At 36.1% G+C, this 144,179-nt stretch overlaps 1 long non-coding RNA gene across 3 annotated transcripts; it reads left to right on the top strand.

Moving 5' to 3' along the window:
- The first annotated feature begins 34,914 nt into the window (after positions 1-34,914).
- LOC123617333 (uncharacterized) lies at positions 34,915-115,237 on the top strand. 3 transcript variants are annotated; one of them, XR_006725456.2, is made up of 3 exons: positions 34,915-35,036; positions 41,529-41,601; positions 111,439-115,237. It is a non-coding gene; the product is annotated as an uncharacterized LOC123617333 (long non-coding RNA). The 3 variants fall into 3 exon arrangements; XR_006725454.2 differs by lacking the exon at positions 111,439-115,237 and adding an exon at positions 41,841-54,682; XR_006725455.2 differs by lacking the exon at positions 111,439-115,237 and adding an exon at positions 41,841-54,682 and having other exon boundaries at positions 41,529-41,605.
- Positions 115,238-144,179: the final 28,942 nt, after the last annotated feature.

The raw sequence follows: 144,179 nt of genomic DNA, 5'->3' as shown, positions 1-144,179 counted from the left end.
CCCTATATGATGTTATTTAACCTTAATTACTTCCTAAAGACCCAGTCTCCAAATATAACCACATTAGGGGTTAGGGCTTCAATACATGAATATGGTGGGGGAGGGAGCAACTCATTTCACAGCAGTTCCATATAAATATATGGAATATATATATTACAGGTTCTTGTCAAGGATGGAAACATGAAAGATGTCCTGTTTCTTGGTAACAATGCTTTATTATAAAAATCTAAAAGTGACTCTAAAGTGAACATTTGAACTTGAATTTTATAGCCATAGTGAAGTTTAAAATATACAACAGCTTACATTTGGGTTGGGCTTAATATTTTTTCAATAGACTTCCAGGTCAAATGTTTTGTGGGATCCGCACAATGCACTTGTGATAGGAAACCCATCATTAAGCCCTGGCTTAGGAAACTAGGTCACAGCACACTGGAGAGACTGTAAGCACACTGTAAAATTAGAAGGTCAGGGAAGAAGTTCCTGCTCTGTCCCTGATGGGGGGTTGGGTTAGCAGTCTGGGGTTTGGGACCCTCTCTCTAAAATGAGAACATTGTTTTGGACGAAACCCTAAAATTCCTCCTGGCATTCAAAAAGTCTCTGTTTCTAGGAGGCACAAGGAAAATGAAGAGATTTGCTGTCAGCTACACAGCAAATTAATCGAAGTTGTGGGTTTAGAACCCTGTTTCCCTGACTTGCAGCTAATGGAAATTTCCAGAAATAGTAAAGGTCTAGTGTCAGGTGCCTTACCCTAATTCTCTTGACAGCATTGGAGTCTTGTATTTTACTTACTTCAGGGGTTAAAAACACAGGAAGAACATTTCCCTTTCAGATTTAATAGGAGAAAATACCTGCTTTATGTCCTATAGAGAGAGTTGTGCTTTTCCTTAGAAAAAAGAGAGAGCAAAAAAAAAAAAAAAAAAAAAAAAAAAAAGATGACTGCAGATGTTTAAGAGGATGGCTATAAATTCAGTGAGCTATAAACAAGAATTGTGACGGGAATAAAACCCAATGTCCTTATAGGGAAACCCAGACATGGCCAAGATTTGGACATGCGCCTTGCGTTAGGGTTTGGTTTTTTTTTAAGAAGCTTGTGGTGGTACTAAGGGTTTGCCTGTAAAATGAGACATGAATGATGTCTGGCAGATCCGAAGCACAAAGAAAGATCTGAGGGCTCTTGTGTTTACACTTGCACAATGATGGTTGTAAGCAGATCTTTCTAAACAAGACAGAGCAATTTAGAAGGATTAAGAGATCTGAATTTAGCAGAATATGTGCTATAATTTTCCTCCTTTCTAAAGTTTCATGAGATTAAGCTCCTTGTGCTGATAAACCTAGAACAAAGGGATTTTGAAAGTGCCTTTTAAGACATTTGCTCTCTATAGGATCTTGTTGCTTGTCACTTGAGGTCATAATGTGGCTTCTTTTGTTCCACGGGGTTAATCTGTTTTGGTTATTTTCTATAGTAGCAAATAGTTTCAATGAAGTAGCTCCCTAAGGCTAGGTAGGAAGGCATATAGATTTTCAATCCATTCTGAAGATAATTATTTACACATATTTAGAATATAATGGAAAAGGTCCTTCAGTTTGTAAGTCATCCTTGCTTTGTCTCTATTCCAAGATAAATTTAGTTTGGGGGAAATTGCAATACAATGCCCAGTCACTCTTCATTTATGTTAGAATAAAAGAAAAACTCAGCCGCTGGGGACTTTCTCTATGCTGTTCTGGGAGTTCACGTCTGAGGGCTGCCTTTCAGGTGAAATAACATCACGATTAGTCTTTGGCTACTGCATTAAATGAACACTCTCAGATCCTCACATTTACCCCACGCTGGGGAGAAATTTCAACTGTATGAGAAAAGCACATGTTTTGATACATTCAGTTAGAAATAATCCAGAGAATAGTTATAAGTTCATGACTAAGTTATATATCCAGATGGTTACATCACTGAGGACATCACGCTAAGTAAGAATGTTGCTCAAAATGTTACTCTGTGTGAAGACATAGGACTGATCAGCACATTTTTGCTGATGGAAAATTTTATGTATAATTATATACGTAAAATATGCATTATATATTAACGTCATTATACTCATAAAGTGCATCTGATACATCAATATAATATTAATTCTATATAATATTAACCATATATTTATATTAACCATATTGTTATCATGAGGAGGGGAAACAGACCTTGGTTCTTGTCTTACCTGAGAGAAAGAACTCAAATGGGAGACTGAAAGTGTAATATAAACAGAAAATGTTATTAGTAGAGCAAAATTAGTAGAGTACACCACCCAACCAGAGAGAGGAAAAATGGTGTTGCTCCTTTGTTTCTCCTGTTTATATGCTGGCTTAGGGGCGTTCTCGTGATTGATTGACAGCTCACATCCTTTGAGTGCTGAAGCATGTTCGTTTCTTTTGCTCATGCTCTTACCCAAGATGCTTACAGAAAAACCTATGAGAGTGGCCCAAACTGCAATGCTAATTACATTGTAATAAGCACTGGACTCTGTTAAGTTGGGTCTCCTTCTCTCTACTGTGCAGACGCAGTGGCAGGATCAAACTGGCTTCCTGTTTGGCGTTCATTTATAGAAAATAAAATTCTTTGAAGCCCCTTATCCTGAGCACAAGCATCCAGTAGCAAAAGAAGACTTTCTCTAATTTTTAAAAAGACGTGCAAAAGAAAAAAAGTAAAATTGTATTTTGAGTATATCCCCTGAGTTCCCGTTTTAAATTTGCTAGTTATAATAAATGTTGTTTAATTCTAGTCCAAATATTTTGGTTTATGATCACAAATCTAGAGTCATTTAAAAAACAATGTTTTCAGGTCAAAATCAAATATATTCTCTTTTCATATAGTTCACCAATTGCTTCAAATGATTCAGTATTTTTATTTGCTTTTCCGTTGAGATTTTGCATTTGTGTATAAATTTTGAAATGTTTCTTTCCAGGAATTTCTGATATTTTTTTCTTCTTACTACATTATTTGCCTACATCGTATTTTTCTCATACATTCCATTACAAAGAATCCTCCTTTGTTTCCCAGATCACATCATCTTAGAATCCTTTTTCCCTCTGCTCCAATCTGGACTGGGTGCTCTTTAGTGCAGCTATACTGATGATATTTTAGGATTTCTTCTCACTGCTCTTCTGTCTCAGATCCAATGGCTTTTCATTCCACGTCATTATCTTTTTTCATTTACTGTCTTATCTGTTGGGATACATTCTCAAGTAACTTCCTAGGAAGATAGAAATGGGAGTAAGCTTTCTAATTATTTGCATGTCTAAAAATGTTTTATGCTACTTCACTCTTCATCAGTAGTTTGATTGGGTAGAAATTATCTAGTTCATTAGCCATGATACATTAGATTACACGTCTTTAACAAAGAGCCCACAAATCTCAGTGATTTAACATAAAGATATATTTTTTACTCACATTACATGTTCAATGCAGATTATTGCTCCTTATACTCAAAGTCCAATTCAGTGGAGCCTGCAACTTAAAAAATGCTTCTGCAATTATGAAGGCAGGGAAAAGGGAATACTGTGCATTGGTAGTGAAAAAGGGCACCTGGAAGAAACATGCTTACTTCCATTTATCTTTTATTGGCCAAGAAAGTCACAGGATGCTACTTAAGGCAGGTAAAAGAGAGGATGACACATCACGCACCTTGCCCCTAAAAGTCCTAAAGTATATGACATTCATTCATATTTAACTACTCAAAGCAATTGCCAACACTACATTTGATGCTAAAGCAGGAAGTACAATCCTACATGCCCGGAAGGAAGTGAGAAATGGATTATTTGTAAATAGTCACAGTACTATACATTGCTTAACAATAAGTTTCCCTTTGATTTTCAAGGCATTACTCCATTGTCTTCTAGCATCCAGTAAACTTTGACTGCTGTTTCTTTGCATGTGTACCCTGGCTGGGTAAAATTAAAATTTTCTTTTTATCTCTGTTGTTAAAAAATTTTATCATGGTGTGATTCAATGTAAATCTTTAAAAATTTATTTTATTGGGCATGAATAGGACATTTTCAGACTAAAAGTAAGAATCTTTCACTTCTGAATGAATTCCAAAATTATTTCTTTAATAATTCTCTCCCTTCATTTCTTTATTCTCTCATTCTGGAATTTTTACTAATTTACCTAATGGAGAAACTGAGTCTTGAAAACCTTACATGAGGATCAGAAAAATAAAATATGGTAGAAATTCCTATGAACTTAGTTGAACAAGAAAATCTAGGTAGAAAAGTGCCATAAAGAAGTAAATGAGTCACTGAGCTTTCATGCTTTTGCTGCAAAGTCTATAATTCCATCATCTTAATGCCTTTCTCACCCAAACTCTTTAACTCTGATTTTTATATCAGGGGTATGAAGACTAATTTAAGTTGTTAAAAAACAATAGAAAAGAGACATTATTACTCACTGTAATGAAATTATTGCTTACATGTATATATGCTATAAAATATGAATGATACAGGTTAAATTTTAAATACAAAATATTTATAAATGTAAATTCTAAAAATTATTTGGAATCATAAGTAAATTATATTTATTACCTATACCCCGTGTCAATTAAGAATACTTTCAGAAGCAAGTAAAGTCAACTAATAATGGCAGCGATTGGAAGTAAAAGGCCAACTATTATCTGCTTAATGAGAAGTCCAGAGCTGGAGGGCCTAGGATTGTTCTGAAAGTCCAACCATACCATCTAAGAGCACAGTTCCTTACAGCCTTCCAGAAGGTTTGTTTTTCTAGTGGATGTGGATCACTTATTATAATACTGCTACTTACATAAGTGGTAGCAATTAGGCAACTTAAGACAAAATGGCTAATGCATTTTCCAGAAGTCACACTTACAAACTTATGCCTAGGATTTTCATCTTAAATAGAAAAATGGGCTCATTTTGCTGGGCTGTGTTTTGTTCAAGACCATCTCAGGCTCAACTCAATACAGTGCTCTACCCTCCACCGTCCTGTTCCAGGTACTGTTGTCACTCCATCTTCAGGAATAGTAAAGCAACGTCATTTACCCCCTTGGGCCTCAACAGTTGGCATAAATGTTAACCCAGAGGTGTCAGAGTCTATTCTCAATGTCACATGCCTTGAGAAAGGATCAATTTCATTGTGTTGCAGGAATCAACGCCAGGGACAGGAGCCAAGTGCAGTTGGGTTGACATGAAGGAAATTATATTCTTGGGGCAACTTAGCAAGGATAAGGTACTAGTGATCTTGTGGAAAAGTTACAGAATGAATTTACCTAGAAGAAAATCGACTGTCTTTTGATTTTGAATCATTTACCCCTTTTTTGCTCCTGTTTGTTTAGAAACCCAATGAAGGCAATGATTCTTTTGCCCTTAATTTTAGTACTAACATGGGGAGACAAAACCAGATCAACAAACGCCACAGCGTGGAGGGACAAGCACCAAGTTGAACAAGTGTGTCCTCTACACTGAAGGTGCTGCTCTGTTCTGCTATTGTCTTTATATACACCCTGTCCCAGAAGACATTGCGTTTTGACAATTTCCCTTTTACCAGGTACACATGTGGACATTTTGAGTGTTATTTCTAGAGACTAGTTTATAAATAAAGTCATTTGAGATGCTGGTAGTTTTTTACATACCTGAAACCTATTTCAGGAAAGAAGGCAGCCAAAGGAGCACTAAGATTAAGGACCATGGGTCTTTTGCCTGCCTCTGTCATAAACCAGCTATGTAAATTTTGGCAAGAACACAAGCTCTCTAGACCTCAGCTGTAACGTGATGTCTTTGGACCAGATGGCTCCAAAGTCTTTCCAGCTGCAGTAGCCTCTGATGTCAAGACAATGGATGCTCTCAGCCTTCCCTTTGGTTCACATTCCATGACGTAACACAGAAGCGTAGTACAATGAGCTCTCCTCCTCAGCCTGGTATAAGCCACAGCTTTGAGGAAAGAAAGGATGTAGCTAGTTTTCACTCTGCCCTTTCCCTTTTCCTTTGCATGCTGCCATTTCTAGGCTAATTTCATGCTTTTATAACTGCTGCATGGAAGTTCTGAGAATTTCCCAGCAGGCTTTTGGCTTGCCTGTGAAGTTTGGGAGTCTAAAATCCAGCTTCCTTTGCTTCTTTCGCTCTTCTTTTTCCTTTCTCTAATGGTTTACATGATCCTATGCTATCATGTTCTATTTCCTAATTTCTCTTCAGTGTGACAAGCCTACTGTATACATTAAATTGCATACAGGAGATATGTAAGTACAGATTCCTCAACTTCAGACTTCTTCTATTCATGCCCCAAATGACCTCTTTCCTCAAAGCATTAGGAAGCCAGATTGTTCTTGGAAGAGTTAAACCAGATTGTTTTCCAACATCTCAGCTCTGAAGCTGAGAATTAGGAGGGCCCATCTGAGCACATGCATTGAGATAAATCTCAGAAGGTACATAATTAAAATTCTCCAGGCTGGGGATGACTTGGGTCACATGGAAGCTCCTGCCACCTTGAGATCTGCAGGTTGGCATCACGCAATGGGCTCTTTTCTTTATTTCTCTCTCATTTCATAGTCCGATGCTAAAGTTCCTGCTGACGTACTTTAGCAACAGCTCAAAGTACTCAACAGTTTGTATTCTACCTACATTTGTGATACATCCTTGAAGAACAAATTAAAAAAGTGAAACTTACTTCAAGTTTTCTCCACATTTTGTTGGAATTTCTTACCACACAAGACGGAACAAGTTCTTGGTGGACAAGCACCAATAAAGGAAGCAAGAACCTCACTTATACTGATTGCTTGTTTTGTGCAAGGCACCACAGAGAGAGCAGAGATAAGAGATATAAGCTGTGCTGTTAAAGAGCTCATAATCTAGTAGGAAAATAATCAACTCATTATAAAAAACAAATACAAGGCACCTGCGGTTAGCAGTATAATGCTCCCCTCCCTCAAAAATATTCATGTCAAAATCCCTGGGAACTGGCAAGGAGAAATAAAGGTTGCTTATCAGGTGACCTTAAAATGAGATTATCCTAGATTTCCCTGGCTGACCCAATATAATCATGAGTTCTTAAAGGTGAAAAAAGGAGGGAGAAGAGGAGTAAAAGTGAAGGAAAATGAGAGGGATTTGACCTGCTGTTGTCGGCTGTGAAGATGGAGGGAGAGGACCATGAACCAAGGAGTGTGCCTTACTCTAGATGCTGGAAAAGACTAGGAAATGGATACTCTACAAGGGCCTCCAGGAGGAATGCAGTCCTGCCTGTGGGTTGATTTTAGCCCAAGAAGACGTGTCAGACTCCTGACCTGCAGAACTGGAGGATAATGAATGTGTGTTGTCTCAAGCCATTACGTTTGTGGTCATTTGTTATAGCAGCAATGGAAAACTAATACAGCACCTTATGATTAATGCCCAGTGAGAGGCTAAAACAGCTAAAAGTGGGGGATACTGTGCATGAAGGTACTTTTTGAACTCGAAAGCCTTATTGAAATATGGTGTAAAAAAATAAATTTTTGAGTACTTCAGTTCTCTTCAGTATATCGCTAAAAGTATAGAATCTTGACCTGCTTATTTGAGGTAAGACCCTGATTTAATCACTTCTGAGCTGTAGAAGCTTATTAACTTTAGGCTCTCAAATTCCCTAAGCATCATTCTTTCTTCTTTTGAACAGAAAATAAGTGTATAAGTCATATATATATTGTAAGTCATATACATGTGTAGTTGACCCTTGAACAACAGGGGTTTAAATTGTGCAGGTCTACTTACACGTAGATTGTTTTCAATAATATATTGGAAACATTTTTGGAGATTTTTGACAATTTGAAAAAAACTCACAGTTGAACTGTGTAGCCTAGAAATATTGAAAAAATAAGAAAAAGTTAGGTACATCATAAATGAATAAAATTCATGTAGATACTAGTCTATGTCACTTATATTACCACAAAATATACATGAATCTATTATAAAAAGTTGAAATTTATCAAAACTTATGCACATAAACACTGATAAACCATTCATAGGCTCTTTGACTACACCAGGCGACCATAAAGCAACCATATTGCTGCTCCTTCATTATCGATGCATGAAGCATTAGACCTGTAAGTAAATATGAATTTTTCCCATTATTTTTTTCATTTTTGATGTGTAGTATTAGTAATACGTATATAACATCTACAGTGTTTCGTATTATATAAGACAGTGTTGATGTGGGTGCTGACAGACAGTTCATCTTGTAAACAGACGACATATACTTGCGGTGTACAGAATATGTGTTAATTGACTGTTTACGTTACCGGTAAGGCTTTTGGTCAACAGTAGGCTATTAGTAGCTAAGTTTTTGATGAGTCAAAAGATATGCAAGAATTTTTGGCTGTGCAGGAATTGGTGCCCCTAACCCTGGCATTGTTCAAGGGTCAACTGTAAATACATACACATATATACACACACATATACATGTGTATGTTATATACTTACAGTATATATCTCATATTTATACATATATAATAATATCTTACATATATATAAGTATCTAAGTCAGTGTCCAGTTAGGAAAGCAGAAACAGTCTATGTAAATATAATGCTGACTTTGCACAACAAGGAGAAGACCTTAAAAGCTCAACAGGAGCTACTGAGGCACCAGGAGATTAGTCATGACAGGAAGCCACCAGTTGCCCCAGGGACAGAAGGGTAACAGGAAAAGGTGGCATTCCCAAGCTCCAGATCCTGGGCCCCTAGGGGGCATTCCCTGGAGGGTGCTTCTGCGTGGCACAGACTGTATACCCAGCCAGAGCTGCCATTTGAAAGGAGATGGCTGCCGCCTAAAGCAGACAGTGGGAGGATTGCCTTGGCTTCACTTTCTGTCCACCCTCCAGTCTCACACCAGCATCTCCCCCAGAGATGAACCCTGCCAGAAACCATCTGAAGCAGCACCTGGGAAATGCAGCCCTCAGAATAGAGCGGTGGGGTGGGTGGGGGGGATGGATCTAAAAGCCAACAGCAAAAGAGCTGCACATGGGCATAAAAATAGTCCCTACATTATCGGCTTGTTTGTGAGGAGTAAATGAATTGTGTGAAGCACTTATGTGGCCCTCCATTCTTGGCACATGGTATGTGTTCAACTGATGTTTTCTCTTGTTACTACTGCTTTCAGTTTAATCACATAATTAAAGTAATGAAAGGGATGCTTAAATGTCTCCCATAATCTAAGATTGTTAACTTTTCTAAACACTTTCCAATCTATTATTGTTTCCTCTGGAGGCAGATTATCCATGTGCTGAAGGTTGTAAGCTAACAAAATGTTGTTGAAGTATGCACCAGAGAAGACTGGATGAAGGGGACTGTGATGAGAAATATGTATGTATTTGCCCTTTGTCTTGGTTCTTGTCACCAAACTCCTAAAACCCTTGAAATTTGCTGAATGGAAAAAAAGAAAAAGCACAACCTAGAAGTTGAGAATTATGTTTTATTTGGAGGACCTTCTGAGGACTTCAAGCCTGAGAGGCAGCCACTCAGGTAGCTGAAGAGGTAGGGGAGGAACCAGGATATATAGGAGTTTTGCAACAAAAACCAGATAGCCTGAACATCAAAAGATTACTGTTAAAGAAAATCAGATATCTGAAGTTAATTTAGTGCTTTTCTATATATGGGAAGATGCAAGAGTCTGGGCTCATTGAAATCATTCCTTCTTTTGGTATGTACCTTAGCTATCTAGGGCCATTATCTTGTACCCGCCTCCTCTGTCCTGAGTCCCCACAGGGTACATGGCTGGGGGCAGCTGCAGTGGCTGAGGGTTTGGCAGCCTGTTTGTCTCCATCCTGAGTTCCCTCAGGGCTCACTATAAGGATGGCTTTAGTGGCTTGATGGCTGCAACATCCTTTGTTTACTGATATGGCAGAAACATTTTTTATTCACATTAGTGATGGTAAATACAGTGCTTTTCTGTGTTCTGTGAGTTGTTCTAACAAATTCTTAAACCTGAGGAGCGCATCATGGGAACTCCTGATGCATGTAGTTGGCAGTTGAAGTCGGGGGCAGCCTTGTAGAACTGAGCCCTTAAATATGTAAAATCTGATGCTAACTATCAGTAGTTACTGTCAGAGACTTGGAGAATTCGTATTTCAAAAGACACCATGTATTTGGTGTCCAGAGGTGGGGGAGAAAGCCCTCTTATTTGGTGTTGAGTTGTCCAGGGCAAACAGCACAGAGGGACCCAAACGAACATGAGGTGATTAGTGCAAACAAACCCCCTCCCCTTGCTCAGCTGTACAGTCTTGCTTTGAACACATGTTGATGAACTGTACAAATAGCTTTTAAATCATCCTTTGAGAAAATTTAATAATAGCCCTTTGGCTGTCTCCTGAGTTTGTTTAAGAAACTTATCTACTATATTGTTAACATGGAAAACTTAATGTCTTGCCAAGTAAAATACACATGCAAGTCATTGGTAAAGTGCTTCATTTCTATCTTTTTGCACATTATGTGTAGTGATTGCCTTGGAAAAAAAAAACTCTTTAATAATGTCCTTTAATTTCACTCCACTTTTCATCTTTTAGGAAGCAATCCACATTGTATCTGAGATCGTAGCTTATTTTTGGCCACTGAAAATTCTTTCATGTGTGTACTGACTACTGTCACATCTGTCTTTCTTATTTCTGCTGAACTCCCGACCCATTTTTGGTTAGTTAATGAGCATTTCTACTTGGGATTCCAACGAGAAATGATACACCAAAGGCAACACTTCATTGTTAATCTCAAATCATTTTTTCTGATCTTGTAATTTGTATCTTGGTGTATGAAGCCATCTTCCTCCTTCCCAAAGTCAAAAATGAAGGATCATAATAACATCTCTCTCTCACTGCCTCTGACCTCCCTCCTTCGACCTCGTCCAGTCACTACATTACGCGTCTACCTTGTTCAAAGGTCTCCAATCTGCTTCACTTTCCACTCCTAAAACCACCATCACAGTTCATGCCCTCTCTTGCCTGCCTGTCTGACCAAGATTCTTATGGGGTCTCCTTGCTTTCAGTCTGACCCTTTCCTCATCTGTTTTTTACTGTACAGTTTGAAAATTGTTACAATCATAAATCTGATCACAACTGTTCCATGTTTAAAAGTATTTATTTGTTCCCTATGACTTCAAGTGAAATTTCAAACTATTGGGCTAACCTGCAGCGCTAATGAAATCTGTCAGTAAGTTTCCAGCATTACACTCTGCAGGTGCCCTTTGCTATAAAAATATAAACTTACTTTAAGTACTCCAAGTAGGCATCCCTTCCTCCAGAATGCCTTTCCTACAACTGCAGTCTTATTTAGATGCTTTTTGATTTTTTCTGGACAAGTCCCTATCACTGCAGTTATTATACAGTGCTCTACAAGATTTTTCTCGTGTGTCTGACTTATTGGACCAAAAGCTATTTGGGGAAGGTGCCATGACTTGTTAGATCTTGTATTGCCAAGTGCCTAGAACAATGCTGTACAATGTGGTAGCCACTAGCCACATGTTTGTTGAGAATTAAAATGCAGGTGGTCAAGTTGAGGGGCACTATACATGTAAAATACTCATGAGAATCTGAAGATTTCCTAAATTCAAAATACCTCATTAATGATTTTCATATTGTTTACATGTTGAAATAAACTTTGAGGTATATTGGATTAAATAAATTTATTGCTAAAATTAATTTCACTTGTTCTTTTTACTCTCTCTAATGTGGCTTCTAAAAAAAATTAAATTCCATATGTAGCTCACATCTGTGGCTCACATTGAGTTTCTACTAGACAGCTATTATGACATGGAACATAATGAGTAACCAAGGAGTATTTTTAAGTGGAAACATGCCTTTGGAAGAACACTCTGGGAAAAGTCGAGATATTTGAATATAATCAGGGATAAAAACTGAAGGAGAAAAGAGAAAGAAAACCAGATCACATACTTGCCAATGTAGTGGGGATTGAGTAACCCAAAAAGGAGGAACAGAAGCTCCATATAAATTGTTTTAAGCTAATTGTGCTGGAGATGAATCTGAATTTGAATTCTGAATCATATGATTTGGAGAAGGATTTCTGAGACAAATGCATATGAGTTAGTTGAACAGGGAGGGATGAATGCATAAATAGACCTGGAATATCTTATGAGACCTTAAAAAATGGCAGCCAAATAAATTTTTCGAAAAACAATGAACTGACAGAGACAAATGGAAAGGGATAGCAGGTAACAGCAGTGTAATTGTGGCAAAGGGAACAAAAGAGACAAGAAGTACACAAGCAGTATATTAGGAGAAGAAAATCTCAGGAATATATTTACCATTCCAAGAGAGATGACCAAACATTGGTCAAGAAATGTCTATTATGAGGCATTTCAGAAAATATAAAGGAGCCCTTGGAAGTTAAAAATGAGTAGGTAGAAGTGAAAAACTCAATAGATGAGTTGGAAGGTAACATTGAAGAAATCTGGAAATCAGAGCAAAAGGACAGATATAAAATAGGAGTAAAAAATGATAAGAAAATTATGTCATCAGTTTAGGACTTCCAATATCCCAATAGTACAAGTTTCAGAATGAGAAAATGGAGAAAATAGAAGAAAATTATCAAAGAAATATAATCAAAAATAATTTCAGCACAAAAGAACATAGGTTTCCCAACTACAGGGGCTTACCAAGTGTTCCACACAATGAATACAAATAGATCCAGACCAAGAAACACAATTGTGAAATTTTAGAGAAATTGAGGCAAAGAAAACTGTCTAGAAACTTTCAGAAAGAATGTTTCATGCAAGAAATGAAATATCAAAAGGTCATCACATCCCTTAATAAAACATTGGAAATCAGAAGACACTGGAGAAATAATTTTGTAACTTCTTTGCAAAGATAATGTACAACAAAACTTTTCTACCAGGTAAACCAAATATCCAGTGTGAATTTGGGTTAGAAAATTTAAGATATGAAAAAACTAAAAAAAAAAAAAAAAAAAAAAAGTCTTCCATAACCATGCAACTTTGTCAAGATGTGTTCTGCTAAAGTCAGAGAGAAACCAAGAAAGAGGAAGCTGTAGGATCCAGCACAAAAGGGAGGCGATGGGAATTCCCAGTAATATGGGAAAGAAGTCCCAAGACTACAGTTTCGCAAAGTCCCAGATCAACCACTTTCTATTTGGAGCACATCAGAATAAACTGAGACAGATTTTTTTTAAGATTAAATTTTTAGGTTGCTTAAGGAGTTTAAATGTACCATACTGGGAAGAGATTTATATGTTTGGGTCAGGGTCTGGAAATAAATCAAAGATAAGAGGAGAGTAAACTAAACAAAAGCAAAGCAAAGCAAATATAAACTTTGGGGGAAAGAATAAAGTTTTGCAGAAAGAAAAAATAATTGTTGTCTCCTTTGTTCAGTTTAAGATAGATAATACAATATTAATCTAAAAATTACAATGTGATTCTCACGGATTGATGGGGCAGAGTGAAGTATGTGTGTGTGGTGGGCTTATTGAGTGAATGAATGTGAACAAACTAAATATTTTTTCACAGAAAGACCAATAATTGAAAAAAGTCTAAAGCTTAGCATTTAAATATGCTATTTAGAGACATGGATCCTGTATGAGTCAGGGTTCCCTAGAGAAACAGAACCGTTAGGAATACATGTATAAAGAGATTTATCGTAAGGAATTTCAGACTACATATTATGAAGGCTGAGAAGTCCCACGATCTGGCATCTGCATAGAGACTCAGGAAAGCTGGTGGTGGTCCAGTTCCAGTCTACGAGCCTGGGAACCAGGAGCCATGATGGTGTAAGTGCCAATTTGAGGGCAGGAGATGATTGATGTCCCAGTTCACAGTCAGAAAGACAATAAATTATTCCTTCCTCCACCTTTTTATTCTATTCAGGTTTTCAAGCATCTGATGACACCCGTCCACTGGAGGGAGGGAAATCTACTTTACCCAGTCTTCCCATTTAAATGCTAATCTCATCTGGGAACAGCCTCACAGGTGCACACAGAAATTATGTTTAACCAAACATCTGAGCATCCCTGTGACCTAGTCAAGTTGACACACAAAATTAATCATTACAGATGTAATATAAAATTTATTTATTCAAGAATATTTTCCATATGCTCTGGAAAATATTAAGCATCTAGTCTTTCTCATAACCAGTCTTGTAGAACTCAGTTTTAAAAAATGATATAAACAAAGTACATGAATAAATATTATTAATCAACAAAGTGTGTGGGCACACACTTGCAGAACCACTGCATGGTTAGAACATATAGACCCAGTTAAATCAGAACAAAACCTATAGACAAAGTCCAGTTCGTAGTCCATGCCAGCACGTCAGGACTAACAGTCCCAACATGGTGATAGGAAGCCCCAGCCTCAGATTTCAGGGAAAGCCATGGTTCAACTCTCAGACTGACACTGATGGGGTCCAAAACATCCTGATCCGTTTTTTAAATACAAGTTTTATAACCGAATGTACCTTTATGAGCTTTTACAAAGTTTATAATTTGTACAAATTTTGATACATGGTCTATGTGAAATATGACTATAAAGTAATAGGGTAGACATGAAAATGAACGTGTTGCAAGGCACCTATAATCGAATAACGACAAAGAACATTACTGAGTACTTGGTCGGTGTGAGGCATTGTCATAAACCACCAATATTTATTTATTTCCTCTTTCAATACTCAATGAGATAAAATGAGCGGTATATGCAGTTATTTCCACTTCACTGATGAAGAAATTGAGGCTAAAGATATAAAACAAATTACTCAAAGTTCTATACATGCTTTTAATCCCTGAACTATAATAAATGGTGATTTTTTTTTTCAGAGTAATAATTTTGAGAGGGGCTAAATTTTCTTCATTGATACATCTGCCATTTGCTAAAAGAATTAAAAAGCATATGAATTCCTATTTTAGGTTTGCCTTTCGTGTCATTCTGAGATATTCTCAACAAGCAGATATTTTATTCTTCGAGAATGGATTTGATTTTCATTTAATACACGAAAGTCAATTGGAGCCAAGTTTGATAAACTAAGCTGATCATTTATTTGGATAATGCTACTTTTTTTTTTGGTCAAAAATTACATTTGGGAATAGAAAGCATGTTTTGTGACTAATACATTTGTTTGGAAGGCGGTTCCCAAAGAAGAGTTCCAAATGTGTGCTGAGCAGAAACTATCATAAAAATACATACAGCTTCATGTGGCTATGTTTTGAATGACAATATACATTTGAATGCATAACTGTCTGTCTGTCTATCTATCCATCCATCCATATTTGTTCAAAATTCCTAAAGGGAAACTAAGGAGCATGCATATAGGAGCAGATATACCATCACCACTTGTCAAAGTCTTGACCTACGGTTAGCAATAGCAAAGTACACGAAAGACTTACTGGGCACCTACCAAATATTTGATTTCTGTTTATTGACTCAAATTTTTGATTGATTTATTTATCAGTATCTCTCTCATATACTCAACAAACATAAAATGAATCACTATTATGTGCCAGACAGCATGTTATTTGCAGAGAATACACAAATAATCCTCTAGTGGAAAGACACAAATCATCACGATAATCATCACAATTAGTATTTGATGAGTTATTTTCTGTGCTACACATGGTGCTAATCCTTTTACATGAATTGTGCTACTTATACCTCAGAACGACTTTATGAGATAGATGCTATTATTATATTGATTCTACAAATGAGGAATAAGATACAGAGAGATTCAGTAACTTGGTTAAGCCTAGACAGCTGGTAAGTATTACAGTCAAGATTCTGAAGGCTCTTAGCCACATCAGTTTTGGGACTAGCTGGGGAATATGGGCCACATGAGCTTATGAAGGTGAATTGAGTTCCACAGATGAGATCATCCTGAGCTGAGAAGGTGAGAGGAAATAGGGAGGGCACATTCATAAAGCCCAGGCCAGAAACGGCTTCATGTGCTGCACCATCTTGTGAGATAAGAAGCCATCTAAACCTTTTAAGAAAAGGTCTTAAATCAAATTATGTGATCTGACTTGGGTTTTGGGAAAGTAACTTTGACAGCCATCAAGATGGAGGATCGGATGGGAATCAGACCAGAGACAGGGAGACAGGTGAAGGAATGCTTGATTGCCTGGGTAAAGCTGATGGAAAGATGAACTATGGCAGCAGAACTTGGAGGAGAGATGAGCTGTCCAAGGGGAGATGAATGGCTCAGATGATCTATTGGTCTGGGGGTCTGCTGGAGAGAAAGGAATCCCTGATGATGGTTACTCCTCCAGATCAGGTTTCTATTTGGGGTAGCTGGAGGAATAATGATGCCATTCCCTGTAATAGTGACAGGGGACAATGCATAATCTTTTTATGGGGCAGAGAGATAGAAGGATTTGATTAGTCCTGGCTGTGTTAAGTTTAAGGAACTCATGGACACTGAGGTGGAACTGCAGTTGATTTGTTGAATATGTAGATTGAGACTTCAGAAGAAGAACTAGGGCTGGGATATTAATGTGAGAATCATCAGCATTTAGGAGGAGGTTGAAATATACGGAAATGAATGGGGCCAGGGAGAATACAGACAGAGTGGAAAAAAGGTACTCAAGGTCAGAGACACTGTAAACTGCAATATTTTAAGAATAAGCAGGAGGAGGAGGCAACAAAGGAGACAGTGAAGCAGGAAATAAAACAGGAGGTTACTGACCTAGAACGTGAGGAGCAAGGGTGTTTCAACAGTAATGATTATTAGTAATCTATTAATTGCAATAATAGTGTATTTACACAACCGTCAGTAATTATTGCAGTTTTGTGCCATGGACCACGATGGTTGTTTTGCTCAAGCTGCCTCATTGAATCTTCATAAGCATCCTAGCTGTTTGCTATTATCACCTCTAAACTGAGGCTCTGAGAAATCAAATAATGTGTGTGAGATCACACAGAAAGTAACTATCAGAGCCAGGATTTGAATGTTAGGGAACTTCCACTAAAGCCTTTGTGATTGACCCTTAAATGTAATACCAAAAAATTGAAAACTAAAAAGAAATTGATGCATAAGAAATGATGGAGATTAAAACCAGATTTCAATTGGTTGAGGAAAAAAGGGGAGTTTTAAAGAAGTAATAATCCAAATACTCTTTGTAGAACTTGGATTGTGAAAGTGTGAAAGGAGGGAAAGAGAGGAGTATTTTTATTCATGTTTTTTAGAATAGCAGAGCCATGCAGACTGAAGTGCAATTAATATGCTGAAGAAATGGGACGTTGACTCAGAGGGAGACATTAACGATTTCTGAAAAATGGAAGTGGATGGAATTCATAGAAAAATGAATGGCATAAAACACCTACCATGAGATTAACATTGAACTTTTCCTTCTGTATTTAAACTCTATTTAAATATTTAAAAGGATAATAGGTAGCTTTTCATCACTTTCTTTTTTGCTTTTTTCTTTCCCATGTTTCTTGGTCATGTGAATAATTTTATATATATATATATATATACACACACATTTTCATTATTTGTAATAATTTTTTCAAAAAAATCTCATAGTGCTTGGTCCATTGTCTCCCCAGTTTAATTTCTGTATGAACAACTTTGCATTTTGCCGCAGTGGAGAGATCTCAGTTGACATCTTTCCCTCAAATGCTTACAGATGCTTCTCACATTTTAGCAGTTTCAATTGACAAAAGAATTTCTTTTCCTCTTAGATTTTACCCAACTGCTCAAGACTTTGGAATGGCTACATGCCTGTAACAAATGACTCTTCTGACGTTGGATGTTGAATGGCTTTACTTTCTCACACATTCTTGGACCATGGAGTGTTTTTCCCGTGCAGGGCCCGTGACCTACAGATGGCTGTGGTAGATTCAATAAATTGAAAAAAAATACAAAGATGCTCATTATTACATTATGCTACATGTTTCCTTCTTTTCTCGTGGGATTGTTTCACAATGGCTAAATTTAGTGGTCAGCATTTACCACAAATGACTGGTAGCATAGACGTTCAGGATACAGAAATTTATTTCAGCAGAATGGACCTCTAAAAAGCCATTCACGTATAAACAGAGGAATCAAACATTTTAGTAGAAAGTTGGTACATGTATATCTCAAAAGGGGAAATGTCTCACTTGACAATGTAAAGGCTTTTTGAGGTAGAAGTTATTAAGGATAATTCTAGATTTGAGAGTGACAATATAGAACAAAATAATACTTCAAATTAAATAAATAGGAAATTAGAAATTGTGATTACTCTGATAATCACATACCTTTCACTTTTAAAATTACTTTTATTTTCCCACGTGAGCTCATTATAACATATACTAGGAAACCCACTATTAGTGTTGATTGATTATGGAATAGTGGTTAAGTTCAAGGATTTGAAGTTAAATAGACATGGCTTGAAATCCTACATTTTACTGCATGATCCTTGGCTGGCTTTAGTTTTTTTTTCAAACTTTGTGAAGCCTTGGTTTTTTACCTGCAAAGTGCTGATATAATTCAAGCATTAAAGTCTACCACGTTAGAAAGAACTCAGTGACTGGGAGCTTTTGATCAAAACAAAATGGTTACAGTAGCAGAATTGTATTTATCAAGCTGATTGGGGTCAGTTATATTGGAGTCCTCCAGGGCAGGGCTGTGGTAGGGATGTAGGAATGCACATAGCCTTTTGTGGGAGGTGGGTGGACACAGATAAGAAGTTGCCCAAGACAGCCTGCCTCTTTGGTATTGGATGGAGAGTTGGCGGTGGAGTGCTGACTGAAGGAGAACTAGTCATTAGGATAAATGCCCTTGTCCTGTTCCAGTGACCACATGAATGAAGAAATGAGAGGAAAGTGAAGAGGTTAGTACCTGGGAAAATGGTAAACAGGATGAATGTGGATAAATGGTTTGGAGCTAAGTTGGTGATGAGAGCAACCACCTCATACTTACATGGGGAAAGCATGTGGGGAGTCCAAGAATGGTGAGCTTGGCTGCCATAAGTTATAAACTATACAAATGTGTGTTATTAGTATCATGATGTTGAGGAATGGGGTGGAATAATACAGCATCAGGGCCAGTTTCGTGAGCTAATGACCTGTGCAGTTGCACAGGACCTTGCGCTTAGGAAGACCCAGTGCTTGGCTTAGTGCTTTGCTGCAGTCATCATTGAGTTCTTAATATTTTTGAACGAGGGGGCTCACATGTTTATTTTGCATTGGGCCGCAGAAATTATGTAGGCATTCCTGTGTAACATGTCTGTTTTGGATGAGTGGTTTTTAACCAGAATGATTTTTTCCTTCCCTGTACCCCTCACCTCCTGGCAGGGACACTTGGCAATACCTGGAGTCATTTTTTTTTTTTCCCAAGTGTAGTTGATTTACAGTGTTGTGTTAATTTCTGGTGTATATATATATATATATATATATATATATATATATATTATATATATATATATATTCCTTTTCATTATAGGCCACTACAAACTATTGAGTAAATTTCCCTGAGCTATAAGAGGACCTTGCTGTTTATTTTATATATAGTAGTTTGGATCTGCTAAACTTGAACTCCTAATTTATTCCTCCTCCCCCTTTCCCCCACTGGGACCAAGTTTGTTTTTTATGTCTGTGAGTCTCTTTCTGTTTTGTAAATGTTAATTTGTGTCCTTTTTTTTTTTTTAAGATTCCACATATGAGTGATATCATACACTATTTTTTTCTCTTTCTGGCTTACTTCACTTAGTATGATGATCTCCAGGTCCATCTATGTTGCTGCAAATGGCGCTATTTTATTCTTTTTTCATGGATGAGTAGTATTCCATTGTGTGTATGTGTGTGTGTATATGTATGTATATGTTGTGTGTGTGTATATATCTACTTCTTTATCCATTCATCTGTTGATGGACACTTAGGTTGCTTCTATGTCTTAGCTACTATAAATAGTGCTGCTATGAATATTGAGATGCATGTATCTTTTCAAATTAGAGTTCCCTCTGGATATATGCCCAGGGTGGGATTGCTGGATCATATGGTAAGTCTAGTTTTAGTTTTCTACGGAGTCTCCATACATGTTTTCCAATAGCTGCACCAAACTACATTCCCACTAACAGTGTAGGAGGGTTCCCTTTTCTCCACACCCTCTCCAGCATTTATTGTTTGTGGACTATTTAATGATGGCCATCTGACCAGTGTGAGATTGGAGTCACTTTTGATTGCCATAGCTAGGAATGCAAAACTGGCATTTATTAGACAGAGACCAGGGATGCTACTAAACATCCTATAATTAACAGCGGAGCGCCTGACAACGAAGAATTACCTGGACCATAAATGTCAATAGTACTGAGACTGAGAAACCATCATTCAGTCTGATGGCAGCTTTATTAAAGACAGATTTATCTGTGGACCTCTGGATAATATTATTGTTACCTAATTGGGAAGATGCAAAGTTAACTAGTAAACTTCAGGTGAATTAAACTCTGTGTAGTACTGAGTTGCACATTTTGCATTTTGGCTAATGGAAGGATGTATTTTTATAACTGAGCCAAGGCACCATAAAATTGAACCGACTTGATGCCAAAGAAGACTCATTTGACTTGGAACTTGTAATTAGCCCACCAGCAGCACCTGTGTAACTCTTATGATCCTTATTTTTTAAATCTGGCAATGAAAAGATGGATTCTGGCTGCGTGGTCAGAAAGTTTCTTTTCTAAGTGCCAAATCAAGCTTCTTGCTATAGTTCACTTCTGGGTCAGTCTCCTATTAGCTCAGAGAAAGCAGGTCATTCCCTTACAGTCATTGGTTAAAACAATGCCCTGCAGAAATTAGGGTTTTCTTCAAGATTTTTGGAATAAATGTTACAGCATATAAAAAGGGCCTTGTCAAATACATCTTTGTTGTTGTTGTTGTTGTTGTTGTTGTTGTTGATTTGTTCTCATGGATTACAGGGATTGAGCTAAATAGTCTTGCACATCAGAGATTATTTTACATGGACCAAAATTGTGGGTTTCCTCCCTACGTGGGCAGGATTGCTTCAGCCACAGGGAAATTATTTTATGGCCACAGATCTGACACCTACACCTAAAGGTTAGGTCAGAACATGGATTTATATGGCTGGGGACATAAAACGGAAACAGATGATGGGAAGTGGGTAGACTTATTAATAAGACTGGAAAAAAAACGTAAGATGCATGCTCTAATTGCTGCAGGCCAATCACAGTAGATTTATGTAGGAGAGCCAGCAGAGTTCTTTTTACACTTTAATTTTAGACCATGGAGTTTTCCTTTACATTTCTTTCCCAGATGTTTCTTTCCACTTGGCGTGAGTGTTCTTTATCACTCTTCTGGAAAGACTTAAGTATTAATTACAATGAAATTACATTGTATCTGAGGGCAACTGAAATGTAGTCATGGATTCTAAGTCTGAATTTTCTCTACTTTAAAATGGTTTCATATTGGTTTTATGGGCTTTGCAATTTGATTTGAATGTCTAAAAAGTGATTTTCTTGATATTATTATAATGACTGCATTTAATACACATCTTGAACTCAAGGCTACAGAGAAAGTTCATACAATTTGGAGTCTCTCAGGCACTTCAACATCTGAAACATTTGACACGAAGAGATATTCTACACATCAGATAAAAATAAATTCTACACATCAGATAAAATCTTAGATCTACTCTTTAAATATAGTACAAACTAAAAGGAATGAAATCAATCTTGTTAGGCAGAATGACTTTCGTGTATTTATTGTATTTTTTCTATGTGGACAAGTCAACTTTTTTTGACATGATTACATTTTTTCATTATTATTATTATTGTTATTATTATTAGCTTACATTTTGGGGGGAGGTAATTAGGTTTATTTATTTATTTACTTTTTAATGGAGGTACTGGGTACTGAACCCAGGACTTTGTACATGATAAGCATGTGCCCTATCACTGAGCTATACCTTCGCCTCATCTTTATGTTGTTTTAATAGTGCTTTTTATCCTAAAGGTACAGAAATGATAATTTACATTATTGTTGATTATATTTTTTCTAAGTTAATTATTCTTGTCTAGGGAGATTATTCCTCTTTCGTCTAAGAAATTTTTTTAGTGATTAAAAAACAACTTCAGGGGTATATTAGGGTTCTCTTGAGAAGCAGAACCCTAGAGAGAGATATACAAAAAGAAATTTATTGTAGGAATTGGTTCACAGGATTATGAAGGCTAAGATGTCCCAGGATCTGCCATCTGCAACCTGGAAAACCGGGAAAGCCAATGGTGCAATTCAGCCTGAATCCAAAGGCCTGAGAACCAGGGTGGGGAGGATGACAGGGCAATGGTATAAGTTCCAGTCCCAGTCGGAGTTCAAAACCCAAGGACCTGGAGCATCTATATCTGAATGCAGGAGAAAATGAATGTCTCAGCTCAAGCAGAGAGAGTGAGCCTTTTTTTTTTTTTTTTCAGCCTTCTCATCCTACTCAGGCCCTTAGAGCTTCAGTGATGCTCACCCACATTGGTGAAGGCTACCTTCCATACTCAGTCTACTGATTCCAATGCTAATCTCTTCCAGAGACACCCTCATAGATACACCCAGAAATTATATTCTCCCAGCTATCTGAGCATCCCTTACAGTCAAGTTAACACATAAAATTTACCATCACAAGATGTTCAACTTGGAGGGGTAATTCTTATACATCATTCAATGTAGGGAAAGAAATAAAAAAAAAATTTTTGAGATAAGTCTTCCCCTAAAATCATGCTGAATTTCTAACCACGAGTACCTCAGAATGACTGTATTTGGAGATATGGCCTTTAAAGAGGTAACTGAGTTTAAATGCGGCCTGAGAGTGGGCTGTAATCCGATATGAATAATGTGCTTACAAGAAGAGGAGATTAGGACACACACAAACACACAGAAGACCTTCTGAAGGCACATGGAGAAGATGGCTATCTGCAAGCCAAGGAGAGAGATCTTGAAAGGACTCTTCCCTCATGGACCTTGGAAGAAACCAACCCTGTCAATACTTTAATCTTGGACTTACACTTCCAGAAAATAAATTTCTGTTGATTAAGCCACCCAATCTGTGGTATTTTTATGGCAATCCTAGCAAACTAATACAACATGTAAGTCATGTTCAGCATGTATCATGGATTTTGTTTTTGTTTGATTTTTTTTATGCATCCATTGCAGTACCTTGCAAATAACAAAAGTTCAATAAATGTTTCCGTTATTGTATGCAATAAAATAGGAGAATGTATTTGTAGCCTAGACGACCAGATATCCATCAAAATTTCTTGTGACTGCCCACAGTTGCCTAATTAGGGTCTATATGTCTCAGTGTCCTTGCATCTAAGTGGGACATTTGATTATTTCTCCTCATCAGTGTATGTTAGGGTGGCTTCTCCTGACCAACGCTGAAAAAAGCACACATGCCTTATCCACTCTTTTTTCCCTTATGCCTCCTGGATGTCAAAGCCCAAGGCAACATTTTACTGAATATTATAGATCTTTTATCCACCTGAATCCCTAAGTGAGTGAATGGAGCAGAAGTACTTTCCTTACTCGGTGCAGCCTTCTTAATAAAGCATCTTCAGAGGCATGCTACTTAATTGAGAAATAGCCTTGCCTGTGTTAAACCACTGAGATTATGTGGTTCATTTATAAAGTCGCTAGCATTTCTCTAAGTTGTATAGAAATGTTGTATTCAGTGTGAGCTGCTATAATAAAAACCTAAAATATACGCTACTGACTTAGCAGTCAGGCAGAAATCAAAGAGCAAACTTAGAGCTGCAGAAAGATCTATGTACCATAGTGGCAAAACATTGCATAAAATTTTGCCTGTAATATGTTGGAACACCAACCACTTGTTTACCAAGCCTGTAGGGGAAGAAGGTTGGAAAAGTCAGCTATTAATAACTTATGTTGGTTGTCATTTGCTGAGTTTAGCAAATTATTATAAGGAAAGAGGTAAGCTCAGGCTTATAACCGGCTTGATTGAGAGCATACTTAGAAGAGAATAAAAATTATGTGGGAACTGGGGGCCTCTCATTAGCGGAAAAGCCTCCCTTGCTCAAATGGGAAGAGATAGACCTAAAAAGCTTCTAGTTTCAAGGACCCATTAAGGTTCAGCACTGCATCAAAGGAGATATGAATTGTGGATCTTCTCAGCCATCCTACTAACATAGTGGCAACACAGACCCACAGATTTGAAAGGGAGAACTCTTGGGCCCAAGAAACCAAGGCATGAGTCAGGTTTGAGGGTAATATCTAGAAAGAACTGAGTTTTAGTACTGAAACATGAACACAAAAAATTCAGGTAGTGTTGCCAGATTTAACAAATAAAAATACAAAATACCCAGTGAAATTCAAATTTCAGATAAATAACAAGTAATATTTTATTATATGTCTCAAATATCATATTCTATTTATTATAGAAATGATTGCAGAGGGCATACTTACACTAAGACATATTTGTTGTTTATCTGAAATTCAAATTTTATTGGGCATCCTATATTTTATCTGGCAACCTTAATTCAGAGGCCTTCAGTCTTTTGAAGGGAGCCATATTATGGAGAAGTCATGAGCCCAAACAAAAATCTCTGAGTACTGGAGCCTTTAAACCAATACTTGGGTTCCAAAAATTGTATGAGAAGGAAGTGAGTTGGGAAATCTGAGTAGGAAATCCACTAGGAAGGCATTACTTCCTAATGCCTACTTCAGATGTGGCCACAGAGAATAATGCTAAGGAAGAACTTTCCAGAAATCAGAGCCAAGGGCTGCAGAGAACAATGGACAAAGGCATTCCTCAGGGTCTACTTAAGGAAATGATTCCAGCGCTAAAGCAATAATACCTACAGGAGGTTTTCTATTTTTTTGGTGTGTATTTTGCTGTTGAGTCTCCAATTTTTCCTTGTGGGTGACAATAATTGTGCTAAACCTGTTTCATCATTTTATATTGACTGTGAAGAAATGAGTGGCAGTGGGATGATAACTTGCTCTTTATAATTTACTAGATCAGGAGGAGCCTTATTGGGACTGAAAGGTAGACATCCAGACTTTGAGCTGGATGCCATAACTGGATAGCCCTTAAGGTGGTTCTCCTGGTGAGAGTGTAAAGATTCTCTATGTGGGAAAAAGTCTATACATAAGGAATTTGGAGGCTAGAAGGGCTAAAAAACCCAGGTCAGGGTTTTTTGTTTCCCAATATAGGCAAGAGTCAGCAAATTTTTCTGTCAAGACCCAATTGGTAAATATTTGATGCTTTGCAAACCAACAGGCAAAATAGAGGACATAATGTAGGTACTTACATAACAACCATTTAAAAGTGTAAAAGTGCACATTCTTAGCCTGTAGGCCATAAAAAATAGTCAGGAGGCTGGATTTGACCCAAGCCTGTAAGTTTTCCACCCCTGATGTAAAGCTGATGGTAGAAAGCAGCTTCTTACCCAAGAATTTTACTCCCTAGGCTCATTTGCATTTTTCTAGGGGCATGTGACTAATTATGACCAATGGAATGTGAACAGAAATGGGTGCTGTGAAGGTCCACATTTTCTTTCCTACTCTATCATCATCTGATTGTCATTCATAGGACAATCTGGGAAGTCAACAGTTAAAAATGAAGAACCAAATACAGCTGACCCCCTAATAAGACGGAGCAGATGTCTAAAATCTCAGGAACACTGTGTTGGTAAATTATGTAAAAACATAATACATTTCTATTACATTAAGATGTTGAAATGTTGGGTTTCATTTATGACTGCAGCTGGTGTTGTACTAATTAAAAAACTGCTCATTTCATAGATATGTTCCAAGATTGAGTCTTTATTTAAATACTGTATCCCCTGGAAGCCTAGAATTTCTACCCATTAAATAATTTTCTTCCTCATATTAATTCTGACAGATCCTAAATTGTGTTCACTTTTTTCACTAATACATTGGATCCATTTTCAATCAGATCAGTTCATAGCATATTTTAACCAGCTTTTGACTTATTTAAACAGATAATTTTTCTAAATCAATGCACACATTATAAAGCTATGTCTTTAAAAATGTATTTAAATGACAATAATTAGCTATTAAAGGAGGATGAACTATGGAAACTCTTGAAACTATATCTGATATCTTGTTTTGTTTATGTTTCCCTTAACAATGTATCAGTGAGAAATTGTTCATCATATAATATCATCCATGATCTGAATAGGAAGTGCAAACTTACAAGAATAGCAAATTATTTTTCTTTAACTTTCTAATTTGTACACTTGTATAATCATTAATTTCAAAGAGGAGAAGAGTCTTAGTGAAGCATCTATTCCTTCTAACCTCTCCACTCCTCTATCAACTTTACCAAAGTGAAATAAAATCTGATGTTTTTTTGTAACATTTAAATGATCAAGTATTTGTTAAAGTGGTCAGAAATCACTGAATTTTAGAAAGAGTGCAGAACAAATTCAGAAGAAAGTAGAATGATGAAGTTAAGGAAACTGAGATGCTCCTGGAGTAAGTCAGTATATTTGTTGTGTCACCAAAAAATCAGACCAAAAAATTAAGAATGTCTTGAGATTTATTCAATGCGCATGGGAAGATAAGATCCACAATTAAATAAATGGTCTATATTTTCAACATCTCTTCTAAGCTAGAAACAGTTTCCTGGTACTCTTCTGCATCAAAATATTACTCTCCCTTGCAAAATCAGAGTATTTGATACACATGATATTTTATTTTATGTTGCTCATTTAATTGAAATGTAGTTGATTTACAATGTTATATTAAATTTGGGTGTACAACATAGTGGTTCAGTATTTTTATATATTATACTCCATTTAAAGTTATTACAAAACTATGGCTGTATTTCTCTGTACTGTGCAGTATATCCTTATTACTTATTTATTTTATACACAGTAGTTTATACCTCTTAATCCAGTAAGCCTACTTTGCTGCTCCCCCTTCCCCTTTTCCCATTGTTAACCAGTAGTTTGTACCCTATATCTGTGAGTCTATTTCTGTTTCATAACATTCATTTGTTTGTTTTATTTTTTAGATTCCAGATATAAATGATAACATTGAGTAGTCATCTTTCTCTGTATGATCTATTTCACCAAGCATAATACCCTCCAGGCCCATACATGTTGTTGTATATGGCAGAATTTTATTCTTTTTTATGGCTCAGTAGTATTCCATTATGTGTGTGTGTGTATCTATATACACACATCACTTCCTCTTTATCCATTCATCTATTGATGGACACTTAGGTACCTTCGATATCTTAGTTACTGTAAATAATGGTGCCATGAGCATTAAGGTACATGTATTTTTTTAAATTTTTTTTCCTGATATATAACCAGGAATGGAATTGCTGGGTCATATGGTAGTTCTATTCTTAATTTTTTTTAGGAATCTCCATACTGTTTTTCACAGTGGCTGCATGAATTTACATTCCAACCAACTGTGTATTATGATTCCCTTTTCTCCACATCTTTGGCAATATTTGTTATTTGTAGACTTTTTGATGATAGCCATTCTGACAGATATGAGGTGACATCTTTTTGGCTCTATCTCTGAAGACAAAATAAAAAAAAAAACAGATGGGATCTAATTAAACTTAAGAGATTTTGCACAGCAAAGGAAATCATCAACAAACCCAAAAGACAATCTACTGAATGGGAGAAAATATTTGTAAATGATATGGTCATTAAGAGGTTAATATCCAAACTATATAAACAGCTCATACAACTCAATATCAAAATATATACTTTTCCAAAGAATATATACATACGGCCAACAGGCTCATGAAAAGATGCTCAACATCACTAATCAAAAAATGTAAATCAAAGGTACACAGCATATTTTAAAATACCATTTAAAGTTGTGGGTTTTAAAAAATATATAATCTATTTGAATGATCACACTGTGTAGTCCCAGAATTGCAACTTATTTTTCTGGTTTGGTGCTAAGGAATATTTATTCCACCATCTGGAAAAGTTATAAAAGGATAAACCTAGAGATGTGTCAGAAATAGCAGTAGATATATCTTGCACAGTCATGTGACTATTTGTTCATGTGATTAGCACAGCTCAGGCTTCTATAAATCACATATCTCAAAACAAATGACAAATTCTGCATTCCTAAAATGGTAAGACATTTCAAGCAAAACTCTAGCTGGTAGCTACCCTCCTGAGCTCTTCCACTTGTCTGGTGCCTTCAGTTTCATCAGTTTTCCGGAGCTGGGCCTGCTAGGGTATTTCACACACTGCCTTGGGTGTTCGCTTTTTATGGTCTGCTAATTCAGTTAGCATTTGTCCATGAATTTTCCAACTTCTCAAGTTTTGTTGCTGTTTTCATCCTTTTAGCCTCCCCATCACTTTTATTTTTGTGGGTGACTTCTTTTGAAAAAACCCCATAACCTTTGTTGACATATTTGTGAGGTCCCAGGAGAATGTGGAACCAGGTAACTATCAAATCCACCATGCTTATTTGTAAGTTCAGCATATTTTTTAATAGTGGGATAAACACAGTTTGATGATGCTGGGAACTGAATTTTGAATAGACAAAGTAGTTTCTCCAGAGGGAAATATCTACTTTTATTCAAAACAACAACAGTCCTCTTTGGAATGAACAGGATCTGACCACCAAGAACTGGTACCTAAATTACTCATGTCATCAAAATAGAACAGGACATGGTTAATCGAATCCACCCAGGTTTGTTATAAATAGCCAAGATCTTACATGAGGAATTTAATCTCATTCTCCTGGAATCCAAATCTTGTACCAATTTACTCTAGGCTAGGAACGTACTTTTGTTTTTCTCTTAAGAAGAAAAACTATGAAAATACAATTAGACAGTGTGTTCTTGGATATGTTAGATTTGGTGGAGTCAGCAAACCTTGTCTCCAGAGGGCCGGATAATAAATATATTTGACTTCGTGGGCCATGTGGTCTCTGTCACAACAGCAGCCTCTCTGTCACTCAAAAGCAACCATAGACAGAGGGAAGCAACTGGCCCTCCTAGGAGGCATTGCTATCGCCTGATGGCTAGGTGTGATCATGGATGCATTTTTAAATGAAGCATTTCAGAAGCACACACAACAATGTAAGAAGACACATTGTTTTATCTTGATTATCACTGCCATCTAACAAACAAACATTGGTTTCTGAAAAATAATTTTCAGCTAAGTGGGAATTTCTTGTTACCCAAGAGATTCCCCGACAGCTGCTAAAACACAGGTACTTATGTAAACCATCTGTAATAAGACGGAGCTTAAAGGCATGGCTAGCTTAAAGTCAAAATAATAAGAGATGGTTTATATGATACTTCCTTTGTTTTCATTATTTCATCTTTCTGAGTTCAAGTATCTCTGTGAGATAGTGTAAGGCAGTGATCATCAAACTTTAGCATGTGTAAAAATCACAGGGAGGGTTTCTTAAAATACAAATTCCTGGATACTCCTACAAGAGATTCTGACTTAGTAGGTCTGGCATGGAGACTGGGAATTTGTATTTCCAATTTTCCATGTGCTGCTATTTCAATAGAATCACTCAGGGAAATCTTTACTCAACACCTACTCTAGTAAATTCTCTAGGATTGGGACCTGAACCTATGAATTCTTAAAAATTCACCTTATGAGATTTCAGTGTTCAACTGGATTTGAAATGAGTGGCTGGAATATATAAATGCTTTTTTTTTCCCTTGGTGCTTTTGTAGAATAATTTTATGTTTGAAATCTTGCTTATAGCTGGCTCTCAGTAAACCTATTATTAATCATTTAAAATGGATTTCAGAAAGGACAATATCTCCATTTGAGAAGGTCACAAACATGGGTAATTGCTTTTGTTCTCAGATTACTTTAAATCTCCACATTCTTCTGTCTGCCATGGATAAGGAAAGTTGTTGAAGAAGTCAGTTGGTTTTCCAAGGTCCTTCCAGAGTGATGTTGATAATGGAGATAATAATAATGATGATAATTTAACAAATAAATAAATTGACACCTTTCTACATTTCTATTTACTAGCACTCTGTCAGCTTGGATAAATAAATTGCTTTTCATTGAAGTATATCTGATTTACAATGTTGTTTTGGTTGCTGGTGTACACCATAGTGATTCAATTATACAATTGTATATGTATACACATATACATAGTGATTCAATTATTATATGTTCTTTTTCATTACAGGTTATTACAAGCCATTGACAATCCAGTAAGACTTTGTTATTTATCAGAAACAACTCTGTTGGGATTTTTGTTATTTTATATATAGTAGTTTGTATTTGCTAATCCTAGTCTCCTAATTTATCCCTCCCTCCAGCCCTTCCCCCTTTAGTAATCATAGTTTGTTTTCTATGTCTGTGAGTCTGTTTCTGTTTTGTAAATAAGTTCATTTGTGTTATTGTTTTTAGATTCCACATATAAGTGACATCATATGATATTTGTCTTTCTCTGTTTGACTTACTTCACTTATTATGATAATCACTAGGTCCATCCACGTTGCCACAAATGGCATCATTTCATTCTATTTTATGTATTTCACACATACATATCTTCTTTACCCAATCATCTCCGGGTGTATTACCTACTGAAACACTGAGTTCATTTTATAATATATCCTGTATTAGATTTAATACTGATGCTTTGTTTTAGATTTTTAGTTATGGCACATATTTTTCTCTGCAGCTAACGTAACTAGGAAGACGAACTGTGATTTCAAAACAGTCACATTAAAAAAGCATGTGCATTGTAATACCTGTGGATTTATGGTAAGTGGTAAAATAGTAGATAAAAAATTGCCTAAGACTGGACTATGCAATTGCATAATTTTCCTTACAAAACAGCTGTAATTCTTATTTTTTGATTACAAATATCATGTGATTTGGGGCAGGGGACTCAGAAGCTATAAATTCTTTTCAGTGTTACTTTATAAATTACATTTTAAAAATAAAATTTATTGTCTTTTATAAGCCCATTGCCTTGTTCTTTTTTTCCTACTTCTTAATCATTCTCTTGAATCAGCTAGGCTTTTAAATCCTTTTTCTTTGGAGTTCAGAGTTTATTGTTTAAATGTTTAAGACTTTCTTCTGTGTACTTTTTTGTTCTCTACTAGGATTCAAAGTCGAGTGGAAAACTGCTGAACTTTCTTTGTAAGAGGTTTCTGTTTACAGGGCCCCTCTCTCTCTCCTCTATTTGACTTTACATTGACATTCCATTTGGGAGCAGAGTTATCAAAAAAGCATGAGAACCTTCTGAACTTTCCTTCCAGAGGTTCTAGTTCCCATATATACATATATTTAAATTTTTTTTATTAAGGCATAGCCAGCTTACAATCTTGTGTCAATTTCTGGTGTACAGCACAATTCTTTAATCATACATGAATATATGTATATTCATTTTCATATTCTTTTTCACCATGAGCTACTACAAGATATTGAATATGTTCCCCTGTGCTATACAGTATAAATTTGTTGTTTACCTGTTTTATGTATACATCAGTCAGTATATGTAAATCTCAAATTCCCAGTTTATCCCTTCCCACCCCCCTTTACCCTGGCAACCACAAGTCTGGTATTCTATGTCTGTGAGTCTGTTTCTGTTTTAGAAATGCATTCATTTGCCTTTTTTTTTAGATTCCACATATGAGTGGTATCATGTGGTATATTTCTTTCTCTTTCTGGCTTACTTCACTTAGAATGACATTCTCCAGGGCCATCCATGTTGCTGCAAATGGCATTATTTTATCATTTTTATGGCTGAGTAGTATTCCATGGTATAAATATACCACATCTTCTTTATCCAGTCACCTGTTGATGGACATTTAGGTTGTTTCCATGTCTTGGCTATTGTAAATATTGCTGCTATGACCATTGGGGTGCAGGTGTCTTTTTGAATTATGATTCCTTCTGGATATATGCCCAGGAGTGGGATTGCTGGGTCATATGGTAAGTCTATTTTTAGTCTTCTGAGGAATCTCCATACTGTTTTCCACAATGGCTGCACCAAACTGAATTCCCAGCAGCAGTGTAGGAGGGGTCCCTTTTCTCCACAGCCTCTCCAGCATTTATCATTTGTGGACTTTTGAATGATGGCCATTCTGACCGGTGTGAGGTAATACCTTATTGTAGTTTTGATTTGCTTTTCTCTGATAATGAGTGATACTGAGCTTTTTCTAATGTGCCTATTGGTCGTTTGTATGTCTTCAGTAGAGAATTGCTTGTTTAGGTCTTCTGCCCATTTTTAGATTGGGTTGTTTGTTTTTTTTCTTATTAAATCATATGAGTTGTTTATATATTCTGGAAATCAAGCCCTTGTTATTTTCACCTTTTGCAAATATTTTCTCCCATTCCAATTGTTGTTTTGTTTTGCTTTGCTTATGATTTCCTTTGCTGTGCAAAAGCTTGTATGTTTTCCCATATATTTTGATCGACAACAGGAAAGGGCAATAAGAAAATACTTTAAGCAAATTGTTTATTACTTTCAATGACTGCAATATAGTATCCTTAAACATCATCCACGGAAGAACAGGGAACCCACGCTTGCTCATTTCTCTGATTTTCTTATTGAAATCATGGAATTGTGTAGGTAGAAGTTTTGGGAAGTCCTTCAGCATTATAGTAATTTGAGCTTTCATATTGATTACTTTTGGATAAATGTGATTTTCAAAAGCATGTTTTTAACTCCTTGTCCTGACCCCCCCAAAATCATTAGGTCTGCAGATAACAGAACTGTTAATAAATAAAAATGTGAAAGCCACATAAAAAAGGAAAATGTATAATGCTTGTGCAGAAAACGCAAGGCAGTCTAGTCCTTTGTTGCATAAAAACAATTGATAATGAGCATGCTACAGCATTGTGGGTGGAGATTATACCACCAATTGTTCTCTCAAGGGACGGAATCCAATTAGGAGAGAAAATCCAGCCTGACAATTATTTTATGTCTCACTTTTCTGTTTTGATCAAACGCCCCTTCTGGGCATCCGGTCCCTTTGATGACTGACTTCATAGGGCCACTGACTAGTAGGGTTGATTAGACAGATGACAAACCTGGAGACACTATTCTTTAAGGGAAGAGAATTGGACTCAGAACCAGACAACTTGGCAGAACCCTGATCTGTCACTACAAGGTAGTTACATTAGTTTATTTACCTTTAAATGATTATAATATCTTGTGTGCATGGTCTGGGTGAGGACTAAGTGACATAATGTTTGTAAGATGCTTAGCACAGCTTTTGAATCACTATAGGGGATAAATATCTGTTGACTCTCGTATCAGGAAGATCACATTTTAGTGAAGGTCACAAGCTGAAGACAATGTAGGATCTAAGAAGATTTTATTGAAGGAATGTTTACCCAAGAGAAATGGGCTTTTCCGATCACTTCTGTAGAGAACTGCAGAGAACACTGGAGTTAAGGAAAAACAAAGTGTGATATGTGCAGACAAAAATGAGAGAGAAAGAGAAATGTTATAAGACTTTGAATTTCCAGCCAACAAAGAGAAATAAATGATTCATTCCTGATACAGATAATAAACTGGTGCAAAAATGAATTAGAATTCTGAAAAAGGAGCCTCAACTAACAGTCTATTTGCACAAAATCTCTTTCAACTAAACACGTACAGAAAGATTGAAAACTTTTTGGCTTTTTCCAATCCTATTCGAAAGAAGGCAGAGGAAAGAATTGAAGTGATTACATCAAACTATACGATTCTCATCCAATAGGAAGTAACTGATTAGTTCCTCCCCAAGTTCCTATCATAGTTCCCCATGGTCGGAACTTGAGGAGAAGAGACCATGCCATTCTATTGCCTTTAATAAACAAGGGGCTGGAAGGAAGAAAGAGTCCAATGTGAGCTGTCGGCTTTAGGAAGACAGGTTTTAAAATGTTCAGAATAAAGTTATTCCATAGCTTGAAATTCTGAAAGATAAAATGTTTTAAGAGAAGAGAGGAACTTAAAGATGATGTAGTTCTAACTATAATCATTGATGTTATCAACCCTAAAATAAAGGGAGATGCATATTTTTTAAATGTAATCTCTATAATGAAATTAAAGAAAGAAAGTGGCAAAGAAGTTGAAAGTTTAGGCTTTGGAGCCAAACTGCCTAAATTTGAATGTCAACTACTGCATTTATCCCGTATTACTCAATCTCTCAGTGCCTCGGTTTTCCTTCTAAGAAGTAGAGGATATAATTTTATCTATATTTTAGGGTTCCATGAGAATAAAGTGAGTAATACATGTAAAGAACTCACAAAATTTACTAGAGTTTGGTATGTAGAAAAAAATAAATTATAGGCATTATTATTATTTATTTTCCCTCAACTCCATGCAACAGCAACAGTAACAATAGAAGTTAATATTAATTGTATACTTACTCTGGGCTAACCATTGTACATAAAATGCTTAAATCAATTTTAACTTCAAAAATTATACAAAATATGTATTATTGTTATTATTCATATTTTAGATACAAGAAAAATAAGCTCTAAGAAGTTGAGTAACTGGGCCAAGGTCATGGAAGTATGTGATGGTGGAGCAGAGAAGGAACCATGCAGCCTGACTCAGGTGTCCTGGTTTTAACTCTGTTCAGTGCTAAACACTGCATTTTTGAAGTATAATTAACTTACGTTTGCAGAGACATTATGTTATGGATATGTAATATAAATAACACATAGGCTTTATTTTAAAAACAGTTTTGAGAGAAATGGAATGTACAGTAACTTTTCAATCTGACTGCTTTATTTCTTGCTAAGAAATAATTATATTATGATATGTGGTCAAGGTCACTTGACTTGCTGACCAAACATTTGCCTGGTGTCTTTATTGAATTTTGTGCTGTGTTATTTTCCAGCTAGTTGCTTTATGACACCTTGACAACTAACGAAAACCAATGATATACAAAATAGTGGTCAGTCGGGATCGTCCAGCACAGTGCTGGAGCTGATGCTTCAGCCTGTCAGTTGAGGGTGTAAACACAGTTCTAGTACAAGAGCTCCACCCATTTCTTAAGTAAATTATGTAATGATACAAAAGACTGGGGAACTACTCTATGAAATCATTGTTTGGAAGTTAGTGGCTTATCTGCTCTCAAATTTCTTCTTTACTTTTCCTCTATTTTCTCTCTCTGTTTACCTAGAAGTCAAAGGATCTCTTCCAGGTAAGTATTAGGGGGCCCGACTTTCATGAATATGGAAGACTGTATATAGAATTCTAAGTTGACAGTCTTTTACTTTCTAGATGTTAAAGATGCTGTTCTCAGTCTTTATTAGTATTTGTTGAAAGTATGCAATTTTTTTTATGTTTATTCATTTGAAGGTAATATGTCTTTTATCTCTGGGTACTTTTAAGATTTATCATTTATTGATTTTATTAGTAATTTGATGACAAGACTCAATGGTTTTCTGTTTCTTTCCTTCCTTCCCTCCTTCCTTCCTTCCTTCCTTCCTTCCTTCCCTCCTTCCTTCCTTCCTTCTTTTCTTTCCCTTTCTTTCTTTCTTTTCTTTTTTTCCTTTTTCTGTGCAGGATACATATATGCATGCATGCAGAGAAAAGTCTTCAGGTTTGCACAGCAGTATCTTCTTTCTTTTCCCTGCATGCATGTATGTTTATCCTGCTTGGTGTTTGCAGAGATTCTTGGAAATGTGGCTTGATAATTTTCATCAAATTTAGAAAAAAGTGGCCATAATTTCTTTAAATATTTTCCTGGCTCCCTCCTCTTTCAGGGGTTTCCATTACACAGATGTTAAACCACTCAATATTGTTCCAGAAGTCACTAAGTCATTCGGTTTTTTTTATTAGACTTTTCTCTCTGTATTTCATTTTGGGTAGGTTCTATTACTATTTCCACTTCTTAAATCTCTGCTTTTCTCCTCTTCTTTCCTCCATCTCGTTATGTTTATGCTCTTCTTTAAATAATGGAGTAATGGAATATAGTTATAAAGGGTGTCTTGACATGCTTGACTTCTAATTATGTCATCTCTGACATTGTCTTAAGATATAAGTTCTATTATTATTTAGCTATGGCAAGGCCAGCAGATTGGGAGACTACTGCCATTGCAAAGATAGTTTACTATGCTCACAGTTTCGAAAAAAGGGGATGTACCATCTCGTGAAAGGCCACACAGGGTCAGTCAGGAGACAGAGAGAGCAAGGAGAAAATGTGGACACCTTTATTGCGGTTTTTGTAGGAAGGAATAGGAGAGGTGGTGTAAAAAGGTTTGGGATTGGCTAGTTTGAATAATTTAAGTGAGTTTTGGTGCATAAGGTTGTCTCTAATTGTCTGGTTCCTGGCCCTGGGGTGATTAGGGCAGGGGTAATGGCCCTGAGTGGGAGAGCCTGAAAAAAGGGGTTGATTAGGGTATGGACTCAGGATTTGTTAGTTTACATTTGAAAGGCGTGTTTCCAGATGAGTCCTTTACAATCTTTAGGAGTTGGCTGACCCTGGGAGGAGCAATCCCTTCAGGGTCAGCAAGGCATGGTCCCCTCACCCCCCAACGTCAAAGCATCAAGTATGGAAACTAGAAAACATGGTTGTTACAGATATTTCTGCATCCAAGTTTATATGGATTGATTTTTCTCCTAGTCACGATAATATTTCCCTGCTTCTTGGAATATTTAGTACTTTTTTGATTGGATATTGAGAAATTAGATTGTTGAGGGCCTGGAATCTTTTGTGTTTCTTTAAGAGTGTGACATTTGTTTGATAAGCAGTTAAGTTACTTGCGATTGGTTTGATCTCTGATATGTGGTTTCCAGTTTTGTTAGAATGGATCTAAACAGACATCAATCCAAAGCACTTTCAGCCCTCATACCAAGGCAGAGATTTACTTTTCTTTGTGGGGTTGTTTTTTTTTCCCCACTCTTTATTAATGATCATCATGAATGCTTACAATACACCGAGGACTATACTGGAACTGTGCAACAAAACATGAAAAATGTGAGACACTATTTTATCATAAAACTGTTAAGTAGAGTTCTGTGTGTAAACTAAATGTTTGACTGACAGGGTCATATGAACAGGGAGACACCGTACAAATTTTTGACCTAAAGTACATAAATATGGTACTATTTAAAATACAATGGATTCAGAATATTAGAGCCTGGAATAGTATGGTAGGGCTTTACAAAGGTGTGCGTGCTTTAGAATTTGAGTGTCTATTACATGCTGCTTGCCTAGTATCATTCTAGGTTGTAGAAACACCATGATCAAACACATCCCTGGATACAAAGAGCTTTTCATCTTTCAACATACAAAAGCAAGTACCTAGTGCTACTGGAAGGAAAACTTCTTTGGTGCTATGACAATAGTAGATATGTAAGCTAGTCAATAAGCATCAGGGAAAGCCTTCCAAGAGGAAGTTGTATAAGCTGAGACCAAATGGTTATTAAAATTCAGTCAGATAAAGATGTAAGAGGGTAGAGAGATGGGGTGGAAGGGATTCATAGCAGAAGAAACAGCATGAGTCAAAACTTGGAAGCACAAGAAGAAAGAAAATTTGTGGAATGGAAGTATAGTAGTTTGGTACTGCTAGAACATGGTGGTCAAGAGGAATGGAATGTGGTACATAGCAACACTAAATATGTAGACAGGGGCCAGGTGATGGAGTATTTGCAATATAATATGAAAGGGTCTGTATCTTGACCTGAGAGCAATGGATGGGTTCACTCAAATGGTTTTTGGCCATGGGTGTCATAGAGATGGAAAGACACTTGGTTAAATCTATGAACGTGAAGCTTAGGAGAGGGAGCTGAGATGCTGAGACTTGAAGGATAAGGAGACGACTCCTCATGTGTATCACTTGGCCAGGGCTGCCATAACAAAGTACCACATACTGAGTGGCTTAAATAACAGAAAGCAACAACAAGCAGTTATGGAGGCCAGCAGCCTGCGATCAAGGTTTGGTGGGGCTGATTCCTTTTGAGAGCCTCTCTCCTTGGCTTGTAGATGGCTGTCTTCCCCCTGGGTCTTCCCTGGAGCTTCCCTCTGTACATTTCTATGTCTAAATTTCCTCTTCTTATAAGGATATCAGTCATATTGGATTAAAGCCCAACTTAACGACCTCATTTTAAATTAATTACTTCTATAAAGATCCTCTATCCAAATAAGGCCACATGCTGGGCTACTAGAAGCTAGGACTTCAACACACAGAAATGGAGAGGACAAACCATTCACCCCATTAGACAACGTATATAAGAGTTGGAAAGGGAGAGTGACTGTTATTCAAACGCAGGTAATGGTTAGAGATAATGGACCCATATTAATGTAGTTTCAACACCTATGAAGGAAAACAGAATGGATAAAAATAAGAAGAAGAAGATAATGCTGACAGTGGCTATAACATAATGGATTAGCTCTGACAAAGTTACGAAGTGGAAATTTTTTGCATTGAGACATCTCTCTCTGCTGTGTTAGGCAAGATGATTTTTAGAATTATACTGTCCATTTTGGTTTTGTAAATTCTCATTTAAAAATGAGTTACAGTTTCATCCCTCCAGGGGTTGGTCACTAGGCTATAGATCACTGATATTATTACTGTCTTATTACCAAGTAAGGATAATGGTCATTTTTATCCACTTCTTTTAGCTGTTAAGTCAGGGTATGATTAAATAAAATTCCATGAATAACTTGATCACTATGAAATGAAATCTCCTTCACTATGTTTGCATTTAGTTGGTTACATCAGATGCTGTTTCAAAGTTCTTTTCCCAACAACAATAAAATACTCAACTTTGATATTCCCATAGAGAATATAGAACTAATTCTTTTGACCTGGAGCTATAACTAATGGCAACGTCGTAGAAAAATCACACCCATGTTAAAATAGATACATTGCTCTTACCTCTAAAGAGACAAATATTGGAAGCATTATTAAAGATGAAGTCATGCTTTAATATTTTTCAGCTCAAGAATTAAGTGCTAATTTATTTCTTCCCTGAATTTGTTGAGAACTATTTTTACTGCTTGAGGCACTACTCAGGAAATCAGGATTCTGGATTTTGACTTAAGAGCCCACCGTTTTGTATTATGTGTTTTTAGGTCTTTGACTTCATTGTGTTTACACAGTGACCAGGTTTCTGCATAAAACAGGTCAGCCAACAGTTCTGGAGCCTCAACTTTAATCACATAAGGAGGGACAAACTCTATGTACTATCTTTCCTAAATATTCTAACTCAGGAGTGACATCCACTCCTGATCAATCAACTGCGTCCAGGTGTGGAATCTTGGAGACAGAGACTGCCCATCTTGGGTCAGATAATGATCACTAGGAAGAGCTATTATAGACAAGAGCTAGGGAACTAATTGGACATATGAGCACTCATAGGGACCATCTGTTTGGGCTTAAAGAGTTAGGTGAAATAGAAAGGAAAGGGGCAATTTTCAAAAAATGAAAGTTCTGAGTAGAAATCACTTAAATAAGTATCCTACAATGTTGTTTCTTTAAATCTTGCTTAAATTATATATTCATTCCTAATTCATTTCAGTAGAACCTTTTCAGGTATCCCTGTGCCTGGCACTTCTCTAGGGTTTGCTAGAAGTCAGTAAATAAAACAAAATCCATGATATCACAATGCTTACTTTCTGATGTGGGGTGAGGAGATGGGCAGTAAACAAAGTCATGAATAAATATTGTCTGATGGTGTAAGAACCATAGACAAAAGTAAAACAAATAAATGGGTAAAGGGAAAGTTAAAGGAACAGTTCAGGTGCTGTCTCATATTTGTGATTATCAAGGAAGGCCTCTCTGATAAGGTGATGTTTAAAGACCAGGATGAAGTGAGGGAGTGACCCATGAGGGCTCTCGGAAGAAAGAACATTCCTGGCACAGGAAATGGGATACTAAAGCCACCTAAAGTGAACAAAAAATTTATTTTGCTCTACATTTTAACTCCCCTCCCCCATGTTTTATTTTTTATGTCCTATTTTACATCTCTTTAATTTTGTGTACCCCTTAACTAATTATTATAGTTACAGTAGGTTTTACTACTCTTGTCTTTGGACCTTCATGAGTGGTTTTCAAAGTGGTTGAACCACTACTTCTACTATAGATTTGCCTTTACCAGTGAGGTTTTTTTTTTTTCCCTCATTTATAGCTCTGGTCTTTTCTTTTCAACCTAAAGAAGTCCCTTTAAAATTTTTTGTCAGGTTGGTGTAGTGGTGATGAACTCCTTGAGCTTTTGTTTTTGGAGAAACACTTTCTCTCTCCTTCAATTCTGGGTAATGACCTTGCGAGGTGGAGCATTCTTGGCTGGAAGCTTTCATTAATTTGTTATCGTGCCACTCCCTTCTGGCCTGCAAAGTAGCAGCTGAGAAATCAGCTAATGGTCTTAGGGGGGTTCCTTTGTACATAACTAGTTCTTTTTCTCTTGGTTCTTTTAAGATTCTCTGTTTATTTTTAAAATTTGACATTTTAACTATACTGTACTTTGGTGTGGATTTCTTTGGGTTTATCTTGTTTGGGACACACTGTGCTTCCTGAGGCTGGATGTCTGTTTCTTTCCCCAGGTTATGGAAGTTTTCAGCCATCAGTTCTTCAAATATGCTTTCTGTCCCTTTGTCTCTTTCTTTTCCTTCTGGAGCTCATATAATGCAGATATTCGTATGCTTGGTGTTGTCCCACAGGTCTTTTAAACTACCCTCATTTAAAAAAATCTTTTTTTTTTTGTTGATGTATTAGGGTGATTTCCACTACCCTGTCTTCTAGGTAACTGATCCATTTTTCTGTGTCATCTAGTCTCCTGTGGATTCCCTCTAATGTGTTTTTCACTCAGTTCAGTTACTATATTATCTCTGTGAGTTCTGTTTGGAACTTTATTATATATTCTGTTTCTTTGTTTAATTTCTCACTGTGTTCATCCTTTTCCTCTCCTGGGTTTTGTGAGCATCTTTATGACCATTATTTTGAACTCTTTATCAGATAAATTAATCATCTCCATTTTGTTAAGATTTTGCTTTTCTGTGGTTTTATCTTGTTTCTTCATTTAGGACATTTTCTTGTTTCCTCATTTTGTTTGACTCTGTGTTTTGTGTATTATGTAAAACAACCATCTCTTCCTGTCTTAGAGGAGTAGCCCTGTGTAGGAGATGGAATTTATCGTTTAAACTTGCTGTAGCTCTTGGTTGTCTCTCAAACTACCTCTCCACTTATTTCAGCCTCATAAGGTCCAGAAATGCAATCCTGCCATTGTCCCGATCTTGGCACTCAAGAGCATGTCCCCTATCTAGATTGCCTGTGCCTGTTGGCTCTGGTGGGATTGTGTGAGTGACATGGGTGGGACAAGGCTCCTTGCCTTTTGGTTCTGGTGGGGTCACACAAGTGGCATGAGGACATGGGGCTGTTTGCCCTCTGCATCTGTTAATGTTACATGCAGGTGGTATGGGCAGGGGTTGGGGGCTGCTCACCTGACATTATTATCAGGTTAGAGTGAGAAGGCAAAAATGACGCCCACCAGCACCAGTGCCAGCAAGGTTGAGGAAACCCATAAAAATGGCACCGTTCAGTGTTCCTGTCTAGGTTCTTTTCAAACTGCCGCTTTTTGTGCTGGGCCCAGGGACAAATGGCTCTCTGTGTGAGCCCTTTAAAAGCAGAATCTTCATTCTCTATAGGCTCATATTTCTCCCTAACATAAGACCCATTTTTGTTTTTCAAAGCCAGACATTTTGGGGCTTGTCTCTCCGGTGAAGGACCCAAGGATTCAGGTGACTGATAGAAGCTCCATTTTATGTATGTATGTACATATTTTTGACATTTCTCCAGATTGTGAGTTGCTACATGGTGGGTGGGGATGGTGAGGGGGTCAGAGTTTTGGTAAGTGTGTCTCTGTCTCTCCGACACGTCTCTGTGTAGCCTCCGTATCCTTAGATGTGGAGCAAGTGTTCAGCTAGTTCTCAAGTTGTGGTTTTTGTTTTTTTTTAGAGAAATTTGTTTCATATGTAACTGTGTATTTGTTGTGTCTACGACAGGAGGTGAGTTCAGAATCTTCCTGTGCAGTCATCTTGAACTTCTTCATGGTCTTAGTTTTGTTGACTGGAAATGAAAAGATTATTTTCTGAAGAAATTGGAGACTGCAGTTATAGACAGTTGTAGTCACTACTTAGGTTTTGTGACTCTTGGCTGACTGCCTTACCAGACAATGTAGAAAGGATATTTGAACTTCCTTCAAATTTCCCCCAAGACTACCGTGGACACAGAGTCTCAGAGTCATGCTGAAAACATATGGTTTAAAAAAAGACTGACAATAAAAAGCACCAATCATTAAGGAGGTTGTGATTAAGATATCTTGGGAAATCAGAACTTTGGGAGATGCTGGCATAATGTCTTTGCTATTGTTTTCTAATCTCAAGAGTGAGATGTCAGTGTATCTGACAGGTTCCTCTAGTAACTAAATGCTCAGAGAACCACGTAAACTGGGGGAGACAGATTTTTCAAAGACCTCCCCCCTTTTATTACATTCATTCCCCCTTTCCTGCCTCCCTTGTTGGACTTCTACCAAAGCCCCCTTCTGACACTGTTAAATTGAAATGTCTGTAATCCATCTCTGTTAGTTCTAGAAAACTTTGATTTTAGACTCAGAACACAATTAAATATTTACCAAGGCTAAATTAGTGTCTGATTATAATATAATATATTTCTGTTTTCTGTTTTTTGTTTTACCAAATAAGTATTTGTTTTACCACACACAATTCTAGTTTACAGATTTGTTCTTTCAGCAAATATAATTTGAAAAAGGATTTTAAGTAACTTTTAGTATAAAATGATGTCTTCAAAGTACATTTTACTTATTTATCACTGATATTAAAAATCACTTAAGGCCAAATGATTGGAATGTATAAAGAAAATAATGGAACTAGATATTTATACAGCGCTCTAAGTGATGAAAACTCGTTCTTTAAATTCCCATTTGTTCCTATACCAGATATAATCTTATATGTTATAAGACAAGATTTATCTTGATTACTTTTACACAAAGTGTTCTACTTAGAATTAAGTTTTGTTTGCTGTGTAAACAGTAGATTTGCGCCATACCTGAAAAACTCCAAGTTTGGGACACCCAAATCTTTTACAGTGGGCTGCAGGCAAACCTGTCTGACACTTACCTCAGTGGGAGACATTATTTTATTTTACTGGAAAACAATCAAACCTGCTTTTTTTTTTTCCATTGGGGGAGACTATATCTCCCAAAGCTGTTTGCATGCTTAACTCTTGGAGAGAACAATCTAGAACAAAAGCAGCCAGTGCCCACAAGACATGCAGAAATGTAAGAGACCCATGGGGGTTTGTCTCCCAACATGCTGACACTTTCCTTGCTCAGACTTTCAAAATGCACCTCACACTCTACTTCATGAATTCTTTCTTGACTCCACCAATTAACTATCTTTTTCTCCTTTCAACCCTGCTGCATTTTGTGTTTCTCTTTTAAGACACATACTGATTTGCACTTTTTCATTGTGTCTGTATTTCTTTATCATCCTGTACTCTATGGATTGAACTTCCCTTGATAGTAGGGACTCTGTTTTCGTCATCCTTACATCTTTTATAGGAGGAAAGGCTTCTTTGACCTATTTCTTGTCCTTTTTCTTTGAAACTATTTTGCTAACAGAATATGGTATGGAACTCTTCCTTATGAAGCAGAAAAGCAACACGCTTATAGTCAACAGACCAGGATACACAAAAACACCTAAAATGTCTTTTAAATGTATAATTTACTCCAGTCAAATGATATGGCTGAAATAGTCCATAATAAGAGATATTTTTATATAGTTCATCTCTGAAGAAAATCTAGATTATTCTGTAATTACATTACATATTATGTTCTTGATATACAATGTTTTTCTCTTACTACCATTGCTGCTGCTACCATCAGCAATACTACATCCATCACTTTTTACTGCTATCACCATCAATATATAAATATTCTATCCAATTCTAGAACCTATGTTAAGCTCTCCATAACATTGACTATTATTTTTCAGAATTTTAGGATCTATGGATTTTTATCATTCCAATTTTCAGATGAAGAAATCTAGGCTTCTAGAGTAATCTGCCCAAATTCACATAGCAAGTAAGTGTCAGAGTTAAGACTGAAACTCCATTTATTTCATGCTAAAGTCTGAGTCCTTAACAATTTTATTATCATAATGGCCTGGAATGAACATATTGAGATTCACAAGTAAGTCTACAATCAACCAGGAGATGAAAATTCTCTCACACTGATTATAAGATGTTTCTTAAAAACTATTCAATTTGGTTTCACAAATTGCAGTGCTCTCTTCTATTCTCAGTTACTGAGGGGGGAACTCTCATGGTATGTGACTATAAGTTATCTTCACTCTTTGGCTACTTCCAGTTGTGTATGTAGAGTATTAACTTATATGCTGACTATCAAAACAAAGAGGAATTAAAAAAAAAATCAGTCACTGACTCCTGAAACATGTTCCAACCCTAAAATAAAGAACATGAAATTTTGAGTAGGTTTTCCCCAATGCCAATCAATGTAGTGATAATTCTAAGATTCTGATAGTTGAAGTCAGACTGTAGGATTCAAGATAAATTCATAACGGTGTCTGGATTGTCACCTATTACTCATGAGGAAGGATGATGGAGAAGGTAATTAAAGACTGGCTTTTGGTGAGTGCTATCAGGCACCTTCACTAGTTCTGACTTATATAGTCATCTTTATGGTACCCTGAACCAAATCTTCTAGCTTCATTACCATTCACTGAACCATCATAAATGGAGATAACATTTTTTTAATGGAGGAAATTGTGTTCCCTCTCATGTCAAGACATTCTAGTTAAATCTGGGTGACTTGAAAACTATGAGACAGTTTTTCACTGGATTTGGCTTTGGTTGCTTTTTTCCTTAATCAGACTCTCACGTTGCCAAGTTTTGAAGTTTGCATGTTCAGGTTATTGAGAGTGTTGTTTTTCTGAGTGCAAATAGAGTTCAGGTTTCTTAAAATAGGGAAAATTATTGCTCCCTTCCCCCTTCCACTTGAAAAAAAAATGCAATGGTTCCACATTATTTGATTTAGGTCAAAACTAAAAATAAAATTCCTCCAAGTTGTGACTAAACAAGGAAAATTTCTTCTCAAAGCACTTTAAAAAAAGTCATAATTGAGTGTAAAGGAGGTCGATGAAGAATGGTTTTCACTTGTAAAATTTAACCCTGACCAAGTATCTTCTGGAAAATAACTGTAAGCCCAAACTGCTAGTGCTTTCTAAATCTGTGTGTGAGCCTCCGTTAAAACCCAGTTGTGTTGTTGATTTTCGAACTTAACTCAACACATCAGATTTTTAATTTTCCAGTCTTCAAAATAGAGTGTTGCTTACTTTGCATATATTCTTGAGAAGGTAAATTGTGAGCAATTTTAGAATGAGACAGTATTTGAGACTGCTTTCTCATAAATATTGTTAGATTTTAATAAAACTACACCTACGAAAATATCGTGAGTAGAATCAAGTATTTTAGTTCCTTCTCAATTTTCCTTTCTCGTGTTTCTTCTTTCCTGAGGTCCCAGCTTCTGCCTACTCCCCCATTCCTGCTCCAGGACCTTCGTATGGAGGGTCCTCATCTAGTCTCCTTCTTTCCAGTTTTTCTTTCCATGATTTCCCATCCCCCATCTTCTTTCACTGACTCCTTTTCCAAGGAACCACTCAGATATCCTTTTTTTCTATATTTCACTGAACACTTGTCACTATATAGTCATTGTCTACTCTGGGCCAGACACTTATAGGCATTAAAGATATGGAGATATACAAGACCGTAGGTCCTGGTCTTAAAGGTGTTATATTCGAGAGAGGATAAGTAGTTAATCTAAATAAATAACCAAATAAAAATGAGACAGAACTACTGATTGCAATAATTGTCAAGAAGAATGTAGCCATGAAGATCATAATCATGGAGAGTGATTATGGTTGGTACAGACAGTGGATATTAGTGGAATATTAATATTAGCATATTTTATAGGAAAATCATAGAAGGCCTCTCTGAGATGTTTTTCTGCTTAGGCTTGAAGGTCAAATAAAAGCCAGTTGGGTAAAGAGTCAGGGGAGAACACAGCTCCACCTGTTCCAGAACAGTGTGTCCAGGAAACAATCCACAAATGGTAGAATAATGTGAAATGGGATGGAAAGGTAGGGAGGAGCATACTTTTAAAAATGACCCTAAACCATCATAAGATGTTTGGATCTTGTTCTAAGAGTAAGGAGATGCTCTTGTGAAATCTGTAGTTTGCTCAATTCTGGAGTAATGTTTAGCCCTGACACAGTATGAAGTCAGGAGCTTGTGTTTGTTGAAAATGCAATGCCTTGATCAAGTTAGTGGTTCTACAAGGAAAGAAATTCCAGGCAAAATGCAAAGCTACATTTCACATTATGGTGAAAGGAAGACTTTGGAATGTGTTCCTCTAAATCCCTACACAAGTAAGTGGGCATCTATTCTGCCTAAATCTGAGGTGGTCTGTTGACTGTTTTCTTCCCAGGAGCTATATTCTGGGAATAATTTAGGAAATCTGGAAGATGCATTGACTCCATCAGTGATGTTTGCAGCATCCACATGACCTGAACAAGTTTGTATAAGCTTCCAAATTTTTTAATTTATTCACTTGGAAAATTTGGTTATCAAATACCATTATCAGTATAATGCATGATAGGTTACTGTCAATCATGTCACAGAAATAATTCAGAATAAGAATGTTCTGTCATTACAAAATTTTCAACTTAAGACAGTCCACATATAAATATACTAAGAGCAAAGTCTTGTTGGAAGTAAATGCTAAGATCAATTATCTTATGTGTTTAATGTTCGCTATTATTTTTGGAATCCTTTTGAAGCTTCAACCAACTGCATCACATGTCCCATAGTATAAAATTGATCTGTTTCATTTTCTCTTCCTACAATTTTCCCCTAGATTTTGCCTATTCACTTCCAGGTAATAGAGGCAAATGACAACCACAGGAGGTAAAAGAGACACCATTGGATCCAGGATCCACAGGTGCACAATCTGTGCTGTCACACAAGGCTCCCTGCTCAATAATCTCTGTTCTGCAGTCATCATCTTGAAATTCTTAATGATTTTTTTCTTGAACTTGTGTTTTATAAGTGAAATTTGGACAATAGAGCACACATGTTTTTCTTCATTTTAAAATTTTTCCACTAACCTCTTTAAATTATATAGCCCATCCTGATTGGACCAACTGCACACATGGCTATGGTCATAGATCTCTGGGAGCCAAAGTTTCCTCTCTTTCTTTATCATCATCAGACTAGGCAACCAGTTGAAATATCAGTTGGGTGTCAACAACTTCAAAACTTTTGAGATGTGGGATAAGCTTCTAAGGTGGGTGTCAGGATGGTAAGCTACAAGAAAAATATTTGCTTTCTTATAAATTGTGGCAAATCCGTCTTAATACTGTAAACCTTTTCTAAAATTGAGTTGCTAAATACCTTGGTCTTTAAAACCAAAGTTGCACACTAAGGGTCAGTGGGTCAAATTCAGCCTACAGTTATGTTTGACGAGCAAACATAATTTATTTGAACAGCATAGAGATGGACAAAATGTGAATATGAATGCTTTTAACTGGGGCCTGAAGTTCCAGGAAGCCAATGGCTAAATCATTTAATTGTTTTTTGCAAGCCAGTTACACAAATTGGTTTACCCTTTCTGGTGTTTGAAAGCATTAATCATGGTTCCCCAAATTTAGCACATATCTAAACCACCTGTAGGGCTTGTTAAAGCAGATTGCTAACTTCACCCCCAGAGTTTCTGAAACAGTAGGCCTGGGGTAGGATCTGGTAATTTCTAACAAATTGCCAGGTGATGCTGGTATCTCTAGCCCAGGAGGCACACTTGGAGAACTACTGTTCTAAAATAGTAACTGTCATCTCTGCTACTTGCTCTTAACTATAAAAAACTTCACTTACTCAATTATTAATAAGATTATGTAAATAAAGCATATATACTCTAATTATTCAAATTAGTTGAATAGAAAGTGTAGCTGAGACAGGTAGCATTAACTGAAGCAATTAGCAAGTCTGCCATTTTTTTCTTTCCTCAAGGGAAAACTATCCCGCTATTCAAAAGTCATATCACAATCCCATTTCTGTGTTCCCCATTTTTTAACAAAAATGCTTTGCTTTTTCCCAAAATAGTCAACAGCTTTAAAATAATCCAATTTAAAATCTTATTAAGTTGTATCACCCTCTGTAAATATCAAAAGCAATGAGATAATGGAACAAGATTGTTTGGACGGCTGGTGATCGATTCACATTGGACAGGCTCTTATCCGACTGTCAAGGAGTTGTAAGTGCCCTGAGCCCACGATGCCAAGATTTCCTAGATATCCCTCAGATAGATGCAGCTCTAAGCTGGAAAGTCATGAGGCTCTAAATGTCCTAATAGAATATGGAGTTCAGCCTGGGGTCATTTTCCTCCTTGGTCTCCTCGTTGAGATTTAGAGGGTCAAGTCACTCAAACAAGGTTGCTCGTGATCATAATCAGTCATCAGCTTCACGCCCACACCTTTTAGAGGATATGTGATATGGCAATATGGTGACTAAACTGGCTTTTCTAAAGCTAATACATTCTAAAATCCCCGTTTATGTCTGCTTTCCATTTGTTTAATAACTTTGCCTGGGTAATGGAATGGGAGATGACTGAAAAAAATAGCATCTTAATTTTACCTTTTTGTTTTCATTTCTTTTCTTTATGTGTGTGGGGGAGACTAGAAGGGAATTATTAATATGCTTTTATTTGAAGCACCAGTGGAATTTTCTCTAAGACTTGTCTTTAATGGGTTCATCAATTTTACTTATTCTTTTAGCCATCATCAGGTATGACTACAGTTCATTTGGTTTTTGTATTCAGATCATCCATTTTCCATAATAAAGGAAGACTGTGAGAATGTGAATAAATTATGTCCACAGTCCTATAATTATGTGCATGCCTCTCTAGTCCTCTAGACTGCAAATCACTCCAGCTGGGAACTATGTCTCATTTATCTTTGTCCCACACAACAATAAACATAAAATTACTATATAATGGTAGATACGCAATAAAGATAGATTGAATTGAAATGATTTCCCCATTTCCCCCACCCCAACCCCCACCACACACACGCCCACAACTTTTGCTTTAGTTTCTCATTTATTAAGGAGGGGTAACGGTTTCTAGCTCACAGGTTTCTCCAAAGGACTGACTGAAATAATGTATGTAAAGCACTTAGCCCCAAGCCAGGTAATAAATGAGCATTTGATCTATTATGGCTTGAAATTACTAATAGCTCTTTTACTTCTTTTCTGATGATTATTGGTATTCCTGGTTTCCAGCTCTCCTGTGCTGAATACTTTAATGAAAGGGTCATTTTACTGATCAAATTGGACTGAATTGCCTTCTAGCTTTTGTTTTTCTTCTGCCCAATGTTTTGTTAATTCTTTCATATTCCTGTAATTCAGATCGACTTGAAATCCTGACATCAACAAAACACTCCAATCTGCACTACCACCTCAAGGCTCAGGGACATAAAATTACAATAGAGCAAAAAGATTGTTGAAAAATAAACACAAAATATGCCTTCTTCTTAAAAGTTTTCCCTCTGAGGTGAAGGAGGATGCCTGGTGCCTGGCGGTGGCTGGACTGAGTATGTACTGTAGCCTGAAAGAGGATAATTTGTTGTCCAAAGTCATATGTTAGTCACTGTTTTTTGGGGGGTAGTAATTAGGTTTATTTATTTGTTTAGGTGGTACTGGGGATTGAACCCAGGACCTGATGCATGCTAAGCACACACTCTACCACTGAGCTATATCCTCCCGGCCAGTCACTTACTAATTTGTGCTAATCCCTACTGCACGTCGTATTAATGTGTGATGCTTCATTAAATTTCCTCATCTCTGAGGGTTTCAAAACGAGATAATGCTGGAGCAAGAATCAGAAGACCTGGGCTATTTTCTACTCTCTCCCTTTTTAAGGGACAAATCATTCAGCTTTTTCTGGATAACGTTCACCTCTATCACAGAAATAAGGTTGACCACGGGGACTGGTGTGCTTTCTTCCCAAGACTGACTGAAAGTCCATCCAGGTTGTGCACTGCACAACTCAGGGGTGCAATTCACAGAGATCCCCAAACAGAGCTATTTTTTTTCCACCTCTTTTCATCTAGGAAGAACTGAGTTAAGCAAACAGGTGTGGGAGCCTTCAGTAGTCATGTTGTCCTTTCCCTGACACGAAGAAGCACGGCTTATTACATAAATTATATAATTATATTTGTGCATATCACCAAGAGCAACCAAGGGAACAGGGAGTGTATCAACCATATTTAATCGATTTACTTCTGTTCTCATTGCTTAATTTTTAAATGAACTAGCTTTTTGGGATTCCTTAGAATTGAGGATTTGCCTGTAGCCATAAAGATGGTTTAGGACAAGATTACAAAACTAAAAATATTATCAAAAATCTCATTTGTTTAAACATAGTACTTTTTTTTTTTTTTTTTTTGCAGAAGGAGTGCAATCACTCACCTTTATGTACAAATGTATCTAGCAGATCCAAGGAAGTCATCGCTATGTGTCAGCTACTCCATATATAGGAGGATGTGGGGCTGCTGTGTGAGCCCAAACCAGCACAGCTGTTAGCAATAAGGGACTGTCTATGGAATTCAGGACTGAGGCCAGATTTGCCTCTGTAGTACATCTTTTTTTAAGCACACAATTCTATATTTCACTTCTTGACTTGATTTCATGGAACTCAGACATTGCTACAGAAAGAAAAAAAGGATAATAAACTCTTGCTAGTCATTGGAATGGTGCCAATGGAAAACTAATAGACTTTTCTGTAATTATTGAATCATCTCAATTGATTAATTATTGGGTGCTCTGGGATTTCATACTAAGAGACCCATATGGCTCTAGAATCCTAAAACTGGTAAAAACCTTAGATGTCATCTCATCTGTATTTGACCCGATTTAAGCCTACCCCCAACTTCTCTTGGCCTTGCCTCTTGCCCTTGCCATGGCCAAGACTTCAGTTATCAACATCCATCTTCTTATTCTGTGCTTGACTCTGCCTCCCTGGGAGTGAGGCTGGTCTGCACTGTTCCTGTTGAAGTGGGAATTGCACTAATGCTGGGACCTCAGCCTGACCCTACTGTGCCATGTTGGCTGTGCTTGTTCCATCCAGTCTGGGCTCAGAAGAATCCATGGGGTGTGACGTGTGGCTTTCCTGGTGGCAGCCAGAGGGACTGGGATTGAGAACCTGATAGTGTGGGTGATATTAACACCCCTTGGTGCAAACTTTCACTAGTGAGAGAGAAGAAACAAATAAAGTAGTGCTGAGTTGCTGGATCACTTTGGGGCATTTGGCAATCTTGAACTTTTCCATCTCTTGAGATGCGTTACTTTGCCCAACAGACCATCCTTCTCCCTGTTTATCCTCTTCCTTCCTTGAGGAGCCTTGGCAGGGGATGTACAGCCTCCTCCATTCATGAATCATGGTCTCATCCGCTTATTTTCCTTCCTGGGTCTCATGCAGCTTTCCTTCCTGCTTCTGGGGAAAAAAAAAGAAAAAAGATCTGTTATAGGCAGCCGCACTAGTGTCAGGAAGCATGACTCACCACCCTGATTCTGTAAACTATCCTAAGCATTATCAATGAGTTCAGTTTTTGATATTTAGAATTCTGTGCTTGTGAACAAAGAAACCAAGTGAGCTCCCACTAATACAAGCACTCTGTGAGAGTACTTGAAACAAGAGATTATTTCGTGGGAAGGATCATTTGCACTGGACTGAGGAGATGCTTCGGATTCAGGTAGATATTTCTACTTCCTGTGTAACATCGGCTGAGAATTCTCTCTTTCTCTATTAGCTCCCTAGATTAGGTTTTTATTAGTTCTCAGGGAGATAACGAAAGCAGTATCTGATCGCATCTCTCTACCTCCAATGTTTCCAAGGGCAGCAATTTGGGGTTGGCCATTCTGCTCACTACTTTTCTTTGTAATACTCTCCTATTTAAATAACTTGTTTAGCTCTTCTTGGCCTCTTCGAACAGCTCTTCCCAGCAAAAGCCAGACCTTTACAACCCATTCTTGTGCAGAATTTTTTCCTAGCAAAGATTTTCTAATAAAATTGGTTTCCTCAATGTTACCAATGTGCAAATATTCATTCTGCATTGTGGCCTTGCGCCATGTTCTCATGGTTTAGTCTTAATTTTTGGTGTCACTATAATGCTTAGTTCCATGGAGATTTTGCTCCTTGAAGAATAGTACAAATGATCTCCTCTCGGGCTGATTTTCCCTATATAAAGGGCACATTTAAATGCAAATTACTGTTAAAATGTTGGAGCTGATTTTAAGACTATCTAAGACAGACTTACCGTAATACTATAACTAGATATAGACAGAAAGTATAAAATATAAAATTTGTCATACATAATTAATGTATATTTTAAAGGCCTTGAAGACTAAATATATGAGATTGTATGCAGGTTGGTGAATATTATAACAAAATTCGTTGCAGTTTTAAATGGAAGGGAGTGGGGCTCCAATTTTTAAATTTTTAACTTCCTTCTGTATCATTAGTTTCTTGAAGATATCTGTTCTTGTAGATGGTAGTACTGTAAATTTGAAAAAAAGTCACATTATTAACCAAGTCTTATTATATATTGCTAGAATTTCAAGATCCATTATTCAAAGAAATATATTGGCATTAATGGCAGAAATCAATGACTTTCTTTTCCTCTCAATTAAATTACCATAATTATTATTTTTATCAATTTCTATGTTTGTTTTAATTGCTTTAATACACTCATATCCTGTTATTTTTCATTACGTGATACCAAGATTGATTTTGTTTCAACATATATTAACCTGTACTTTATTACCTAGTGTCTTTTTCCGTTTTTCACCCCAGAAATTGCTTGATTCAAGTTTATTGTTGAGTATCACTATGATTTCATATATAAAACTTCAATGACTATAGTGGAGAATAGCTATGTGTTTAAAATAGCTTCAGTGTTTCAATCCTGATTTTTGAGGTGAAAAAATATTAACATTGGACAGCATTTCCATATACCTCTAATTCCTGTTATTAAGGGTGAGGTGAAATATTTCTGCCAACTTTCCAATTTCCTTCTGCTGCTCCAACCCCATTTTCTTCTTCAGAAAACATGAAGATTTCAATATGTTAATCCTGTTTAAGTCCTTATTAAGAGTGTCAAGTACAGTCATTTTCTTCTCTTAAAAAGTATTTTTTCTGATTAAACTACAATCACCAGTTCACTTAAATAATTGGTCTAAGAGACAGAATCTGACAGTTTCTTTCCACCTCTGCAGACAGACAGAACAAAAATGGTGCCAAATCAACCCCTTAGGGCTTTTTTTGTTTAGGGACACCTGTCATTTTAATCTGTGTAATTAAGTTAGTGTCTTTTGAGTTACTGAAATTAGACTTCTCTGATTGAACCAAGAAAAGCATGTCAATTGAATTTATGAAAGAAACATTTCATGTGGTTGAATATTATGAAGCTTAGTGAAAATTACATAACTTCTAAAGGAAAATGTCTGGTGTTTACTTCATTAATTTGAATAAAAGACAAATGTAGCATTTGGTATTAAGACAGTTTGGTATTTGTGTTTATGTTTTTTCATATCTGAAACAATTGGTAACATTAAACAATAGAACTCATGGTTCCGCTTTTTACCCACAAACTTATGTTATTATTTGCTTCTGAATAGTCCTGAATAATTAAATTCAAGACTGATCAAAGTAAATTGAGAAAAAAAAGATATCATTGGCTTATGTTTTGTTTGATGCTTTAGTCACTTGTGGTTGAAAAACTTAGACACAACAACTTGGTCATGATAAAGAGAGCATTAGTGGTTTTGCAAAATTATGCCAATAGGTTATTTTGTAATATTATAATAAATATCTAAAATTTATCTCTTAAAAAAGAAATTTATTTTCCATCACATGCCTTTGGCATTAAAATATGTTTTAGAAAGGTCATTTAAGGTTTGGCAACCCTGTGACATCTCAATATCTTTCACAGTTTTTAATACAAGAGTATAATCTTCATTCTTCTTAAAAAATCATTCTCAAATGTGACTGACTGAATAATTCGTTATTAATTCTTTAGTGTGCATGGAAAGACCAAGAAGTTCTGTTGTTCTTCAAAATTTCTGAATCAATTTATTGCATCAATTTATTATGAATAAATTGTATTTCTTGCAGTAATCTTTAAATTAAATTTCTGGCTTCTCTAATCACAGGGTGGAGGTGGAGAGGAGTGGAGGTGTGGAGAAGAAAAACTTACATTTAATATAACTATTAAGAAGTCCTGTTTCATGGCAGTCAAGTGAGGACATTCTGTAAACACCACTTATTCATTATTTTTTTTTTGGAATCATTCATTTATCAGTCATAAGATACTATACTTCATGCATCAATTATATTGATTGCCTACTGTCAGCATTTCTTTGTGATAAGATAAATAAGACTAAAGAAGTTCACAGACAGAAGGAGTATCTCCAACATATGTAGATAAAATTGCATAACACCTTTTGCATAAGATTTTTAATTTAGGAAATCAGTGAAAACTTTTGACTTCTTTCTGAAATTATTAGCAATTAAAATTTTGATGTATGATGTTTATGTACAGCAAGGGATATTTGAAAACTGAAGCTGCTAAGAATAAATTATGGAATATGAATGAGGTTTAAAATCTAGGCTAAGAGCTTCTTTGGAAGTTCTAGCAGAGGAACGCAACTCTTCGTGTACCCTTGACCGAAGAAAGGTCCTCCTCTATCTGGAAAGGTACAGGGACAGGACAGAGGACAGAGGAACGGGACATCCGCCTAGTCAGCAGGATCAGGAGATGACATCAACACTGGTGATCAACACTGCACATCAACACGGGGTGACAGATGTCACAGCCAGATTGCCCTCACATCCTAGAATTTGCAAAAAAACAGAAACAAATCACTATGCTGTACACCTGAATTTAACACAGTATTGTAAATCAACTATACTTCAATTAAAAATAAATAAGTATAAATTCAAATCTAGACTCAGCTCATTGAGAAAGCAGAGACATTCTGAATAACTTTGTTAACCAATCTATCTGATGACTCAAATCAAATGCAAATTCTTAGATTTTTAATTTAGCTTTTAGTTCCAGAAAATTTCTAGATCATGAGTTTTTTTTTATATCATAATATGTTTTAAACATAACCAGAAGGTGGTTATACTGAAGAAATTTGTTTTTCTAATCTGTTTTTATATATACTGGCTAATGTATGCAAATCGCAAACTCCCAAATTTATTCCTTTCCACCCCCTTCTGTATAGCACAGGGAACTATATTCAATAACTTGCAATAGCTTTTTATGAAAAAGAATATGAAAACAAATATATGTATGTATATGCATGACTGAGACATTGTGCTGTACACCAGAAATTGACACATTGTAACTGACTGTACTTCAATTAAAAAAAGTGTTTATGCCTAAAAAAAAAATGCCTTAATATCATCAGTTATTTAATTGGTATTCAGCTTTCCACCTGTTTCTAAAATATGCTTTTCTGTATGTTTTACTATTTATTTGGGGATATGAGGGTTAACAGATGGGTTAAAAAAGGATGTTACTGAAGGTGACCCTTGTCAATTTTCAGACAAAGCACTTCAAAGCGAAAGTATGGTCTTCCTTGCTCTGTTCTATTATTCTGAATAGAAACCCTGTGTTTGTTCAGCATCATAATATGATGATGAATCCTTTGTCAACCTGAGTGACCACAGAGAACAAAGTCATCCTCGTTGATCCACATTCATTGCCTTGCACACAAAAGAGTCAATCCTTTGTTGTTCGAGCCTCTGAGGTTTTTAGAATAATGTATTACCATAGCATAACTCTGACTGACATAACACTTTTTTTACACACAAAAATGAATGCTCTGTCAATTTTTTTCCTTAGCTTAAATCCATAGCATAATGTTGGCTAATATAGTTAAATTTCTACTCTAATGGCAATCTATTATCTCTTACGATGTTCAGGATATTTCTATTTCTTTTGACATATGCTTTCTAGATTGCACTATAATAATCTTAAGTGTTGACTGCCTTGCAATCATCCATGTTGATCATTTTCAGCACACCCAGATCTGAATAGTTTTCTCCTGGACCCAGTCTGAGAGACATACTAGGAAGCTGATTTTGTTTACGTAAACAATTATGTATTTTGTCATGTACATCATCTGCAAAGTACATTTCATTGATGGCATGACCAAATGTTTCCAGTTTTGTGCTACAGAGATACAATAAATATTATTTCATAGAATATTTTCAGTTTGGGTCACTGTAGTTACAAGCTGCAAACTTACTTTGGATAATATTTTGGTGATGCATAAGAACTTGTAAAGATGTCTACTACTCCTGCTATACACATGTGTGCAGTGTGACAGAATCAACATACGATGCTGTCACAAGGCAGGTGCTTTGTAAGTATTTATTGAAAAATACATGCCGTTCTTTTATCTCTTCTGTCAGGAAGTGAGTAAATTTATAAAATTAGAAGCATTTTTCATGTACATACATACAGGAAAGCAGGAAAAATTCTGCTGGAATCAGAATAAGTGCAAACAATGGTACTTTTTCTCTTTCTCTATCTCTTTCTCTCTCTTTTCTTTTTTTTTTTTTTTTTGTTAAAGAGTAGTAAGTGCATTCGGTGTCCCACTTGGATCCCCTTCACAAGCTAGTGTACACATTTCCCAGTTGCTAGAAGGGTTGATTATACCTCTCATAATGCTCATTCCCCTTTCCCCATGGGTGCTGCCTGGCAAGAAGCTTATGTTCCACTGTTTACCACAGGAGATAGCCCATTGTGAAGACTTACTGTTATGAGGATACAAAGCTTGATCCCCTTGTCTCAAGGTTAGGCAACTCATGGTTTTTGCCCAAGAGCTTCCTACTGGAGAGTGGGTATGGCTTAGTGGCGGAGCACATGCTTAGCACACACAGGGTCCTGGGCTCAATCCCCAGTATTGCCATTAAAAAAAAAAAAGGGTGCCCCATTGATCAGGTCAGTATTAGACTTTACCTGAGATGCATCCTTGCTCAGCCATTTGCCTTCCTTTCCATTGCTTCTTTCACTGTCATGAATTCTTTTTCCTAAAGAGTGTATGCACTCAAATTTCTGTTTTAGACTTTGCTTCTAGAAAATCTAATCTAAGACAGTTTGTTCAAGGAATGACCCTAGGAAGCAGTCCCTAAGAATGAGTCCGGAGTTAAACCTCCCACTGGCTGTGTGACAATGCGGACATCACTGAAAGTAGTTGGAGAATCAGAGTATCACCATTTCCTGGAATACCATGGAAGTAAAACAAAAAAATTTTTCATTCCTGGTGAACTGAAATAGGATGCAGGTGGAAGGAATGCACTGGCTTGAGCAATATATTGGGTGTTTGAGAGGCATGGGGAAATAGTAATCACAATGACTGTGACACTGAGTGACTTTTGCTCATGACTTCAAAAGTAAAAATGACAGGTGCAAGGAGATCAGACACAAATTCAGAAAGACAGTGGATGTCAGAGGGTCTCCCTGGCAGTGTTTTAAAAGCACATATCCTTAATAGCCTGATCAATGACCAATTTAAAGACCAGGCTTATAACCTAATGACAAGAATAGCAGAACTTCAAAGATGATTGATCAGCTCATCAAGTCTGTGCCCAAGTAAAGGCTCTGATAAGAAAAAAATGGGGCTCTGAATCTTAGAACTTCCAGATTTCCCTGAACCCACTAAGACTGAACAAATATCCCCCTCCTCCCTTATTGAAAGACAACCTGACTCTATCTTCCTTCCTTCAAGACCCTCCAGAAGCCCTCAGATGTGTCAGGTGTCTTACAAGATAATGCTTGCCCTCCTTAGGGGCTAATCAGCTCCCTATCTCCTTAGCCTCCCGACCCCATGTGCCTCACAACTGGAGTAACTACAACCACAAATTTAATTAAGTAGCATACCAAATCACAGATGCTGTGTCAGATGTGGTGTCCTTACTAAACTGGATTAACACAACCTCTGGTGTGGCTGTTGATACAGTGAATGCATTATTTTTCAAAAAGTCCTTGGAAAATAGGATTAGAAACAATTCACAAGTAAAAATGTTGTATTTATCCATAGTCTTGCTCCAGGATTCTGTTAAATTTCCTACTCTTTCTTGGTCACAATAGATAGTCCAAACGACCTTGGTCCATCTGGCTATTCTTCAGAATCCTCATTGGTCCACAGTGTTGAAGACGTCATGTCAATTAGAACTGATAGCGAGTAATATCAATTCAGGATGCTTTGATAAGAAATATGCACTCCAGAGGATGAAAAATGAACTCAAAAACATCCAAGAGCCTACTACGTTGGTGTTATTTTAAGGACTCCAGGTGTCTAGGGCAACCTGGGGTAGCCCTTCTAAAGTCAAGGAAAAGTTATTGAACTTTGTCTCTCCCTCCACTAAAACAGAAGCCCAAGTTGGTAGACTTTTTCAAGTCCACATTTAGGGACATTACTCCAACCCATTTATTAAATGGCGTGGAAGGTCTCTAGTTGTAAGTGGGGCAGAGAGAAAGATACTTAAATGGCTACAACAAGCAGTCCTTGCCATAAGGACATGTGCTCAGGTAGATCCCATGGTTCTAAAGGTATCTGGTTTAAAGCAAAACAAAAAGACATCATGATGTTTCTGGCAAACTCCAAAGGGAGACTTGCAATGAAAATCCCTAGTGTCCTGGAGCAAGGTCATGCCATCTGCAGCAGGGAAGTACACACCACTAATAAAGCAGCTTCTGACACACTACTGAGACCTGACAGAGTCAGAATATACAATCATGAGTTGCCAAGTGACTTTGTGATTAGAGCTACCCAGCAGGAGCTGGAAACTCTCAGAGTCCTCAAGTCATGAATTTGGGTAACATAGATGGGTGATGGTTACCAGTGATTATTTGTTGGTAATTTCCAAAAAGAAAATAACACAGAGAACTAAAAATAAGAAAGTCTGAATCTTCTCCTCTTTGTATGTTGGGAAAAAAAATAAGAATTCTTATACATATATGATATATGAAGTTTTAGTGAGAGGTATGAGAAAACTAAGACTTTTTGTTTTGAAAGTGTAATGTTCTAAAATAGATGGGCTTTATTGGAAGCCATTTACAGGGGAAAAAAGTGGTGATGCACTCTAAACCCATTATCCATGCTAGTAGGCTCCATTCTTATTCTGTAAAATTCCTCTCCAAAGCAGGAAAGATCAGTCTTCAACTGACTTTCAACTTTTTCACCCAAGGAAATCTAGTCTAGATGATGCAAGCATTCCTCCATCCAAGGAAGATGACAAATAATATGTTTCAGAATCCCCTCTGAAAACAGTTTGGAACCAGATAGAATATTTAAAATGAGTTTACTCTCCCTTCCTAATAGGGAAGATCCAATAAGTAAGAAATTAAGTGTGTGCATATATGTGTGTGTGTGTGTGTGTGTGTGTATATATATATATATATATATATATATATATATATATATATATATATATATATATATATACATGAATGACTTATTATGATAGTTTTCCCCAAGCTACAATACAGATTATTTCTGTCCCCTTAATATGGGTTTTGAAGGTATGGGAAGGGGTTGGAGTTCTCTAGGAGTATCCTACACTTGCAGGAACGAATGATAAGAATATCACATCTGTCCGATATTCTGCAAAACTAGTGTTTCCATGATCTATGAAAGTTTCATGAGACATATTCTTATATATTTTCAAGAAGGGGTCAATTTCTTTCATTTAATACTTTGAAAGTGAATATTGGAGGTTTTTGCATATGTAATCTTACTTTGTATTGTTTGAGAGACACTTCAGGGCTCCTAAGAAAGACAAGCAATTCAGTGAATGTGCCATGAGAACTGAGGACTGTTAAGTAACGAATGTGAAACTAAGTTGTGCTGGTAATTAAACTGTGTTGTGTGACCAACACAGATGTGTTTCTTGTTGGTATTCAGTCCATTGAGCTCTTTTTAATTAATTTATTCCATTTAAAATGAAGAAAACCAAATGAGAGTGGTAAACAGACCATTAAAAACTAGAAATGCCTTTAACTGTTAGCTATGTAGTTTGCTAATTAGATCACATAATTAATTTAAATGTTTGAAAAAGAGACCTCTTCAATAAAACAGCCCATTTATTTATTTATTTATTTGCTTACTTACTTTTAAAGAAATGGCTTTGGATTTAATTGACTCTACCACTGAGGGAGAAAATAACCTAGACTCAGAAGAGTATATAATAATGATGAGTCTGAATGCTTTCTAGAATGGGATAATTTCCATTTCTTCATAGTAATTATACATGATTCAATATTATCCATTTAAAATGATATTTCCTGATTAAAAAATAATTATTATATTATATGTTAAATTATGTGTTTTCCAATAAAGTCAAATTATTTTATAGTCTGTACCAAGAATTGGCAAACTATGTCCCATGGGCTGGCCAATTCTCTTTTGCAAATAAAGTTTTATTGGAACACTGACATGTTTATTTGCTTACATGACTGCTTTTGTGCTATGACAGCACAGTTGATTAGTTGCAACCAATACATTATAACCCACAAAGTCTAAAATATTTGACATCTGTCCCTTTACAGAAAAAGCTTGCTGATTCTTATTCTAGTATGTAAAATAAAGTAATATACAGTATTTTTATTACTTACATTATATACATAACTGCATTGTATTTTAAATTAGCAAGTAGTAGCTGCTTTAGAAATCTCTATCTTCCTAATAAATATGCCCTGTTTTCACTTAAAGCATCTGTAGAAAGTAGGAAAGAAACAATCCTCTTTCCTTTATGTCTTTCTTTCTTTTTCTTTCTTTCTTTCTTTCTTTCTTTCTTTCTTTCTTTCTTTCTTTCTTTCTTTCTTTCTTTCTTTCTTTCTTTCTTTCTTTCTTTTTCTTCCTTCCTTCCTTCCTTCCTTCCTTCCTTCCTTCCTTCCTTCCTTCCTTCCTTCCTCCCTTCCTTCTTTCCTTCCTTCCTTCCTATCTTCCTTCTGTCTTTCTGTCTTTCTTTCATCAGTGAATCTTGAGAAACTCTGGAGAGGATGCTAATAATAGCCAAGATCACCCAGTTTATGCTGCTGAGTTGAGATTTGCTCTGTCAGTTCCTGAGAAGTGTCCAACAGGATTTCAAAGGAGGCTCTATCTGGTGATGAAGAATCTTCAGGCTGTGACCTTGAATCTGCTCTCAGGATAACCTTCAAAGGAGAGTAACATAGTTTCCATTCTTTAAAATAAAGTGAAAACTTGACCCATTAAAATAATTTACTTAAATAATTTGAAATAAATATAATTGTTTTTATTAATTATATAATATAAATATATAATATAAAATATATAATATACTATTTACATAATAATACATTATTAAAATAGCTATTTTCATTTTAATGAATAAATAAAGCATTTCTCTTAGAAATCATTTAGCTAGCACTTTCAAACTATGACAACATGTTAGAAATACAATCTGAAGAAATTGTGTCTATAAGTGCTTTTTTTCCTCTCTTTCTTTCTCTTGGCTGTAAGCATAAGCTAGAGCCTTTGCATGGGGGTAAAATTTGTAAAAAGTCAATGGGCTAGTGTAAGTCGTAGGGGTTGGAAAACTTGATCTTGCCAAAGAGGTTTTTGGGAAAGTAAGAGGATCGCAGTGGGGGGCCCATTTTAAGAGGTGGTACAAAGGCTTTAGATTTAATTCCAGGAACAGTCAGAACTGGAGAGGTCAACCAGTTCTGCGGGTGGGTCATTATATACAGGAATTCAGTCAGTCTGCATGAGGTCAGGATTCTGGGAGGTCTGTCCATGCAGGAAAAGAGAGCCAACAAGTAGGTTTGAATAGGCAGGAGCTAGATCCCTGGGTGGCACATGGAAAAGAAGGGTAAAATTATATACTTAGGCATTGGTTTTCCCATCACACGGATCGGACCTCAGTGTAGGAATCCAGCCTACAGAGGGAATAAGGTACTACTGGGTGGAGTGGCAACCTTTTGGATTCCAAAAGGAATATCGAGACATGTGATCTGAACCATGAGGAAGTTAACAAACGGTGGTAAGTTGAGGACTGACTCCAGGCAAAGCTACCTTGAGCCTGAAGGACAGAGATATTTGAGGGAAACTGTGCCTGCTTCTAGGTCTTAGAGGTAGAACTATTTGAAATTCTCTGCCTATCGGAGGTTATGATGAGACACTTTTCCCAGGATAGGGCTTACAGCTGTGGCTGTTCTAAGCTCTGGAGTTGGCTAGAAGACAGAAAACAAGGCAGAGTCTGACACATTCACCGGAGCTTCCTTTGGAGTCATCAAACACATCTGAATTGTACAACCTAATCCACTCAATCTGGGAATGGAGGAGTATTGGGGAGAGTTCCTTGACAAATTTCAAAATATACTTATTGAACTAAGATGTAATAGCCAAAAGGTTCTATCATGCGATTTTATTTGCAGTGGAAGGGATCATTCTTAGATCAAAATCAGATATTATGAAACTCACTAATGAGTTTGATTTGGCTATCTGATTTATATCGCTTATGGTTTAGTTTTTAACTCCTGATTACTGTTTTTATTTCATACTAGATGTTGATTTCAGTTTCTCTTACGAGCAGAGTAACCCTCATTTTTGTCCAAGAATTGACAGTTCTTGACCTGTGGTGTACTCCGCCGCCAATGAACCTGCTTTAGCGACTCAGTAGGAAAGGCTCAAATCCCTTCCATGTGCAAAATAATAATCTTGCTATTTTTCACACTACTTCATTCTGCTTTATTATTTTTTTTAATCTATCTATTGTTGCCTGATGGCATGTCAATGCCACCTTACACAAGGGACTCAGAGTAAGTGTTCCAAGAGTATCTGTCTATTAAATTATGGTGACAATCAAAGGCTTTCAGTAATTATTGGATTAACTTGTATCATAATGAGAAATCACAAGAGAATTTCATGAACTCTAGCTTTCAAACCTGAATTTAAAATTTGTTTCTGTATATTTATATATATACAAGCTTCTGAGAATTTACATGTTTACCATTGGTTTTCTAAATTATTAAAACATTGAAAATGGATATCTAGAGGAGGGAAATTCAATTACAAATGCTTAAAATGAGAAATTAGCAGGGGTTGATTAGTATTAACATATGAACCCATGTTTCAAATTCAAAGAAAATTACTGAGTATAGTAGCTTTATATATTTTCTCATAGTTTAATAGAGAGAGACATACTTCTTTTAAATTCTAGGGAAACATAAGCCTGCTTTATTTTAGATTTATGTCTAGTAAATACATTGTTTTCGAGAATAAAGATTGACATGTGAAGAACCATAGGGTAATTAGTGATAATGTGCAATGTAACTTAGAAGCAAATCAATTGGCCATTACTAGAGACAATTTTAAAAGTTGATAGATTGGAAGGATATATAAGAAGAAAATTCAGATTGGATGACTCTTCCCAGTGTTATATAGATTGAAATACATTTTTCAAAGCCCAAATAAAAAAGTCATAGAAATTGAGAAACAAGAGAAAAAAACAAAATGGGAGAAAACATCTTTCGGCTTGACTCATAGTAAGAGGCTGCATCTAAATTTTGCAGCAGCATAAACTAAATTTGACTAAAAAATTCCAGATTTTGTTAGGTTTTTGATAATCTTTATTTCCCAAACAAATTATGTGCATAGACACTCATTTAGCATACAAGGGATTAATAACTAATTTGTAAACCTTAGTTATGTTTCACAATATGTGCTTTGCAGTCAACTGGTAGTTCCTGGGATGATTTCAGATAGTATATTAATAAATGTTTGAAATGTTTATTTAAGTATTAAATACAAATTTGAAAATGTAACTGGCACATAATAACCATGATTTAGGTAGGTGCCCAAAGTTTTTGTTTTTGTTTCCCATAAATTGTGTAAGCTAAAAACGTGACAGAGAATTTAAAATAAAATGTTAAATATATACTAAAACATATGATATACAGATTTGGCTAGCTATGTGAAACTAACTGGTGTTTTGGAAACCTGGAAATAGAATCCCAGTGAAACCACCTTTTCAGGAACTGAAGTGCTCACATCCACCACTGGGGGTACTTCCCTCCTGCTGAAGTATTTGTGGAGTCAAACTGGAGATCAGAAAGTTGATTGTAAGCACAGACTCAACCGCAAAAGCATCTGTCTAGTTTTGATAACTATATCAGCAAAGTCATGTAAAACTCTAGAATCCCCTTTGGAAAACTGTAGTCTTGTTATAGCCTATGATATTGGAGATCATGTAGTTAGTTATTTATTTTTCACAATGTGCAAGAGTTCCTTCTATTACCAAAGGATAGTCTTTATAGAATCATATGTTTGGAGATTCCAGAGAAGCTCCTAAAATATTAAGATGAATACTCCTGAAAAAAAGAGTCTATGTCAAAATAGAAGGCAGACACAGGCTGTGGGAAGGCAGGCCCTGAAAAATGTGTTCCCAACAGGAAATACCAGACCTCAGGCAATGGAGAGGTGCTTTTGTTGAGTCTGAAATAACATTCTATTCCATTTTCCTGCCCTGATTTCTTAACTCTCTGTTTCTAGTCTGTAAAGTAACTTACAGAGTTACCGAGAAGATGAAGCAAAATAATGTCACGTGGCAAACACTCAATAATAATATTATGAACTTTTTGCCCGGAGAAGCTGAAGCTGGTGTTGGTTTTTTGTTTTTTTGTTTTTTTGTTTTTTTGGTGAGAATGGTGATTGTGAAATTGAGGAAACCATATTACTTGGAGGGACATGTGGGGAGTGTGGGCAGTCTTAAGTATAGACCTGAAAGCACTCCGAGGGAAAACATTCTTTCCACCGTGGAGTCCTGGCAGTCACGGCTGTTGGGGTGGCAGCAGCAGCTGTGGTAATAACACGAGCCAGGGAAGCAACAGGATTGACCTGGCAGAGTCAGTGGGGAGCTGACAGCAGCATGTGTGAGTGAAGGAACACCTTAAACTTCCAGGGAGCAGCTGGGGAAAGAAAGGGTAAGCAATATTAAGTTCCGACACAAGGAGGTTCTTGGGAGCAGTGTGACATGGTGATAAAATGATGGATTCTGAACTTGAAAAAGTTCAGTAACAGTTATGTTCCTTGGACAGATTAATCTCTCAATGTCTCTTCTGTCATCTGTAAAAAGATGGTGGCATTGATGCCTCCCCCAGAGCATTGCTGGGAAAACTCAATGAGAAACCCAGGTAAAGTGCCCAGCACAGTAAAAGCGCTCAGTAAACACGGGCTCCCAAGGGAAAATAAAGCAAATAACAATAATGGAAAAACAAAACAAAGCACTATGATCTTCCATGCTGTAGTGCTGAGAAACAAAAGAATGGATTTTATAACTGGATACATTTATCCTGAGCTGAGACACCATGCCCACAGTGAATCTATGATTACATATAAAGCATCTATTTCTTTATACTGAAGCGATAGATTTCACATTAAACCTTTTGATTTGGATATGCACTATGACAGCTAAAACAGCAGATATTTCTAGTCCACATTTAAGATAATGAAATTTTCATTTTCAGAATCTCCATTGTCGGAATGCCAGTGAGTCCCATCTCTGGACATTCTTTTGGAAGATGAGCAGTTTTTCTTCATAACATTTAAAATAAAGTGGCCTTTGTTTCTTGGGAATTAGTGACAAGCTACTCTCTTTGAAAATATCTGTCGTAGCCTATGTGATAAAATGCTTCATAGAAATGGAAAACCAAAGTAAGGAGTGTGTGTACCGGTTGCTCTAAAAAAGTCAGTCTGAAGCTATGTGTCCCTGGGGAGACCCCCATGGGAAAGTGCTGAGCAGCCCAAAGCCTTCATGTGGAGCAAAAGACAAGGCTCCCCACGGGTTTGATGTCAAAGATTAGTAGAATGCTGGAGGGGGTGGGTATAGCTCAGTGGTAGAGAGCAGGCTTAGCATGCATGAGAGCTCAGGTTCAATCCCCAGTACCTCCATTAAAAAAAAAAAAAAGACTAATGGAATGTACTTCTCTTATACGACTGTCTTCCAATGCTGTGGTCCTCAAACGTCAAGTAAATAACATTAAGATATTGACATATCAGGCTTGGATACAGTAATTTTACTCTTTTTCTGTTTGTGTTTCTCGATCTTGAGTATTTAGTCATGGGTATCCCCAACGAAAAATTAATCTTTAGACCATGAATGAGAAATGTGCCTTCAACAGCAGAGCCATGAAGAAGAGGGAGGATGGGGTTAGCTACAAGAGGGCTGTTGCCTAAACATATCATTGCTTTCATCCTTGCAACATGGCAAACACTGATGAAAATTGAAGAGCTGTACGTGGGTCCATTTTATTTGCATTTGTCAGCTCTGCTGCCTCTCTGAACTCACTGTGAAAAAGCATCTCTTTAAACCTTGAGGGGATGGAGAGTGCTTTCTGATTCTGATTGTTATCTCATTAATTTCAGGAAGGATTAAATGAAATGTAATGCCAAGGCTAAATACCCCCCAAAAAATTCATTAATCTTTTCCAAAAAAAGACATTTACAACTGAGAGAGAGAGAGAGAAAGAGAAAGAGACATATCTATCTCAATCCTGAAAAGGGAGAAATGGAGAGATTAACATTAACTGGAAAGGTGTGAATTGACCTCTTGAAGTTGGCCTGGATGAGAGTGGAGTTTGACTTCAGATGACCTCTGTTCAAACCAGACTCCTACTCGCTGATAGTGCAGCTTTAGTCAAGTTACTTAGTACCCAGTACGTTAGTTTTTTTCAAGCAGAACCTAACCCCATTCCTTGGAAATTTTAAATAAATTACTAAATGGAAAGCACTTAAAATGCTACATGGCATTCAGTCAACTCTACATAAGTGTTAGTTGTCATTATTATGGAAAAATATGCATGTAAGTTAGGCATTTGTGCTCATGTTTCCCTTGTATGTTCTACGATGAACTTGTTTTCTGACAGCATAACTCTAAGATTACAGTACGAACTATCATCTCTTTCTCATCTTGTGAACATTTGTAAAGATGTATACTAGACTTGGCCGCCTGCCATAGAATCTGACTCTAATGGTTAGGGAAACAGAGATGTAATTTCGAGGAGACGGATTTTTTTTTTTTTAAGTCTCCATGAATTAGGCATATAAGAACTAGTGACTTCTGAATCAAATTATGAAAGCTAATGTTTGGAATAAAAATAACTCAAGATGTTTAAATATGGACATTTCTGAGGTAATCCTTTTAACTGTGTCCTTCACCTAAAGCTACAGAATGAAATGTTGAGACTAATTTAATTTTGATAGCCTGGGTTTCTGTGCTGTTTTAAATACAGCTTAATCATAGCTTGTTAAGGACATGTGCAGTGTAATGGAAAGATGATTGGATTTGGAATCAGAAAAATGCTTTCCAAACTATTGTCTGTAGGAAACAAGTTCTGAAAGGTGTTTGCAAGGGTTCTATGAAGAGAGATCTCCGCAGCCAAGTAAGTGGGAAAATGCTGAATTTTAGCAGATCGGAGTTTAGAATCCAGCACTCCTATGTATAGGATACACACTGTAGAATAAGTCATGTTTTCAAAACCCCATTTGTAAGAAACCAAAGTTTTCTTTTTGTGATGAAAAAAATAAGATAATATACATAAAAAGACCCAAGAAATAGATCCTTGATGTGTGTTGATGAACTCAGCTTTAGAGTTTACAAATGGACCCAAAAACTGGCCATTTCTTTCATATGTTTGACATTCTTCAGAGACAAAGTAACTCCCATTGGAAATGAAAAAATACCCTGCTTATTAGGAAGAGTTCTAGCTGCATTTCAGACTTAGATATGATTAAAGAAATTAATATTATTATTATATTATTAATATTATTATTGATGATTTAAAAATATTGTTTGTTGCATAGCCATATTTTCTCTTTGGTGATTTTCCCCCCTATATACTATTTCTTTAATATGTTTTATCATAGGGGAAAGCAAACAAACAAAAAGTAGAGAAAGAAAAAACATCAGAATGGGGTTTGAATAGGAAGCAGAAAAACAGTTTTTAAACTTTACCAACTTAACCATCAGTTAAAATGGAGGTAATTATAAACAGTTTAGTGCATATATGTTTAGAAAACCAATGAAAAATAATAGTTGGAAAACTGCTATGTCTCCAAAAGAAAAACACAGACATTAACATGTATTAGAAAGAAAATGAAACAACTGGAAATCTTATACACTCCTGGTGGTAGTGTAAAATGTACAGCCAGCTACTTGGAAAATGATTTGGGAGAATCTATTAAAGTTGGACACAGTCATATCCAATGACCTATAATTCCAGAAACACCTGCTTGCCAAAAGACATGTAGTAGAATCTTAATAGCAGCACTGTTTGAAATAGCCCCAAAGCTTAAACTATCCAAATGGCCATCAGCAGTAGCATGGACACGTAAGCAATGGTCTATTCACACAATGGAATTGATGGAGCTAGACAATGAACTGCCTAGAACTTGAGCAATAATTTAAATGTATCTCACACGCACATTTGGGTGACAGAATCCAGACATGAAAGGGTTCGTACCGTATGATTTTATGTATGTAAAACAGGCGAAACCTCTGTTAGAAGTTAGAACAGTGATTACCTTGGAGAGGCAGTGACTGGAACAGAACTCAGTGGCGCATGCCCAGGACTTGGACTGGTTCAGTGTCTCGATCTGGTGCTGGTTTCATGGATGTGATCAGCTTCTAAAAATGTATTGAGCCTATACTTAAGCTATGTGTACTTTTCTGTGGTATATTTTACTTCAGTAAAATGATAAATAAGGACATGTAACTTTAAAAAAAATTTCTGATTAAAAAAAAAATCTAGCCCCCCAAAGCAACCTCATCCAACTTCAGAACTGAGAACTATCTCTAGGTGTTGTAGGAGTCACCCAGGGACAGGTTTCTGCTTTATATAAAATGATTATTTTTCTCTTTTTATGCACAGCATTAGGGTTAACCTGCTGTGGAATAATTTATGCTGTGGAATAATCTTTACTTGTTATTAGCTAATGAAAAGACCGTTTTGAACTACCAACTGCTGTAACTTTTTCTTCAGTTCATGATGCTGCCATGGCGAGTCCTTACACTTAGGGTTATTTTTGAAATAAAAATGTAATGACTGACTAAGTGCCCTGTGTGAGCAAAAGCAGGCTTGAATTTCAGATCTGGGTCTCGACTCTCCTTTGCTATCTTTTGGGTGAAAGTACATGGCCTCCCTGAACTTCACATGCCCAGGTACAAAATGAAAATGAAAACATTGACTAGGATTGGTATAACCATTCAGTACAATATGTTATGATGAAGCATAGTAAACAAAGTTTCTATTATGTGGAAAATTACAAAAAAATGGAGGGGAGGGATGTTTTTGCTTGGCTCCCAACATCTGAATAATAGGTAGATAGATAGATACAGATATATTTAATATGAAACATAAATTATATGCTAACTGTAACTTGAGGTTTTTTAATCCCTGCATATGAACATGTTTTTAAAAATTACTCATGCACAGTAGTTTTTACATTGCCCAAAGCCAATCACTTTTTATTTAGCTGAGATTTCTTCTCTGCTATTTTTGGAATTAAGTGTAGTCCACTGAAACGTATCAGAAATGTTGCACCTGATATGCCATATGGCACTTGCAAAAGCCACTTTTATTCTGATAACCAACAACAGTGGAGAGATGATAAAATGGCTTCTTGGTGCAGTTAGGGTTACTCTGAGAGACTACCAGCAGGCCTCTGCTCTTACCTTACTTTGAAGTCTTGAAAAGCTACCATATAGCTTTGGGTCTCAGACTCTTTTTCTGTGAAATGGACCAATACTCCAAGAGGATCGTATCTGAGCTTATGTCCAATTATACACACATGATCTTTTCTTAAGTTCAAATAAAATTTTCCAACATGCTCTTCTATAGAATTTCTTCAGGAATATGGAAATCTGATATGCAATATTACAGTTATCATATTTGAATCTGAAAATTTCATATTTGAATCAGCATTTGAAGCAATTCACAGTAAAACATGGCAATAAAACTAAACATTAGATTTCTATTTGAAAAATTTATAGATTTTCAATAAATTACAATGGCAGACACTGTTGGCTATCAACTCTGTAGCATTTTACCATCCTGCCTTCCTTCCAAAAACAGACCTTTAGTTTTATCAGATATCTGATCTGGTACATATATTTTAGGGAAGTCTGGTTTCTCCAACCTTTGTCAACAATCCTAATAAGTTTATGTAAATAATGGTAATTCTATACCCTTTGACTAGGATTGATTTAGAAGGGTGATTGTGACATAATTCTTGCCAATGACACATCAGAAGATACATACTTAGTGGCTTCTGGATAAGTTTCTTCCTTCTTCAAACGAATTGAGAAAGGGAACTCTCTCCTGGTCATAGGGTATTGCTGGTAAAGATTTTGTACTGGGTTTGAGGCAGTCATCTTATCACCATGAGGTTAGTATTGGACCGGGACCAATAAGGAAGCAGAAGCCACAAGGATTATTTTAACATAGAGGATTTAGCATAATGGATTTTAATCATGTATTGGAGAACTGAAAAGGAAAAAAAAAAATAACTTAAAGGTGTCATGGGTGTGGTAACCGTAGGGACGTATTTGTCACTCTCATAGTTGAGGGAACAGAGGAAAGAGTTCGCAATTATTACATTTTGGAGTTGAAGGAAGAGGGCCGACAGCTACGATTTTGACTTCCGCGGAGAGACACCGCCTGGCTGGCTCTGTGTCTCACATGGTGAAACGCAACTTGAGAGATTATGGAGCCCCTGGAAATTGCAATCATCTGGTGGCACTGTAAGGAACTGCCGCTGCCTGGGGGAAAGGTTAGTTATTGTCTGGTTCACTCGACAAAACAGGAAGCAGGAGGAGTCTGCCTCTTCTCGGCACTTCGGTCCAGTCTCTCTGGCGTGAGCCCCCTACTGGCTGAGGCTAACAGGGAGCCCCACCCGGCACCAGGAAACGTGTTACGCAGGATCCCAGCCCCAGCATCACCAGCAGAGTACAAAAGCATGGCTCTGAAGCTGATAGACAATTGCCTGATGATCAGCATGAGGTACAAGTCTGAGGACAAAATCATCATCATGAGAGTAGAAGAGTGGGAAACGACATCACTGAGCTCCTGAATTAGCCGCCTCTAAAAAATCTTAATATCATGCTTTTATGCATATATCATAAACTCATAATTATTTAAGCCCATTGAGTTAGAGCTTCTTTGACTTGCTACCTCAAGTATTCAAATTGGCAAAAATGCAGGGAGTTACTCTGAAATCATAGCAGTAAAAATTGGTTGAAAGATTTTTTTTAAATGTCTACATTATAACATGATAGTTATATTAAAAAAAGAATTACCACGGTATGTTTCTACAATTATATTCTCAGTATCATCTTAACATAACCTGAAAAAAAATTAAATTGTTTTCAAACTGCATAAAAATGAGACTCACAGTGTTGAAATTAATGCCCCAATTCTCTAAATAACCTACATATTCCTTCTTTCTTTCTCCTTTTATCTCTCTCTCTCACATATACACACACAAACACACACACATTAAACCCAGCCATACCTAAAGAAAGACTAGGGTGAATTTCTATCAACCTTTAAAAAACGATTAACTATGAATGATGGAATTATAGATGATTATTTCAATTTTCTCTGGGTATTTTCTGAATTACTGTTTTCTCCCCTTCAATGAATATGCATACATTTGTAATTAGAAAAATGTTTTTAAAAATGTTTGTTCCTTTCGGTCTTTGTTTTAATGGTATCTTCTCATACAGATTTTCCTTTGTATATTATCTAAAATTGTAGCCTAGAGACTGTAAATTTCCCTTTCTTTACGTTATTTTTTATTTTAGCACTTAACACTAACATACATTATATTTATTCAGCACATTTTTGTTTGTTTCCCTTACTAATATATCTGCTTCACGAGAGCCAGGATTATTTCTTATTTTGTTCATTGATGTGTCCCCAGCACCTACACCATATGTGTACTGTATCCAGAGTTCAATACATATTTGTTGAAAAAGGATTTACTTTGCTAAATGCACATCTGTGGTATAGGCATAATCTTAAGGCTATTTCTTATGCTGAGCAAGTGAACAGTAAAGAAAATAAAATATTATCCACATGCATAAGAGATTAAAATTCAACACTTTCTAATGGGATTAGCAAAATCATAGGAGGTGCTACACACAGAGGCCTCTGTCCAGTCAATCTGATAGCCATCTAGAAACACCAATGTGTTTGTTAATGACCTTCAAACTATATGTTTTTGCTAAAGCTGAGAACCTAGGGGTTCCTGTGTACTGGTTTGAGGGTGGCCACCTTTTGGAGGGAGGCAAATGATCTTTACAGAAAATACAAATACTTTTTTTCTTGATGCTGTGGAAAAGCAATTCTAAGAAAAGTTGGCTTTTAAATGTTTGGACAGTCCTTGTGATTCTGGTTCTGCTTACAGAGAGACTAAAAGGGTGGTGGCCTTGTAGCAGTTCCTACAAAAACTGGCTGGTGCCCCAGCTGCTGTTGAGATCCATTGAAACCTGGCAGGAGAACGAAACTTGAGTTCTTTCATCCCCTTTCTTCTTATGCTTGTTTGCTTTGGACCTTTGGACCTCACTCGTTAGTGAGTGTTAACAAGGCCTTTTAAAAGGAGCAAGTAGTAAAGGGAAAAATAACAAAAGAGTGAAGGAGAGAAGTCAAACCTGAAGCAGGAGTAGAGTGGAAAGCAAAACAGAAAGGAGCAGATCCAAAATTTTTCAAGTGATTATCTTCAAATATGGAAGCATATCATGATCTGGTTCCTTACCAAACTGGGGGAACAGCATCTTCCAAAAATCCATCATTTCCTTTAAACTCAATTTCCCCCATGTGCAAGTTACTGAAAGTGAAGTCACCATCAGAATAAACATCATACTAAACCAGATTCAATTACAGAATAGTAGATTGACCCAGTTGTTGGGAACATTGAGACATCTGGACCACCAACATCCTTGTCAAGTTTATTTCCTTAAAAATAAACAGTTTTGATGTTTGAAGCACTTGACGTTAGTGACTGAAAAATTGAAAGTAAACACTTGGTTTGTTTTATATGAATATCATTTGAATAAATTTATTAGAAAACTCATGTGCTTTTTTACTTTATTGGAAAACTACTTAGTCACCTGAATAATAATTTACTCAATGATATTTGAGTGACTTGAAAGAGGTTAAACAATTATGTAAGTACCTAAATTAACCTAGAGAAAAATATCTACACCAGACACTCACAATTATGATGGTACTAAAAGGTTCATTAGAAAGTCATTTAATCCTAACTTAATGATTCATTCAAATCAAATGAGTGTGATTCACTCAAATCATTTTCTATCAAGCGTGTCCTATGTGCCAAACACCAGTTCTAGGTACTTGAGATATGCATCAGTCAGCTTTTGAGTAGGAATGTGTTACATCACACACAATCCCTAGTCCTACTGGGTTACAAGAATATTTATGACTTGCACCTGGATCTGTGGAATGTCTGTAGTTCTGCTGGGCTCTGCTGAGTTAGTCCGAGTTTAGAATTAGGCATGTGTAGGATCCAGGTTCGCATTGCCTACCATTCTAGAAACATACCCCAAAAAGCAGTAGCTGCCATGGGCATGCTTTTTTCATGGAGGAAAGTCTCTGTTTAAAAACAGGGTTCTGTCATTTCTGCCTACAGTCCATTGACCAGAACAAGTGACACAGCCATATTCAGCATCAATGGAACAATAAAGTATACTCTTCTCATAGGGGAGGAACACTAAATATTTGCTGAAAAATTGAAAATGAATAAAGAAATCAACCAAAATTATAGAATGAACAAAGGAGAAAAATATGGCTACATTTATGGCATTTACATTCTTGTGGAGATAGATGATAATAAAATGATATAATACAAATTCATTGGTGTAAGTTTAGAAGATAACATTTTAAATAAAGTAGTGTAGCTCTTGTTGAAAAGGTGAACTTTGGGTAAAGACTTAAAAGAGTGATGGATTAAGCCATGAGAATATTTAGAAGAAAATCATTGCAGGCTTAGGGACTAGCCTTTGCTGAAGTCCTAACCAGAGAGTGCTTGGCATGTCAGAGAAAGATCAAGGAACCCAAATTACTGGAGTGAGATGGACAAGGAGAAGAGAAGTAGTGGATAAAGTCAGAGAAGAATAGAGTGAGGCTCCCTGAGGGACTGATTATGTGGGACTGATTAGGTAAGTCATAGCCCATAATAAGGACTTTGCCTTTCAATCTAATTGTATTTTGGATCTGCTGAGGGAGCAAATGTAAGCCAGGAGACACCCAATTCAGAATCACCAGTGTCTAGATGGTGTCTAAAGTCAAGGGATGAGAGACGATCACCAAGGCACTAGCATACATCATGAAAGTAAAGGACAGAGGATTAACATCCCCCAAATCATGAAAAGTCAATTTCCTATAGACTATTTCCTTACCTCACGCATGCTCAGTGGCAATTAATACATCTACAAAATTGAAGTGGTTTTCCTGCTAAATCACTCTTCTAATTCAGAAATGGTCTGTCTAGCTGTGAAATCTACCTACCTATTATGATAAATCAGACGTTGTCCCTTCTGATTAATAGAATTATGACTATGGGTTGCTAAACATTTTGAACCTGACTTGATTTGATGAATTTTTAAAGACATTTATCTGGTATCTCTTTTCATGTTTCCCAGAGTGGAGATGGCTTACTTCTATATAAGGTAGTCCATGACTTCGACTTTCTTGGCCGTCTCTAATTGTCAAGAAATTCTGCCTTAGAGTTGTCTGCTGTTGCTCTCCCTGTAATTTCCAGTCTTTTGTTCCAGTCCTGGTCTTAGGAAAGTCACAAGATAGGTCTCCTTATTATTCCACTTGCCAATGGTTCAAATATTTGAAAGAAGCTATCTTTTCCTTAACTCCTCCAGGCAAAACATTTCAATATCCTTCACTGTATTGTGTAGTATGGTTAGGGAAGCCTGTACGCTGTCCTGGTCACTCTTTTTCGGGTATTGTCTAGTTTGTGGGTTGTAATCAAAGTGACTTAAAAGAACTTCCTGGGACTATATATTTATTTATATATTTATTGAAGGCTAGTCAGTTTATAATGTTGTGTCAACTTCAGGTGTACAGCACAATACTTCAGTCATATAGGAACATACATATATTCCTTTTCATATTGTTTTTCACCATAATTTACTACAAGATATTGAATATGGTTCCCTGTGCTGTATAGTATAAACTTGTTGTTTATCTATTTTATATATATTAGTTAGTATCTGCAAATCTATCCTTTTAAAATAACTTTGTTTTAAATGACCTTACATGCTCCCAAACTCCCTATCTAGTCATCTTAAGACCTTTCTTTTCTTCGTCTTTATGAAAATATGTAAATATCTAAGTGAAGATTCATTTCTGAGATGTTTTCTTACATTCTAAGTGAGCTTCCTCTTAATTTGGCCACGGAATCTCCCTACGATTGTTTAATTCTGCAAAGTCTGCCAGAAAACGCAACTTCTTCCTGGCTATTTGTACGCTCAGGGTTTTCTTATCTCAAAGTTCTTGTCATTTCCACTGCATCAGCCAGATAACTCAATTTTGATAAGAATAAAGTAAAAAAAAAAAAAAAGAAAACTTCTAATAACAAAATAATAGTAATACCATTATGACACTTATCAAATGCTTCCTATGTGTTAGAACTGTTCTGAATGTTTTACATTTGTGCTTTACTCCTTTAATCATTGCAAACATATTTTCATTTTAAGAATGAAGTAGCAGAAGTACAGAGGTAGGAAACTCGCTCCTTGTTAATTAACTTAAGTGAAATGGGCAACACCTAGGAAGTGGCCATAGCGGGATTCTACCTCAGGCAATCCGCTTTAGAGAGCACACAATGAACCACTAAGTAGCTCGTGTGTGGGTGGAGCTTCCATATCAATTTTATTCAAAATTTAGTGCATATGGATTGAACACTTTTTATGTTTGAGGCGCTGTTCTATTTACTTTGTACTCTATACAACATTATGAAAGAATAAAAGGAGGAGATGTTACTGAGTCTGAGGTCTGAGAGTGTAATAATGAAAGTGACATTGCAATGGTCCTTAAAAGGTGAATTTAATTCCACCACACTAGAGAGGAGTATATGAATAGGGGACGATCTATTAGAAAGACATCTGATACAAAGGGAAAGAAAAAGAAGATGCATGAAAGAAAGGAAAGTGTAATGGAAATAGTGTTCTTGGAGTATAGGATGCCTTTGAGGGTGAAGGAGAAGTAGAGGAGATAAGGTGTTAAAGACAGTTTGCTTGTAAGTCTGTGATCAGGAATTTGGATTTGTCCTGCAAGCAACAGGGTCATATTTTAATGTTTCAAAGCAGAGGGGAGATCCAAACACCTATAGATTTAGAAAGATACCTCTAGTAGTGTTATGAAAAATTGTAAAGATTTGTGGGAAAATTTATAAAGTACTTGTCTTTTTAAAAAAATGTTAATTTCAGGTTTTGGAGAGGAGGCTCTCTTCTGCCTTTAAACTTAAAAAAGAAACATGTTTTCATCTGTACCACATCCTCAAATCTACCACCTTGTGTGGTGGAACTCAGTGTATATGGACCAGGGAGTTTTTTGTAGCTACTAATTTACTCTGGCATATGCTGAACTCATTAAATCTGAACCCAATTTCTCAATGCTTTTGCAAATCTCAATAGCTACACAATTATAAATACAAGAATATGAGGACAGATAGATATTTGATTAGTAACTACCCAAGTATGAACAATCTCTATAGAGGCTGACCAAATGAAATTCAGCTTCGCTTGAACTTGAGTTAACTTGAGGTCCTGACTTCTGCAGTTACAGGTGTATCCTCTGCATCTACAGTTCCAATGATGGATCACTTTTCAAGATATTTGAAAACTACTTTTGTAATCTTACTGTACTATGAAACAGTGGTTAAACGTAGTTCTGAAACTGTCACCAAGATGAAACTCTAAAATTAAATCTGTACCTGAGATTAGATTGTGCTGTCTCTGCAAGTGCTCTCACTGTGCAGTGTGTGGTCTTGATCTCCATCATGGTAGAAGAGACAGAATAAATTGCCCAACCTTCTCCTAATATGAACAAAATCTTTACATTTTATAGTCCTTGGGAGTTTATTAAATACTATTTTATATATTACTTTGTATAAGACATGTTTTAACTGTATTAAAGAATATCCCATGAACAATCATGTAACTCAAACAGCATTTGAAAAAGAAAGAAAAGCAGTGTAAAGTGAAATTGATCTTGAAGTTCATCTACTCCAAAGTTCCTGTTTTTGGGTGAGAAGCTGAATTCTAGTGAAGCAAAAACTCACCTAAATTAATCGATGTGTGGAGATTTTCTGTATCCAAGTTCACCACTCTTACCACACACCACACAGTCACATGACAATTTTGTGAAACAGTCAGGCCCCAGGATGAGAGTCTGTATTTTGAGACAAATTTGAGGCTCCTATAAAAATTCATCAACTTTCCTAAGGACAGGTGACTAATGAGTGGCTCTACTATGGGTATATTTGGAAACCTGAAGATGAGCAGTATTGTCTTAAAATAACTACATATTTTATTAATGAATCAAGCCCTTTTCAAACAGGATATTACAATTCAAAAGTAAGTAATTTTATTTTCAACAAAAACAATTTTTAATCAATATTCAATAATTCTTAAGCTAGTGACCCATGGCATGGCCAGATTAAGCCTAGCGTGCCTTGGCTGGCTTCTTCTTGAACTTCCCCATTGCACCTTCATTAATATATACTCAGAAAATGCACAAGGAAATGATGAAGTCGAGATTAAATTGGATGTTACCAAAACAAAGTAGTTTTTGTCAACTAAGCATTTTTAGTTCAGTGAAAATTGTATAAAATATTTCAATTAGTTATTTGATTTTACTAAGTATAGGTCAAAAAATATAACTGAAGCTTTCTTTGGTGATCAGAGGACTTTATTGTCCTAAAGCTAATTTTTAAAAATGATTTTCTTTCTATAGCAATTTCAAGTACAATTGAAGAGATGCAATCCGTTGGAATAAACCCTTAATGTTGACAGTAGAATTGACTTTTGTTTGAAAATCTGCAATGGCATGTTATATTCTGAAAGACACATTCATAAATATATGTAATATGAATATTAATGAATGAATATACTTTATTTTAATACTGTCTTCTTGAGGTAAAGAAAAAAGAGAACATGCACTGTTTCCTGTTAAGTGAGTACTGATTAGCTAAGTCAATAATAATTTTATGCTTCTTGGTGGCATAAGCATATGATCAGTTTTTTAGAGTTAAAGTGGTAGGAACATTATTTTAGTGGTAGATTTTCATAACTTTTGAATAATAGATTAGCAAACATCCCCCAAGAACCAAAAAGAAAAATGAGGAAATATAATCCTACACCATTTTACTCAATAATAATGCTTCAACAATATAACTTGAGCTGTATAATTGCTTGTAAAATATTTTCCTATGCTTTCATTTCCATTTCCACTTGTTATGCAGATTTTTTATTGTGTATCTAATAAATTTTAGGTGTTGTCATAGGCAGCCAAGACCAAAGATCAATAGGGTATGAGTCTTCCCATTAAGGAAAACCAGTCTATTAGAGGAGTTAGGTCAAAGCATCAACCGTAGAATTAGCCAAGTTCAGTGATTGAGTTAGACAAGTTCTAGAGCAATAATATCCAATAGAAATATAAATTGAGCCAGAAATGTGATCCACATATGTAATTTAAAATTTTCTATCAGCCATGTACAAAGGTAAGAATGAACAGGTAAAGTTTATTTCAATGATATATTTCATTTAACCTAATGCAAGCAAAGTATTTTCATTGCTATATGTGATCAACATGAAAAAGGACTCATGAGATATTTTGACTTCTTTTTTTCTATTAAGTCTTTGAAATCTGGCATGTATTTTACACTTATACAGTGCATCTCAATTTGGACCAGACAATGTTCAAGTGCTCCATGGCTGTGTGCAAGTAGTGGCTATCATATTGGGCAGAGCAGATCTAGACCAATGAAAGGAGTGATTATCCATACTTGAGAAAATCAGGGATACCTCACTGAGGAAGGGGCTTTAGAATCAAGACAGAGAATGTGTGAAGCCTTGAGAATGGAACAGTGTGAGGACCTTCAACTCATACCTTATGGCTAGTATGAAGGACTAGCAGCAGAAGAGGATGGAGAAACGAGCAGGGACCAGACTTTGAAGTCTAAATAGCTCCCATCCAATAACTTCTTTACCCTATAAAAAGCCTGTGGTATTAAATCTCAATGACTCAACCTTAATAGAATAATAAAAAAAAAGTTTAATTAAATTTCTTCTCTGTGCCGGAAAAAAATTCATCAGAATTCATCAGTGAGTAAACATTAATCTTACGAAAAAAGAACCTATGTCTTCATTTGGAGGCTGTTGCTGAAACCACCAGCCCAGTCTTTCACCTTCCTGGCTGTTTCTTACTTTGAAAGGCAAATTTGGAAATGACTGGGAAACCTACAGGATTAGCTCATGCTTTTCTTGGCCTCTTGAGATTTTTGCTCCTCAGATGCCCACAGTGCATATTTGAATCCTATGCTGGCAGAAGATGGTAAAATATTTGGATTCAATGAGAGGAAAGGGGAAAAAAGTGTTGAGAAATATTTGGTGCCTTCAGTTTCCTTTTATATGACGTTCTTTCACACATTCATTTGTTAGGGCAAAGGATTCCTAATACTGCAGCCACAACCAAAGTCTTCTGACCTTTACTTCACAGGGAGTATTTATTTAAATATAGACTCCTGGGGAGGGACAGAGTGCCCGAGAGAGAAGTCATTCATTTCCTGGGGGTAACCTACCCTTGTACTTTTCCAGTAGAGGAAATACATAGCGATATTCTATGATCTCTAGAAACTGTGTCCAGCAAGCTGCATCCAGGAATATCTGCTAAGTTTTGTTTTGTGGGTATTTGGTTTAGTTTTGCTTCCATTTAGTTTTTAAAAGAAAAAAAAAGTGTCCAATTGAGCAACCTCTCCTGTAAGTCAAAACAATTTTCCCCATCAAAGGAATATGGGAAAATGTCACATGAAAAGTAACTACATCTTTTATGCTTATTTTATTTCTTTTGATCCTTTCTTCCCATATTGGATCCAAATTTGAAATACATCTATGTTTATATACATCTACATTTTTTTTTTAACTTGTGAAGCTGTTAACTGCATATTCACTTTGCTTTCTCTTTAAAAGCTGATTTTCTCCAATGCTCTGTTTGACCGCCATTTCTCTCTCAGCATTTACCCTGACCTGCAAAGCACACTTCTGTATTTGGCTAACTGTCAGATGGTGTTTGTGTTTATTTCCTATTGCCTCTGTAAGAAATCACCACAAATTTGTGGCTTAAAGTAACATAAATGTACTATCTCGTAGCTCTGGAGGTCAGGCTGGGTGCGCTTACCTCTTCCATGTTCTGGAGGCTTCAAGGTCAGCCAGGTGGGATCTCCAAATCTCTCTCTTTCTATGATCTCTGCTTCCTTCTTCACAGCTCCTCCTCTGATGCTCCTTTTCTTAGCTTTTCCTGTAAAGGACCCTTGAGATTATATTCTGCCACCTGGATAATCTAGGATAATCTCATTTTGTGATCCATAAATTAGTCACATCTGCAAAATCTCTTCTTGCCATATAAAGTAATATATTCACAAGTTCGAGAGACATGGGGGGATGGAGTGTTATCCTGCCAACCTCAGTGATGACTTGTGGCCTCTATTCCTAGCCCCTCAGCTCCATTAGCTTCCCAACTGCATGTACGGACAGAGACATCTCAAACACAGCAGGCTCAAAGACGGATGTTTTTTCTTCTCCCACTAAATTGATGGCTTCGGTTCCATTGGAACACCATTGGTGCATCACTTAAGCTAGAGAACTAGGGATTGGCCCAACCTGAGTGTTTTCACCATTACTTGTACCAAAGCCAAGATCTGACTATTTTTTTAACTGCTACATATCTCCAAGGGCATTTATCCTCTGCTTAATTCCTACGACCTCTTTCCCAGTTCAGATCTTGTTTATCATCATCTGAACTGCTATAATAGCTTGTGTTCTCTGTCCCCAACCTGTTCCCTCAAATGTACTCCCCAGGGTTCCATGTACAAAGAAAAATACATTTCCTACAGTTAAGCCTTTTACTGTCTCACCGCTGCCTATGATCATACACATTCTTTCACGTTGCACATGAGCTTGTCCCTGATTATTTCTTTCGCTGTGTCTTTTACAACTTCCTGTTACACATCACAGGACTCCGCTACTCACTTGCGGTTCATTTGCTGTCATTCACATTCCTTCAGTCTTGAGTCTTGTGATTCTCCTGACGTGACCCTGGCCAGCCCTGGCTCTGTAACATCTCTTGTGCTGTGTTGTAATCAACTGTGTTTGTGTTTTTCTAAACTGTAAGTTTCTTGAAGACATTTCTTCTTTGATTTTATGTCCCCAGCACTTAGCTGAGTCTTTAGCCCAACGTGCATTTTCAATGATAAAGTCTGTTATTTTGGTTTGGTAAATTCACGACCAAGAGGCTTTTAAACCCTTTCAAATTATAAAAAGGGATTAGTGTAAATGTTCTGGGAGAGTTAATAATACATGAGAACTCTGGCCTAATGCATTGCTTGGGGGATGTGGGAAAATTAAAGAGAAATATTAGGTCTTAATAAAGCAGGAAATTATACTGACTACCTAGAAAGCATGTACGCTTTTGTGAGAAATATATAAACGTATTTTAAATAAAATATGTTTGTCCAGAATTTCCATGTGTTTAAAATACGTGCCGTGTTCTTTTCTGTTTCTTCTTCTTTCTCTTTTTTTCTTTCTCCTTTCCTTCTCCTTGCCCCCTGCCACTTTTTTTTTTTTTTTAAATCTCTCTCTCTTTTCTTTCCTTTTTAAATAATATGCTTGAGAGTTCCCATAGGTCACTGTTCTCATCAATAACTCGTTTTGGGTGGTTTCAGGCATAGGGATCTGTATTTAAAAGATCCTCTTACACAATTTCTCATCCTTCTTTCGGCCTCACCCCTGATTTATCCTAACCATGACCTGGATAGCTCTCAACTACAGCTCTGCTTCCGTCCCTCACATACGTGTTTTTGGTTGTTGTTAAGTGTTAGTTTGGCATATGAAACTCAAATGCTGCTAGTTCACTTTGGAAAATCCGAGATCTCCTACCAACTTTAACCAGCTGCGTTTTGATAGAGAACCCTTACGATGCCGGAAGCAGTTATTCCTGACATTGGGTTTTCTTCAATGTGATTTCACATAGACAGGAAAGAACAAGAGATTATTCACTAGCTAAAATTCTATGAAATATTCTTCACCCTGGCACGCCCTGCTGTTTGCGCCTATGTGTGTGAACATATGTACACGCATACTTTTGTTTTACCCAAAGCTTCATACGGGAAAATTCTGACAATAGAGACAGAATGAGTGGATATTGGGGCTCCATGTGTAAGAATCCAGTATGTCCTGTAATATCACTGCATACACTAAAATAAGATGCACCAGATGGCCAGTTCTTTACTGTAAATGGCTACTGTGAATACAAAGGACATTGGCCTTCCTTAGCTACCCTCTCTACCAAGCTTCCTATCCTGGGAAGGAGGTAGGTACCATTCTTGATCCCTAGCTGCCAAAGGCTGGCCATTTGACCTTGTGCCTGCCAGTCAGATGCCCCCCACTGGGAAAACGGCACAAAGACACAGAGGCAGACACATCCATTGAGAAACTGGCAATTGAGAACTCAATGTGCTACAGTGAGTTTCTAGCGATTGAGGCTTTCTAAGTAGGCAGCTTTTAAGAAAGGATCATGACTATCTTCTCAACCACCCGTCTCTCTTTGCTTCTCTCATTTTCTAAGCCTAGTACTCCAGGCTTTCACTCATTTCTGGAGCCAACTGACTGCATCCTTGCCATGGCCTCCTCCTACCAAGTTCACTAGAATTGGTTTGTTTTACTTGCAACCGAGAATGCTGATTAATTTGGCCAGGAGTCGGGAAGAAAAGAACACTGAGAAAAGGCATCATAGTAAGAGTTACCCTGGAAATGAAGCTTGAGGCAACAATTTGAGTGGCAGTGGTTTATTTGGAAGGTAACTTCAGGAAGCACTGGTGGGGAAGTAGGAAGTGAGACAGAGAAGGAGGTGATGAGCAGACTACAGCTGAGGGTAGCTGGACCAGAGAGAAGAGCGCTTCTCCTGAGGAGTTTGGAAACTGAAGTATTTATCCTCAAAGTTCTGTTTGTCACTGACTGAGAGCACTTCCTGGGGATGATAATTCTTCAACTTTTCCATACTGTCGGGCTCACAAACTGAGAAAAGGTTCTTAGTGTCAGAGCCACAAATACTTAGAGTAGGACACTTTCTGCCCATGTGGGAAGAGTGAGTCCTGGACTAAGGGTTTACACAGAGAGAGTGCCAACCTTATGATGGCTTGTGTGATGTGTCAGCTTGACTAGGCTAGTGTTTACAGTTATTCAATTCAACACGAATCCAGGGGTTGCTGTGAAGGTGATTTGTAGATATAATTAAAGCTCCTAATAGTGTATCTTTCAGTAAGCAGAAATATCCTGGATAATAAGAGTGGGACTAAGTCAATTAGCTGTGAAACCTTAAAAAGAGGGCTGATATTTCTCCAAGACAGACAGACGATATTCCTCTCCTAGGCAACACCTTAGATCTCTTCCCATGGAGTTCCATCCTGTTTGCTATCTTGCCTTCTTGTGGATGACAGTTTCAGTCTGTACCATGGCTTCAAAGCTTCCTCTCCCTAACCACTTGCTTTGTGGATTTCAGACTTTGTTAGCCACTTCCCATAACCATGACCTCTATCTCTCTATCTCTCTCCCTATCTATCTATCTATCTATCTATCTATCTATCTATCTGTTATCTATTTATCACCTATCTTGTGCACACACACACACACACACACACACATCCATCCTCTTCAGGTTCTACACATCTGGTTGAATTCTGACTTGTATAGAAAATTTTGGTATCTAGAAGTGAGTGCTACCATAACAGATACATAAAAATGTGGGTGAGGAGCTTTGGAATTAAGTTGGTGGAGTCTGGAATACATTTAAGAAAAGCTTTGAAAATATGGCAGAGAAAGCCCACATTGTCTTTAATAGACTGTAAGTTAAATATGGATTTTATGAGCCCTTTGATAAGGACTCAAGGAAGTAAAGGAGATGTTATTGGAAGCAGGAGGAAGGGAGAACTTTTCTATGTAATAGCAGAAATTTAAGTGGCATAATCTCTTACAGTTATGTGGAAAGTGGAGAGTTTTCTCTGGCTGGTAGCAAAAAGGAAAGTCAGAGAGATTCAAAGCATAAGATGGTTTTGATGTGCTATTGCTCATTTGTAGATGGAAGGGGCCATGTGCAAGGACCAGAGAGCAGCCTTACACTATTTAGGTAGGGTTTCCATAAAGAGGACCACAGACTGAGTGGCTTAAACAACAAAAATTAATTTTCTCAATAATTCTGGAAGCTGTAAATCCAAGATCAAAGTGTCAGTAGGGTTAATTTCTTTTCAGCTTCTCTCTTTAGCTTGTAGATGGTCATCTTCTCCCTGTGTTTTTTTATATAATCTTTGCTCTGTACATACCTGACCCCAAATTTCCTCTTATATCAGTTATGTTTGAACAGGACCCACCATATAACCTCATTTTACCTTAATAACCCATTTAAAGATACTATCTTCAAATGTAGTCACATTCTAAGGTACTGTGTGTTAAAATTTCAACATATAAAATTTGAGGTGGACACAACTTAACTCGTAACAAACCTCTAGGAGCTGAAAGCAACTTTCAGCCAATAGCTAACAAGAAGATGAGGATGTCAGTCCTAAACCCACAAAGAACTAGATTCTGCCTCAACAACCTAAATAGGCACAGATGACATTCTTCCCCAGAACCACCAGATAAACAACCAGATTGGCCAACACCTTAGTTTTGGCAGCCTTCCTTGACTTCTGACTTGCAGACTTCTGAGAGAATTTTCTTAAGCCTCTAAGCGAATGGCAATTTGAAATGCAGCAATAGAAAATTTACACAAACACCTATACCAGTGACCAGTCATGATTTAAAGCCTTGCAAAATAAAGATTAAGTAAAATAAACTACACTCCCCACCACTGCAGTTGATACCAACCTCATAATTTTTCTCTTCTTTCTATCCATTCTAAATTTCTCTCTCCTCTGATAGCACTTCTGTGTGTCTGGTTTGCTTGCCCATAGCATGAGCAGGGGATCCAGATAAGATCATACGGGTATAGAGGGCATAACTTCCATGTTACTTACCTCTGTTGTACTTATTCCTTTCCTTTTTTTTTTACATCTTTCCTTGAGTTGCAGGAAGGGACTTTACAATGACCCAAAAGAGAAAGGAAAGATATCGACTTGCTTCATGGACCAGCTCAGTGTGTTGCTGAGGGCTAGAAACGGACAACTATCACACTATTATGGAATGAATGTTTGTACCATCCACACCCAACCAGCCTCACTTTATATATTGAAGCTCTAACCCTCAAGTTCATGGTATTAGAAAGTGTGACCTTTGGGAGGTAATTAGTTTTAGCTGCCATCATGAGAATGGAGCCCCCATGATGGAATTAGTGCCCTTATAAAAAGAGGAAGGAACTCCAGAACTTATTTTCTCTGCCACAAGAGGAGAGGACACAGTGAAAAGGTAGCCATTTGCAAGCCAGGAAGTGGGCTCTTACCAATAACAAAATCTACTGACCTTGATCTTGGACCTCCTAGCTTCCATAACTATGAGAAATAAATGTCTGCTGTTTAAGCCACCCAGCATTTTGTTATAGAGGACTGAGCTGACTAAGGCACACACTTTAGGCCCACTGAACTTGAGCCTCAAAAACAATGATGTGGTGGAATCTTCCCACGGGCAGATCTGCATTTTTGAGTGAAGTCCCACTTACTAATTCCTTATGCCTTGCCCATTGTGATTGTTAATGAGTTAAGATGTCTCTAAACATGCCCCAAGGAATTCCTTGACACTTAGGCCTCTATTTTTTTTTAACAGCAATCTAATTTCCTCATGATAATCTGGGTTGATTATAATTGTCAGCACAGTAACATCTTTTTTTTCCCAAGTCTACTGGCATGAAGAGCCCAAAATGATTACATGGAATTAATAATTTTTAAGTTCCTTCCTTACTATTTTAAGTTAAATCCTTACTACTGCTCTTGGTAGAAGAGCCCTCCCTACCCTTCCCATCCTTCACCTGGAATCTGTACTTCTAGTTCAGCAGGGCTTTAATGTCATTGGGAAGAGAAGTACACATTATTTCAGTGGGTCCCTGAAAATGATGTCATAGGCGCCATACTTCTTTCTACCTCTTGATTCTCAAACAGATGTGCTCTGCCTGAGTTACAGTACCATGGCATGGCTACATGACTCTAAGTATATATCCTGTGTTGAATGAAAATGCCCCAGTGTCGTAGGCTGTCATAAACATACAATCAACATTGAACTGTGCCTTTCAGAAGCTGTTGCAATGCCCTATCAGGCAGGCAACTTCATGGCGATGAAGTACATGCTACAAATTATCGACCCTGTGACCATTTGCTTAGGGTCACAGGTCCTTCTTACGTTTTGGTCCCTTGGTTCAAGGTAATATTTGCTGTTATGCAGAATCACAGAATTTTTAATGAGTTTGCATCTTGCTGCTGGTCAAGACACGGTAAACATAACAGGCAAGCCAATACTGAGATAACATAAGGGAAAACTGCTGCTTCTCCACATTCCAGTGTTGAAGAATGCACATCTTTTGTGCCCGTGTCACTGCTCATAAGAGAGAGCTGGCTGGTCTCAAAGGTTTTTTTTCAGTCTGCTCTTGATAGGCTAAACATTTAGCAGCAGTGAAACTTGGTGAGGCTTGGTGAAAAGGATTAAAAGATTTTACTCTTGGGCCTGTGCTTACCCTGTCTACCAGTTACTTAGGGATGGGCCCATTATGCATACACTGGGGTGGCTGGTGACAAAGGCTGTCTTGCTTCCACTGGTTGGGTCATCCTGTGTATGGGTCTGTTTAGTGCCTTCCAGATTTTGCTGTTTCCAGGCAGTTGACTATGCAGCTCGGTCATTAAGTGCTGCTCAGGACTTCATTAACTTCATTGGCCACTTTTCTTTCAACACAAAGTTCATGATCACAAAATTTTTTCAAAGTTCTTCCCAATGACACATTTTCTCTCTCATCGGTATCTTTTAAGGTCATTCCAGAATGAAGCTGCCGTGTGACAACAGTCCATTTTGACTCACAGCAACATGTCGAACTGATCCATCCAAAAACTAGGATAGGTTTTTTATCCTCTCTGTCATCTGGTTATTGGGAATCCACCGCAAGTTCATAGATTTGAGCTAAAGGATTGGTCTCAGAGAAAGAGACATAAGTAACTTGAAATCTTGGTCATCCACTTGTATAATTTGTTCAGGCTTAATACTCAACCACTTTCTTTCATTTGATAGATGTTCCTGTGCTCAACCTAACTTACAATTTAGTGGATCTGACAACATCCAGCTTTTGATGGGCGTCTCCTATCACATTGCTGTTAGGTAGTTAGATAAGTAGGGGCACTGGGCAGATAGGTGGAGGGGAGGGAGGATGGTCTGGAAGATGACGTTATGCCCGCCTCCAGTATAAAAGGGCTGTACTTCTACACAAGCGCCAACAAGAACTGGTTAGAACCCTACAGGCACAACTGTGCGGTAGCAGAAAGGACTTAACCAGACACAACCTAATGCTCATTGTATTATAATTAACACTGCAGTCTAGCTCCCCTACCCCAATGAGTTTTTCTGTGTACACCGTGGGTAAGGACATGAGCAAAGGGGCCAAACATGACTAAGCATTTCAGGGATAAGAACTGTCAATCAAGAAACCACCTTTAAGCAAGGATAAAATAAAATGAGGAGACAAAAACTGCTGCTTTTCCTCCCCCGGATCAGCCTGCCTCCCATTCTTGGGGGTGCACTTTTCCTTCCTTTTTAAATAAATCTTTTGCTACACGATGCACCATCTGCCGACTGCAAACTTGTCTTTCATGTGTGACAAGAACTGAGGTCTTTACCTCGGGGGGTAGCACTGCCACTTGATATCATATGTTCTGCTGCTTAGACTCTAGTAGGGCCTAGTAGCATATAAGAAGCTGTTTCTTCTCTGCTAAAAGATGGTGTAGCTTTGCTCTAATATCTAGGTCTATGCTGTCATTTTCTCTGTTGTTTGCCAGAGATGGGACATAATGTCCTGTTTACCAAAAACACCTCCTGCACCGTGGAATTGGCTAAATCATTTGAACCAAGTGGAAGGGTTATTTGGACCACAGCCCTGAAACTAATGCAGAATGATCTCTCTCTGGGCCACATTCAAGGCTGTCTGCCTTCTGAGTCCTTCAGGGGCCCTTCATGGGTAAAACAGTATTCCCAAGTGCGGTACCCCTTGTTTCCAAAATTCAAAGAGGCCAGTTGAGGTTATCAGCACCCCACTTTTCACCATCTGAGGTGGACTGGCGTACAAGTGAGGAGATACTGGTTGGTTTTGTAATCGCTCTTCACAGGAAATACGTGGGATAAATAATCATTATAAAGAGTATCAAATTGGTTAGCTGTTGTCAGTGGCCATCCAGGCTCTGAAGGAAGACAATAGGAAACTATCAGATAAGGTCTCAGCGTGAAAACAGAAGCTATTCTTTGCAGCATTTAAAAAGACTCACATTTTCTTCAGTTGAAGAGCAGAATACACTGAAAACCAGGCTGGAGATTTGAAATTAAGAGGGTTAGAGTTGAAAGGTCCTCTTCTTGGCAAATTCTTCTGTCTTGAATTCTGGGCCCTGGTAGGGCAGTGCTAGAATCCTGAGCCTGGATGGAGACACTTGAGAGAACACACTTGAGTGCTATGTGCCAGCGGGGGTACATCCCCTCCCTCCGTCTTGATAGTCCCACATTGACTGAAACTATGGAAAAGATTCACTCAAGATAGATGCTTCTCAAGATAAATGTCCTCACTATCAATTCTTACTTCTCCTAATTGCTCTTTAGCAAACCATATAGATCAAATCTTAACATAGCATGACTAGGAAAATCACATTCCTGCCAAGGGAAGACAGGGACCATTCAACATATAGCTGCAGACCTGGCTAGTACGTACCGACAAGAGGTGGACAAACCTACCTGGGGATGGATCTTGAAGGTGCTGGATTAGGAAGAACAGACTGCAAGTCTGGAGAATGTGACTCCATTCATATGGCCACAATCAGGAAAAAACAGAGCACTCATCCACTGTATCTACAGGTATTTATTGTATATTGTGTGTGTCTATTTTTCCCCAAATTTGCCTTCCTAAAAGATTGGAAATCCTTTGAGGCTTAGGATAAAATCATGGCTGACCTGCCTTTTACTTTCTACAATTTGAATAAATACTATGCATTGAATAACTGGTAGAGGAAAAATACATGAAGAAAGCAGTAAACCACTGGAAGGTATTATGATGGGCATGTCATTGATTCCGATTTGCACCAATTACGCCTGAAAGTAGATGTTTTGCAATATGAGCTAGTTCTAATAGAGAAGCCCTAATGAGATTCTTAAAGAGAAAGTTGCACCTAATTTGATTTATAATTTTGATTGGTGATGACAAAGTTTTCATAAGAGTTGTAAATTTCTACTCTTATTGTAGGCATGTCAGATGATACAAAAGAGGAGTTACAAATGGAACTATAAGCAAGCAAAATGTCACTGTTAAAAAGAAGAAAAGGGAAAATACTTCCAGATTCTAGAAATAATTGATAGCTTGGAAAAATCCACCTGGCCAGTGAGCTTTCCTCAGTCTGCAAACACTGAATAGCATATTTTCATTATAAACTTACAGCCAAAGTGTAAGACTAAACTCTGAAATGCCTGTGATTGCTCATGTGGGCAGGGACTGCTATGACTGGCTGGGTTTCAGGACTGAGTGTCTGTAGACAGTGCAGTGCCAAGAGGTGTTAGCTCAGAGCCAATCTCCTCCAAGCATCTCAGAGGTTTGACTGAACCAGGGGGTCCAGGATTCTTCATTTGGTTTCACCATTGAATCTACTTCCTTCTCCATGTCACTTGCCTTCGAAGATCTCCTGGCCCTTGAAAATAGGAACTGGACGTTCTCCAAGAATCTCACAGGGAAAAGAAATAGAATTACAACCCATGGAATAAAGCACATTTAGTGGTCATTGGGAACAGCAACTGTTTTTCATGAAAGTTTATTTCCTTTGTCCTCAGAACTTCTAATTTTTCTTCTGCTAAACATTCTTTTTAGAAACCCTAACAATTTAATTCTGGTGTCCATATGGAGATACATATATATATTTATATTATTTCATTTTTCCTAGGAATACCTCTTCTGAAAACCTAAATTAACAAGTGGAAGGAAGCAAAGCGTGCTGCTTTTCTGGCCTGGGTTATTTCTCTGCTTATTTATACACCTGAATCTTAACCAGAAGAGCACGCCTTTCGCTGGGAAAGCAGAATCATCTTTTAACGAGTCAGAGGAAAATTAGAAAGCGTACTCGGTTGTGACAGGTTTTACTTATTTATTACTACCCAATCACAGGCTAAAGTATAAATATAGTGCTGAGATAGTGTGATTTATAATAAGAAACATTTATTTTCTCTTTGACCCTGTTTCTGGAATAAGCTCCAAAAACTCTTAGAATTTCCTAAATGCTGAGGGCTATAAGGGTGTCTTTTGTTATGTTAATGAGGTGACTTTGGGACCTCACTCTCGAGGAGGGGAGCTGGTTGCCATGACAACCAACCAACCAAGTAATTAGAGGGTTGAAACTTTCAGTCCCATGATGCCTCTGCCCCACTTCTAGGGGAGGAATGGGGAACTGGAGATCAAGTTCAATTTTCAAACCTGTTCCACCTGTTCTTTTTCCTCTACTGTGAAATCTCTCCAAAGGCATCACTCTTGGTGCTGAGTTGCTCTGGTCTAGGGTATGGGGTATGCTTTTCTATGCAGCCACCCTTTGTTTTTTGTGCTCCACAGAGTTTTACTGCTTCTTCACTGTAAGACAGATTTCCCAGACATACTTTAGTTGCTTTAAAGTTATTTGTTCTTTGTGTGTATGTGTGTGTGTGTGTGAGAGAGAGAGATGGGTGTTGGACCTCCTCATCCTCCAGGTTGCTAACATCACCTGTCATAGTACAAATTTAGAAAAAAAATCTCTCATAATAGAAAAAAAAGATAACTGATTAATTTATTTTTATTAAAACCTATAATATTAAAGAAAATTATGTGCTCTCATAAAACAACACAACATTGTTGAAGATTTTACATAATTAATAACTTCATGCTTAAAGATGACACTTTTTTTATTAATAGAACTTATTTGAAACTTTTCTTGTTTTTTGCTTTCAGGGAAAATTGCACCATGCCATAGCTGAATAATACTTGAGCTATTTTCTAAAGCTTTACATGTTTGCCGTAAAAATAAGTAGAAGAGCTTATTTATTCCCAAATGGGAAATAGATTAAGAAAGAATCTGACTTCTGAAAGTTTGCCAGTTCACGTAAATTTGGGACTAGCCAGTTTAATGAAGAGTCTGCCTCATTCTTTTCCTGCAGAGTCCAAAGGTATATGTGGAAAATATACAGTCAGTAGCATACTCTAAGTTATTCAGGAGTATGAGGGCTTTGAAAGTATAAAATAGTGGAATTGGCAGAGAGAATCAGATGATTTCTCTTTCATGATCAACTACTGTACGAGCCAGTATACTAGTGGCAGGAGCCCCAGTGAAATGCCTCAGCACCTGAACCACATGCTTAACTAGGTACTTTATCCCCCAAATCACATACATTAAGACTCACTAGGACAATAGGACTGCCTGACATTTTATATGGTTGATAACCATAGTAATCCTTTATAGGCTGATATTCTGAGAGTAGAAAATTTTTTAAATGATGTTTTCCAACCATTCTTTTGGTTTATAGAAATTTAAATTGATGCTAAAATAGCTAAATCACTGTAGATTTTAAGAAATGTTCTTAAGTAGTTTCAAAGGAAGCTCTGGAGACAATGTGAAGGCAGGATTTCATATTAAATATCAACTCATTAAAATCTCACAAATCAAACAAATCACTTCAATAAATTTGCCTTGAAAATGTCTTTCTACTTTTCATTTGGGATTATTTAGTTTATTTTCACTGAAAATTCTCACTGATTTAAAAAAAAATTTCAAAGAAAAAGTTTATTTCCAGAATGAAATACTTCCAGAAGAGTGAGTACTTTCTTATCAGCTGATTAAATTTAAAATTTAGCATAAATATATTCACTTAGGATTGTCTAAAATGAGATGTTAGATCTGTCTGGAAACTAACTTTTCCTTATATTTTTACTTATTTTCTTCTTTTCTTTGACTTCCTCTTTTGTTGTCTCTATCTTCACAGCATGCAGCTTGGGTGACTGTACAGGGCATGGATAGTGGCACCCGACATTTCCTGCACTCTTGTAAAGCTATCTCTGTGTGATCTCAACTCTTCAACTGCACACCCCCTTCTTGACCTAGGTAGCTTTCTGCAGGACAAGGAGCTGTACGCTGGCAGATTTTGTTGTGAATATATTGAAGAGATCTACATGGTGTGTTTTTTGACTGTATCATTTAAGCCAACATCTGTTCGTTATTGTTGTTGTTTGGTTGTTTGGTTTTGCTGAGTGCTTTTCAATAGGTGATGAGGAAAATGAACTTTCATATTGTATTGAAATCAGTACACAGGCTCACCACACAGTCCCAATGACTTAATTATTGCAACTTAGTAGACAGTTCTCAGTGGGTTAAGTTCTGGTACCTCTAACCAGATTTCAGCTTCGAGACTAATTCCAGTCTAATTTCTGTTTTTCAGCTCTCTTTCCTGGACCCTTTAATCTAGAGTCACTAATTATTTGTGGCATGTTGTATGATAGTTATGGTTATGCTAGATACATATTTGTGATGAGACAAGAATATTTTATTAGTAGTTGCCATCAGAATTCCTTTTAGAAAAGCAAATGACTTTATTCAGAGAAAAAGAAAACAAAACTTCTTGACAAGTGATTGAGAGAAGGTGAGATCTTCAGGGACCTAGAAGTTGTTGAAAATGTCTTAAGTGAGATTAAAAATAATAATAATCATCTACCTGTTAATCTAGGAGAGAAACAACGAAGGGAGTGGAGCTATGGTAGAAAGCTGTATGGAATTCAAAGTAACTCCACCCATTATCCCCCAGATGTTGGGTGAAGTTGCCAAACTGAGAAATGCTTGTTGGGAGAAGGTGTGAGTGTGCATATGTGCTGTGTGTCTGTGGGTGTGTACACACACCAGCAATAGGGCTGGGTACTGAGCTGACACAGGACAAAAACCCACACAAACATGCACATGTGTAGTCAGAGGAAACCTCGAAAACCTTAGTCTTGGCAGATTCCAGAAACCATGAGGAGGGTTCTGGATAATCATGGACTGTGAAATTGTGTGTCAGGCCTGATTTCACTAGATCTCCAAGGAGCAGAAAGATTCAAGATAATGTATGTTCCATTTGAGACTGATAAATAAATGAGGAAAGATTTCTTGGAAAGAGAACAGAACTGGGAGTCAACCCTTGGTTCTGGATTTTCTCCTGATTAAGGAGAAATAAACATCATTTAAATTGTAAAATGAGAACAGTTTTTGGACTAGAGTGAGCCAAAAAATTCTTCCCTCACTTTGAGTCCATAGAGATCTTCTCTTATATTTTTCTCTATTAGCTATGCATTTTTTTTTCACATGTAGATATTTATTCCATCTGAAGTTAATTTTGGGATGTGATGTGAAGGGACCCAAATCTATTTTTTTTTCCTTTCTAATGAGCTGATCTTGCCAATATCATTGAAAAATAATGCATCTTTCCCCCAGTGCTTTGTGATGCCCACTCCTCACCACATGTTTTTTATCCCACCATAAATTTGTTGGAATCTCATTATCTGATGACCCTTCTCATGATCTGATTGTAGATTTATAGCTTTTTTTCTTTTGAAAAATCAGTAGGCAGTATATTTCAGAGGATTTAAAAGGTACTAAATGTGATTCATGTAACATCTTTGAAATGTTATGAAATAGAAATACCAAAAATATTAAACCCCAAACCACAATGTCTTAATAGGAAGAGCTCACAGAAAAGTATCATTTGGATTCATGTATTAAGTCTTCAAATCAGGAAGCATTTATCGAATACCCACAATATGCCACACAGTGACTGAGGCTCTAGGAATATAGAAATAAATTTAGAAATAAATTAAGACTGAGGGCTGTCATAGGTGTTGTCTTATTTACCTTTATTGGCCCACTGTCTTCCAATCAAACAGTTTTACATATAAAACTCTGTGCTAAGCAATCATTGTCATGAGGTATTAGTTGGGTCTTAGAGTTTAGAAAAAATGAAAGAACTGAAATTTACTTGTTCAGCCCACTGCAAATCATGTAAAATGGTGGCAACGATTAGAGGAAGACACCTGATATTAGAGTTATACATGACAGCATGAAGGGTGACCTGGAAGTCAGAAATTCTGAGCATAAAAGAGCACAGCAAAGTAAAGCTATGCATCTAGCATGATGGCAAATTGTCTGACATCCCCCCTTCATTTGGCATAATAATGGTTGTGTGCCCTTAGTCTTGAAGAAAAGGTAAATTTGCAGTAAGTATCTATGGTTAGAAGATAGATACGTTTGATTTTTGTTTTAGAATATATTTTTTTTAAAAAGGGTTAAGTGTTAGAGTGAAGGGAAATATATATATATATGTATATAAATATATATATTTAAATTCAACTCTGCTGTCAAACACTGTGATGAATTTTTCATAAATATGATTTCATTTACCATGATACATACATGGTAGCAGAGTATGCATTATTGTTTATACTAAAGAACTTACTCTGAACAATTTCAGTAACTCACTCCACATCACCAATTAGTGACTGCAGTGGAATTAGAATCATGTCTGCTATTTTGACTTTTTGTGATGTACATAAAGTAGTGGCTAAGACCACTATCAAGTCAGAGGTCCTTGAGTTTGGATCTCAGACTTGATGTTAGCCATTTGGACATAAAAATGATTTAGTCTTTCTGAGACAGAGCTTCCTCACTTGCAAAATGGAAATCGTAATCCCCAAATCAACTAGTCATGAGGATTTGATGAGATCAAGTAAGTAAAACACTGTATATATACGCCAAGCTCTTTGTAATCACTCTATAAATAGATCTATTCTATGCCTCTTCATTGGCGAGGCTTGTGTTATCTGACAATACAAGGTTTAAGAGATAGCATAGTCCCTCAGAGTTTAGGAATTCAAAATAAATTATTATATTCAGATTAGATTTAATACATGACAAGTAATAAGTGCTTATTTTGTTTTAGTAATTGGCCAATGAATGTGCTTAAGATGTTCTTGTCTGAGCATCATCAGTTTCTTCCCTCTTTAACTTTTTAATCCCTGTATCTTCAAACCCTGGAAATAATATTTCAAAGTCTTCTTATTTGTCATCAAAGTACTTGAATGTGTGTTGAGAGATTGGTACAAAGCTATTGCCAATAATCTGATGGAAAAAAATCAGATCACATAATGTAAGTGGCATTATATGAATAACAACTTATATACTGACTAGTAAGAATTAATTTCAAAATATTGAAATTCATATTTTTGTTCAAAATAGATACCCGCAAGACAAACTGCATTTCCAACAACAGATATAAAAATAAATCCCAACATACTTGCCTTGTTGTTCTATGCTGTTTTCTAATCTCCACAAAGAATCTAGAGTGATCTTCCAAAATACGTCTTAGTTCACATGACTTTCTATTAAAATCCTCCAGAGCCTTCACAATGCATGTAAAATAAAGCCAGTCTTCTTCACAAGGTACTATATGATCTGGATTTTGACTCCCTCTGAACCCTTCTCCTTCCTTCTGTCTTCCTCCATGCTTACTCCTCAGAAGATTCAATGCTTTTTCTAATGATCCTCGAATATGTCCAGCTCATTTCACACTTAAGAGTCTTTCACTGAGAGCACCGTTCCATTTATTGCTGGCTTATTCTCATTCAGTGCAGTATTTCAGTTTCCATTCAAGTGTCTCTTCCTTCTCCATGACTCTTGACTGATAAACTGCTGTCCCATCATTTTCTGTGCAAAACACTTACTAATATCCACAGGTATATTAGAACCAGAGTATTGAGTAATATATACTTGGTACAATACTATCAGGAAAAGTTTTTGTTTTATCCCATTTCTGCCTAAAAATATTCTCTATTGTACTTCCCTGTGTTGTCAGTGACTAGGTACTTGTCTCATTGCAGAAAGAATTCAGAGATGGGACACGGAGGTTAAGAAATTAAAGTGGGGAGAGCAGGCAGGCTCAGGTAAGCAGCTGCTCTGAGTTTCTTTGGCAAGTTGGTAACATAGGATGTAAAAATGAATAGATGGAATATTCAAGGGGAAGGGAAGGCTGTGGGGTCATATTCTCTGATTTTCATCCCATCTTCCCAAAAGGAGGAGAGATTTTTGTCCTTATTTACTCTGAATCAGAAGTGTCATAGTGTCAGTGCATGATGGGTACTTCTAATCTGCAAGGCTAATTTTATTGAAATGAGGGCATAATAAACTAAAGGTTACATTCAGACACTGGAGATTCTTGCCTATTTCCACCTTTCTTTGTTGGCCTCCAGGCTGTTTGTCACCCCTAAATCCCAAAATGTGTGATCACTTATCAGCCCAGTGTTTCCTGATTTTCTTTCTATGCCCAGGGATCCCTGTTGTTTACATGATGCAGGGTTTCCTGCACTTGGCCTGTGCCCCTCCTTTTTGCCCAGTTCCTGCCATTTGACCTGTGTCCCCCTTTCTCTGCTCATGTCTAGCTATTTGCCTGCTCTAACACCTTTAGCATCTTTCCGTAGCATCTTGGGCATGGTCCTTAGCTTTTTGGTCACTTCCAAGTGTTAGTTCTATAATTATGATTCTCAGCTTCATTTTTCTCAGTTCCCTCTTTCAATATTCCTATGAAGCAAATATCAACTTTTGATATCTACTATCCATAGCATTTCTAGACCACCAATTTGTGCTTCATCTATAATCATTATTTCATTCAACCTATATATCAATTTTTTCCCAATAGCTATACTTATCTCAAGTATCTCTAAAGGATTATTTTTTATGGCAACTTGTTTTTTGTCTTTGTCTCATAGATGCAACTTTAATCTTTATTAATTTTACTTGTTTTAACGTCTTTTTTTTTTTTTATTTCTTTAGTACTACTGTTTTATTGTGACTCGGTACTCTGGTTTGTTATTTGATTTTATTGTCTCCGTGGTTTTCAGTCTCCATGCTTGGGGTTTTTGACTGCTTCAAGTTGGCAATTCTTGCTACCTCTTTTTGCAGCAGAGTGAGAAGTAGGAATTTCCAGAGTTCATGTTTCTTACTTTTTCAATATGATGAGACAATAGCTTTGCATCTGATCTTTCTTATCTTTTCTCAGCTTTGACTGGTTCGGACCTTTCACTAGGTGGTCCCTGTTGGTTGCCTATCCCTCACTCTGAGCATCTACCATCTTTAGGCATAGAAATCCTTTGGACTGTTCCCACTTTTTTTGGTATTCTCTTCCACAGGGTCGCCTAAGAATCTTAAGAAGTCATTTTCCTCTTGGTTTGAGTCTCATCTGCTTTTATTCTTAAAAGTAACTTCTCTTTTGTGTTTCTGGGGGAGTCAATGCATTCACACTATTTTAAAATATATTTTCCAATATTTTTATGATCTGACCAAAGGAAAGAGATTGTAGAAGTTGGTCACAATATGACTTCAAAGCAGAATTAAAAGCATAAGTTAGTTTAGAATATAAGTTTTAATTAAATATAAAAATGATTGCAGTTTTTCTTTAAAGAATCTAGAGATGTCCCTGAAAGCCCTTGAATATATATGTATTTTTCAGTAGAATCTCAGAAGTATTCTTGAAAAACTCATCTTTAGCCTAATATCTCTTTGTACCAATGTGAGTCCTCTGTATTTACATATTTTACAGTTTGAAAAAATATCATTATTGGCTAGTCGTGTTATTGGTTGGTTTTATATCTATTATGTCATTGAATACTCGTATTTCATTGATATTCAGAATATACTGCTAAGAACCCATATAATTTTAAGAATCCATATTCATTTTTAGGCAGAGAAGAAAAATAAAATATTGAGAGGTTAGAAAAGTTAGCCAGAGTTATACAGATGTCTGAGCCACAAATAATAAGTTGCTGACTGTTTTATGGCTGAAGAAGCACATTGCTTTTGTCATTGAAAAAGTTTGGTGTAGCAACATGGATGCATGTGGGACTTACTCCCCATTTCCTAAAGTACATAAAAGTTAATTGATGTTTATTAGAACATTACTCTGGTCAAAACATTGTCATACCAGGAAAGAAAAAAAAAAAACCCTCTTATCTGAACTTAGAGATAGAGCCTAAAAGCATTAGTTATTTAAAGAATTGATTTAAGAAAAAACAAATTGGTTTATGAAAAAAAAAATGGTCAGTGTTTTTTCATCTACAGAGGTTAACTTCAATCTCATCTTTAATATGATCTAAAGGAATAGATGATGCTAAGATTGAAAGAAGATATTCCTTAGGTTTTATTAGGGCAAAAACTTCAGGAAAAGTTTAAATAAACAGGAAGTTATATAGCTGCTCACATGATTATACTTTCAACAGAACTTAGTTTAAAAGACCATTAACTAACAAAATGTAACCCTGTAATTTAAAAATTCTCTGCCTTTCTTATAGAGAAAGAAAGCTTACCTTGGTCTCTTACTTTTAGTACTTAAGCAGAGTTAATAAAATAATGACTTTCTCCACCTTTACTTTGTGTTTATGAACCCAACTAGTGTAGAAGTTTCCATTGAAGTTGCTAGATTTCTTTTTTTTTTAATTCTTGGGATATGATTTTTGGCCTGGTTTTGATGTTACTCATTTGTTTTTGGATCAGCTTTTACCATGTGGCTGGGATTTTTTGTGTTGTTGTAATACTAAGTTGCACCATTGCTTTCTAAAAAGTGGAACTGAATGGAGATTAAACCTCAAAAAAACACCATGTTAGAGCAATGTTAAACATCTGACTTGAACTGACACGAGCAGGGCAAGACATTTCTTGTTGTGTCAGATTCTTTGTGTTAGAAGCAGAGTTAGAAAGCAGTGGGTTTTTAGTGCTTTAGTCAGCACTAAAAAAAACAAAAACAAAAACAAAAAAGTCCTGAGTTGATCTGGTTTTTAAATATATATCAGCTGTAAAATGAAACCTTATTAATGTAAATCCAGTTTATTGTACTTTAATTTATAGCTAGAAGTTAAAAAAAAATTAAAGCTTTAAGTAACTAAAGGAGGTTTTCATCTTATAGGGACATATTAGTTTCAGTATAATATTGAATCTTTCTGTTGAAATATTCTGTATTTAATTAGCCTTTGGAAAAAGTTACATGTTATCATTTTCCTTGAAAATACTTAACTCTATAGGGTACTTTTATTTAAAAATGCAAATGAATTTCTAGTGTATATGGGATATAGCTTTGTATGGGAAGTTTGAAAATTTAAGTTTATTAGCATGAAATGGGTATTAATGTTGCAAAAATGTAGTTTTTCAAAACACAAATGTAAGATCTGACTTCTGCTCCCCCTCGGCCCCCAGAGAGTGGAAAGTTGCTCATTTTGCTAATACTATATAAATTTTAATCAGTACTCTGTTAGTACTTAAATGGAATTCACATTAAAAATAACCTGAGTTTTTATTATAGCTTAAAATTTTTTTTCCGCAGCAATAAAACAAAATACCATTTTCAAGTGAAAAGTATTTGGAAAATGAGTTTTATTATTTATGTATAATAAATGTATTTTCTTTGAAAATCTTTTATTGATGCCTACTAGGTAAAATATAATACGATAATAATAAAGGAAAGTAAAAGAAATACTGTGTGCTACAGAACCTCGAAACCAAAGGAAATTTTAAATTAATAACACAGATCCCTTTCTGGTAGAAATAGTTTGATGGCCTTACAAAAATACATGATTGCTCAGGAGGTCAGATTATTCAGTGGAAATATCATTAGATTTTGAAACCCACAAAAAATGACCTGTGAAAATAAACTAAGCCAAAAAATTTGATGTTGAAGTAGTTTTCTCAAGGTTCACACCCATGAAATAGCTTTGTCATGATTTTATATTGGCAAGCATTTTATCAGGATCATGAGGTAAGGAGCTAGACATTGTGAGCTACCGCAACCTTATTAACCAACTTTTTCTTTCTTCTTACAAATCCTCGGTTTAACATTCTTCATAAATATTTGGTGTTTACAGAATTTTAGGTAGGGGAAGGACTTGAAAGAGTTTTGGTTTCTTTATGTATACATATTACTGTCTTTCAGAAAACAAAATTGAGATGTGGTGACATTGCACTCCTCAGTGCTTTACATGCATTGTATCATTTAGTTCTCATGACAACCCTATGAGACAGGCAGGTTTTTTTTTTTTTTTTAATTTGTATTTTACAGATGCAGAAACTAAAGCTTAGAAAAGTTGAGCCACTGACCTAAGATTGCACAGTTGGTGATGGTGAAGTAGGGGAATGAAGTAAATATCTTGTCTCCAGAGTCAACCTTCTCTACCATGTCTACACTGCTTTTCTGTGCCTGGGCTCATGGCAGCAGTAAGAGGGGGAAAGAAGGGTAGTTGGTGTTGCATGTGTGTGGGAGGACTGTGTGATCTAGGGTCAAGGAAACACAGTTTGACATGGAGGGAGTGGAATGCCTAAGGCAAGAATTTTGAATTTAATTTTGTAAGCAAAGAAAAGGAAGTTTTAGGTTATCTCTAGAGCAGATGGAGTGATTTTATTCTACATCTGGAATTAGATCTTCAGCAGTTGAAAGTAAATTAAAATTGGTCAATTGTGACTTTTGCCAGAAATATGCAATCATTGTTTTTTCAACAGATATTCATTGAGAATCTCCTATGTGCCAGCTATTTGTCTGAATGTTGGGGATACAATGGTTGACAAGGGGAACAAAGGCCCTGAGCACCAGAACTTACTTTTTATAGTAGTGGAAAGAAAGAATAAACAATCAAACAAATAAATAACATAATTTCAGGTAGTGATAAGCTGTAATGAAAATAAAACAGGACAAGGGGTGGAGAGAAAAAGGGAGGAAGAATGTTTTACAAATGGCATTCAAAGGAGTCTTTGTGATAATGTTGCTGGTGATTAGGTTCTTGTCTCATGGCAGAAAGAATTGAGAGACGAGACATGGAGGTTAAGAAAGTAAGGTGAAGATTTATTAAGGGATGGATAGTACACTCTCAAAGGGAGAGGGAGCAGGCTCAGGTGAGCAGCTGCCCTGAGTTTCTTTGGCAAATTGGTTACATAGGGTGTGAAAATGAAGGGGTGGACTATTCATTGGGGGAGGGAAGGGTTTGGGGTCGTATTCTCTGATTTTCATTCCAGGTCTACCTTCCAGAGGAGAAGATGGATTTTTGTCCTTATTTAGTCTGGATCAGAAGTGTCATGATGTTGGTGCGTGATGGGTACTTTTAATCTGCAAAGATAATTTTATTATAATGAGGGCATAATGAACAATAAGTTACATTCAGACACTGGAGATTCCTGACTTTTTGTACCTTTCTTTGCTGGCCTCCAGGCCACTTTTCGTGCCAAAATGTGTGATCTCTTATCAGTCCCAAGATTCCTGCTTTTCTGTCTACCCAAGGATCCCTTTTGTTTACATTGCAATGGTTACCTGCATTTGGCCTCTATTCCTCCTTTTTTGCCCAATTCCTGCCATTTGGCCTGTGTCCCCCTTTCTCTGCTCATATCTAGCTATCTGCCTGCTCTAACAATAACTGTACTGAGACCAGAATGTGAATACCAAACCATCCATGTGAAGAGCTGCAGTAACAATTTATTAGGAAAAGAAATGCACAAATATAGGGTCCTGTTTTAAACAAGCTTAATGGGTTCCAGGAACAATTAGAAACTGTGTGTGAGTGAAGGAATAGTTGGTGAGGTTAAGAGTTGTAGGATGTGAAGTTGACTAAGTAGTAAGGGTCTAGATTATGTGGGAATAAAGAGTATGAAATCTAATTTAAGCCAAAGGAAAGACTTTGCAAGGATTTAAGAGATGCTACTGGGAAAATGGACAGGGGGTTTGGGGAAGAAGAGTTAACACAGGAAGTCCAGTTAAGAAGATGTTGGAGTGCAGCAGGAAAGAGATAATGGTAATCTGGACTGGAATCTAAGAAAATAGGGAGTAGGTTTTTTGAGGTAAATGAATAGTTCTATTTGACTTGAACATGTTAAATTTGATACACCTATTAGCATCCAAGTGAAGTAGAATGGGCATTTGCCTCCTTGAAAATGGAGTTCAGGTGGATGTTGGGGATGGTGATATATTTATATTGGTGGTAGTAAATATCAGGAGAGAATAGGACAGGACTCTAGTGGCTCCCAAATATAGAGGTCATGTTGTTAGAGAATAGGTTCTTGCCTTGCACAGGAAAGAATTCAAAAGCAAGGCATAGTAAAGTGAAAGCAAGCTTATTTAGAGAGATACACGCTCCATAGACAGAGTGTGAGCCCTCTCAGAGGCAAGAGAGAGATAGAGAATGACCACGGGTGCTGAGTTAGTTTTTATGGGTTTAGTAATTTCATATGCTAATGAGGAGGATTATTCCAGCTACTTTGGGGAAGGGGCGAGAATTTCTAGGAAACATTACCCCCCACACCTACTTTTTGACCTTTTATGGTCAGCCCAGGAACTGTCCTGGTGCCTGTGGGTGTGCTATGAGGTTCAAGATCTCCTGGAAGTCAAATCTTCCACCATCTTGGTCCTAACCAGTTCGTCCTGTCCTCAATTGCTGTGTCATTCCTTCAGTAGTTGTGCCTTGCCCCTCTTCCTTCTGTTTCAGTCAGAAAGAGGAGATTAAATCAATTTAGCTATTATAGAAACAGAAAAAACAAGAAAATCAAGATGTTCTTGAAGCCAAGAGAAGAACACATTTCAGGATGGTAAGTGCCAAGTGTATATAATTGATGTAGATGAGAACTCAGATAATGTGTACAGCATTCCTTCACAGAAGTTTCCTTCACAGAAACGTTGACTTGTTAGAAAGGTATCCACACACACACACACACACACACACACACACAAAGGGAAAAAAAAGAAAGCTTTTTAATGCACAACTGAGAACTGAGCTGACAAAAATAAACAAAAATAACCATCTTTGAGTAGTTTATAGTAAAGGAAGTTGAATCAGTGTGAATTGGAAACAGCTCCAAAATTTTAGCTCTTAAGAAAACCTGAGAAATGGAGTGAAATTATATGGTAGGTAGATTATGTCTCTTGGGATGAAATACACACACATATATTTCTAAATAATTTAGCTGAAACCAATGAGGCAGAGAAAGAAGGAATACCAAGAGATTCAAGGAGAAAGAAGAGGAAATCGTTACAAAAAGTGATTGTATTGAATGGTGGAGGAACCCTTGGTCTATAATGGGAGCAATGATGGAAAGATGAGCTCAAGTACTAGTAGGTTCGTAGACTCCATGATGGAAAAATGAAGGGGTCCGTGTGAGGGAGATTTTGTTGAGAAATTGTACTAAATCTTTCCCCAGGCAGGTTTCTGTGAAGGGATAGAACCACAGTTCCCCCCTAAAATTCCAAAACTGTGAATGCATCCCTAGTCGCTAAAGGACCGGGATCATGATGCCTATTGCTGCACATCCCAATTACAGAGGGTACCAGTAAAAGTACATAAGCCAATGATTCTAAAAAAGATCAGCTCTTCTCCATGAAATCATATGTCCTTGAAGCCTGTATACATATCCTGGTGTTTATTTAAATTTGTTCAAAATAATATATTAGAATATAAGTTTAAATTTTATCTTGCTTGCAAACCTGTCATGTAGGATACTGCACAAAATAAAACACCAAGTTAATGAAGGCCTCAGTTCAAACAGTAACTGAAAAACACATGGTATTTTTTTTTTTAATTTTGTTTTTTATTGAAGTTGGTTTACAGTGTTAGTTTCAGGTATACAGCAAAGTGATTCAGCCATACATATACATATATACATATTTTCAGATTCTTTTCTATTATATGCTATTATAAGAAATTAAATATAGTTCCTGGTGCTATACAGTAGGCCCTTGTTGTTTATCTATTTTATATATAGTAATGTGTATCCGTTAATCTCAAACTCTTAATTTATCCCTCCCTTCCCTTTTCCTTTTGCTAACCATAGCTTTTTTTTTTCTATGTCCCTGAGTCTGTTAAAAACACATGATATTTGAAAGGTGTTCTAAAACTCATTTTGTAGATAAAAGTGCTATAAATTAAAAATTAGAGTTATAAAAATAGAGAAAACAGAGTGGGATATAGGGAGCAAAGTAAGGAATATAAACTTTCACCCCCTCTTATGTTTATGATTCTCTTTAAACAGCAAATTAATTTCCCTTTTGTTACTTTGGATGGCTACACATTTTTAAATATAAAATAATTACATTTAATATTAGATACTAATTTTTCTTCAAAATCTTTCAATCTAGTTAATCTCCCAATTTTAATATAAAGGGACTTAAATAGTTTGATCAAGGAACAGCTGGAAAATAAGGAAAATGAAGTGAAAAAAATGCCTAAAATCTCTAATGTTAATATGCTTATTGGAGTCATATGATTGCAAGTATTTACACGAATATTAGAAGGAGGAAGCAGAAAAAGCTACCTTTGTGTCCACATGCCAATATCAAGCTATTTTTTCAACCGTTCACATACTTATTCAAATTGTCAACTATCTAAAAATGACAATAACTTTATTAGATTATAAAAATAATATACAATCACAAACAAAATTCAGTAATATAAGAAAGTGCAAAATGATAAAAAAAAATTTACCTCCATCTCCATACTCTTAGTTAAGCACTGTTGGTATTTTGACAAACAACTCCTAACATCCTTTTCTGCATACATAAGGAGAAATAAACATGTACAAATAATATATATAAATAGGAACATTTGTTGAATCTTTTAAACTGCTTCTTCGTTCAATTCTGTCATAAACAGCAATTAAAATAATTCCACACAAAATGTTATGTGCCCATAATATCTTATTTTATTTCAACAATCCTGTGTTGATAAACTTGAATTGACTTTCCATAAATTTGATAATATAAACAATGTTACAATGAGTATATTCAATCAATATTTAATGTACCTCTTCAATTATTGTTTAAGATAAATTCCCAAGATGAAAATGCTGGGTCAAATAGTATACACATTTTAAAGGTGAATCATAATATATTTAACATTTACAGATGTGCAAAGAATTCAATACAAAGCTGTAGCTTTTAAAAGCTGTACTTTTTCAATCAAATTTTACTTTTTTTGAAATCTCAAATATAATTAAGTTAAAATATTCCAACAAGCTCTTAGAATGGGGGGGTCTTTGAAATTAATAATCCTATATTTATTGTTAGAAATTAACTTTGGTCAAGTTGCAATTTATGCATTCTTCTTGCTATTTTTTAGTAGTTATTTTATTGCTTATTTTTATTACAATTCCAGTAATTAAAAAACCGCAATAATTCTACTATTGTGGTCTCCTGAATGGAAAAAACAATTATTTAAGAAATTTCAGAACTCTTCAAGTCAAGGTCATGTACACAGATTGCTTAAAATTTGACAAATTTGTTTCAAAAATGAAAACAATTTTGAATATTTTTCTGGGTGATTTTGCCACAGACATATTTCATCATTCTGTACTAAGTTCAAATGGTATTGGTCAGATTTCAGTGTTTCAAAGTCTCCCTTTGCAGCTGCAGTTGATAGCCTCTCAGCTGCCCTGGTGGATTTATGGGAGTTGTACACGAGGAGGCAGCTGCCGAATGGTCTGATCACTGTTCAGACTGGATAAAAACAAGGCCTGAAAAATTTTATAAAGTTTCTGCAAAACAACTAGAATGGACTTGATTCTTGTTTACTACTGCTATCTAAATTGTCTGTTGTATCAATTATCCCTCCCATCTGAGACATGTGTACCCACTTACCACTTGGTGAAGGAGAAAGAGCATTAGCTTTGGTTGCAGACATAAACCAAATGCTAAACAAGATTCATCAGTCAGTAGGTGTGTCTGCTTGAAAGGCTTACCCTCTCTTGCCTGAGTTTCCTCATTTGCAAAAGGCAGGTCAAATCTACTTCCTACTAAGAGTTTACACTTACTTACCCATTAATTGTTTGGATTTGAGTTTACCTATTAGTTAGTATTTCAAGCAAATATAGCATATCTGGAAGAAGGCCTCTGACTCAGCTCACAGATCAAACATAACTTCTGTTCCTTTTGACAAATATGACATAGGAATATATCAAGTATTGTATTTGTGGACTTCCTGTTTCATCACACAGAATATTAAAAAGATATGTGCATACTTTAATAAAAATTAATAATCTAGTTACTTCAACACCGTTTTAAGTGAATAAAATATTATATATCTATATATCTTGTTTTATGCCCTATTATTTATCAATGACATAACATTTAAGGGCAGAATCTTTCTAGTCAGTCAGATTAAGTCTAGCTTTCATCTTTCTAGCTGCGTGAATTTACATTTCTTAAAATTTCGGACTCTCAGTTTTGTTAGAGATGTTAATAAGTATGTATAATACATAAGTATATAAATTATATAAATAATTAAAGATTATTTGGCTTGCATCACACAATTATTGTGAGGATTAAATAGATATTTAAAAGTCTTAGCACTGAAAGCACTAAATATGTGATATTCAAATAATAACATTAAAAGTTAATGGGCCAGAATCCAAACCCAGGCTCCTGGTTCCATGTTCAAGGCTCTTCTCAGTGTGCGAGGCCTTTTTCTCCTAGTTGTATGGAATCAAAAGTGCACAAATATGATGCTTTATTTCAGGCTGGTTAATGTTTTTTTCTTTACCGATTTAAAAAATGAATTGTGGCTCCTAATATAAGCTGTTTTTGTGTGTGAAACTAGATCTTTCCTTATCATTTTGATCATCATGCAGCATTTTGGATAGAAGAGAATAGCACTCTTATATGACTTTTTAAGCATAATTGAATGTTATTATGAGTCCATTAGACATGACAGCTGTCAGCTAAGCTTTTAACAAATAGCTTATTCAAGTTCTCTGCAAAATAATCTCCCAGGTGAGACACTTTTTCTTGGCTTTCTTTTTCCTTTTATCTCGACCAATAATTTCTATAGTTATTCTTATTGCTTTGAAGTTTAAAAAGTCAATTATCTTTTTACAATCTTTTAGATATCTAGAGTTGCTTCAAAATGTATATAATTGGAACAATATAGACCTATCAGATGGTGTGTTTCCAACAGATCTGAGTATAGTAGCTGATTTTATTTTTCATCCTACATAGTATTGAGAAATGTGTTTTAACTGCCCTGGTATTTAGCATAACAGAATTAAAATAATAGTGATAGCAATAACAACAATGATAATAATGGAAACTATTTCTGATTTTGTCTCTTTAATGTACTGACTCAGAACATTTACTTAGAAGTAAATGGTGTAGAAAAGGAGCCTTGAACACATGTGTTAACATTGTCAAATTATGTTCATTTTAAATTGACTAGTATGTTTAAGATAGATAATTTAATTGCTATCAGTTTTAGCCTTCATCGTTACAAGTTGTGCGTCAAAACTTAATTCAAATGATTAAGGTTTTAATATGTTACTTATAACCAGGAATACAGTGAGGTGCAAAAAGTACAATGAAGTGGACATTTGGTCAACAAATATTTTTTGAATCGATGTGTCTCTGAATATTCTCCACAATGGATTTTGAGAAAAAGAAAAAAAAAACCATAACCTTTTTTTGTTGCTCTTCCTTGTGAGACCATTGATAAAAACAAAAGGTAATAATTGCAGTTGTCTCCCACCCCCTTTTATTTGTCTTCCTATGGAGAAAATAAATTTGGAATCTATTTCATGGGTTCGTTTTTATGTATGTAAGAAATGAACTATATTAAGTCTAGACAAAGGTAAATTAGTCAATCAAGTAGTGTGGGCTTGAAGTGGGATAGATTTACAACAGATAATGTTTTAAAGACAAAAACATCTTGCACTCTTGAGTCAATAGTTACTCTCAGAAATTCCACGGTGATCTTAGTATCTAATTTCTGCATCATCTGTTTTCTTTTACCACAGTGATTTCTCTTGCTCTTTGTAGTGGCTGGTCTTTTGTCTATCCAGTTATTTGCTCTGTCTGTTTTAATACAGTTGTGGCTGGAGAGAAGTGCAAAATAGTTTGAATGAGACGTTTTTTTAATACCAAAATTGTTATTGAATTTCTATGCATAAGCTCTAAGAATAAACCTTTACAACAAAGATAAGATAATGCGTTTTTTTAAAGATATGTTTTTTTTTTAATTTCTGTTAACCATTTTTTTAACTGAGAAAGATATTTCTACAATTTCCAAAATAGCAGCTAATTGGTGACACAAAAATAATGGAGCATTTATTTAACTATTCTTATATATATATTTTTAGTATGAAGTTTTTTCTTATATTTAAACAAATTTAAAATTTATTTTTATTCTTTTATTGCTGTATAGGTGATGTACAATATTATATGTTACAAGTATCCAATATAGTGATTCACAACTTTTTAAAGGTTATACTCCATTTATAGTAATTATAAAATATTGGCTATTCCCTGGGTACAATATATCCTTGTAGCTTATTTTATACAGAGTAATTTGTACCTCTTAATCCCCTACCCCCAGTTGGATTGTTCTTTTTATCTGAATACAATTGTTATAGTAAAAATTCATATGATATCTTATTAAAACATGTAAGCATTCAGTAAGAGAAAATTAGCAGCAGCATACAGGACTGGTGACTTTTGATAGACATATTTAAAGGAAATTACACCAACAACATTATGTAGAATGAATAGTAAGAGGAGTGGGATAAAGTGAGATGCATAAGTATGGAGGTTTGGGGAGTAAACCAGTTACAGTTTGTCCAGCTATTCTGTTCCAGTTCCCTTTCAGAGATCGTCCTCTTTTAGCCAATATTTTTTCATTACCCTCATTATCTCATTAATTTTCAGCTTAAACATTCAGGTGATTCCCAAATTTTTATGTCCAGTTCACATAATCCAACTTTCTTCTAGACTTGTCCAGTTGGATATTTAAATATCACCACAAACCCAATAAGCCGAAAATTGAACTCAAGATCATCATTCCCGAACCTGGACCCCCTTGAGGGCATGGTTCCCTATCTCCATGAGTGACATGATGTAGGGCTAAAAGTCAGACATTAACCCTGACAATACATTCTCTCACTCATGCTCGTATCCGATCAATCACCAGTCCTACTGATTTACCTTCTAAGTTTATCTTTATTTCATGTACTTCTTGCCACCTGTGCCATCAGCATCGTTTTAGTCCAAACTGCTGTCATCTGATACTGCTTCCTTGGTTCCTTAAAAGCTTTACCCACATCCACGCTACCCCCTTGTAATCTATGCAATGCATAGCAACCTGAGGGAGATCTTAAAATTTGAATCAGATGATGTCACTCCTTTGCATAAGAAATTTTTCATTGCCTGTTACAAGAAAGTAATAATTTAAAACCACTTAAAGAGAGATGCAAGATCAGGCCTATTGGTCACTCTCCAGCCTCACTGGCACACTCCACGTCTCAGCTCTAGACGCGTGGTCTTTCTGTTCCCAAGGTGTTCTGCTCTTCCTGGTTCATTTGACTCCTTGTCCTCATTGTGTTCTCTGCTTGGAAGATTTAACTCCTGCTCATTCTCCTTCACTTCCTGAAGAAACATTCTTTTTTTTTTAATTTTTTATTGATTTATAATCATTTTACAATGCTGTGTCAAATTCCAGTGTAGAGCACAATTTTTCAGTTATACATGAACATATATATATTCATTGTCACATTTTTTTCTCTCTGAGCTACCATAAGATCTTGTGTATATTTCCCTGTGCTTTACAGTATAATCTTGTTTATCTATTCTACAATTTTAAAATCCCGTCTATCCCTTCCCACCCTCCACCCCCTTGGCAACCACAAGTTTGTATTCTATGTCTGAGTCTATTTCTGTTTTGTATTTATGCTTTGTTTTTTTTGCTTTTGTTTTTTAGATTCCACATATGAGTGATCTCATATGGTATTTTTCTTTCTCTTTCTGGCTTACTTCACTTAGAATGACATTCTCCAGGAGCATCCATATTGCTGCAAATGGTGTTATGTTGTCAGTTTTTATGGCTGAATAGTATTCCATTGTATAAATTTATCCAGTCAAGAAACATTCTTAACAGTTGAAATAGTCACTGTATTTTTTCTTTTGTAGCAATTATCACAGTCTGTTACAATATTTTATCTGTACACTTATTTACCCTGTAACGTTTTTCACTAGACAGTAACTTCTATTAGGCAAGATCATAGAGTCTACTAGATGAAGAGTATGGATTTTAGAGACCAAGTTCAAATCCAAGCTCTAGAAAATAAACATGAAAAGTTACTTAATTCTTATAGATCCTTGTGTTGTCATCTGAATATCTTTTTAGAATTCCTGTGAGAAATAAGTGAGTTTATGTTAAATGCATAGAATAGAACATGGCATAGGGGAGGTACCATATAAATAATAGCTATTGTTATTCATTTTTGTTTATCATTGTTTCTTCAACATTAAGCAGAGTACCTGGCATGTAGTAGGCTGTTAATGAATCTGAATTTGTGATATTAATAAAGGACGATTACTCTGTGATTATAACAGAAGAAAAAAAATAATGGATACAATTATTCATGAAAAGGATGAATATAATTGCTGCTTTAAAGAAATCTGGAAAGACTTCATGAATGAAACGTATGAAGCAAAATAAAGAGTTTAAAGATTTCCTGATTGGAAAACTAGTCATTGGTCTTTGGTCAAGGTGGTGCATTTAGAAAGACACTTTGGTTTAGGAGAGAAGAGCTACGATGAAATTGATTTGGAGTTTATTAGTTTTGAAATGGCCAAATTGAAATATGTGGATGGCTTCTGAAGCTGTGTGGTGAGATGATGAGAAAGGCTCACGACTGATGGCCAACAACGTAGATCTAATTAAAATCACATTAATCTGTGTTGTGGTGGCAACTCCCAAGTGTCCATAGCCAAGTCCTTACCTCTTTTCTTCACTGGTAATAGAGTGAGAACTGTGCACGTGGTTGCCTAGCTAGACTCCATTTTCAGCCTTCCTTCAGTTAACTACTCTATTGGCAAAAAGTTATTAACATGGCTCCTTCAAGTTCTTTCTTCTTCCATCCTGCTGACAGTTCCTGCTGATGGCCCAGCTGAGACCGTACATCAAGGCCTTAAGGATAACAGAACCACAAAATGAAAAGGGATATGTATTCCTGGTTGATGAGCCACTGGACAATCCACCGTGCTTTTCTCGAACTTGTACATAAGAAGGAGAAAGAAATTGCCTCATTTTTCCCTTATGTTACTGCAGTTGGAATCTCTTTGTTATAGTAGATTGGTCTCTCCTACTAATACTTGAGGGAAGTGTATATAAAAATGTGTTTTCTGTCTCTAAGATTTACTGGTGATGTGACCTAGGATAACTGACATAATTTCTTGGCTTATATTTACTATAAACAGAGACAGTTGATAACTTAAAAAATTGTATAGATATAACATAGGTTACTCACTAAACTGCTTAACTTAGAGTAAGAGAGAATTAAATTATAGCAGCAATTGCTGTGTTTTTTATGTCTACTTCTTTTCTTTCTTCTTAAAGAAAACATAGAGTGCTAATATTAATCATAAAGTTACCAATTTCTTTGATCATTATATGCTTATCATTTATTTTTCAGTCAAGATTTGCCAAAGAAGTAGGTATTCAGGTAAAAAAAAAAAGTGAATATGATATGGAAAGTTCATTTTCCTGCTGAATTCAGCATTCTCATTATTATATTTTACACTGGAGATGAGATTTTATTAAAAAATTAAAACTCAAGAATACCATAGATAGTATATTTAAAATATATTTCTCCTTAACTAATGTGAAATACTAGAAAAATGAACATAACAAACAAGTAGCTTGTCTTTGCAGACTAATGAAGGTAAAATTCAGTATTATCCTTATCACAATAATTATACTTAATTTTCACATAGAAAATATGAATTGCATTGGGAATAATTTTAATGAGTATATGCAATGAAAAATGGGTTGTGATAATTTTTTTGGGTTGAGCTTGGTACATTTTATATAGTTTTCAAGTCATTAATAGTAATTTTTTTATCGTAAATAAAATGAAGGACATATTTCATTCAAATTTATTTGAAATATAGATTTATTGAAACAATGAAAAGGCATTAATAAGATCTTTCCCCCTTTTTTTTTCTTTTTCATACTAACATAGAGCCTCATTTTTTTTTTCTTTTTCCTTGGAAGAGAAGAATTTGTTTTCTTCTGACTAAAGGAGCGCCGTGTTAAAGGATGTATCAAATATTACAGATATTTCAATGGCATTCTCTAATGTGGATAGAAAATAATTGGAAATTTAAAGGTTTCACTTTACAAACTGTTTAAACACAGTATCTTTACAATGAATGGGACTAATTTTCTTGACCATTAACCATAATACGCAGAAGACTGTGAATGAGGCAGGAAATGGCTTGGTTTTTATTTAGCTTAGTTTGCACCATGATTAAAGCATTGATGGGAAGTGTGAAGAAACAGCACCTGGGGCTTAATTTGGGCCCCAAAGAGAAGGAGAAACACAACTCTCTCCCCAACCCGAGACTCCTCTAGGAGGAGGTGGACTTGTGGTCACACAGAAATGGAATGGAAAACAAAGGAATATCCCCCTGACTTTGAAGGAAAACTTTCTTTCTTAAGTAGTGAAAAGGCAACTTCTTCATGATACGAAGAGGAACATTCTCATGCGGTAATCTTTACATCATTCAGTTGGTAAAAAAATTCAAATCCTGGCCCCCTCCAAAAAAAAAAAACATTTATGATGACTTATGAAAACACTCAGAAGATGGGCTTATATTTTGATGGCATTCCCAAGGAAATCTATTCACCCAGCTGTGAGGAACACAGTGAAAGCCACTTCTCCAACCAGAAAACAGTGTTGATTTTTAAAAGATTGAAGAATATTTACAAGCATAAAAAGAGGAAGAAAAACATTCAAAAAAATGTGTCAATGTATGCAAGTTTGGGTAAAAATGGAGGGTGAATTTAATATTAATTCTCTTGGGGTTATGAAAAATGGAACAGCTGTATCCTTGGATTTTCTAAGTTTTAGTCATGTTTATAAACATCTGGCATTACTGAAAAGATAAAATATGAAAACAAATATAGAATCTCTAGTTTCTAATTCCTCATGTCAAGAGCTTGGAAGTTGCCACTCCATCCTAGTAACACGTGAAAAGCTGAACAGACTCAAAAATCAACACCACTTCTTGGATCCATAAGATGGGGGAGATTGTCAGAATTACACCTGGGAGCTCAACCAGGTTCACACAGTAAATACTGGAGAAAAATCCTGGAATAGAGGTATTCTTCTTAGATGGCTTGCCCTCAGGAACAAGTTAAGCCGACCTTAAATTGCTGGTGTGTTATCAGAGCCTAATCAACCTGGGAGAAGGCCAGCCTGCTCTAACCGTCATGTCCTACAGAGTGACGGTCGAGGGCGAGGAAACCTGAGACGTTCTTGTGAAGTTCACGATCCAAGAAAATACGGCAGTGAAAAGGCATGTGTTTCAAGGCCACTTCTGCCATCAAAATCTTGGGGAATATTGGGCACATCACTTCACCTTTCTGAGCTACAGTTTCTTCATTCATTAGGGGAGATATTTACATGTGATATCACTAAGATCTTTCTGGCTATGAAATTTTATTTTTTTGTAATGTGAAATCCATCTGTTAAATGTATTCACTTACAAAGGAAACTCACACTATTGTTACTTGCCACTGTGCACTGTTGAAAAAGTCTAATTTCAAGGTTAAAATGCAAGGATGTCTTGCAGCTTTTAAGCAATGCGATTAAAATATTGGTATAAAGGGAATGAAGATTAATATGTACTTCACAATGTGTTGAACTATCACAAAGCAAACTCAGTAAGCTTAGCTCAGTCTTTTCTGAAACCTCTTGCTTTCTGCTTTCATGGGAGCCTTGTAGTAAGCCAGGTACTTTCCTCGAGGTGGGAAACCAGCAGTTTGGTGGGTAAAATTAAATTATTGGTTATGGCATTAGGAATTCATTTATGACCATGCATCTCAGCCACTTCTGATTCCCACCTTTTATCATTACTAAGTGTGATGCTCACACACCTCCACAGGCCTGTTGATTTCTTGCATCCTTTCGGCTGTTTCCATATTTGAGAAAACAGGCCTATTGATCAGACACTTAAAATCAAAACAGATACTCTGTTGTAAATTCTTCTCTTTTTCTGTTCAAGATTTCAAAAGTGATTAATAACACATTCAATAAATATCATAAACCAAGTTTTACAGACATGTATTAAAAATATCCCAAAGAACAATCTGAACATTTATATTTGCTAATTTTTTTTTTTCACTAACACAAAAGCTACTTAGCTTTGGTCAGTTTTCTTTCAATTTACTTTTGAATGTGAGCTAAACAAAGATAAAAATTTTGCCCCTGTCGCAGTTTTATGAGTTGTTGATCATCACAAGATGGAGCAAGACTAGCCACTGATGTTATTTCAAGCTAAAGCCAGAGAGTGAGGGCTGGTTAGGGCGGTACTTTTCTGTGATTATTTCCTTTCTTGCATTATCAGGAAAATGACTCTTCCCCTAATATATAATAAATTGGCTTGGCAAAATTTAAGATATGATTAAAAATCTTAAAATCTAAATGACTTTGGTTTGGTGGTCTTAGAGGATGGTTCTAATTTCCAGTAAGTAAATTTTACTACTGATATTTCTGATAGACTCCAAATAGAGATAAACATCTATATAAAACAGAAAACATTAAAAAATATATATTTCACATATTTGTAAGACTTTTTTGCACTCATGCAGAATGTTATTGTAAGACTAGTTCCTGTGTAGCAAAAAAAATTATAAAGTGATGGATTCCTTGTGTTCTGTTCCATTTTTCCAGTAGATTCAAGTAACTGCCAAGACCACACTGGTGGGCTTATGAAGAGTGATATCCACACTCCCCACCCATGGTGAATCATTTCATGGTGAAACTCATGAGGGTGGAGAAAGTCTCAGTGATCTGAGGCCTCTTGAAGAAAAACATACTGTGAAAGTGTAAGTCTCTTGTCCTAAAGACAATACAGAATCTGCAAGGATTCAGCAAATTGTGGTTAGTCCATCTTGAACTCATTATTAGAGACTTGAAAAATTAGTATGATTTCTGCTACAGAGTGTTTTTTTTTTTTAATGATGATTAAATGTATGATTGTCTGTCTTTGTACACCCTTTTGGTTTTGGTAATCTTTTAAGTGGTCTAAAAAAGAAGACATGTATTTTATTTTATAGTAGGAATGTAAAATTGCTAACGGCTTTATGCCCTGTGAACTTTATATGCACTGAAATCCTAGCTAGAAAAATAGCATTTAGAGAGAAATTTCAAGTGCACATATCACTTCCTTTTCTGTTTCTTTCATTCTCTTTCATTCTGTGCCTCCCTCTCTGTCATATATATACATATATATGTGTGTATACATATATATAAAGTCTCTGCTAAAAATTAGAAATAGTGTGATAACCTGTATTTTCCCCTAAGTTTTTACCCTTAAGCAAAAAAGGATTAATTTATTTTAATTACAAGGCATTTTAAGGTTTGCTCCTGAATGGCAGGGGTCAGAAATGTCAATTGCTTTGGAGGATTAAGATACTTAGAAGAACCAAGGTTCACCTGGATTAACTTAGTGAGAATCAGAATAAGTGATTTAAATATTGCAGATATTAATATTGCCCCAATGTTGTGGCATTGAAATAATATTCTCTATGGGTTTATCTTATGGTGTCATATTAAAGAGAACTGAGACTTCTATTCTCAAACAAGATGGGGTAATTTGGCAGATTTACACTCCTGCATAAAACCATCAAAACACAGATAACATATGTGAAATGATGGTTTTTAAGGCACTAGAGCTAGATATGATATAATTCAAGACAGTAACCTGTTAGAGGGAAAAATGAGGAAAGCCCTATAATTGCCCCCACTTACTGCCTTGAGAGGGGTTCCATGCCACCAGGTAAGGAGAGGAAACACAGGCAAGTCTGGTGGAAACCCTGAGGTCAAGAGAGAGAGAAACAGAGATGAGGGTACAGGGATGATAAAGTCAATGGAGTTTGCGGGAATGAGTACTAGAGAGGAGATTGCTGGACAAAATGGAAACTCTGCAGGTTCTGCCCCAGTTACTCATCTGAATATGAGTTGGTGCATGCATGCGAGGAAACTCCATGAGGTCAAGGAAACACCCATAGGAAGAGATTAGAGTTAATTATGCTAGGTACTCACAAAGGATGAGGAATAGTGCCTGTGTCTGCTGGATAGACTGGAGAAACTCATGAATCAGGTTATTTGGTAGAGGACTCAGATGGCAGTTGCCTCAGCAGTAGAAAGTGCTTATTCCTAGTCCAAGCACCTTTCCAGTTGTGCCTAAAAACAAGCTTAAAAGCAAAACCTGAAAAGATCAAAGTGTTTCCAAGCAACTTAATTGCAACCAGAATAAAGCTGAGTTGATTTATCAGAATAGAAAAATTCTTAGCAAACATAAGGCAAAATGTGCAACATCTGGGGTCCACTGAAAGATTTTTTGTCATTCAAAGAATCAGAAAATACAAATCATGATGAGAATAAAAATAGACTTAAAACTTACCTGAATTACCATAGATGCTAGAATTAGCAGGCAAAGACATTCACATGATTATTTTAACTATATTGCATATGTACAAAAATTTATGAAGAGATCTGGAAGATATTTTTAGAAAACTCATGCCAAACTTTTAGAGATCAAACCAAGCCTCAGTAAAAGAAAGATATTTGCAGAAATAATGGACAAATATTTCTAAATTTGATGAAAACTCTAAATTGACAGATCCAAAAATATCAATAAGCCAAAAAGGACTAGAAAAATGAGGAAGATTATACCAAGGAATATCATAATTAAATTTCTCAAAATCAATGATAAAGAGGAAATCTTAAAAGCTGTTAGACTGTGGAAAAACAATAAAAAACAAAAGCATGTGTTATGTACATAGGAGGAGAGATGAGAATAACATCAGTGTCTCTGATTGGAAAGAGTCAAATCAAAAAGAGAATGGATCAACATTTTAAAGTGTTGAAACACAATCTTGTCAATTTAGAATTCTGTACCTAGCAGAAACATTCTCTCAAAAATAAAAGCAAAATAAGGAGGTCTTCATATGTATAAAATCTGAACAGTTTCATCACCAGTGTCTCTGTGCTACAAGAATATAAAAAGAGTCCCTTGAGACAGAGAGAAAATAATACTAGATGCAAATCTGTATCTATGCAAAGAAATGAAAAACAACTGAAATATACTACATAGATAATTACATAAGCATCATTTCTTATTGTTTCAATATCTTTGAAAGATAATTCAGTTTTTAAATGAAAAGCAATGGCAGCATTGTGTGGGGTTTATGAAATATGTACAAGTAAAATGTATGGCAAAAATATGACAAAGTTTAGCACGAGAGAAGTGGAAATATATTATTGTAAGTTTTGTACAATATAAATAAAGTATTATAACTCTACTTAAAGCAGATGGCTCTAAGTTAAAGACTTACACTATAAATACTCAAGTTACCACTAAAACAATAAAAGAAAGATTTATAGCTAATAAGCTGACAAATAGAATCATGAAAATACATAATTAATCCCAAAGAAAGCAGAAAAAAAGAGGAAAAAGGAACAAAGAAAAGATAAACTAAGAGAAAATATACAGTTAGACAAGATTTAACCATAAACATATCTATAACACACTAAATCTAAATTATTTCAATAACTCAGTTAAAAAATAGTCTGTCAGTTTGTATAAAAAGCAAAATCCAACTATATGCTGCCTAAATGAAATATACTTAAATCGTAAAGAAATGAACAGATTAAAAGTAAAAACATGTGAAAAAATACACCATACTGACACTAATCTAAAGAAAGCTGTTATAGCTTTATTTATATCAAATAAATTAGGTTTCAGAACAACAAAGACATTTTGTAACAGAATAGAAGTGAGTCATCAAGAAAACAATCCTAAATATTAACGCACCTAAGACTGACGCTTCAACATACAAAAAACCAAAACTAATAGAAATGCAAGGAAAAATAGACAAATCTGCATTTATAGTCAGAGGAGTCAATACTCTCTCTCAATATCTGATAGAATAAGTAAGTAGACAATCATCGAAAATGTAGTAATAACAATATCACTTTCAACCAATATGACCTAATTGATATTTACAGAACACTTCACCAAACAACAGCAGATCATCTGTTCTTTTTAAACTGACACATAACATTCACCAAGATAGTCTATACTATAGGCCATAAAGCAAGTCCCAATTAATGTACAGGTATTCAAGTAATATGACATGAACACATAAAGTTAAAAGAAACGACATAATATTCTTGAAACACAATAAAATTACAATATAAATTGATAAAAGAAAGACAACTGGAAAAATTCTCAAATACTTGGGAACTGTAATTTAGTTTCCCACTTCTAGACAACCATGCATTAAATAGGAAATCAAGAGAGAAACTGGAAAGTATTTAGAACTGAATGAAAAGGAAAACTCAGCATATCAGAATTGGGGGAAAACTATTAGAGTGGAATTTAGGAATTTTTTTCCTAAAATAAACATTTATATTATTATATAACATATTACAGTAAACATACATTAGAGGGAGAAAAGACAAATGAAGACAATTTTATACTTAAACAAGGTATATCGATCTATGGAACACTATAGAAAATATCAGAAATAAACCCACAAATATGAGCAAAGATACACATACACAGACAATTCAGGGGAGAAAGTTTTACTTTTCTCAAAAAATGTTACAGGAACAGACTGATACCATAGTTTGCTAGGGCTGCCATAATAGAATTTCACAAATTGAGTGGCTTACAAAACAAATTTATTTCCTCAAGTTTGGAGCATATGGATCCAAGGTCAAACTGTCAGCAGGGTTACTTTCTTCTGAGAGCTGTCTCCCTGGCTTGCAGACGGCCGTCCTCTTCTGTTGTCTTCACATGGTCTTCCCTCTGTGTTTTGTGTCCTAATCTCCTCTTCTTGAAAGGGCACTAGTCATAGTGATTCAGGGACACGCTTTCAACACTGTTTCACCTTAATCACATCTTTAAAGACACTGTCTCCAAATACAGTCACACTCTGCGGTACTGGGCATTAGGACTACAGTGTATGAATTGGGGGGAAGGGTTACAACTCAGTTCGTAACAATATCCATATGCAAATAAATGAATGCAATCCAGACCTCAGCATCTGTCCACATAAAGATTTGCATATGAATGTTCATAGTAGCATTATTCATAATTGCCAAAAACTGGAAACAATCTAAATGCTCCTCATCGGGTGAATGGATAAAAAATTTTGTTATAGCCAATGGATTACTATTACAATGAATTACCATTCAGCAATAAAATAAATGAACTACTGCTACATGCTACATCAGGGCTGACCCTCAGAACCACGATGCTAAATGCAAGAAGCCAGGCACAGAGATCACATATTTTACGATTCCATTTGTCTAAGTGTCTATAAAAGGCATATTTATAGAATAGAAACTAGATGACTAGTTGCCTGGGGCTGAGTGTGGGAACAGGGATTAACTGTAAATGGGAATGATAAATCTCATTAAAGGGAATAGTAAAAATGTTCCAAAACTGATGTATGGTAATAATTGCATCACTTGATAATGTTCCTAAAAAGATACATTGATGGACAATCTATAATGACTATATTAGTCATTAGGGAAATGAATATTAAACCATAATGAGATATCAGTACACACCTATTAAAGAGGCTAAAATTAGAATGACTAGCCACACAAGCGTTGGCAAGGATGTGGAGGAACTGGAACACTCACACACTGCTGGTGGAAGTGGAAACGGGTACACTTGCTTTGGAAAACAGTGTGGCTTTAAAAAGAAAATTAGATGTATAGCTGTTATAAGATCCAGCTGTTCCACTCTTGGGTATCTGCCCAAAGGAAATGAAAACATATGTCTATACAAAACTGATACACAAATGTTTGAACAGCTTTATTTGTAATAGCTAAAAACTGAAAACAACCTCTCAGGTGGATAAACAAATGGTGATATATCCTAACAATGGGACGTTATGCAGAAAGAAAAAGAAATCAACTCGATCTATTTAACGACATAGACGGATCTCGAAATAACTATGCTGAGTGAGACGAACCACATTAACAAAAAGAACAAGAGCCAAACGTACTGTACCATTCTATCTTCCTAAAATTCTAGAAAATTCAGTCTCATCAAGAGAGATAGAAAGTGGGTAAGGGAATGCCTGGGTTGGGAGGGGTGAAGGCAAGAATCATGATGTAAATTGTAGGTGATTAATACGTTTACTGTCTTCATATTGGATGGTGTATTAGTCAAGGTTCTCCAGAGAAGCAGAACCAACAGAATACGTAGAACATATGTGTGTATAAGAGGAAATTATTATAGGAATTGCCTCAGACAGTAATGAAAGCCGAGAAGTCCCATAGTCTGCTTCCAGCTGGAGACACAGGAAAGTGGGTAGCGATTCAGCCCAAGTCCGGAGGCCTGAGAACCAGGAGCACCTGTGTCCAAAGGCAAGCGAGAATGATGCCCTGGCTCAAACAGAGCCAATCCCCCCTCCTCTGCCTTTTTATTCCATACAGGTCCTCAGGACTGGCTAACACCCACCTGCATTGGTGAAGGTGAACCTTCTTTATTCAGTCTACCAATTCAGATATTAATCTCTTCCAGAAACAGCCTCACAGACATGATGAGAAATAAGGCTTTACCAGCTACCTGGGCATCCCTTGGACAAGTCAAGTTGACACATAAAATTAACAATCCCTGATGGTTTAATGAGTGTTTACTATGCTACGTACACTTCAAACATATGAGGTTTATTGTATGTGTTATATCCTATTATATTTGTTAAAAGTTATACAATTAAAATGTAAATGTGAAATATAAATAGAAAACATAAATAGGCCCCCTGTTGCTATCTTTATTTAGATGAACAATGTAATATTTAACAATGCAAAAACACTCAAACATAAACCTAAACAAAATATTCATTTCAGGGTTTTTTTTTTTCCTGTTTTTATGCCAAAACTTACATTGCACTCACTCTCTACCCTGGGCCATACAAAATGCATCTAAAATGTAAATTTATCTAAGCCTCAGAGCAGCCCTTTGAGGTTTTCTCTCTTTCTTTCAATATTTAAAAATTTTAAATTAAAATAATTTTTAAATTGAAGTCGGTTTGCAGTGTTGTGTCAATTTCTGGTGTACAGCATAGTGTTTTAGTCATACATATATTCCTTTTCAGAAAATCCTATCTAATGATTGTTTCCACCAGCTTCCACTACCATCTCATGAGATCAAATATCCGTATCTTTCATACTTTATTTAAACCCAGTAATATATTGTATAATGCTACTAAACATTTTCATTCTCTTCTTAAATATTTTCTATAATAATCTAGTAGAATTTTGGAGAAATGAGTTTCCAATTGAATGTCATTTTTTTATTGAAGTACAGTCGGTTTATAGGCGTTTACTCATGTAAAATGTTCATTAGTATACATGCTACTTACAGTCTTCAAATAACTCAAAATTTTTCATCTAATTTCTACTTGACATTCTATTAGTCATTCATTAACATCTCAGTAAGTTGTATGAACTTACTTTTTCTTAGATGACTGATTGTTCTTTGGAGTTAAGTATCAATTTGTATAGTTATTTACTTAATCTTCTATGCAGATGTAAAAATTCAATTATATAATTCCTGAAGAATAAACTGGATAAAAATGGCATTCATTAAAGAATTGTCAAAATAATGTCATAGTTTGCCGATGTACTCTTTTAAGTTTACATTTAATGCCTCCATGTCAAGTGAGATAGAAGAGAATTTACTTTCTTCTTTATGCCCCAACCAGTGCAGTAAGCCCTTAGGGATTCTAAGAGGATCTACCACGTGCTGTATAGGATGCTACTCACCTGAAGGCGGGCAGGGGGAGCAGAGTGGGGCAAGGTTCTTGAGAGGGAGGGCTTGACCTCTTACTCCACTACACCCTGGCTGTTGTTAAATTACTTTGCCCCTCTATGGCTCAGTTTCCTTGTCACCCGTTATACCGGGTTAATACCTCTTCCTTCATTGTGTCTTTACTAGAAACCAATAAAATAATATATTCATTGATTTTAAAGTAAAGATTGAACTGAGTGTTAAGAGGATTAAATGGAGATTAAGACAAGCAGATTCTGTTTGAAGTTCAGATTCTAGTGGGGAGTAGAGGAAAACAGAAAAAATAAATCAGAATTAAAAATAACTTAGATTGAATTCACATTCTAAGGAAACAGAGTACTGTGTCAGCGACTAGCAGCAAAGACTAATTTAGAAATGTAAAATTTAGGACATATTATAAACAACTGTATTTTAAACGATATTAAAATAATTGAGTAAAACAGGATCGTGTTACTTTGCTTTTTTAGAATACCTAGGCATTTTGCTTGTACCTTCATTCTAGATTTTTAACATTATTACTTGTATTTTTCTTACTTGTGCCCCCTCTACTATCCTTTGTTACCTCTAGGGTCTCTGGGATATAATATTCCTACCCTAAGGTCTTCCTCCTAAGAAGTAATCAGTAACTACTATTTTTGAAGAACAGAATGAAAGATTAAATGAAGAATTATTTATTCGTACTTCCAAATTTGTTGTACACATTTGTAGAAGCTAGAGTCAGTCAGGGATAGAGGCTGTAAGGACTCATGTATTTATGGGAGGATGTTTGCTCCAGTTCTGCAAGAAGGAGTTTTACAGGGCATCAGGATATGTGTAGCAAGCACAGATGAAGGAAATAGGTGACATGGGGTCAAAATTCACATACATCAGCTGGGCTCTGTAACTAGGCAGGTGGCATCAAAAAGATGTTGCCTAAGAAAGAACTGGTGGGAGTTTCTAGGTCTTTTTTCTGCCCTCCTTCCATTTTCCCATCTGTCCTTCGTTCCTTCCTTCCTTCTTCCCTTCCATCCTTCCCTCCTTTTTCTATGTTGTGTTGTTTGTAAATTGCCATGAATTGTATTTCTCTGTTTTCCCTGAGCTAAAGGTATACTATTTAAAGAAAAAAAAAAATAGCAATGTCTCAGAAGAACATAGGGAATTGGACCTCTTCCCAAAGAGAATTTTGTTTTCTTATTCCATATTTAAAACATTCTTTCAACCTGAGTAGACATTTTTCCAAAAAATATATATACAAAACGCCACAGGTACATGAAAAGATGTTCAACATTACTAATATCAGGGAAATGCAAATTAAAATGAAAATAAGATATCATCTCTCTCCTGTTAGGATGACCATCACCAAAAAGACAGATAAAAGAGAGATAACAAATGCTGGTGTGGATGTGGAGAAAAGGGAACACTCCTGCTCTGTTGGTGGGATTTTAAGTTAGTTACAGGCATTATGGAAAATACTATGGAAGTGCCTCAAAAATTAAAACTAGAACCACCACATGATGCAGCAACTCCACTTCTGGGAATATATGCAAAACAAAGCAGTGACTCAAAGAGATACTTTCCATCACCATATTCAGAGCAGCATTATTTATAATAGTCAAGACATGACTATTTATAATAGTCAAGATGGATGAATGCATAAAGAAGTTATGATACATATGTATAAATATATAAAGGAATATTATACAGACATAAAAGAAAGAAATCCTACCACTTGTGACAACATGGTTGGAACCTGAAGACGTTATGCTAAGTGAAATAAGTCAGACAGAGAAAGACAAATACTGTACAATCTCAATTACATGTGGAATCTAACAAAAAGTTAAAAAAAAAAACTCATAGAAAAAGATATTCGACTGTGGTTACCAGAGGTGGAGAGTGAGTGAAGGAGAGTTGGAGGAAGGTGGCTCAAAGGCACAAACTCCTGTTTATAAGATAAATAGGTACCAAGGATGTAATGTACAACATCATGACTGCAGTTAGAAAAGTTGAGAGGGTAAGTTCTAAAAATTCTCATCACAAGAATTTTCTTCCCTTCTTTTCTTTTTATTGTTTCTATATGAGAAGATGAATGTTAGCTGACCTATTGTAATTATTTCACAATATATGTAAATCAAACTCTCATGATGTATGCCTTAAATTTATACAGTTAATTATTCCTCAGTAAAACTGGAAAAGCAATTCTTCGATCCATAACCTGAAAATAACTGAGTTCCTCTGGTCATTGGTATAGTTATTGCATTTCCGCTCTCTTTGGGTTGCACTATATTAAAAATAACTTTGTTTGTACTTATGTGTTCAGTGATTCATTTTCTAAATACACATGAGCCTGAACTTCATATATATCAGGCTTTTGCACAAAGCTCTGGGAAAAGGTTTGTGCATGCAACCTTTCATGTCCCTAAAAAGTTTGATGGGTATAGTTTGGACAAATCCTTAGAGAGGTATCTCTAATAAAGGTTTGGAGTAGCCATTATGGGATCTCAGAAGAGGAAGTGGCAAAGTCTATACTGAGGTGTGGGTTAGAAAGTGTTGAGGAGAAGTGGCTGAACTGAGTCCTGAAAATTGAAAGTTTTTACCAGATGGATGAACATTGAGGGGGATCAATTAGGGAGGAAGAAAAGCATAAAAAATAGAGACATGATGGAGGATGATGTTTCAGGAACCAGAGTGTAGGGTATTAGATGGGACAGTGGTGCTTATTGAAGCCCACCCAAGCAGGCAGAGAATAGATCCAAAACGGTCCTGGAAGTGATGCTAAAGGATTTGAAATTTACATTGTATGCATCATATGCTTTGGATAGACACTGGGGATTGTAATTAAAGGAAGAAAAATGGGTTCCAGAATGAGTTCCATGTGATGTGTGAAGATAAATATAGAGCATGGTCAGAAAGAAGGCAGAAACACATACATAATGACTATTTTCTTAATCTAAGGAAAATTAAGATAGTGGCAGTGAGAATGGAGAGTAGGGGCTGGATCTGAGCTGTATTAAGAATATAGAATCAGTAGGTTGGATTGGTTGGGCAACAGGGATTAAGGAACTGGTGAGAAATAGAAGGAAGTCAAGGATGACTCCTGAATTCCTGATTTATAAAAACAGATATAACTGAAATATATAAAATATAAAGATTCATTTGGTTTATGTCATTTTATTGGAGAATTTTTGCTTTTTTAAGCCACTCTTTATACCAAGATATTCAATTCATTGACTGAAAATCTAAATCAGAAGAAATACATAAAATTCCAAAAATATTCACATTAAAATTATTGGTCTCTTGACTATAACAATATCCTATTATATTTATTTTTATGTCTTAAGCTAGAGTCATTCTTTATCTAAATTCCAATTTTTTTAACTTTATATTATTATTATGATAAATACTAGAAACCTTAACTTTGGGTTGAGTGGGTAGAAATTACCCTCAAATATAAACTCCATGAGTTTGAGGACTATAGTCCAACCTTAAGCACAGGGCTTTACATAGAGTAAACACTCAAATCTTGTTGATTGAATGAATGAACAAATGAATGAAGGAAAGGATTATACAATAATAAACTCATTGTTTCAGAATGCCAATCAGTTGTTCAGTCTGTTGGGAATTATTTAGCAGTGAAATTTCTTTATGATAATATAATAGCAGAAACATTTTGGTTCAATTTGATTTTCCAGCTACCAATTGCCTGCTCTCTAAATGCAATCTAAATTGTGTCTGTAACTTGGTATTCTTTATTCATCAAATATAAATAATGTTTTCAGAAGTTGTTTGGATGTGACCCAATGGGTAAGCATTCAAAATTACTTTAGATAGGATTCATTTTAAGAAATGTGTATTTTAAACTTAGATAGCACATTTCCTCCTTTATTTTGTCCTGTCACCCCAGGGGCTGTTGCCTGGCGGGATCCCAAAGCAATTCCAAATTCTAACGTGCAGAGTTTATGTGAAATTTACCTAGGACAAAGGCTGCTTGTATTTTTTTTTCAATGATCACTTTCTTTTATGGCCTGGCACATAAAAGATGGAGACTTTTCTCCCTCTATTCCTGAATAATGGATTTTAAAAACATATTAGACATCTCCAATATAACATAAACCTAGAGAGTATGTGGTGGAATATCTTAGAAAAGCCCAGCCAATAATTACAAAGAATTAATCAGCTCACACTTTTGTTTTATTAGCCTACCCCACTCCCATGAGATACAGCAGTAGTAAAATTAATTCATCCAACATTCTTTAATACTTGCCAGATAAGAAGGGCTCCTTGCCCCCACCTCAGTGACAGGTTGATAGTTGAATTTTGGAAATGTTTGTCCAGATTCAAGAGCTCGGGTTCAGTGTAATTTATTTACTTGGGAGAGTTTTGGCAGGAAGTGCTCTATCCTTACCTGGTAGAAGGAGAGAGGGTGGGGGACTTTCCTTCATTCTAAATTGTGCTTAATTCAGTCTGCAGGAAAGTGACTACAGAGCATAAGTAAGAAGGATTATATACAGAACCTACAACCTGGGATTAAGATTAGCTTCATCCCAGCACCTAAGGTGGAATTCCATTATCTTTGTGTATCTTAAGGATATATTTTTTCAACTTTTCAACTACTTCCTGGGGACCCTCCACTTATATTTGAACTTTTTTTTTTTTTTTTGAAAGCCAGATACAGGATAACAACTCCAGCTTTGGCTACTTTTTTGATGCTGTGATGTTTACATTTATACTTCAGACCCATAGAGCTCTAATTATATAACTTCTCTGCATCACATCGAAGAAGCTCTCTAAGCATGGAGGGGGGAAAGACCTACCCGCATTCCTCCTGCACGGGAATATATTGTGCTCTTAGGAGGCCCTTGATTTCCAATTTAGGAACATTTCCACACCCACTTGGCATTTCTGACAAAAGCAGCCACAGATGGTTCTTTCTGCCCCCTGCTTCATATTGTCTGCCTTGCCACATCTAATTGTACCATGCCATTCTACTACCATGACCAGACTGGCAATGAGGCAGCCATTTACAGACTGACCAGTGCACGCCACAGCCTTGTGCTGAAGCCAGTCCAGAGGAGACCATCCATAAATAAAGCGCGTCAATTAGCCTGCATGAAATACTAGATCTACAGAAAATCTGGATGTTTAAGGTCAAGATGTCCATGTAAGTCATGACTGGATGCTCTTGTGCAAATGCTTAATAGGATGGATAGAAGCCAAATTTAAAAAAAAACTAAGTATTTATTTTTTAAAGATTTAAATATCTATGAACATCAGAATGCTTCAAGATCATAGTGATTAAACAAAATGACAAAGAAACCTACAGAATGGGAGGAAATATTTGCAAATGATGTGACAAGGGCTTACCTTCTAGAATATACAAACCGTTTATATAACTCAATGGCCGAAAAAAACCAAAACAAAACAAAACAAAAAACAAGCAACCCAATAAAAAAATTGACAGAAGACCTAAACAAGCATTTCTTCAATGAAGACACACAGATGGCCAATGCTCACATAAAAAGATGCTCAACACCACTAATTATCAGATAAATGCAAATTAAAACTACAAAGAGTTATCACCTTACACTGGTTAGAATGACCATTATTAAAAAGTCTATAAACAATAAATGCTGAAGAGGGTGTGGAAAAAAGGGAACCCTCCTGCACTGCTGGTAGGAATGTAGTTTGGTGCAGCCATTATGGAAAACAGTATGGAGATTTCTCCAAAATCTAAAACTAGAGTTACCATATGATCCAGCAATCCCACTCCTGGGCATATGTCCAGAGGAAACTCTAATTGGAAAAGATACATGCACCCCAATGTTCATAGCAGCACTACATACAATAGCCAAGACATGAAAGCAACCTAAATGCCCATTGACAGATGATTGGATAAAGAAGTTGTGATATATAGATACAATGGAATGCTACTCAGCCATAGAAAAGAATAAAATGCATTTGCAGCAACATGGATGGACCTGGAGTTTGTCATACCCCAGAAACTAATAAAACATTCTATTCTTCAATGATAAAAAAAAATCACCCTGATAATAGAAAAATGCTAAAATGTGAAAAACAACCATAAAAAGAACAATGACAACAAAACTCATAAGTATCTTTGGAGACCAAAAATGGGAGAGAAGGATATTCAGAAGAGACCTGAATCTGCAGACTTACTGGGATCTGGGTAGAGAAACAAGCAGAGCTAGTAAAACACTGACATTATCTTTCTGACTTGTCCTTCATTTTGGCTTCACATTTACTTGGTAACAGGATGGCTACAGTAGTTCCTGGGGTCACATCTCATATTTACATTGGATGAAATTTAAAGGAAGAAGAGGATCATCTCTTTCTTAGGCCTCCTTCTAAGAGAAAGAACATCTTTCTTAGAGCTCTCCAAGTGGACTTCCCCATAGATCCTGAATTATGTCACATTTCCATTTCTAACCAGATCGTTATCAAGGAAGAAGGAATAATCATCACCAGAATAGAACATTCATCTGGTGTGACACGGATGTTTTGGAGGACTCCACCAAAAATACCGACCGCAATCCATCCCTTCTTATACATTCTGTCAAAAATGCTGATATAAAAATAAAGCCAACCTTTTCTCAAATACAAACAACTCAAAGTATCATCCACGTTCAAATTCAGTATTTTGGGTGATGTGTAATCCCCATAAAGCCCCTGCTTAATTTTCCATGTTCTATATCAAGAGCCCTTAGGCCAAATCTGACCTGCTGCCAGTTTTTGTGTGGCTCTTGTGTCTCCCTCCCATTAAATCTAAAAACACCCAGCATAATTTCAAACTGTTCATCTTATTCATCCTTTTAACAAAACTTGTTCTGGTGGCTTCTCTAACTCTCTATCTGTGTCTGAGAGAACTGAAGAGAAGGAAGGTGTGGCTGTTTTTCAGGGATCAGCACTTCATCTCTGAGAAGAAGTCAAGATTATAGGCAAGATCCTTAGGAGAAGTTAAGGCGTATGTTAATGCCTAAATAATGCCTATTTGTTTATTCATGTCTGAATCTCAGTTTCCTCCTGGGAAAAGTGGAGATTACAATACGTCTCAGGTTTATGCGTTTGTTTTATTTTGTTTTGTTTTTTTCCTTCTAGTGACTGAAGGTGAAATATACCTGTTTTCCTTTCATTATCTCCCATGGGAAGCTTGGTATTCATTCACATCCCACCATGATGTGTTGTAATATAGTCTAACAGTTTACTGGTTTGAGAAGAAAAATTTTTCCCCTCTGATTTCAGTATATCCTTATTCAGAAAATGAGTTTGTGTAAAACTTATTCTTTTAAAGTTAAAAATGACATTTCTCACTAATTGCTCTACTTCTAATCACTGCTGAAACAAGTTTGATCTTCCAGTGTTAATAATTCCATTTTTCTGTTGCTTCTAAGTATCTGAGGAGATATGCAACCTTAGATTACTAATCCCTTTTTTCCCAGTCATATCACTTTGGAATATTGTAAAAGGATGGCCCATGTAAGCTTTTTCAGAGATGTTATTTATTTTAAATCTTGAATAAACTTTTACTGATATCTGTGGTGTGGTTTTAAGCCATCTCTATGAATAATTAACTCAGTTGCCACAAGGGAGCATATTTTTATAGTCAGAAAACAAAATGAAACACATCTGCTGTATACATAAAACTACTACTAATAAAAGAAAACATCTTTTTAAAGGTTTACTCTGAGAAATACAGGAAATACAATGGAGTTAAATCAAGTGCCATGGACTACTTTAAAAATGTAGTCATGGTAGAGCTGTTCATTTAGTGCTTTTCAAATACAACTTCATCCAATTTATTTTCTATTTTATATCATTATAATGATCTCATTTTCAATCTTGTAATACAGAGCTTATTATACACATTGTCTGATTTTTACAACTTATACAAGAGAAGAAGCTGTCATGGAACTAGAAAACCTGAGAGAGATGTGAATTCCAATCCAGGAAGTTTCCTATAAATTGAATGTGATTAGATACTTTCAAATAAGTAGGAGGTTCACACATATATAAATTTAAAGGAAGAAGTGTCTGTCTTATTTACTTTTCTTATTTATTACTTAGCAATCATGATGATAATTTTCTCCTTTGAAAAATTAATATTGTTAATTATATTTTAAAACCCATCTGTTAGAGAACATTTTTACTTTTCTGAAATTACTGTTACTTGATCTTTAAAAAAATTTCTTGTTAGATTTCATTGCTGATAATCTACCTAGGATGATTTTTACACTGCAACCCAAATGTAAAATTGCCTTTCTTTTAAAGCACTTTTATATCAATAAGGGTACTAAACTGGGGTTCCCAGAAGCCAACCAGGAGGTACATATTTATATGCACATGTTCCCAGGAGAATGCAGTAAGGAACCAGGGAAGAAGAAATTGAGCAAAGGTAAGTTGTTTTTTTTCTTGTTGTTGTGTTTTTTGTTGTTGTTGTGTTTTTTTGTTGTTCATTTGTTTGTTTTTTGTCAAAGTCCCAGCTTTAGTCCAATCCTACTAGGGGCTCCCAGTGTAAATGACACAGCATTGTTTGCCCCTCTTAAGGAGGGATCCTGATTTCTTCCAGGACCAATCAGTTACTGGCTATAGGGCTGCCCAGAGGGAACTCAGGGAAGGTAAATTTCCAGGCACCTCTGGCCCTAAGAGATCCTCCACCCCAGGAAAAGCCCTCTAAGGAATGTCACAGGAGCCAGTTATTAGAGGCAAAGCACACAGCACACCGAGTGGTACAAGTATCCCAGGGGACCTAGGTGGAATACCTAGGTGGAATATTCAATTCAGGGATAAATCCTGAAAGGGAAGCTATGTTGTGTATTTTCAGATTGGCCAGTCTAGAGCATGCTTCTTAAAACACAAGAAATATATTTGGTCCAGGGCAAATAAATTTGATCATTGACTAGCCTGAGTCAACTTTCTGAAGTTAACCACCAAGATTAAATGTATTTTCTCTGCATTTAGCAAAACTGTTATTTCCCCCACCTGCAGATTTTATGTTAATAGAATTGTTTGAGGAAATTCCAAACATGAAAGAGATGCTAAACTATATAAAGTTATCTGTTTCACATGTGAAAATGACATTTTGAGAGGTAATTTAAAAATAATATGGATTAGCTCAGATTTTTTTTTTAACGTGTCCGTTATTAGCTCAGATATTTTGGCACAGATGCAACACGGAATTTCTGTGATGTCTTATAGAAGAAACTAAACTTATTTAGGCACAGGCATTTTAAGGTCTCTAAAATTAGGAGGAGGAAGACATTTTTTAAAAACTATGCAACTGTGATCAAATGTTGATGTGTAATAAATAAACATAATTTCCATGCTTGGATCATGACAATCACTCAATAAAGATTGTTACTAATCCTCCCATGTGCCAGAAATGCAGAATATGCTTGTCATGATCTCTGCTAATATTTTATCTTAGCATATTTTTACTGGAGGATTTACCAAAAAATGGACATACTCTTTCATTTGGAAAATTAATTTTTTTCTATCCATTATAATATCCAAGTATTGATAAGTAGGGTGTAAAATTATAAAGGGAAAGAGAGAAAAGAAAAAATGTGTTAAGAGGAAAAAAAGGAAGAAGTATAACAAAGATGGAAGTTTATAGAGTGGTCACCAGTTATACAGAGGAGAGGGAACGAACTGCTTTACCTACACCATCCTGTATCCTCTCCCCAACACCTTTGTGAGACAGGTATAATTAATACCTTTTTTTAGAGTTGAGAAAAATATGGCTAAGGACGTTTCAATAACTTGCCCAAGAACTGAAGATGATGGTTGATGGAGACAGAATGCAAACCCAACTATGCCCAACAGAGAACCAGGACCTCCCCCAGCATCCTGCCTTGCTAAACGTATCTACCCAACAGTGAGCCTTCCATTCTTGACTACACTGTATTCAGTGTAGATTCCAGACCTTCGGTGCTGCCAAGGATTGTGTTACTCAGCCAGTGAAAGCAGGCTTTTCTCCCCACACCTACCTCCAAATACTGTACTCATTTCATGCAGATGTATCATGATAGTCCATAACTGGAGTGATTTTCTTATATTCAAATGTGTTTGTTAAACCAATCAGATGTCAGCTGATCTAACAGATCAGACATTGAAGATGCCCCCCAGATATTCAGCATCTCACTGAATCTCAGTCTTGCAGTTATTCCTGGATTATACAAGGCAATTTGGCTCTTTCACTCTCTTTTTTGTTACTGTATTTTTAGTTTATTAAGAATACTTTAATACTTTTTTGGGGGAAGGCAGAAATAGGATTATTAAAACATTGGTAGCTTTTGACTCTCTGAAATGTGTAGCTTAAAAAATAAGCTGAGGGTTTTCATAACACAACTTCCTAACGTGCCCATGCTGTGTTCTATTATTGAGGAGGGTATTGTCGATGAAATATATCACGATGTGTCCTGAACTTTTCTGATTCTGCACTTATTTGTCCTTGAGGAAGAGAGAGAAGGTCTCCTTTTACAACCGTTTTGGATGTGAATATAGATCTTCAAGAGCAGTACATTTGTTTCATGCATCAGGGGACTTCGATCCGTCCTATGAATGAGATCGTCACCAGTTCCATTAAATCCTGAACCATGAATGGGCCTCTTTATGCCAGGCATGAAGGAAATAGCATTTCCTTGGGTGTGGTGGAGAGGGCTGATACAATCTTGGAGCAGAAACTGCCAGTAGATTTCCTATCTGTGCCATTGATTCTGATTTTTGTTTGTTTGTTTGTTTGGAACAAAACTTAGAAGCCAAAAGTTAGAATCCCTTTTCTTCCTTGAAACTCTCTGTACAACAGAATGGAATTAGTAGCTTACGTTGGAGTAGAAGTGTGTGTGAGAGTGTGCGTGTGTGTAAAAATATGTGTTTTATTGTAAAATCATCTTATGGCTAAAGAGGGTTTAATGACTTAGTAAAAGGTTGGGGACTAGTGCAAAATTCTTTGCAAGCATAGAAATCTCTGTAGATATTTAACTCTTGAAATATTTCTAAATGATTTTTGCCTAAAAGCTTTAGAAAAATCCCTGGAAAATAATCCCCCAAGTCGATCAACACACGTAATATGACTTTGGAAACATTTATTTCTCTATATTTTCATCTTTTTATTTCTCTATATTTTAATGGATCTATATGGTCCAAAAATCAGAATTCAAAATATTTCAGCCTTGATTCCTGATTCATGAATTAGAATAGTAAAATTTTCAGCATAATCCATGAATGAGTGGTGTCAATGTTAAACTGTAAACCTGGAAAGTATTATTAGAATTTGGATAGCATTTCCTGCATTGCTGACATAATAAGCATATTTGTGTGTGAAAGTTCAGAACTGATCAGATCCACCAAAGATAAAGGCATATTTAGTTTCTCCTCATGCATCAAGAAAAAGCAGATACGGCTTCCCAATGAATCCAAACTATTTATTGTTGGTTATCACTGGATTCAGGCTGTAACAATGAGAAACACTGACTCCAGGATTCTAAGTTCCCAAAAAGGCTTTGTAAAGAGGCTGCTTCTTTAGTTTATTGTTACTTCAGGCCCCTGGACCTTACTGTAAACCTCTTGTGGCACCAGGCATCCTAGATAGAGCTGTGGGTTCCAGACAGGGCATGCAACCATCATCACTGGCCTAAGTGCTTCTTACATGGAGAGGAACAAATGGAGTTTTGTTTCGGTTTTTAATTCCATAAAATAAGATATGTTCAGTTCACACTTACCCTTCACTGTCCTTCATTTGATTAAAAACATAATGTTATTTTAAATAGGAAACATACTAGGTTTCCTTGGTTGGAAGAATTTTTCCATCTTCTGCTTTTTCCAGGTTTGAGAACATTTGGATCTGCATGAGATCAAAGAAAGCAATCTTTTAATATAATTTAAGCTTCAAGGGGCTATTTCATGGTGATTCAAACTGTGTGAAGTTCAAACTGATACATTAAATTTTAATTCCATAGTTACATTACATAAGGATATCTAAACATTGTTTTCACTGAATGTATTTGGCCTATTCTTTCTTATGTAATAGCTAATGCTTTCATTATAAAATCACAAGGCCGTAAATGATAATGCCATTAAACATCTAGTGATTAAACATGACTAACAGTTGTAATAATTTTGAGTATTTGGAAGACAATCAGGAGAAAAATGAAGCCACATGCCCAAAATAAATATATCCATTTGTCACTGTGAATACCATGGGTTTGTACTAAATTTATTAGTTCTAAAAGAAAAAGGCAAATCTCCAGTTCTTTTATTGAACCTGAGCTATATTTAATTCAATTATTAGTTAATGCCCAGGTCCCTAGGTATAACTATCTACAGGGTATGAAGCAATTTGGAGAAATATCAGGATTTATGGAAAGTGTCCATGTTCCATGAAATGTAGCCCCCTAGAATAACTCTGGGAGGTCACGTACGTAATTCCCTTCACATATGGTGCATTTTTTCTGTGTTGAATTTTTAGTGCACAGATACAAATGGAGTTAGCTTGCATTAACATTTCTCCTTAAATATTATTACTCAACATTACCCTATGGTAAAAACTAAATCTCCATTTTACTGAGCATTTGGGCATTATTCTGTGGAAAGCAGCTGTGGCTAATTCAGTCATAACTAAGAGTAACTTCCACCTGTCAAATGTATTTGGCTCCATCTATTCCTCCATAATTAGAACATTCTATTGGTTGATTTTTTTTAACTATTTAAAGCAAGCCATAATCCTTCCTTTATAAAACCTAGATTCTTAAAATTACAGTTGCAAAGAGTTATTGTTATAATAATTTTGTATATACCAGATTCTTTTTCAAGAAAAATAATTACTATTTTATAGAGATACGAATATGTGAATATATGTGTGTGCAGGCATGTATGTTTATATTTTTAAATTAGCACGTAAGTGAATTACTTAAAAATTACTAAAATCCATCTGTTACCATTATTAAGACATATTCAAAAGCAAAAAAAAAAAAATTTGAGCATAGGCAGAACAAAAAAGAAAGAAATCTAGATCAGAAAGGAAGAATTAAAATGCAGATGACATGATCATATACGTAGAAAACCCTAATGACACACACTCTCACACAAAGCCTGTTATAACTAATAAATTAGTTCAGTAAATTACAGAATTCAAAATTAACTTAAAAAACAGTTGCATTTCTATATAGTAACAACCAATAATCCAAAATAAAAATTATGAAAAAATTTCCATTTTCATAGCATCAAAAAGTGTAAAATGCTTTGGGATAAACTTAACCAAAGAGGTAAAAGACTTGTACACTGAAAACTACAAAACACTGATGAAAGAAATTTAAGAAGACACAAGTAAATGAAAAGACGTCATGTGTTTATAAATCAGAAGACTTAGTATTTTTTAAATGTCTATTGTACCCCAAGCTATCTACAGATTCAGTGCTATGCTTATCAGAATCCTTATGGCATTTTTTACAGAAATGAGGAAAAAAAATAATTTGTATGGAACCACAAAAGACCCAGAATATTCAAAATTATCTTGAGAAATAAGAATAAAGCCAAAGATGTCACATTTTGAGCGCTCAAAATGGATTAAAGTCTTAAATATAAGACCTGAAATTGTAAACCTGATGGAAGAAAATATAGAAGAACAGCCTCTTACAATGGTCTTACAATGATTTCTTAGATATAAAACCAAAATCTTAGGCCACAAAAACAAAAATAGACATAGGGAACTACATCAAACTGAAAAAACTTTCGTACAGCAAAGGAAACAGTTGACCTAATGCAAAAGCAGACTTTGGAGTGAAAATGGGAAAAAAAATTGCAAACTATTTATCTGATAAGGAATCACTATTTAAAATATATAAGGAACCCCTACAATTCAACAGCAAAAAGACCAAATGACCTGATTGAAAACGGGCAAAGAATTTACAGAGACATTTATTCAGAGAAGACATACAAATGGTCAACAGGTTCATGAAAAGGAATTCAGTGCCTTTAATAATCAGGGAAATGAAAATTGAAACTACCATAACACATTGTCGTACCTGTTAGGATGGCTATGATCAAAAAATTCCAAAAGATAACAAGTTTTGTAAAGAATGTAGAGAAATTGAAACCCTTGTACAGTGCTGATAGGAATGTAAAATGGTGCAACAGCTTATGGAAAATAGTATGAAATTTCCTCAAAAAAATAAACATAGATCTACCATTTGGTCTAGTAAGTCTACTTATGGGTATATATCCAAAAGAATTGATATCAGTATCTCAAAGAGGTAACTTTATTCCCACAGCCATTGCGAATGATTTAAATAGCCAAGATATAAAAACAACACAAATATCTATTGACAGATAAATGGATAAAGAAAAAGTAGGATATATATACAATGGAATATTATTCAGCCTTAAAAAGGAAGGAGATCCTACCATTTGTGACAACCTGCATGAACCTGGAGGATATTATGCTAATCACAGAAAGACAAATATTACATACACTTATATGAGGTATTTAAAAGTTAAACTCTTAGGAGCAGAGAATATAATAGTGGTTTCTGTGGCTTAGGGGTGGAGACATGGGGAGTGGTACAATGACTATAAAGTTTCAGTTCTGCTAGATGAGTTCTAGAGACCTGGTGTACAATATAATGCCTAATAAAGTATTATGAACTTCATCATTTGTTAACAGTAAATTTCATATTCTGCCCTCCCATGTGTCCTTAAGTGTTCTTACCAAAAACAAAGTTGCGGGGGACAAAAGGAAACTTTGGGAGGTGTTGGCTATGTCTGTTGCCTTGATTGTGGTGATGACATCAGGAGTATTTCCATATGTCAAAATTCATCAAATTGTACATATTAAATATGTGGAGTTCTTTTTATGACAATTATACTTCAATTAAGCTTCTGTAAATACCTTAGCTAAATACTCTTATATTATAAAGAATTACTATTGTCATTGTTTGAGGTGGCTATCTTATCCTGCTTAAGAAGTTCTTATCTTTGTTTTCCTGTATTTATTTGCCATCTGATAGTCCATTTTAACTCCAACAGTTTGACTAGAGATAGGAATAGTTTGGTACCTGATGAGTTAATGTTCTGGAATTTTTATGAGGGAGACTTCTGATCCAAGAAATGAAACACACACACACACTTTATACAGTTTTTTATTTACAGTTTGATGAAGCACTGCCTCTACTGGATGATACAAAATGAGAGAGAAATGAAAATTGCACAATTCTGGGGCAGACAAGTGGCTTTTGTCAAGTTAGGTACCCTTAGGATTCAGGAAGTTTATGCAAATAAGCTCATTTCCCATGAGGCATTGCCTCTTACATGTTTATGTCACTGATTCCAGGCTGTATTATTAAAAAGCTCTCTCCTTTTACATCTAAGAACTTAATTTCCCTTTGTCTCTAGAACAAGAGATAGAGATAGTAGATATGAAAATATGAATAGACACATATAAAACCCTTTATCTTTCTCACCCATACCCATCTCAGGCAGGGCTCATCCTTTGATGAGGCTGCCCAGCCAGCCCTCTCAGAACCCTGTACATTTTCCTGCTCCTGAGATCTTTGGTACAAGTGGGAAAGAAATGAGAACATGGAGAAATAACATGGGACCCTCGAAGCATGGTTGGAGTAGGTGAAGGGTTGTATTTGGAGGTGTCACTGTGAAGGTGAACAAGCTTCAGTTCTTTTTACCTGACCAAGGGAGCTCAGCAGGATCCAGCCACTACCTCTACCACCGTTGCTGCCTTGGGACATCCCCACACTACAATTTGTCACGTGATAACATATGGTCAATTTCTCCAACTAGATGTTATTCAAAGGTGAGGCCACCAAAAACTGAGCACCTTTTGCACTGTGGTGTGGTTCAATCTCTTAAACCCTTCACCAGGTGGTCATTAGCCCTATAGACTATCACAGACACTCTGTAGATACTTAATGAATATATGTAGAATGAGTAATTCCCTCATACTAATTATCTGACAATCTTTCTCAAAGATCTAGAGTTTATGTAGAATTATTGCAAGCCCTGTAGAGAACATAAATGAAATAGCACAAGCAAGCCTTGACTACTCCCACAGAATTTGACCCACAAATATTGTGGCCTAATATTGTTCTTTCAATTCTCAGTGGGGTAAAAATAATCCCATGGCAATCCTGCTTCTACTTTCTTTCTGAAGACGAACAAATGATCAGGAAGAAATAGAAGAAAACAACTTTAAAAAGCATAACAGTAAACCATTTCTTAATAAGTATGTGAATAATTGATTATTTTTAGAAGAAAAGAGAAATTTAAGCAGCTTAGTTTTAATTTTAAAATAATGCTTTTTAAACTTTTCACCCATACCTTTATAATAAACTGCAAGTTGTCTAAATAATTGACATTCATAGATAACTCATTGCTGACAAAGTGGCATCATATGAACATTATCCAATCTTTCTTACAATATATTCCTTCTAGCCATCTCTTTAAAAATCATAATGATAAAACCATAAAAGAACTAGAAGAAGAGAAAGGAAAGGACATTCAGACTCTCTTTTAGTAGCTGGTCATTGAGATGTGAAGGAAGGGTGCCTCCCTGGGTGGATCCTGGTTAATTACCAGCTCACAGTGGGGCATGCAGCCATCAGGGATTGGCTGAGGGACTCACCACTTTTGGAAAGCATATGTCACAATCTGGAAAGGAAACAAAGATCCCTACTTACAAGGAAACAAAGAGAGATGAGTGATCTGAGGCCTGAAGTTCAAAAGAATATCTTTGGGCTCTTCTCTGAGGAAAATTAGGCAATCTCTGAATAAAACAACTCATTTATTTCTTTCTCCTGTATTAGTGATCTTCAAGCTTCAATGTGTTTAAATGGCATTTGAAGTAGTGTATTAAAATGTAGATGCTGGTATTTCATTAATTCACACAGAGCTCTCATATTTGGATCCTAACTGACTCTACTCTGAGGATGAACCACATTTGAGAAGCATTACTATCTCTCTTCCTTCCCTCGTTTTAAGGATATCACCTCCTTCACATCCCATAGGGAAGACTGAAGCCATCACAGTTAATTGCCTGAACATCTCACTCTATAAAAATGTTTGCGTCTGCAGCCATCCAGTCTTCCTGATTTTTGGTCTTAATAGGGTCATCATACCCTTAAGCTATCTAAGGCTGATCTCTCCTTTCTCCCAGCCCCTCTAGTTTTCATTGGGTCATTATGACATGTCTTTATGTCTGCTCCTTTTCTGTCTAGCATCTGCTAGTTTTCCAGTCTCTAAGCATCCAACACCATCCATCTTAACATTTCATCTTTTGCTTCTCCTTCTAGCCTTTTATCAATGAAAAAAATTAATTAGTCGATCTAAGGAAGAAATTGAAAATTCTTTTTGAGCCAAATTGAGGATTATAACGCAGGAACAGCTTCTCAGAAAGCTCTGAGCACTGTTAGAACTCCCCTTAGAACTCAAAGCACAGTTATAAGTTTGTGAGACAGAAGACTGTATATTAAATGATATATTATCAACAGTTTATACAGTCTAGGAAGTAGTGGGGTCATGGGTCATGGATCATTGTGGTCCCTGACGAGATCAAGAAGGAATGTTATCTTTAAGGAGTTGTCTCGTTGGTGCTGGGAGAACGTTGGTCTTTATGGCTGAGCAGGTATTTCTGCTGATGGGGAGGGAGGTTTGGTGGATGCATCATATGAATACACCACGCATAGTAGAGACGAGAGAGGAGGCCAAAGAGTAGATAATTTTTTTTTCATGTTGAAATCTTTTTTCTCTTACCATAAATATAAATTTTATTTCACACTTTGACTACCTTTCCCCCACTTTTCTTTTTATACGCCCCTTTTAAAAACATTTGTCTATGCTTATTGCATCTCTGTCTTTGTTACCCTCCATTTCTCATCCCTCTCTAACTGGTTTATGCTAACATCTCCTCAGAAACTCCTTTCACTAATAGGATCTGTTAGTTCCATGTCAACACTCCATTGGAAACTTTTTGAGTGCAGCTTATTGGATCTTTTATTCACTGCTCCCTTTTTCTTGAAACAGTTACCTTCTTTGGAATTTTTTAAAATTGGTTTTCCTCCTGTCTCTTTTAGAGGAAGAGTCTTTCATTCTTTCTGAGTCTTTCAGGCCATCTTGCCTTCCTGTCATACAATTACTCAATGTTGGATATCTTAAGCATTTTTCTTTTCTTATTTTAAACCTAATTCCTTGTGGTCTCATCCTCTTGCATTAATATATATGATTATCATGTATATGCTGGCAAGTCCCAAATGTACATCTCTCAGCCTAACTTCTTTTTTTAGTCCCAGGCATATTTTCTTAGCTCCATCCCTATACAAATATCACACAGATGCTCCAAACTTTATATGCACAAACCTAGACCTATGATCTCTAACTTGCTTCATAACCCTTGGTATTTTATATTTTGTTTCTGATTTATGACCAGCAGGTACCTGTTGTTCAAGTCAGAATTCTAGGGGTCATTCTTTACTTCTCCATTCATATCATGCTCCATAAGCAATTAGCAAATACCGTTAACCTACAATGTAACTATCTTTGTAATTAACCCATTTGTCTCTATCCTCACTCACCCCATCCTCAGTCTAGGCCAATTTCATTCATTTCCAGGACTATTGCAATAATGTTTTCATAATGGGTTACCTTGTATCAAGTCTTGTCACCTTTCAACTTATTCTCTATACTTTTGGCCAATGAACTTGTAAGCATGAAATTTGACTGTATCACTCTCTTGCTTTAAAAAGAAGTCATGAACACAAGTGTGGCAAAACCCAGACTGACACAGGAATGTGCTGAGAACTAGAGAGCAAGTGATATCCTCTCAAAGGGGACCATCACTGTCAGCTTTGGCTGATTTTTCCACAAAAGGATACAGGGTCAGTGTTTCTTGACCATCCCTCTTTTTTTTTTTTTTTTTTTTTCAGGAAAGCTGAACTTATTTGTCTTTTCCCAAGAATAACACACATGCAATCATTTGTTTAGTACCTGCATTCCCCCAATGGACTTTAAGCATCATGAAGACTGCGGACTTAGCTTTCTTATTTCAAAGCAAGTGCTCAGAAAATGTATTTTTGAATAAATGCATCCATGATTCAAAACAAGAGAAGAACAGAGGAGAAAGTGAATCAGTCTTCCTACAAAGGGCCAGGGAAGAGAGGAAGGGAGCACGGGAGAGGGATAAGAATATTAAACAGAACTTCATATTGGAGAATGAATAGAATTATCTGAGTTGGCAAGTGTATTTCAGGCTGAAAAAATAGCATGTGCAGATATTTAGTTGTGTGAAATCACGGGACTCATTAAAAAAACTGTCACTTGGCATTGCTATGGTGTGGTCCACAGGGATAGCTGTAGATTATGAAACTCCAGAATGCTAGAGTGAAAAATTAGCTCATGGTGTATGCTATGCCCCAGCATTTGTACTTTACTTGACAAGAGTTAGAGAGCCAACGGTTGGTTCCTGGGGTTGGGTAGAGCTCAGTGATAGAGAGCATGCTTAGTACACAAGAGGTCCTGGTCTGATCCCCAGTACCACCATTAAAAAACAAATGAATAAGCCCCATAAATAAATACATACATACATACATACATACATACATACATAAAAATAAATAAAAACTGCCACTTAAAAAATAACAATGCTAGCAACACTATGAGGAATAAATTTTAGGAGAAAGAAGATGGGAGAAGGAATTCAAGTTAAATAATTGTTAACAATAACTCAGGTAAAAGATGATTAAGGTATAAATTGAAGAAACAGCACAGAGTAGGTGGAACTGGATTTAAAAGACCATTAGGAGTAGAATCAACAGTTTTACATTTTACCCTCTTAGCACAACAACCATACTGGCTATTTGTTCTTCCCCAGTAAATACTGCATTTTATTGCCTTTGTGTATTTTCTCAAACTACTTTCTATGCCTGGGCTGTATTTATCTTCACTTATTACCCAGGGAAGGTAATAAATAAAATTTTATGTACCCTTCAAAGTCTTTGCTCCTCAAAGCGTGGTCTCAGAACCAGCAGCAATGGCTTCACCTGGGAGCTTGTTAGAAAGGCAGAATCTTAGGTCCCATTTGGACCTAGGGTACTAGAATCTCTGTATTAACAAAGTCTCAGGTCATAAGCACACTAGAGTTTGACAAGTGCTATTTAAATCCCAGCTCAAACCTCACCTCATCCAAGAAACCTTTCTGGACGTTTCCAGCCTCTGCAGTCCAGCAAAATAAATACAATTTACTTCTATTATGTTTATAAGTTTCGATGTATCAGTTTACTTGTATCATAGCTATTTATACACATGTATTTTACTCCTCCCTAAATTGTCAGGGACAGATTCCCAGCAACTTAGAATAGCCCTGCCCACAGATCCTGGGTGGGACTTGGCTCACTATAGGTTTTTCCCAAGAGACAGTGAAAACAACTTCTTTGGCTTCCATTGGCAACCGTGTCTTCCGTTGTATCTCCATGTCTTACGATGAGCCATCTTTTTGATTTCAGAACTCTCCTTGTCCATCTCACAGTGACTGCTCGGCTCCAGTAAAGCATTATTCATAATTAGTTAGCTTTAAATTCTTCTATTTATGTTTGGTAGTGTTAAAGATACAACATCTATTCATTTAAAAATTAAGGAATCCAGATGACCTGATGATGGACTTCTTTATCACTAGCCTTCTTAATGTCACATTTTGTTGAAATTTTGTTAGTATCAACCTGAAAGTGATCTCCTTCAGAGCTCATCACTAAAAATGATGAATAGATTTTTCCCTCATAGCATCACTGAATTTCCTGTGATCTATGTGATGATCTAGCCTTTATGTATTTGTAAAACAAAGCCCTTCTTAATTTTTGCCTTTTTGTTTGATGTTTAGAATTTTAGGGAAAAAAAATCTAGATGAGACTATTTGCATATAACCCTATAAAATTTTTCCTTTTTTGGATGGTGAATTGAGTTAAGGTTCTTTAAAAAATAGGTCACTCAAAACATCATTCTCCCTTAAGCATGAGAGTGCACTTGAATGGTTTGGACTGTTTTAGATAAAGGAAACACTCTTTCAAAAATAACATGCAGTTAACAGCTGGAAAGGGGGTAGTGAAGCGTTAAACTGTCCATTATGCTTAAAGGAGAACTTGGCTAAAATCCTTCCTTGCCATTAAAAGCACTGAGTGTACTTTTGGACTTTATGTAACTGTACTTAGAGTGTCTGTTAAAGCCATTTATCAATATTTTTTATTTACAATTTAGACTCAATAATTAATTCATATCAAATTGGGACTCCCCCCTCTTTGTTTATAATAATACAGGTTATTTTTAGTTTCCATGAAAAGTGCTATAAATGATATTCCAGAAATGAAAAATAATGAGACTCTCTAGAAGGAAACAGTAGGTATTTTGCAGGTTCAGTGGGGAGTGATTTAAGTTTAAAATGATTTCACTGGCTTTGTTGTGAGGTTTCTAAAACAAATTTCTGAAAGAACTTTAGGTGACATTTAAAGTTGAAGAAGGAGTTGGGGAGCGAAAAGGAGGTGACATAGCATGTTTGAGCATCTGGTGCTCTGTAAGGTATTCTTTTGCCATTCTCTCTGATCATCTGAAGGCTCAAAAGCAAAGGCCCAACATATGACCTTTGTTGAGGAGCATAGATATTTTGCAAGACTGAAAAAATAAAAGTAAATTTGGAACCTCAATAGATTCCTAGAGTATAATAGTACTAGAAGACATATGCTAGGATGATTTAACCTTCCTATGTCCCTCTTTCAAAGGCATTGTTGTTTATCAAAAATTTTTACCT

Source organism: Camelus bactrianus, chromosome 1, assembly GCF_048773025.1.
Source record: "Camelus bactrianus isolate YW-2024 breed Bactrian camel chromosome 1, ASM4877302v1, whole genome shotgun sequence".
Lineage (NCBI taxonomy): Eukaryota > Metazoa > Chordata > Mammalia > Artiodactyla > Camelidae > Camelus > Camelus bactrianus.
Note: the sequence above shows the minus strand (reverse complement) of the source record. Positions and strands in the feature narration are given on the sequence as shown.